The 144179-nt window shown below is 42.5% G+C and overlaps 1 protein-coding gene and 1 non-coding gene across 5 annotated transcripts; both read left to right on the top strand.

Annotated features, from left to right (window-relative positions):
- The first annotated feature begins 39169 nt into the window (after positions 1 to 39169).
- PIK3R1 (phosphoinositide-3-kinase regulatory subunit 1) lies at positions 39170 to 102959 on the top strand. Of its 4 annotated transcripts, XM_028748042.2 has the most exons (16): positions 39170 to 39311; positions 48977 to 49713; positions 77902 to 77994; positions 79940 to 80014; positions 81866 to 81997; positions 82940 to 83141; positions 83480 to 83559; positions 90912 to 91014; positions 91558 to 91656; positions 91771 to 91951; positions 93208 to 93333; positions 94945 to 95087; positions 95202 to 95378; positions 95484 to 95552; positions 97208 to 97378; positions 98496 to 102959. In XM_028748042.2, exons 2-16 carry the CDS (start codon positions 49380 to 49382, stop codon positions 98683 to 98685), a joined length of 2175 nt encoding a protein of 724 aa, XP_028603875.1. In that variant the 5' UTR covers positions 39170 to 39311; positions 48977 to 49379; the 3' UTR covers positions 98686 to 102959. The 4 variants fall into 4 exon arrangements, with proteins under 4 accessions (XP_028603875.1, XP_028603876.1, XP_028603878.1 ...); XM_028748043.2 differs by lacking the exons at positions 39170 to 39311; positions 48977 to 49713 and adding an exon at positions 72937 to 73171; XM_028748045.2 differs by lacking the exons at positions 39170 to 39311; positions 48977 to 49713; positions 77902 to 77994; ... (2 more) ...; positions 82940 to 83141; positions 83480 to 83559 and adding an exon at positions 86956 to 87283.
- A 32791-nt stretch (positions 102960 to 135750) lies between these two features.
- On the top strand, positions 135751 to 135852 carry LOC144329254 (U6 spliceosomal RNA). The gene has a single exon (XR_013394743.1). It is a non-coding gene; the product is annotated as a U6 spliceosomal RNA (small nuclear RNA).
- The last annotated feature ends 8327 nt before the right edge of the window (positions 135853 to 144179 follow it).

Below are 144179 nucleotides of genomic sequence, written 5' to 3'. Positions count from 1 at the left end.
ATTTGTCAAGCTCTAACCAGAATTTTAAGCTTCCTGTTTACAAGGAGGAAATGCTGAATTCTCTCAATGAAATGCTTAGCTTTGACTGATCCATGACACCAAAAGGTAGCTCATTAATCAGATACTTGTCTGACTTCTCTTTCTTTCTTATTGCCATTTGTCCATCACCTCAGAGACCAAGTTCCCTAGGCAACAACCTGTGCTTAACATCCTGCAGCAATTAGGTTTAGAACAAAAAACAAAAATGTACATGGAATAGTAGCAATGATATGAAAATATGCTGCAGAGGTAGAAACTTGAGACAGTGGTGTTGCTGGACTTCCTTGTGGTGCTACTAGTTCTAAATAAAAGAAGGACCTTTTTATCTTCTAAGTATAATTTTCTCAACTTGTGCTGTATAAAGCTAACCAAAACTGCAAGAGATTAGCTGGCTGCTAATCCCATCTGCGCTCCAATTGCTCATGCCTTTGGAATGCACTGAAAACCTATGCTACATATAGGCTAACATCCTATTATTATTTTTTTAAAAGAAAGGTAATCCCTAGTCTGCCTCTAACAATAACCAAGGCTGCATTTCTGTAATAATTAATTCATTTCCCTGTCACTATGGGTCACTGTCTGGAAAAGGGGAGGCCAAAAATAGACAGTTGTTTCACCACATATCATATCTACTACATACAAGAAAGTGGAGGAGATACTGGGAAACTCTTATGAATTTATATTATGAAGAGCTGTGGACCCAAGACCCCTCAAGTCCAGTGTCCCATTTTTAATAGTGGCTAGGAGGAGCCTACAGCAGGACAAGAAGACTGGAGCGCCCTTTTCCTCCTCTTCCTGAGACACACCTTGGAGGTTAATTAGGTCATCGTAGAAAATACCTATTGACAGCCTTATCTTCCATAGTGGAAAGGCTCAGTGGTAGACCATCTGCTTTGCATCCAGAAGGTTCCAAGTTCAACCCTTGGCATCTCTAGATAGGGGCGGCAGGGGTCCCCTGTTTTAAACTCTGGAGAGGCCACAATGCAGCCACACAAAAATATTTGAGGTGCAAAGCATGGCCAGTGAGCTGTGTGGCCTGGCAGAGTTTTGAGGGCCAGACAGGTCTCTACTTAGAAAGCCATATCCAGCCCCTGGACCCTGAGGTTCCCCATCCTTGCAGTATAGGCTAAAGCGCCTATTACATTACAGTAAACCTGAAGGAGCATCTCCACCCCCATCGTTCTGCCCGGACACTAATGTCCAGTGCCGAAGGCCTTCTGGCGGTTCCCTCACTACGAGAAGCAAAGTTACAGGGAACCAGGCAAAGGGCCTTCTTGGTAGGGGCACCCGTCCTGTGGAACACCCTCCTACCAGATGTCAAAGGAAAAAACAACTACCAGACTTTTAGGAGGCATCTGAAGGCAGCCCTGTTTAGGGAAGCTTTTAATATCTGAAGGAATCTGAAGGACTATTGTATTTTAATATTTTGTTGGAAGCCGCCCAGAGTGGCTGGGGAAACCCAGCCAGATGTGCAGGGTATAAATTTATTATTATTATTATTATTATTATTATTATTATTATTATTATTATTATTATCCATCTAAGAGCATTGATATGGTAAGCAGCTGCCTACAAGTAGCAGCCCCATGTACCATACAGGAATAATAATCAAGAAGTCACAAATATCTGCAGCAACCTGTTGAGTTGTTTGTTTCTGTGACAAGGCTCATTTTTGTTTCTGTGTGGCATGTCAAATCCTGTGGGGTGCTGATTACAAACTGCTTAGTGTACTTTGATCTGCTAAATGAATTAATAACTCAGGCAACAGCCACAACATAGACATACAACCATATGTACACTTGTATGTCATGTGTTTTGTTTTGATTGTGTTTTTTTAAAAAAATTGGCACAAATCAAATATAACAAACAAAATGACAAACAATAAAAATACAGAAAGAAGCATTATGCTGCTTTTGAAGAGCATTAAGCTAAATAATTGAAGCTATCGAGATAGCCAAATTGCATGTTGTATCCTAGAGAGGGAGCCCTGTGTAACCAGATTAGTTTTGGATGTGCTAAAGTCCTATCATAAATGGAGGCAGTGAGAGATTTTACTTTCTTGGGCTCCATGATCACTGCAGATGGTGACAGCAGTCACGAAATTAAAAGATGCCTGCTTCTTGGGAGAAAAGCAATGACAAACCTAGACAGCATCTTAAAAAGCAGAGACATCTCCTTGCCAACAAAGGTCCGTAAAGTTAAAGCTATGGTTTTCCCAGTAGTGATGTATAGAAGTGAGAGCTGGACAGTAAAGAAGGCTGATTGCCGAAGAATTGATGCTTTTGAATTATGGTGCTGGAGAAGACTCTTGAGAGTCCCATGGACTGCAAGAAGATCAAACCTATCAATTCTGAAGGAAATCAGCCCTGAGTGCTCACTGGAAGGACAGATCCTGAAGCTGAAACTCCAATACTTTGGCCACCTCATGAGAAGAGAAGACTCCCTGGAAAAGACCCTGATGTTGGGAAAGATGGAGGGCACAAGGAGAAGGGGACGACAGAGGATGAGATGGTTGGACAGCGTTCTCAAAGCTACCAACATGAGTTTGACCAAACTGTGGGAGGCAGTGGAAGACAGGAGTGCCTGGCGTGCTCTGGTCCATGGGGTCACGAAGAGTCGGACATGACTAAACGACTGAACAACAACAACAACAAAAGTCTATCAGACAGCATACAATTTTTCAGGTTCTCCCAAACCTTTGGAAACACACAGTTAATAGGCTTTTTGCAATTGCTAGGGTCCTGTGTATCAAAGGGAGAGCTGCAAGTGCTGCAAAGCTTTTCATTTGGGAGCTACAGAAATCCTGTGTGCTGCTAACATCCAAGTTAAGAGATCCTTAGAACTGAAATCTTTCATTTGATCATCCCAGGAAAACTGTGAGGAGCTTGGAATGGGATATTTAAATGTTTTGGTCATCTCTTGACATACCGTGGAACGTCAGGTGTTAAAGAATAATGCACTGGCTTGCTGTCATTTGATGGTGACTTTTGTGTGGGAGTCTTATCTCTCAGCAATGTTAAGAAAGGCTTTCCAATAGTGTTGACTCAAGGAGGAAGCTGGTGGATACCGTGCTGCAGAGACAAAGGTTAATTGACAGAGCTTAGAGTCAGCTGAGACTTATTAGTCTCCAACAATCCCAGCCCAGAGCAGTAAAGCAGAACGAGAGACAGGTGCTGCAACAGGATCAGTGGCCAAGCTAATTCTCAGAGGATAAGTGGGTGGTGGACAGCAGACAGCTTTCCTTTTAATATGCTCTGCTTAATACGCCTTGCTCTGGTATGAGGAAGAGCAATAAATCGGAACGAGCCCAAAAACTGAGCATGGTCTGACTAAAGGCAGTGGGTGCCACAATCTTGTTGATGCCCTTGCATGCACTCCAATCTCTGAGTTGCTCATCCAGGGTTCAGCTTACTTGGAATGAAGGTCAATGGAGACTGTGGTGCCTTTAGGATATATGGCTTTATTTTACAACCTGAGCAAAGGATGGAGGGGCTCACAGCATCAACTCTCCAACAGATCTTGCTTCCCCATTAGGTTTCAAGGGAAGCCTCAAGTCAAAGTTTGGAGTCCAGCCCAGAGCAAGTCATGCCTTTGTCTCTTCAGCTTCCAACATCAACTGAAACTCACACACAAAACCCTAGTGATTGCTCAACCTTACAGGGGGCACCCACATTTGTCTTCAAGGCAGCAAGGCAACTTCTTTCTAATGTAAATAGTGTACTAATCTGGCTGGCTAAGGTCATTGCCTCAACAAAGGAACTGGTTGGGCTGGTTTCTTCTTATAGGAAAGCCTCTACCTACACAGGTTTTGGGGGGGAACCCATGGGTATCTTCCAGACTGACCCTTCAAACCTATGACAGTACTAAACACCTCTGACTCTAGTCAGTGCCTGGGTGGTAGACCACCTGGGAACAGCACCATGAGTTACGTGAGGAAAGATGGGGTATAAATAAAAACAAAGAAAAACAAACATACCAAGTACTACCCAACTTACTTGCCAAGATAACAAGATGCTTTAAAGATGCATCGTTTATCCAAATGGGAAGGGCTTCTAAGAATAAGCTTCCTGAATGGAAATAGACCAGGCAATCTGGTGTGCCATGGTTTGTTGCAGAGTGAGTTGGAATTCTCTGTTGAGATGTGGGGCCATCACTCATGGTTCTCCATTGGCTTAAACTGGAGTGTTTGATTTTCTATCACTACTTTTGCAGGCATTTACTCCTTCATCAAGGGGAAAGACTGATCCCTAATCAAATACTAGATTACAAGTCAGCCCAGCTCCTTTTCCTACATGCCCCTAGCCCTTCCCATTGTTCCCCTTCCCATTGGCAAATTTGTGTGGCATAAAGATGAAACAGATGGCACAAGGGTATCTCTACAGTGGTGTCCTTTTTTTAAATGGTATCATGTGGTGCACCACAGCCACAAAGGGGTTTAGGAGCAATCTCCCACCCAGGAGGTGTAACTCAAAGACAGAATTGCTCTGTTGCCTGAGAAATCAACAGAAAGTATGGTTTAGATATATCTGTTACACTTCAGATTGGATTCTGTTGATTATAATTCAGAAAAGAGAAACAGAATAAGTCTAGTGGCTCTGCAGAGAAATTTTCCTTGATTACAAGAAGGTTTGAAATTAACATCAAACTCTCTCTCCAGCGAATTGGCAGAATTGTACGGCTTTAATGATATTTAATAATATTTTAAATCTCCCTGTTATTGTTAAGCAACTTCACTCTTTGAATGGAAGAGCAAATTTGCTTGATAATAGTGGGAATATTTTTAGATGCTTCAAGTAGGCAATAACTAAGTTATTAAACAGTTAGCAACTACAGTGCATTGGCCAGCACAAGATTATATCATACAAATGGCTACAAGTCTTCCCAGGGTAATACAACTCGGACGCCTGATTTCTTGGGTCATTACAAAACTTTGTCCTTATGAGAAAAGGAAGGTGACTTCTCCTATTTATCTAATTAATTGCTACTGCAGCCTATTATAGCTCTAGGACAATTTGTGGGTGTATAGACATAAGCACGGTACTGTCACAATTCTTGACAAGGCCTTTGGAGGAGCTGGAGGCTTGGCTGCCAAACAGAATAAACAGTGCATCTTGTTAAAGTGACAGGACTGTCTCTTTCTAACATACGGGGGGAGGGGGTTCTATATTGGAATCCTGCATAAATCTCATTGACATAGAAGGGAGGAAACCAAGGAGGAGATTGCATCCCCAAATGTATTGCAGTCTGCAGTGTCAGCAGCTGGTGGACCCTGGGCCCGTACCCCTCCCTGCAACTGTCCTGTTTTAAGTGGGACATCCCAGAATTCTGTTTGCATCCCAGAATGTCCTGTTTTTGGGGTCTAGTGCACCAGATCACCAGACCAAACACACTCACTCTGGCATGAGTCAGCAGGGTCACGCCAGAGCTCTGGCGCACCCTGCTGAGAGCATCCGAACACCTTCCATTCCAGCCCTCCCGCGCTTGTCAGCAAGTTCACACTGAAGGTCCAGGGCTCTGGCATCACCCAGATGAAGAGCACCAGAGAGCCAGGCTGAAAGCACGCCCCTCCTGATGTCCCAATTTTCGGGATGAAAATGTTGGAGGCTTTGCGGGCCAGGTAGGGCAACTTGGCCATCTAGCAGGTCACCTAAGTGGAGCCAGTGGACGGTTATAAGGTACCCAAGAGAGCCGTTAACAAAGGGACTCCATAAACATCCAAGCCTATGGGAAAAGGCTACTCTCCTCTTTCAGCTTCTTCTAGGCCTCCTTCCTAGAATATGGAATAAAGTGGTGGGATATCAATTGGACTAGGTTCTGGGAGAAAATCAGTGTTTGGCCATGAAGCTTGCTATGAGACCTTGGCCAGGCTCTCAACCTAAGCCACGTCACAGGGGACAATATAGGGAAATGGAAAACCAACTTTAACCCCTTGCAGAAAAGCATGGTTCTGGGTGTAAACAAAGAAGATATCCGGACTGTCTGCCCCTGATTCTGAAGTGGGGAAAGGAGGCTAGTTTTGGAATCTGGGACACCACCAAGATAAACTGGTCTATGCACATTATAATTTTCATGCAGGCAAATACAATATCTGTAGGGACAGGCTTGCCTGGGTGAGTTGTGCAGTCAGAGTTTCATCTGTACTCCTGTACTATGTATAGACTCTGTATGCCACATTCTCATCTGAACTATCCCATGCAGCTTCCTCCTTTTTATGATAGCAATTTAAATTTACCAAAATATTGGACAGGGTCCCCCCCCCCCACAACAAGCATGCAAAGTAGGCCACAGTGCAATGTTAGCAAAAAAAGAAGAAGAGGAAGAGTACAGGAGAAATAACTGACTGGCAAGTGAATGGGAGTTTGACACAATCGGTTGCAGCTATTCAAATAGAAGACATGGGAGTGGGTAGCAGAAAGCAGTTGCCCTAAGAGATCAGCCTCCGCTCTGTAGCTGAAGATCTACTATATCTTGCTGTGGCTGCTTAAAGGTGACGCTCCTAACTGCATCCATCTAATTAGTGTGGTTTCACTTGTCTAAGGGCCTAACTACATGTGACATTAATGAAATGATTAGCAACCATGTAATTACATCGTGTGTGTTTTTTCTTTCTTTTCATTAAACATCAAGTGTAATTGGTAAGGATGGATAAATCAGTCAATGTAGTATCTCTTTTTTGCATTTTAAGTTCAGTTCACATCATTTCTCCATCAGTTTGCATTTTTTAAAGTTGTTGTTGTTGTTGTTGTTGTTGTTGTTGTTGTTGTTGTTGTTGTTGTTGTTGTATTTTAGGGCACATTTTCCCTAATATGCACATTTTTGTAAAGTGTGTTCCCTAATATACTATATTTTGTATGTTGTATACATTTTATGCCTACTTCCTCAATATACACAATGTTGTTGACATTAATTTTGGTCGGAAAACTGAATCACAAAATTCAGCAAAGTGTGAATTCAAGGGATATCTGCATTTTGGTTCAGTCAGTCAGTCACCAACCCTCCCCCACTTGGTCTTGCATCCAAACAGCTCCACAATTTCCAAACCTTCATTTGTAATCCCCGACACATTGTACATCTTGCCTCCCAAATGGTCTCTGTGCCCAGAAGTCTATTAAAACAGAAAGAAGTAACAAATGAGTATTGTTGTGTTTTCATGGTACAGCAAGACAGGACTGGTTGAGAGAAGGCAGCACTAGAGCAACCCTTACAATTTTAGATGTTACTCCTCTCACTATTTCCTACTACAGTTGCACAACAATCAAAATTCAGTATTTCCCAATGGACATACTCCATTATTTTTCTCTCACACACGAACTGCAACATCCTGTAGTCACAATGTTCACGGTCGCTTACAGAATAAATGAGGGCTGATACATCTGACCTACTTTTGGACTTGATTTCAAGTCACATTGAACCCACATGAGCCCATTTATTAAATTTGTGCATCATTTTCTGAGTAGTTAATAATGAGATGAGGAACGCTGGGAAGTCCGCTATAAGTCATGCACAAAATGTCCACACAACTCAACCTGATTTCAAAACAAGTTTTATGTATCATTAAGCTGTATCATCAAGAATTTGGAACCCTTCCTTATTGTGATTTTAAAGCCACATGCTGACTTCTGTTGCTCACTCCTGTGTTGTGAAAGATTGCATGCAATAATGCACATGAGTAAACCCGTGAATTACAATGGTACCTTGGTTCTCAATCTGTTCTGGAAGTCCGTTCCAAAACCAAAGCGTTTCAAAACCAAGGTGTGCTTTCCCATAGAAAGTAATGCAAAATGAAAAACGAGACCATTGATCCAATGAAAGCAATAATCAATGTACTGTACTATAAAATAAAGAAGATAGTATTGTAGAAGATAAAAAATTAAATTATTATTTTTTTCTTACCTCCACTGATGATAGTAACTGTTTGGACGGGGGGGGGGCTTTTATCCATTTCTGCAGTCAATCAATCAATCAATCAATCAGTAACTGAACTGGGTTGCACACAAAAACAAATTAACCAAAAAATCCTCAAAAACAAAAACGCAAAATAAATAGCAATAAATTTAATTTGTTCCAGAAGTCTGTTTGACTTCTGAAATGTTTGAAAGCCAAGACACAGCTTCTGATTGGTGCAGGTGCTCTGGAAACAATAGCCAACAACCACATTGGACGTTTGGCTTCTGAAAATCATTCAAAACTGGAACACTTCCTTCCAGGTGTTCGGCGTTTGAGAACCAAGGCATTTGAGAACCAAAGTACCACTGTACAAGCACTCTAGTCCAATAGGGTATAAGTTATCTAGGCAGTTGGATGTTCAATCATTTTTGCCTGGAAACTCTAAAATCAGAAATGGTTCTCTTTACAGTGCTTTAGAGGTTGCTTTGCTGTGGTGTGGACATTAGGTACACTAGAAGCATTTACACTGCAGTGGTTGTAATGAGGATGCTGAGAATTTAGAGATTGCTACCCACCACCCACCAAAGAGAACTACAATTCAGAAGAGGGGGAATTGCAATTAAACCCACCTACACTACAAAAGGACATGATGCCTTGCTTGTGTGTTTTAAAAAATAAAGTAAGAATCCATTTCACTCTGGATATTAAAACATTGGATTCCAAAGCATTCGTTGACTGGGTGACTTGGTTCCAGCTCTTGCACTCATAAGGCAAGTTTCATATTGGAAGGGAGCAGAAGAGGGATTGTGTTCTGATATGTTTCAGTCATGCTCATATATCATGGTAAATGAGCAAGCTTGTAAATGTCTCTGTGCAGTTTCTAATTTGCTTTGAGTCACTGCTCTGTTGCTCACTCCATAAAGCAAAAAGAGAGTGCTTCTTGCGGCATAGCTAGATGCTCCCTCTTAACTGGCGCTGTCATCTACATCTGGGAGATGTAGGGACTTGTGTAAAAATAGGAAGCTCTTTAAAAAGTCCTGTACAAGTTGTATCGGCCACCAAAATATAACATTCAAAAAGGTAGCTATATTCCTGGCACCCAGAGATTGTGCTTACACAATGGACCCATCCAACTCTGGTGAATAATAATTGACAGCTCATAAAAGACAGCTTCGGGTTGGTGGCCGATGAGTGTATTTCTCTTTAAAATGTATATCTGTTAACTGAAAAGGTCACAGTATGCTTGTTTTGTCCTAGAATGTAGTTCACTTAAGTCCACTTCACTTTGGAATTCAAATTGTAGATTATTTCCATTCTTCAGTAGTGTGTGCCCATTTCTCCATGAGTTATAATAGGAGTTATTAATACTTTTAGAAAGTATTTATAGCATCTATTCAGACCTCATGGAGCCTGAATGGAACACCTGACAGTTTGTGATGTATTTATGTATATGTGCTCCACGGGAATAGACCTGATCTGGTGGCAGATGTGTACTGCAGGCAAAAGAGGACCTTACAGGGGAGGGCAGGGGAAATGTGGTATCTTTTAATTCTTGCCTGCAACACTCTTCAGAACAGTAAAAGAAATACATTTTCACACATTTAGCTTTCTCTTTTTCCCTTCCTGGCTCTCTCTACATCTCCCCATTTCCATTTTCTTTCTTCAAAATTGCTTTTAGTGGCATTGCATGCTGCTGCCTACTAATTTATCACAAAAGATTTTAAATTCCACTTTTCCTTGAACTGGATGGTCTTTTATTGCTGCACATAATTGAGAGCACTTATCTGCCTCCATATGCTCAAAGGAGCTGGGGGGGGGGCAGGAAGCAGTCTCTCTTCTAGCATGCCATGAAGTTATTGGCCAGCATTATAACCACTGTCTGAAAAGAAGAGACTATTGGTTTATATTATGTACCCTGATACTGTTAGCTGCTAAATGAATTTCAGATGAATATGATTCCTTCTCAACCCTAGCCCATTTGGATGCATTTGTATTTCAAAGAATTTGGGTATGGCGGTGGATAACATTTCTGGCTGTTCCATTTGTGAACTTGATGCTCGGCTATATGTCAAACGCCAGTGAGGTCTCAACGTTCCTAGAAGTTGCCTTTGTTGGGAGAGTGCCATGGAACAAGCCAATTTGTTCTCCGTCTTCTAAGAACAAGGAGGCTGGGGATCCTTAAAGTAAAAGTGTCCTTGTAATATACATCAAATTAATATATCAGACAAATAAAGGTGTGGTGTGTGTGTGTGTGTGTGTGTGTGTGTGTGTGTGTGTGTGTGTGTGTGGATTCCTACACAGGGCTTTGGATAGGCTGCATAGTATTACAGTGGTACCTCGAGTTAAGAACTTAATTCGTTCTGGAGGTCCGTTCTTAACCTGAAACTGTTCTTAACCTGAGGTACCATTTTAGCTAATGGGGCCTCCCGCTGCCACCATGCCACTGCCGTGCAATTTCTGTTCTCATCCTGAAGCAAAGTTCTTAACCCGAGGTACTATTTCTGGGTTAGTGGAGTCTGTAACCTGAAGCATCTGTAACCTGAGGTACCACTGTAGTTGGAGAACGGCCCAAGAAGCAGTGGTAAAAACAAAGGCAGGAAGGGAGGTAGAAAAGACTGCCAATGGTGACTGGTGCCTGTGGGACTTGATAGGGCAGAAGGCAGGGAGATGAACAGTAGGTGGAGCCAGAGCGCATGACAGGCTGAGTCCACTCATTGTAGTTTTGTTCCCCTCCTGCTCCTTGTTGATTTCTACAAGGGCAATACAGAGGAGGAGGAGGACGACAGCCAGTGCCACCCCGTGATCTGACTGTAAGAAAGAAGAAAAGCTGGTGAGCACTGGCTGAGGAAGGGCTGAAGTTGATGGGCAGTGACTGTCATGTGCGCGTCTGCCCAAAGTAGAGAAGTCCAGCATGAGTTAGAAGGCAGCCAGCAACAGAGAGGCTTGCATTTCTCTCAGACAGCTGGAAGCAGTTGGCTGTCAACGCCCCACCCGCCTTCTTGACACTGAAAGGAAGGTAGATAAGCCGTTAGCAGGGGGCGGGCTGGAGAGAAGCCAACTCTCTCAAGAAGCACAGGCAGCCTCAGAAGGCAGGAGGGAAACTTTTCCTCACCAGAAGAGGAGGCAGTTAGCCCCATGAACCCCAGGAGCAGACAAATGGGAAACATAGCTGTCAACGTTTCCCTTTTTTAAAGGGAAATTCCCTTATTCCGAATAGGATTCCTCGCAAGTAAAGGGAAAAGTTGACAGCTATGGTGGGAAAGGAATTAGACAGAAAACAAAACTAGAAACATAGGTTCAGGATATTCTGCAGAAGCTGGAAGCATTCTTCAGAAGGGTCAACTGAATCGTAAAACACGGACACTCAGCTAGAGCGTCAGAGGTTAATTGTTTGTTTTGCAAGAAATCTTCAAGCTAATTACGACTTGCGTGCTGTGTTATCAAGATGGCAGCCTGGGCTCCTGACAGTGACCCATTTACCCAAATGCACCAGCCCACTGCTGCTGACTGGTAAGCCTCCTCCAAGCCTTTCAAAGAATTCACCCCCCAAAGAATTTGTGAAATGTAACCCACCACCACCATTCACAGTTTGAAAACAGGGTGGCTCATTGGGAGGGGGGCATTTTTTCTCTGCCTTAATACAATGGATGTAGAACTCAAATAATAAAGACGTCAATATGAAAGAAGAGCTTGGTTTGGCATTTGCCCATCTCTTAACCTGAAAGCAAGCGGCTCATCACAGGGAAGGTTTACAGTCAAGACGAAGACACTTTGGCTAATGAGCTGTAAATCAAGCACCACCAGCATATTTCAATATATTCACCACATAACCCACTCCTTTAAATTGAATGTGAGTCTCACCACTGACTTCTGCAGGATGTGGACTGCATCCTTAAAGCATAAATACTTCCACATGCTTTAGATCAATATTTTGCTTTTTTTTTTAAATGACCCACAGGGAGACAAAAACATGCTTCTCCTTCTTCTTTCGCTGTCTTTTTCCTATTTTGCAAATTGTCACTTGCTCCAGCCTGTGTAAAATGAAAGTGCTATCAAATAAATAATACCCTTTAATGGCTAGTAACAATAAATCCAGTTATTCCTCTGTTTCTTTTAATCAGGAAGTAAGACGGAATGGGAATGGGGAAGTAAATCATGAATGGCAAGCAGCACACCTTTGTAAAAATTGTTCACAGACACAAAGAGAGCGCAAGTTGTGTGCAAATGCATTGCAGGTGATTAAACCCCCTGAAGCCAATACAGTGGACTACAGGTGATAAATGCTCAAATTGCTTTTCTCTTTTTCCACCACTGACCCAGCACAGATGCTGAATTTGGTAATTTTTATTTTTTTTAAAAAAATGAGTTAATAAAAGTGAAGCAATTTGCTCCCATATTAGCACAACCTTATCTTACTATCTTTAATGAACAAAAAAGGAACCCAAAAACAGAACATCGAAGATGACCACTGGGTGTTCTTAATAATGCTCTCCGTTGTTAAAGGTTGACAAAAGAGATACCTTCTACAATTTGCAGCTGAATGGGGGGAATTTTAAATAATAAAGTCTTCTGTTGCCATCATTATGCAGAGTATGGACCCTACTTCGTTCCTGCAAATGGTTTTAACTGCTCTCATCTAAGAGTTTTGAATGATATCATCTGAGGGTTGAATCTACTGTACCAAGCCCTCCCCTCAAATTATTATTATTTTTACAAAAAAAGAAAAGAAGGTGGCTGACTCTTGCTTATTAACGGTGCTCATTAGGACTGCTTCTCATGGTGGGATATTTCCTGTTATGCTTCTAATAAAATGTACCATATTTTTTGCTCTATAAGACTCACTCCCCCCCCCCCTAAAAAGTAAGGGGAAATGTGTTTGTGCATCTTATGGAGCGAATGCAGGCTGCGCAGCTATCCCAGAAGCCAGAACAGGAAGAGGGATCACTGCTTTCACTGCACAGCAATTCCTCTTGCTGTTCTGGCTTCTGAGATTCAGAATATTTTTTTTCTTGTTTTCCTCCTCCAAAAACTAGGTGCGTCTTGTGGTCTGGTGCATCTTATAGAGCGAAAAATACGGTAAATTCCATGAGCTCTTTCCATGAATATGTCTTACTATTTTAAAATTAATACTTTATGGAATATGATTTCATCCTGATCCCTGTTATCAGGGCCAGTGTCAAGTAGCAAGTAAGTGATGGAAAATCTAGGCAAATGATACTGCTGGAAAAGACAAAGGATGCTGAAACAAACAGGCCCATGTTTAGGCAAAGGCATCTCCAGAGAAGATAGCCAGCTACTGTTTCCAAACATTACTGAAAGTAAGAAGCATTGTGGTTAAAAAAAGGCCTGATTTTTTAAGTAGGATACCCACTGGTTCATATATAAATGGACTGTTCATAGTTTCTACCATAATAAGCAGAAAAATACCATTGCATGACCAGGCAGCAACAGCCCCAGCCCCCAGGGATTATAAGGAAGGAATAAAGACTCTGACAATGTTATATGGAATTAAAATTAGGCCACAACTTTATTAAACTTCCGAATGTAGGAAGACCTTGGCTTAGGTCTTGGGCGTGTATCCCTCCCAGCCCCCCCCCCGCCTCCCAACTGGGGCTCATCAGGGTAAATGTGATATGGGGGTGCTCTGCGAGACATAAGTGTAGCAGGCCGCCCAGCCCATATCCCCACACGCAGGGTACTTCACTGATGACCTTTCAGTGTATGGCCAGTGACACCCATATATATGACCCCTTTAAGAGGGGGGACCCTGGAATCGTCGCCGCAGGGGGTGAGTCACCATTTCAGCCCCCCCCCCATATAGGGAAGAAAAGACTAAAGGATTCCACCCAAGGCCATAACCGCCAAAGTTGTGACGAATTGCTACGGGGAAGACAAAACCTGCCAATGCAGGAAAATTTCTTCCCTGTCCTTCAACAGCAACCAGTCAATGACTGTAGCAGCGCCTACTAAACAGGAAGAAAAAGTTAACCTGCAAACAAAAAACATTAAACAAAGGGAGGGTAGGGAGGGTGAATCTCCAGAGCCGACTGCCTGGCTATTGTCAGCTCCACCCCCTATTTATAATGGGGCTGGCCCCACCTCCCAGCAAGAAACTTGATTACTGAGGCTGGGCATGAACCTCCAAAAATTAACACTGAGAGGCAGGCCAGCCCCTGTTTGCCAGTAAGCTCCCTGGGAACTGTAGCACCACACGTGATCCCACAAAGGACACCCACAATGTAAAGTGTGAGTGCTCATTAATGGAGTTTGTCCAGATATTTTTGGGCATATCATCAATCTTTAGAAATGTTCAATACGTTTTACTCCCAGGTTCATTGTATTGCCAATTCAATATCCTACTCTTTTTGTCATACCAAAATAGAGACACATAATTATCTATAATGTTCCAACCTGAAAAGTGGCAGCCCTTTAGTTTTAAGACATAGGGTGGTATCCAATGCACTTGTTCTGTTTGCACAAATATTTCCATTTGTGCAAAGGAACTTGCCCCACACCCTCCCCAAATCTTCCCTGGAGAGTTGAGGAAACTTCCATAGCAGATTTAGAGGGAGTGCACAGGGAGAGGAGAAGAAAGGGAAGCTCCATTGCACAGCCAAAAGTTCTTGCACTGACGGAACAAGTGTGTTGAATATTCAGAATAATGCTTTATAACCAGTCAGTGTGGGAGCAATATTTTGTGCATTCACTTTGAACGGTGAACATTTTTGCGCTGTTCAAACCCCTCCCTCCCCCTCAATTATAACTGAAAGGGCAAGCTCCTCTCAGGTTCTAAAGCTTTCATTGAAGCCTTCTCAATCTCTTCAGCTCAGTGCTAAAGGTAAAGGTAAAGGGACCCCTGACCGTTAGTGTTAAGTTGTGGGCGAACATATCAGATGACACAGCGATTCTTCCAAAGCAGCTCTTTATTTGTAAGCTGGAACAGAACTAACTAAGGAGCTCAGTCAGCCTGCTTATATAGAGCTCCAGAACAATTGTAACTGTTGCAACTTTCTAAAACTATCCAATCACTGAACGTCACTTTCGATCTTTCATTTGCATAACTATCTACAGTATCCCCCTGCTAGCCCAGGGTGAGAACATCAGTACATAACAGTTAGGTCCAGTTGTCTGCGGTTGTGGCGCTCATCTCGCTTTACTGGCCGAGGGAGCTGGTGTACAGCTTCTGGGTCATGTGGCCAGCATGACTAAGCCGCTTCTGGCGAACCAGAGCAACGCACGGAAACGCCGTTTACCTTCCTGCCGGAGTGGTACCTATTTATCTACTTGCACTTTGATGTGCTTTTGAACTGCTCGGTTGGCAGGAGCTGGGACCGAGCAACGGGAGCTCACCCCGTCATGGGGATTCGAACCGCCGACCTTCTGATCAGCAAGTCCTAGGCTCTGTGCTACCTACCAGTAATTCTCTTGCAATGATCTTGCCTGGGCAATATTTTTCTGTTTTACCCTAAGATTTGCTTATAATGTCTCATCACCAGGGCTTTAGCAAGCTTGTCACTATACTCTATAATTCTTTGTTATAATCAAGTGATGCTCTTTGGTTGAAAAAATGAAGCATTCCACACATAAGATGTAAGCACTGCAGGCAGAAAACATTCAATCTGCAAGGTGCTGGGACACAAAGAGTGCTCATTACTGACATGGCATTATAAAAACGTAAATATAAACACTAAGCAGAGTCAATTAGGCAAAAGGGAATTTCTTCATCTGATGTTAGTCATCCCAGAAGGAGTCTTCCAAGAACTGCTCTTCCTTGGATTAAATAAGGCTGAAACATTACTCCTTCTGTAACCTTATTTAACATAGCATCAACGGGATGACTCTGGGAAATGTCATTGGAGTTATGATCCATTAACACATTTGTAGCTGTTCCTTCTCTGAAGGAGGTAAGCTCTGCAGTAAAGTCCAGTTCAGAGATTTTATAGCAGTGGCCTATGGCCCATCTCATGTGGCCCATGAGGTCATCTCAAAGATATCACAAGGGATTGTCTTAATGCTGTGGACATTTCCAGAACAACAAGCAATGAAAGCCACAGTAAAGCTCAGTTCCTTCTGCACTCTGGCCTATTCTGACTGGGCATGCCTAACCCTATGTAGCAAGCCGCCCTCTTTCCTTCCACCCCATTCATTCAGTATGTCAGCTATGTGAGACTGTGAGAAGGAGGCCTCAGGGCAGTTCCCAGAAAAGATCACAATATATAAAATCAAAATAAGAGCAATAAACCAGTAACGCCCCCTCCCCCCAAAAGAGCAACATTTTAAAAGGGTATAGGATCTCAATCAGGTCAACTAAAGGCCTGGTTAAAATGGAATGTTTTTGCCTGGCTCCTGAAGGTATATAATGAAGGCGCCAGGCAAACTTCCCTGCGGAGAGCATTCCACAGATGGGGAGCCACTGCAGAGAAGGCCTGTTCTCGTGTTGCCACCCTCTGGACCTCTCGAGGAGGAGGCACATGAAGGAGGGCCTCAGAAGATGATCTCAGGGTCCGGGTAGGTTCATATGGAAAGAGGCGGTCCTATATTTAAGTGAAACACAAACCTAAATGTGAATAATGATGTTTTTAGTTGACAAATCACTGGAAAAGAAAATGGCTGATAACAACACTGAAGGTTCTGTCGAACATTCTCAGATACATTGCTATCTTCACCTGCAGAATATGGAGAGATGGATAGATGGATGTTCAATTCCTGCAAAGTTTTCACCCTTTTAGATTTGTGTACTTTGCTCACAGCTCTCAACTTCCACTTTGAAATCTACAATGAGAATTTATCTACTGGCTGACAGCTATCAGCAAGGGAGAGTAGATGAGGCGGAAGATATAAGATAACATTTTTTAATTTACAGCTCTTTCGCATCAGTACAGACATTGCCAAGGAAACCAATGTGCGATTCAGCAAATCGTACCCATGTGAGAATTTTAGTTGCCTCGGATTAATTTACACCACTTTTTTTTTAAAAAAGAAGACATTGGATTAGTTAAAATAAATGTTTAAAACAATCTTACTAATCCCTTAGTGTGTGTGTGTTTTTTTAACCTAACCCAGCTCAGTTTCCATGGGATCAAGGTCAGAAAAGTCACAGAGAGCCAGCAGGATACTAGCAGCTGAGAATGAGAACTCTCACTTTTAGATTTTTATCTGAAAGCTATAAATGCAGGTTTACAGGGAGCAGCTGAGTCTTGCAAGGATGGCAATTTATATGATCTTTTAAACAATAATAAAATATGCATTTTAAAGCACTCCCCCCCCCCCCATGATGGCCTAAGAATGCCTTTGTTTCAAAGCCCTAGCATCCAGCTTTATTATATCTATGTTTAAGGAGGAATTTATCAAATTAGTTCAAATAGCAGTCTCCTTAACAAAAGCGCATTTATGTTGAGGTTTGATCTTCTTGGGTGGCAGGAGACATGGATATGCACGGTTACAGCCATACATTTTGCAATGCATTATTTACTCACTCCAGCCCATCTATTATGTTCTATAGATATAACTCCAACAGTTAACGTTAAGCTTTGTGCTATAATTCTAGAGTATTCACTTCAGGTCACAGTCTGGCTTTGCAACAGAAATGCTTTGTGGAATAAAATGCAGGGGCCTCATTGCACATCCTGCCTTGAATATTATGTGTGGAATTTTCTGAATTTTCGTATAGATTAAAAATGCCGGTTCTGCCATGCCTCATAAGGGAGAGGCATGTCTGTGTGGTCTTTTGAAACTGTTCGCCTTAGCGGGGATGGGGGAGCTCCCAGTTTAGGACAGGGGTGTGGAACATGTAGCCCTCTAGACATTGCTGAACTCCAACTCCCATTGTTCCTGGTCACTGGCTTCACTGGGGCTCGTGGGAATTGGGGTCCAACCACATCTGGAGAGCCACACATTCCTCGACCCTGGATTTAGGATTTCTTTCAGGCAGCATAATGTCTTTGGCAGGCTCTGCATCTTCCTATGCATCTGAAGCTTGGGCTCATCTCCCGTGCGAGTTTCCTTTGGCTATCACACACACACAAAATTGCCAGCTGGATGCACAAATCAGCCACCGTTCCAGTTGGCAGGCACTTCCCGTAACACTATACAATGCATTGTAGCCATTTGTGGCTGTATAAGAGCCTTCTTGAATATAAAGATAACTATCCTGGCATGGCAAGCATGCTTCAGGTCAAAAGGCTATGATTTCCAGAATCGCTCGTCTTGTGGAATGACTTCATCCATACATTGTCCATGCATATAAATAACTGTGCCGGCACGCCACATTTGCAATTGTTTTGCTACTGTAGGGTTTTGTTCTAGATCCTACAGCTCCTTGTGCAGTTGTGCCGTTATCTGTCCCGTTGGGGATTTGGAAGTCTGGGCTGTTAGCATACTTCTCCTTGTTTGGGGAATAAGTCCTCCCAGAACACACATCAGAAAAGATGAATGGGAAATTGCAGGGGGAAATTGGAAAGCTAGTAAGAAAGAGAGAGAGTTATACATTTCCTTCTCCCTTGCTCTCTCTGAATACAGGATATAGATAAATATTGGATGACGGGTACCATCTCCGCCTGACCTTTGGCCTGATGGGAGATGGAATCCAATCTGAAGGAGCATCTCCACCCCCATCGTTCAACTCAGACACTGAGGTCCAGGGCCGAGGGCCTTCTGGCAGATCCCTCACTGCGAGAAGCAAAGTTACAGGGACCAGGCAGAGGACCTTCTCGGTGGTGGCGCCCACCCTGTGGAACACCCTCCCATCAGATGTCAAAGAAATAAACAACTATATGACATTTAGAAGACATCTGAAGGCAGCCCTGTTTGGGGAAGTTTTTAATGACTGATGTTTTAATGTATTTTTAATCTTTTGTTGGAAGCCGCCCAGAGTGGCTGGGGAAACCCAGCCAGATGGGCAGGGTAGAAATTTATTATTATTATTATTATTATTATTATTATTATTATTATTATTATTATAGCAGCAGGTTGGAAAGGCTGAAACAGAGGTTGTGGACGTGTCCATTTCAATAGAGGGTTTTGTTGCAAATTATGGTACGTTTCATCCTAGTTTGTTAGATCCTTTCCAGACTAGCTGACATTTCCAACCAAAATGTAGCCTTCTGAGCCAAGGCATTTGTGAGAGGACTCACAAAATGGAAGGAGAATAGTGCTTTTTGGCAACAGGATGTTTGCTGGCATTTCTTCGAGCACAAGAATGCTGAGTTATTCCCGTTAAAACAATCACATCTCAAATTTGTTTAGAGGAGGCTTTCAATACGTTGGGTTTCATGGGATCTTTCCACCTTTTGAAATTGATTTTACAGTTAAGAATGTCAAGTTAAGGTCCCCACACGCCCCACCCCTGGAATTATGCATGCTATCCCTTCTGGGGGAAGAGAAATATCAGATTCCGTCAGCCTTGGCCAGAGCGTTCTCCTTGTTTGATCCAGCTCGCACAATAACCCCAAACAACTGGGTTCTAAAATGAAATAAAATGTTTTTATTTACTTTCTCTGTGTGTCTTTCTCTGAGATTCCCCACCACACACACACACACATACATACAAACACACTTCAGTTTTTCATTCCTGCTTTCATTTTACGCTTAGTGACTTTTTTTTCCAGCATTGATCCAGTTATGTCCTGGGCTGAGCCCTGATTTCATTCTCCTCAGCACTTAGAAGTGAAAAAGAACATTGTGTTCCCGCAAAGCAGCCCAGCAAACATGCTTCATGCCTGTGCCAAGTCTGCAGCTGACCAATTGGCCCATATTCTGAGAGGGTTCGTTTTCAAAACTCTCTTTCTTACAAATAAGCTGACAACACTGAAAGATGCTTTGATTTTGTCAAGATAGAGTAGAGAGTTGGGTCAGATTCCCCCCTGAAGTCAAGAATGAAAGACAGACCCTTCTGAGCTAGGCAAACATTTTAATGTTCGCTTTATTGCCACGGCCACCTGTGTGAAATACTTTTGTCGAGAGACTTCCTCAGGAGATGACTAAAGCTTATTCCATATGGCACTGGTCTCTGGCAACTTGGTAGAAACAGTGTGATTTAGGTGCCCTGGATTTACCGTCCCAGAGCCCAAACTATTTATAAATATGAAGTCAGAGGTGTCTGTCTTGAGTAACCCAGTCAGATGTGGTGAAGGACCAATTTCTTTAACCTACCTGCGTGGCCAATTTTACGTCCAGCAGCTTTTTGAATTTTATGACTCACAACTGCAAAGTAGCCATAATAGCAGAGATGGGTAGTTCAATTCTACTTTGTACTTGTGAAAACTTTAGTTTGCACCAATTTTTATCCAAGTGATTTTGTTTGTGGAAGATGCCAATGGAAGAAAACAGGCAGTTGCGTGAAATGGCTCAAGAAGAGAGCAGCCAAGCAGTTAGATTCTAGATTCTACACTGTAGCTTTATGTTCTTATAATATCCTCATAGCGGGACACGGGTGGCGCTGTGGGTAAAACCTCAGCGCCTAGGACTTGCCGATCGCATGGTCGGCGGTTCGAATCCCCGCAGCGGGGTGAGCTCCCATCGTTCGGTCCCAGCTCCTGCCCACCTAGCAGTTCGAAAGCACTCTTAAGTGCAAGTAGATAAATAGGTACCGCTTTATAGCGGGAAGGTAAACGGCGTTTCCGTGTGCTGCTCTGGTGCCGGTTCGCTGGAGCAGCTTCGTCACGCTGGCCACGTGGCCCGGAAGTGTCTGCGGACAGCTCTGGCTCCCGGCCTCTAGAGTGAGATGAGTGCACAACCCTAGAGTCTGTCAAGACTGGCCCATACGGACAGGGGTACCTTTACCTTTACCTTTTTAATATCCTCATATTGTGGACCAAGGTTTTTGAATTTGGGCTAGCTCCATAATCTCTGTACAAACAAAACTAAGATACATTGGATTTGGTATGATTTTGTAGTTAATGTGCTGCTGTGGAATCTTCTCTACCTATTCTGGGAGACAACATGTTGCCTTCCAGATTCTGTGAGCCACAACTTCCATCTTTGCTGAATCTTAGAAAGATGAAACACACTAAATTAAAATATCCAACATGAAGTATAAGGAATGCTTTAAACACTCTGTTTCTTAAGCAGTGAGATATTTAATGCAACCAGTGCTATCTCACAGTACGGGGGGGGGGGGGGCTGCAATATTTAACCTTGCCGTTTTCACGACAATTGGACAACAGCACTTATTTAGGGAAGTGTGCCACAGCACATGTGCAGAATGCCATTTTCTCTCCTTCTCTCTTAAACAAAATATATTATTTTCTGCACATCTAAGGACAGGGAAGGAACTGTTGAAAAATTCCAAGCATTCATGTATTGGTTTAATGGGTTAGTGTTGGGTGCCTTAAATAACCTACACTTAATATCTGAGTTTACTGAATAGATATGATGTCCAGATGAAATGATACATTATAAACGGGGCATTTCAGGGTTTGACTGACAACATCTTCTTCCCCAGGAGCTATGAAATGAAATTAAAGTGTTTTTCTAACTCAAGATTTTGAACGAACTATGTATGAAAAGTTTTTATACAGTGCTTTTCATGCAACCCTCTCAAAGCAGTTTAGATGAAAATGAACATTATATAATAAAGCAGAAGGGGTGGGGAGCAAGCTTCAATGAGAAAAAAACGTTTCAAAAAGCCAAGTGTTTTCTCCCCTCAGGGCAAGATGATTCTTGAGTAGCCCTGCGGTGGCTATTGAAGGCAGGAACCTACTGAAGGCTTTGCCGTGAGGCAAGAGAAAGAAGACAGAACAGTTTGGTGAGCTGCCTGCTGTCTAGCTCCTGGTGCTCCTGCCCTCAACTGCCTCCTCAGGGCTACCCAGGAACCATTTTGCACCGGAGGGGCAAGACAAGACTTAGATTTTAAAAAGTGTTTTCCCCCTTTCTCCAGGGAACACACTGGCAAGGCAGCACCCACCAGGACTGAACTGTACATATCCTTTTCTGCCATCGTCTCCTTTCCTTTCTCAGTAGGGGTGCAGTGAATAACCTGGCCTGGATAAAGGCTGGAATAGGGTGTTACAGAAGTTTTGAATTTGGTTTTGCTTTCTGTTTTCTGTACTTCTGTAACGAGAATGAGAGAAAACAAAACAAAACAAAACAATTCCTTCCAGTAGCACCTTAAAGACCAACTAAGTTAGTTCTTGGTATGAGCTTTCGTGTGCATGCACACTTCTTCTGATACACTGTGTATCTGAAGAAGTGTGCATGCACACGAAAGCTCATACCAAGAGCTAACTTAGTTGGTCTTTAAGGTGCTACTGGAAGGAATTTTTTTGTTTTGACTATGGCAGACCAACACGGCTACCTATCTGTAACGAGAATGAGAGATTTAGTGACGATTGTCTTTCTGGTTTGAAGTTCCATTGCTGTAGCCATCCTGACACAGGATTGCTTATAAGAGAAAGAAGCAGAAAAAGAAGTTCCGCTCTCTTTAACATGAGATAACTTCAAAAAGACAAAGTTTAAGGTAAACACTTATTTGTAGATTATACAAACATAAAAAAATATTTTAAATTCCCCCACCCCGTTAGATAGATATGAATAATGCACTCTTACATTCTCCTTACAGGTGAAATGCCTATTAAAAGCAAGCAGGCGCGTGAATTGGCCAGACGCATTTCAGCAGGAAATAGCTTTTCACAGTGGCCAAACATTCATAATCTAACTTAAATATATATATATAAATAATGGTGACCTCAGATAGGGGCGGGACTCTTTAAATAAAGAAGGTGTTATAAAAACTTATTACTCACCCATCGGCTTTGGTATAAAAACTTAGTACAGTGGTACTTCAGGTTACATACGCTTCAGGTTACATACGCTTCAGGTTACAGACTCCGCTAACCCAGAAATAGTGCTTCAGGTTAAGAACTTTGCTTCAGGATGAGAACAGAAATCATGCTCCGGCGGCGTGGCGGCAACAGGACGCCCCATTAGCTAAAGTGGTGCTTCAGGTTAAGAACAGTTTCAGATTAAGTACAGACCTCTGGAACGAATTAAGTACTTAACCTGAGGTACCACTGTACAGCGGTACCTCGGTTTTTGAACGTCTCCATTTTTGAACATTTCGGTTTTCGAATGCTTCGGTTTTCGAACAAGCCTCGGAAGTCAAACATGTCATGCAGCTTCCATACTGAGTTTTCCGTATTGAGGCTTCCATATTGAGTTTTCGGTTTTCGAACGTTTCAAACTCGAACGGTCTTCAGGAACGGATTACGTTCGAAATCCGTGGTACCACTGTAACTAGAATAGATATAACACTTGTTCAAATGCAATACAGCATATAAGGGGAACCCAATTCATCCATGGGGCACCCAAATGATATTTGGTTGCACTCTACCCTGGCCGCATTTAGGGGAAAACTTTTAGATTGGTCCAGGATTTTCTGATAATTTTGCTGATTGTTTCGTTTCTGTATCTGTATTTGATGTGATGTTTTAAAGATATTTGATTGCTGTTTATAATTGTGATATTTTGCATTGTGCTGTTAGCTGCTCTGAGCTCCCACTCTGAGGAATTGTGGAGCATATTTCCAGGGAAATAGATAAATAAATATTTTGTGTTGTGTGTGTTTTTTAAAATGTAAACGTTTGTTGGTTTTCAGTTTGATTTCTGCTTAAAGAAGAGATCTACGAAACGCTAAACGTGCTCACTCTCATCATCTAGCCCTCATATAATAAAGGGTTTCACTTTACCTAGGTTGTCTTGCTCGTATTTAATATGGTAATTGATATTGGACACCTGCCTAGTCTCATCATAGCTTTCTCTTTCTCATGCACCTGTCTCGTTTGGGCAAAACATGACATGAGAACAGAAAGAGAATGCAGGACGTAAAAGTTCAAACCTTTCTGTGAAGCTAACAGAAGGATGACAAAATCTGTGAATGGGGGAGTTGGGGCTTTTTATTTCTGAGGAAGATGTGTTTTATGGATCTGAAGTTAGATCTTCTCGCTTTTATTATATATGAAAATTTACAGCCTGCCTTTCTAGTGCCTATGGCACAGGACTCATGACATTTAGAAACAACTCAATCCACTAGTAAGGGCAATGTTCAATAAAACAGAAAGGTGATAACACAAACACAGCTTTAGGTTCTTGTTGCTGCAACAGTGCCTGGGCTTCCTATGTGGTTTCATGCCTACTTTGGAAGGGTGGGAGAATAAACGTGACTGGTGGCAGCAAATGTTGACGAAGAAGACCCAAACTACCCAAGGAATGGGGGATCTTTTTTATTTTTTATGCATTTTAATAAGAAACAACGTAATTCTCACATCTGAACCCAATTTGAGAACCGAAATAGAAGCATCCTTCAAAATTCACACTTTCCCCCAACCAAACATTGCACACAGAAATGCATGTATTAGGGAAAATGTATCCAAAAATACCGTACATACATTATTTAAAATGACATACAGATATGCAGTATATTATGGGAAAATGTTTGCAGAAATATGCATATTAGTCAAAGCTGCATATTAAAATGTATATATTAGGAGTTAATGTGTCTGTGACTATATAATGAATACTTTTGGGGGGTAGGGATTGGGGTGGGGGAAATGGTAGAAGAAATTCACATTAAAATGCTGGTAAATTTTCATGAGGACCAAATCTGGAAAAGCTCAGGGGAAGAGTCTTAAGCCACAGCCAGTGTTTTAATGTATGCATCTGGTGACTATTTCACTTTTGTGCTCTACATATTATTTAACTGTGCTGGTTCTGAGTTTTTATGTGCTCTCTTAAGTTTAGCATGATTTTATCATAGTATTATTTTATTCTCCTTTGTGTGATGCCTGGAGAAGTGATTTTATGGGGCATCTCATAAATACAAATCAATAAAATAAAATTATTTTAATCCAATAAAATGCTGCCTCTTCCAGTTGCTCTGAAACAAGGCAGAAAGAAAGGGGAAACGCTTTCAAGAGCCAGGAAAAACAGGAGGGAAGGAACTCTGATGGGATCAAAGGATAGGAGGCAGTCTGTGAATGCTCAGTGACATACAGCTATAGCTGCTGCAATTTTTGAAAGCGATTTTGGTGAACTTAGCTACATCCAAACTACAATTCATACCTTTATCTATCCCTTAGGGACATTTCCTAGAACATATATATTGAGTAGAAGCCTCCTGGTGCATATTTTGCTCTGGGAGGCTTAATTTGAGGATGCACTTCCAGAGTTAACAGTGAATACATTACTTTTTGTAAATACAGTGGTACCTCGGGTTACATATGCTTCAGGTTACGTATGCTTCAGGTTACAGACTCCACTAACCCAGAAATAATACATCGGGTTAAGAACTTTGCTTCAGGATGAGAACAGAAATCGGGCAGCGGCAGCGCAGCAGCAGCAGGAGGCCTCATTAGCTAAAGTGGTGCTTCAGGTTAAGAACAGTTTCAGGTTAAGAACGGACCTCCGGAACGAATTAAGTACGTAACCAGAGGTACCACTGTAAGCTACCATAGCTGCTAGAGAGCCATGAAAATTTGTGTCCTGGGCTTTTCAGACTACTCATGTACTAAAAAGGTAAAGGTACCCCTGCCCGTACGGGCCAGTCTTGCCAGACTCTAGGGTTGTGCGCTCATCTCACTCTATAGGCCGGGAGCCAGCGCTGTCCGAAGACACTTCCGGGTCACGTGGCCAGCGTGACAAGCTGCATCTGGCGAGCCAGCGCAGCACACGGAACGCCGTTTACCTTCCCACTAGTAAGAGGTCCCTATTTATCTACTTGCACCCGGGGGTGCTTTCAAACTGCTAGGTTGGCAGGCGCTGGGACCGAACGACGGGAGCGCGCCCCGCCGCGGGGATTCGAACTGCCGACCATGCGATCGGCAAGTCCTAGGCACTGAGGTTTTACCCACAGCGCCACCCGTGTCCCTATTCATGTACTACCTGAAACCAAAGGGATGCATTGGTTGCCAGATGTTTTCGCCCCAGCTCTCCTACCCCACTAATTTGGCTTATTAGTGCAGGGAGCTTAGCGCCCTTCCAGTTATCAACTGCAGGTAGGAACAGAGGACACATGGAAAACTGTGAATTGAGATGAATTTGCAGAGCTGAAACATCGCTTTTCTGAAATGGCCCATCTCTGTTATAGAAAGCCACTTCTTGGGAAGAAGACCCAACTCTGCAGAAGTAACATCTCTCTTCCTCGGTTATTTTTATCGTAGGGCTCACAGGCTGAGGACTTGCTCAATACTCATTTGTTGGCCACTTCAGAATGTCTGAGTCTTTCTGAGATAAAACATGCCTGCGGCCAATATGTTCTCATAAAAGATTAACATTCCGTTCTTTATCAATAATCACAAATTAGTCATTCCTTTTCACACTCTTGTACTTTGGAATCAGAACAACATAAATTATTAACTGTTCTCATACTCCATCATACAAATGCAAGTGTTTTCGATAATTGCAAAAATATGAGCCTCACTTGGGCTCAAATATCTTCTGGTGCATTTGTGCCAAAAGTGAATTTCAGTCATCAAAAATGGGAAAGTTTCTCATGACAAACTAGGAATTGCAGTGTATTAAACAGCTGAATTCTTCCTTACACATTACCAATAACTATTTGCAGATATTGAAAAAGTCACCAATTGTTGAACAGCATGGCAACCCAGCATGGCTGAGGAAAGCTGCAGCCATCAAGACAAACGTGTTATCTAAAATACTGTTAGCAATCGACATCTACAAATCAGTACATTGATTCTGGATAAATGGCAGAAATGCATAATTTGATTTGCTTAGCAAAACATACCACCAAATAGTTCAGCAATGACTGTGTATAACAAGAAAGGAAAGGTAAAGCATCCCAATATTAGAAGATATTATCAGGCTGTTAAATTAACCTCATCAAATGAACGATTTAATGAGGAAGATCAAACAGGCCGAACTGGAAATGTTAACACTTAAATTAGTGGACCATATTTGCTTCCAGCAAAGATGAACATTGAGAAAGCTAAACCAGTTGTCAGCCTCAGCCAGGGCCAGGGCCAAATTTGGGGGGCCTTGAGTGTGGTGTTGACCCCCCTCCCCACACCACCCCCAACCAGGGAAGGGCCCAGCCTTGCTTATGGTGACTGCAGCTGACCACATGTGAGGCCTTGGCAGCAGTACCATTCATTGCTGTCTGCTGGGCATACTTCAGCAGTGGGCAGGTTGCATTGATTGTGAATAGGAGCCAAGAACTACCCAGACTATCAATTTATGAAAGCATCATATTTAATAGATTTATGGGCTGGAGGCATTACATTTTGGGTGACTTAAAATGGCAGGCAGTCACTGCACATAGGAGCTGAGTTTGACTCCCGTTGAAAATTGGCAGCACCACCTACTGCTGAAAGGTATCCATGGGGGAAGCTGTGGGGATTGGCAGCATGACTGGGTCAGGCTGGGAAAGGGCTTTATGAAGTTCCTGGGCTCTGAGTCAATGCCTGGCCTGGCCAATCGCTGCAGCTGGGCCTGGTAACCAAAGTTGACAAAGCCTTCTATGACATCAGAACAGTCAAGCCTATGGCAACCAGAGATGTGATGCTGTTGCTTACACCCCACCCCATAGATCAACCAATCAATGCTAAACAGTGTTTACAGCATGTGAATATACTAGTCTTCCTTGACCAAGCAACTGTTTCCAATGTTGTTTTTCTATCTCTGTGAAATATTAGGCCTGTTCAGAAATAAACCCTCACCAACATATGCCTTGGGCAACCACCACAACAGCATAATATCTGGCGACAATGTGAAAAAGGAGCCTGTGTACACATGGAGGACACCTTCACATGAGCTGGAACATCTGTACGTGCATAGGGCCCTTTTCACACAAACATTGAATGCAGGACACAGGGACAAATGTAGCCAGTGAGTGTGTCAGTGTTGGAGGGATATATCTTGTAGGTACAGCAAGCATGGTCTGTTACCTCCTCGACACATTAGGACATTAATAGTGGAACTATCAAAACGATATTACACTATTTTGTAACACCACTCATTATTATAACATCTCATTTAGAGGAGGGAAGAATTTGTGTCTAAGTGTGTATCTGTGTCTGTGTGTCTGTTCGTGTTGTTTGTTCACAGACTCTCTTGAAATGGCCATTTTCTGATGTGGTATAAACAACTGTGAACTTGACTTGGATGCTTATAGAGAAAGCCAATGGGATAGGATTCTTCTGAACTAGAAGTTAATAACATTCTTTGCCAACTGAACAATTTTCAGCTTCATTCTTGGCAGAAGTTGCACCACAGACAAATGGATCAGGCATTTTTGTAGAAGCTGTGGATGCTGAGTGCTTCTCTGAGAAGAAACACAATGGGAATTTTCACATGGGAATTGGGCCAGATGGCTTTCCCTGGACCTTCATTTTCAAATAATTCCACTTCTGCCGCCTAAGTGGGTGAAGGAGATGGAAAAATAAAAACCATCATTGTGAAAAAGAAAACATCTCACAGTATCCAGTGCTTGAGAGAAAGTTCACGTCGTAATTTTTCAGGAGGTGAACTGTAGGCATGTGTCCACATTTTGACTTCCAGCTCTGTGAACCTATATTCCATATTGCTGGAGCCTTATTTATTTAGCATTGTGTTACTTAGTTTTGCTTAGCAGCTCCTATGAGCAAAACCCGCATTTGCTGTTGTGATGTAAATATGGGGGTGGGGACTCATCGTATGACCAAATCAACAGGTAGGAGGATGAACAAAACCCTCCCCATATGCAGCATGTTTTCCCTGATGTGTTTACACATCCTCTATTCTTCTGTCTCTCACCACAAAAAACAACACCATTGGATTTACTGCTGGATTCACAGTCCAGCTGGCTGGTAGGCTGAGGGAGAGTAAGTGAAAAAGGAGGGGGAGGAGGAAGGATTGGAATAGAAGGATCTGTGGTCTTAAATGCAACCCCAACTCCCATATTTGACTTATTAGATACACATGGAGATGGGGGAGTTGTGTTTGTGCCATGAGATCTAATTCAGTTCTAAGCCTGCGGACCATTAACTTGTTCATCATGTAAAGCATCAGGAGAGAACTTCTATGCCTGATTTCCTCAAACCTGGTCCAATATTCTAACCACAATACCACACAGTATCTCAGATCATATATGTTTCCATATATGCCATTTCTCTTATTGTCCGACACTTTTCTTCTCCCTTGTTGTATAAAGCAGTGCTTTAGAAGAGGTAGCTATTCTTTGGTCCTACAGATGTTGATTGACTCCCATCAGTACCAGCCAAGAATGGCTGATGGTCAAGGGTTATGTGAGTTAGAACAGAAAGATGGAAGGTACCACAAGGGTCTAATCCAACCCCCTGCATGCAGGAATCTTTTGCCCAACATGGTGCTCAGACCCACAACCCTGAGATTAAGAGTCTTGTGCTCTGCCAACTGAGAGTTGTAACCCAACAACATCAGGTTCCCCATTCCTGCTTTAAAAAATGGAAATAAGCAACACGGATTTAGCCTTTAAGTCCTAGTTTGGTAGCAATGTTTTGCCATATGCTGAAGAAGCACCTTTTTACCTGGCCTTAGACATGTGTGAGATGTATTTTTAGGACCCACTTCCTTCTTTTAATTGCAGGTTGTTCAGTCTGATTTTAATAGGGTATTTTTCTATTGTTATAAACCACCTTGGGACCTTATGGAGAAAGGTGAATAAGAAATTTCAATAATAATAATACAAAAATAATGAAGTGGGAAAATTCTTTATTCCAGACTAGTGAACTTTTGCTGACAAGCACGCGGAGTTCAGTTTCTGTGTCAGTAGCATAGCATGGTATCAAAGGTAAAGGGCTGAATTTCTGCCTTATCTTTGAAGGTCCATACTTTTCCTTATTACTTTATTGCAGTTTTTTGTGGTTTGAAAGATAAAAAGTGACTGGTAGGGAGTTGTACCAGCTGCATGCAAGGTTTTTTTTTTAATAAAAAACCCCGAATCAATTGGTTGCTCTGGGCATTACTGATATTATGCAAATGGCAACTGAATTGTGAGGACAGTTTTATCGTTAAATGACAAATTATTTGTGGTTTCTTGTTGCTCTCAGTGTATTGTTTTCATAAAAGATTTCTCCATCATGCTTCATTACACAGCATATTCAACAATTCCCCCGCACACTGCTTATATAATACTCGACATTTTCAAAGATTCTGTTTAGAGTTGTAGAAAATGCCCAAATATACTAGGAAAATGCAGGTGAATCCTATGCATATTGTCTCTGAAGCAGGGACTATGGGGAGGACTTTGATTCTGTTCACATTTGAAGGCAAACTTACATAACTTGTGCTTTCTGAAACAACATGGGTAACATAGCCAACCTCCAAGATTCACACTTCTTCCAATTATGCAGTGCAATTCTCCAAAATGAAAGTCTCTGGCCCTTCTAGAAAGAAAGCTATAAAGCATAATGTGCTATTTCTAATCAGTTTCTGTTAAATGAGCCGGCCTGGCTGCTCCCACCTGTTTTAACCAATTTTAACCAATGGGTGAAGTCAGAGCTGTGATTGATAAGCGACTTGTTTCGATTCCAGGCAATAGGAATCCCTGAGGTCCTAACAGGGTTGGATTTATAATGGTGCAGATGGAATACTTGCACCAGGGCCCATGCCAGCAGAGACCCCAAACTCTTCAGCTTTCATTTTAAAAAGTAAGTCTCTGGGCCTTCTAGATACAAAGTTATGAAGCATTGTGTTATGTACTGATGTTCTCACCCTGGGCCAGCAGGGGGATACTGTAGATAGTTATGCAAATGAAGGGTCGAAAGTGACGTTCAGTGATTGGATAGTTTGTATGCAAATGAAGGATCGAAAAGTGATGTTCTGTGATTGGATAGTTTTAGAAAGTTGCAACAGTTGCAATTGTTCTGGAGCTCTATATAAGCAGGCTGACTGAGCTCCTCAGTTCGTTCTGTTCCAGCTTACAAATAAAGAGCTGCTTTGGAAGAATCGCTGTGTCGTCTGATATGTTCGCCCACAACATAACACATTGTATGCAGAAAGCTTTCTAAGATGTAGTTTGCCAACCCAATGCAAGCAGAAGAATGAGTTTAATGCTTTTTCTGGCTCTGCAGCACTTGCTGAAGTTGGTTGGGTGACCTGCCAGCAGCAGCTCCCTCATCAGAAGTGTTGTACAGTGTCATTTGAATTTCCCCTCATCTGTAGAGACACTCTGTTAATCCCACTGGTTCAGAATAAAAAGACTGCACAGAGTATTGTAACTGTGTGGCTTGGTATCTTTCTTCCGTAGGTAGCCTCCAGGTGAGAGGAGACCCGTAGAAGTGCTGTAATACCACACTGTATGAGTTAAAATATTCCCTTTTCAGTTTTCAAATTCTGTTAAACATTAGCATCAAATGGCTTGGGTTGTTCGTCTTTAGAGAGAGTGACATACAGTTTTATCGCTGATTGTCAAAAAGATTGTGTTGCTTGCCTCAAACTTTACAGATAAGGCTAGCTGTGCACCAAAATAAACCTTAAAAGATTTTTAAATAGAAAAACGATATCTAGAAAATGACGGATATACAAATGATACAGTAATCTTGTTAATCTGACATCTACTAAATCAATCGGTATTTATGAAATAGCTCCCATCCTTCTACTATTGCCACTGTATTAATGTCTGGCAGTTATCATGACAGTTATTGCCAGTTCTTCCTCATATTTCATTGCAATATATTTTCCCTCAAACATTTGCTGCCCTCATACGCGTGTTTCCTGTCTGCAGATTGTATCTGTGCCAAATGAGCACTCTGGTGATTTACATTTGAAGGCGATTCTTCCATTTTAAAATTAGTCGAAGCAAAAACAGAAAACATTGTTTTGTCGCTTTTTCATTCGTCAAGTGAGATGGTACCATCATACAGGTGTTTTGCTGGGAACTTTTTTGACGCTTAATCAATGCCACTAATACATTCGTGATGCCCAGGCATGGTCAATGCACTCGATTCTAATGTTACTCCCCAAACCAGCAGCCCAACAGATTGGGAAGAGGGCAACAGAACTGATAAACAGACTGTAGCTTGATTTTCTTTTTGGGAAAAGAAAGCCAGTGAACAAAATGGCAGCCAGCCAGATGATTAAGGTGGTTGTCATCATTTTTTAAAAAGATGATGCTACAAATTTGCATAAAGTTTGCAAGTTGCATTGCTTTATATGTGTAGATGCACATTTATAAATAATTACTAAGATTTAAATAGAAACACAATGCATATTTACTATAGTGCAGAAGGCTGTGACCTGGTGAATTGTGTGCCCACTCAGTTTGCTGTCTAGGTGCAACTGTTGATAGGCCATTTGAAGGCTCCTATGCTAACCTTCATGTCATTCTTCTCTTGAAGATGGACTTGAACCAGTTGGACTTGAACCAGGAAACCCTTCAGAGAGAGGACACCTTCAAATAGAGGACTGTCTTCTGTAACACAGGACACATGACCACAATGCAGATGTCAGCTAGCTCTGGGTCACTGAGAAGATTAGTGTCACAGTTTTTCCAAGGCATACATGCCATTCACAAATCCAAGCACTTGAGCTGTGATAAGTAAAACCACATAAGAGTCTTAGAAAATGCCCTGGAGGTCATTAACTGGCAGAGGTGGATTTAAGGTTCTGTTGCAGTGGGTGCCAAGCAGAATAAAAGGCAAGAGGTGAGGGAGCACATGCCAAATTTTGACCTTGCACAGGGTGCCACTGAAATCTGAAGGACCAAAACCCACCCCTGTAACCGGGAGGGTTATGGAGCAGTAGTCTATGTAACAAACTGACCTGAAGAGGGGAAGCCTTCCTTCCTAATGTGGAATGCCTGGGGATAGACTTTAGCATGCATTCTAACAGACGGTAGCCCTTGTAGGTTATTACAACCCATGGAGTGGTAGGAAGAAGAAGAAGAAGAAGAAGAGTTTGGATTTGATATCCCGCCTTTCACTCCCCTTCAGGAGTCTCAAAGCGGCTAACAATCTCCTTTTCCCTTCCTCCCCCACAACAGACACTCTGTGGGGTGAGTGGGGCTGAGAGACTTCAAAGAAGTGTGACTGGCCCAAGGTCACCCAGCAGCTGCATGTGGAGGAGCGGAGACGCGAACCCGGTTACCCAGATTACGTGACTACTGCTCTTAACCACTACACCACACTGGCTCTCTGGAAGACCAGATATCAACCTCAGAGAATTCCTACGTTGTACATTCTTGTTTATCTGTAGTTGCTAGCAAAGGGGGACATCAACCTTTCCAATCAGCATGGATAATTTTTAGGACACTCACAAAAATAACTTTTAGCATGCCGCCATCTGGACCTTCCCTTTGACCTTTAGCTATGGAATAAGTTCTGACTTTAGTCTGTAGCAGAACCATTACTATATAGGTTTTAACTCTCTGGATACTATTGGGGGATGAGCCAAATTTTACACATTCCCTAATTATGCGGCACAGAGCGAAATGGCAATTCAATATCGAAATGGCACAGGAAATTTCCCTGAGAAAAAATAGAATAGTTCACCATGTTCATGCACCATCTGTCACATGGTGCTGTGGTCTAAACCACTGAGCCTCTTGGGCTTGCTGATCAGAAGGTCGGCAGTTCAAATCCCTGCAATGGGGTGAGTTCCCGTTGCTCTGTCCCAGCTCCTGCCAACCTAGCAGTTTGAAAAGCACGCCAGTGCAAGTAGATAAATAGGTACCGCTGAGACAGGAAGGTAAAAGGCATTTCCATGCGCTATGGCACTCGTCACGGTCCTCCATGCGCCAGTAGTGGTTTAGTCACGCTGGCCACATGACCTGGAGAGCTGTCTATGGACAAACACCGGCTCCCTTGACCTGAAAGAGAGATGAGCATTGCCTTTGACTGGAGTTTACCATCCAGGGGTCCTTTACCTTACCTTTTACCTAGTGAAAACTAGCCCTATTAAATTGGTACAAGTACAGGGTGATTCTGTGACCAACTTTAGCCCTCTGATCTGCCCCATAATAGAAGAAATAAACACAACATAAAGGGCACTGTGACTTCTAAAGGGAGTTCTGTTAGTATAAATTTTATGGTTCCTTTAATGGATTATCTGTAGATGCTTATAAAAGTGCTGCCTATGTCACAGATATTCTCCAAATGGTAGACAATTGTCTCCATGACTGGGAAGCGCATAGTACAATAATTATCTATGGGATAATATGGTTCATGTTTTACTGTGGCTTTGTTAGCGGTGAAAGCCTTACTCATATTTTAGAAACAGTAGGATCTGTGTTGTCATACTTTTACAAGGTTGAGAAATAAACACAGATGTCACAATTACAGATAATGTCGCACATTTTACTATGTGCTTGCAAATAAAGTTTCAGATATCTAATTATCAGTGTGGAAAATGCTAAGGAATGGTGAAGTTTGGAGACACCGAGCTTCACTAAAATTTCTGAGTCTCAGGTCGACATCGCAAACATTTCCTGAGAACCTTGCTTTGTTATTTTCTTTATTACAGGTACCTTACTGCAGAGCTTTCCAAACTTTTCATGTTGGTGGCACACCTTTTAGACATGCATCATTTCGCGACACAGTAATTCAGCTTTACTAGAAAGCCAGAGGTTAAACCAATCCCTTTCCAGCCCCAGGAGGAGCATGGGGAGCATTTGTGCAACACACCCACACACCAGAGCTGACACACTAATGTGTCGCGACACACAGTTTGGAAAGCTCTGCCTTACTGACTATATTTTTACTGAAAAGGAAGGTCCACCATGACATCACTGTAACATGGCCAGTTACATCAACAAATGTGGAAGTTACTTAATGGCATCTCCAAGGAAGCTGTAAATACCGGTCAATTTTTCTTAAAACCAGTAAATGAATGGTTATTCTTTTTCCTCTTTCCAAAATTGTACTTGAATTCTAAAGGGAAAAAAGGTCCCAATTGAACAGCACGATCCTATTCATGTCTACTCAGAAGTATATCCCATTGAGTGCAGTGAGGACTTTGGTCTCCATCTCGCTATTAGTAATTAGAAATAGTATTTCTTCTGACACAATTAGAAGCTGATTCCTTCACATTTGTCCACACACCTCAAACTCTTCCGCATGTCTTTATATTCTTGCTTGATTATTACAAACGTTTGTTCCCCGACCTAAATACAGTGGTGTAGCTGTCTTCAGTCTCTACAAAATTCAGCGCTAAATCCATCTTCTTTGATGGCCCCCAAGATAGCTATTAGAACTCACTCTTTTGAACATTTCTATTGATACCCAGTTTCCTTTCACAAAGGCATTAAAAATTCTCAGCCTTGGTTTTAGAACTTTAATCCTGTCTGTCTGAGTATTTCACTCAGCCCTCTGTTACAATAACTATATGCTGATAAGTTATCTGAATGCCCCAGTTTTATACTATGGCCCGAGCTAATATCTGGCTACCCTGAACACCTCCCATCTACTCCAACTTATTTTTAACTGTCCTTATCTTTGCAAGCCTAAACAGCTCATAGTGCAGTTGGATGCTCTTGACAAGTCCAAGCACGTATCTCTCATTTTGAATCTGTTAGTGGGCTAGCTCTCTGACTGCACTGTCACACATTTTAGATTTTGCAGGACAGACCTTTTCAATGAGGTTTGCTGCACTGACAGCTTTCAGGAAGCAACTGCACAACCATGACACATCATTGTCCCATTGCATCATCACATAAGGGAAACCCAAACACAGCTTATGTAGCTGACATATGAACATGTCATAATAAAAAAAATGGCCTTTTATTAAGGAGACATCTAATTATTTCAAGACATGATACGCATTTTGCAGATTTGTAGCACAGAAGAAGCATATCATCTATACAAGTATTATTTCATTTTGCATTGGGTTTTTGTTTGAACTCTCCTTATGCTATCCTTTAAACTAATGATGGGGAGGTGTTTTGAGCCAGTTTGCCAACCACGGCAAGTGTAACTGAACCTACAGTTCTGACATAAGCAATTTATCCAGTTCTTTCAAAGGGGATCTGTTCCAAATGGAAAGTTATTTCTTTGAATTTTGTATATTCCTCCTGCAATTTCACTGACACTGCAACTTCTTTTCAGTACACATGGGTGGAATCCACAGCCCACTCAATTGGTGTGTGTGTCTTGTTGTTTTGTTTTAAGAAAAACTTCCAGAAGAGGAGGAGATTCTGGTGCTTGGAAAGGATGAGGAAAAAAGTGGAAAGGAGGCCTAGGAATGTTTCCTCTACAGCAACTTTTGGAGAAAGAGTTTCCACTCAGAAAAATGTTTTAATGGTGTTACCTCTTGTTTTGGAACATTGCATTACAAAGAACTCTGCTATTTACATAGTTTTCCGAGCCACAGGACATTCTGAAATCAGAATTTTCTGATTTGAGCTTGTGTGGTTTTATTTAGTCATCGAGCCATTGAAGTCCACAAAACATTTTTTTAAAAACCCTAGGACTGTCCTTATTTAATCATAGTAGGGCTCCAGTGTTTTTATCAGCTCAAGCTTTCTTAGGAACAGGGATGAAAGAGCAACCTGCAGCACTGGAATGTGTGCATTTACTTCTAAATAAACTTGGCTAAGGTAGAAACAAAACAAAACAATCCAAAATCCAGTTGCATAATAACTTTATTGGAGCCGATAAAATGTTGCAAAAATGTGTGCAAGCTTTGAATAATAATAACAAGTATTCCAGAACTCTTCATCAGGTGAGATGTTGCACAAAGCGGGAGTTGCAGGGTGAGGGTGCTAAACAAGCCGTTTTAAAATTAGGCTGACTTCTGAAGCCTTGGGGTCAGCATTTAGATCAGGGCTGTGGGACCTGAGGCCCTCCAGATGTTGTAGGACTCCAACTCCCATCATCCTGGTTAAAGTAACTTGTTTAAAGTACTGGAAGCAGAGGGTAGAAATAAATGTGGACAGTTCTCCCAATAAAAGAAGTGAAGTCCCCCAAGGATTGACTGGAACATTTGCTTTTTAAATTGTTCATACAGGATTTGGAGTTATGGGTGAGCCGTGAGGTAATTGCGTTTGTTAGTGATAACAGAGCTGTAAGAACAAAAACAGATTGCAGGAGGCTCCAAAAGGATATCTCCAAACTGGGGGAATGAGCATTAAAATGGCAAATGTGATTCAGTGGAAGCAAGCGTTGTGTCATGCATGTTGGGCTAATAATCCTAACCACATATACAACTCAAGGACTCTGAACTGGAAGCGACTGGCCAAGGAGCAGCTTGATGAAGATATTGACCCAGTGTGCAGCCGCTGTGAAAAAGTCGAATTCCCTGTTAAGGATCATTAGGAAAGGGTTTAAAATAAAACAGCCAATATTATATTGTCACTGAACGAATCTGTGATGTGGCCATGCTTAGAATACGGTGTTCATTTCTGGTTGCCACACCAAAGCAATACTGTACAGCTGGAAAAGGCTCAGAAAAGGGGAAGCAAAATGGCCAAGAGGCTGGAGCAACTTCCCTATGAGGCAGAAGTGGTTTGCTGGGTGCAGTGGAACAGCTCTACTGGTTGCCTGGCAGATGGGTTGTTGCTGCTTACAGTGAGGTGAAGGCACAGCAGTGGGGAGGTCATTGCCAGCAGGAGTGCCAAACTGGGGTTTAGACAAATTCACGACAAATAAGGCTAGCAATGGCTGAAGTACTGCAGGCACAATGGCTCTAAATACTCATTGCTGGAGAAAGTGCTGTTGCTGATCATGTCCTGCCAGCAAGATTCCCATAGGCATGTGGTTGGCCAGCATAAGAGCAGGGTTCTCTATAGCCTATATGCACCTTTGGTCTGATTCAGCCGGGCTCTTTTCATGGGCTTACCACTGACCAATTCATTTCAGCACCTGAGGCAAAGCACACAATGGCATCCCCCAGGGAAGAAGAGGTGAGTGAAGATCTACATCAGGAATAAGAAGGGGAATGTATATATATCTACAATGGGAACAAGAGGGTGGGAATCAAATTAACCTTACCCAATGGTGAGAATCAAGGGCCATCATGTGGGGAAAGGGGTCTGCTCTGAATCATGCCCTTATCAGCTGAGAGGCCGCTGTACTGGGGGCATTTGTGGGGGGGGGGCTTCTGAGGAGGACGCAGATCCAACCTCCAAGGAGTACCCCACAGCCTTTGTTGCTGCAGGAACGATGCATTCCTTGGAAGCAGGAACTGCTGTCCTCGCAGATCCTGCCGCCTGACCACTGCCTAATGGGTGGGCTGCCCCTGCCCCTTGTCCATGCTGGCCAGGGGGTGCCAACTTAAGTACAGTCCTACCTTGGGTTCCAGATGCTTCAGGTTGCATTTTTTCAGGCTACGGCAGTCGCGCATGCGCAGACATCACTAAATTGTGCTTTGCACATGCGCAGAAGCGCCGAATCACAACCCACGCGTGCGCAGATGCACCGCTGCGGGCTGCAGACACTGTGGGTTGCGAACATGCATCCCGCACTGGTCACGTTTGCAACCTGGACGTCCACTGTAAAATATTAGGGGGAGCGGCAGGTAAGCCCTGTCCTGCATAACCTATCACAAGATGTGGCACATGCACACCATTTTAATGCCAATGCCCATCCACTTTGTGGGGGACGGCCCCCTCAAATCTTTTATTGGGTGGGCCGAAGGGACCTCAGCCCCTACGAGTTGGCTCTCCTATGATGCTGGCTGAAGCTTATGGAAGCCACCTGGAGCCCCCTCACCCATTTACAGAGGCGTGCAAATGGCAGCTAGTTGTGAAAGGCGCAGGACCCTACCAGAGAAAAAGCTGACAGCCTTATCAAGGGGCTCGACAGACCAATGGGGGTGCAAAAAATCGTGTGATGTGGAGCCTAGAATCCGGTGTGGTCAGGAGCCCATTCTGCAGGAAAGGAAGGTCTGAGCGGGGGGGAAAAGGCGCCTGGCTGGTCTTCGGTCCCCTTGGCGCGCGCTGGGGATTTCCACACACCCCAACAATTCCTCCCCCCTCCCTCCATATCGTTCACTGTCATCTCAGCGGGTCAATGGCCGGCTCTTTTCCTCCGGCCCGCCACCCGAACGGAGAGGGGCGGGCTGCAGCAAGAGGAACCTTTTCGGCCCGCGAGGAGGAACCGCCAAGCAGCCCGAGGGGAAGCGGACGGCCACTGCGGTGGCAGCTGTGGCGGCGGCTAGAGCGAGAGCAAGCTGGAGAGGCTGCAGCCTGGCTGGGCGGGGAGGCGGCGCTTGGGTCCCCCAGGCCTGGCGCGGGTTGGCAGGGGTGAGGGAGCGGAGGCGGGGCGAGAGGCGAGCTGGGAGGGACGCCAGGCTGCGCTGGGCTCGGGCTGGCTGGCTGGCTGGGGCTGAGGCGAAGGAAGCAGCGCGGCGGCGAGCGAGGGCTGCTGTGGCGGCGAAGCAGCAGCAGCAGCAGCAGGCGCAGACGGAGGCTTGGCGCGCTCGGCTTCTCTCCCTTCGCTGCAGGGCGCGCGGCTGGGGCCCGGGCGGGTGCGTGACAGCCGAAGGTGAGAGCCTTTCCTTCCCGCGTCGCCGTCCCCTCGCCGCCGCCGCCCGCCTCCCTTCCCTGCCTCGCTGCTGCCGGCCTAGCGAGCGTGCGGAGGGGAGTCCGGCGGCGGGGCCGGGACGCCGCTTGGCCGCGCGCTGCAGACATCCTGTTCGGCGGCGCGAGGCCTCTTGCCGCCTGAAGGGGGGCTTCGCTGTCTCTCTCTTGCGCGCGGCTCCTGCTTCTTCCCCTCCCGGTGACAGGCAGGCAGGCAGGCAGGCAAGCAAGCAAAGCCTTGCATTGCATTCATTTCCCGTCTCCCCTGCCCAGCTGGCTTGGCTGGAGGAAGTTGAACTGGAGCGGAGCGGCGTCCTTGCAGTAGCGGGACCCGATCCCCGCGCCAGCTGGTATGCTTGCGAAGGAGAGAAAAAATGCTTCCTCTGGGAAAGGGCGCTCAGGATTGCAGGAGGTTGCATTTTATAGCAGCCCCGCTCCTCAGCCCCAGACCAGCCTAGGTGCCCTCCACTCTCAAGGTCTGGGAACTGGGAAGGGAGGAATTGCCGGGTTAAATATTTCGTATTCCCTGCCTCGTCTCCCCCTTTTTTGGGTGCTGGTGGCGGCCGACAGAGTTGAAGCTGCGCTGAACTGCAGCATCGCGGTTAGGCGAATTCTCAATCGGCTACAGGTCGTTTGAAAAACCCGGAAGGAATAAACCCTCTCGCTGACTTTATATTTCAAAATCTGAACACGTTTCCTTTTTCTTTCTTTTTCTGCCTCCTCCGGTGATTTTTATGGACTTTGCACAGCGGCTGTGCTGCGTGAGGAAGTCCACACTGCTGGTTTATGTGGGGAAGCGAATCAAAAGAGTGCATGGCACTTCTTGGTCTAGACTCTAGACAGTGTGCAATGGCAAGAGTGGAGCACAAGGTGCTAGACTTGCTTGATGCTAAATAAAGCTGGCTAAATATTGACACTAAAATCTCATTCTCTGGATAAGTGAGCAATCCACGGAAGTTAATCTGGAAAATTGCTTCACACCATTTTCCTGATAGGAATTTTAATCATGTATCGGAAGGCTAACCCCCCCCCTCCCCACCGCACTCCTATAATGTATTCATATTATAAGTACCGAATTTGCATAATGTTGTTCAACATAACTTTGCTCTTTTCTACATGCATTGTCTTTACTATTTTGAAATTTTTAAATTTCTCTTATAAATAAGTAAGCAAACTCTTACTACCCTACCAGGAATACACAGGGAGACTTACTGGTTTTAATTAGATGCAATGTGAAGCAGAGATGCAATTTGTTGAATTCATAGCCCTGATATTATATGAAGCTTGTGCTGCCAAAGCTGCATTTCGGTGAAGTGTAATGAGCTGTTAAGCGAACTTCTTGTGCTATCCTTGAGTGCTGCATTGTGTTTGCTTTGGGATTTACTGGTGGCATTTTAGAAAAATAGTTCTTATTAGTGTATTGTGTCTTTCCTGGAAATGGAAAGTGTCTGGTTCTGGAGGAACAAATGGCTGGTTGAAGGATTTGAGTTCAGGAAGGGGAGAGGAAAGTCTTGTGTTTTCTGCTGCCAAATTCTTGCCTCTAAGCATTGGATTAAAACGTGCCCACACTGAAAAAAGAGGGTATAAGATGCATAGAACCATTTGAATAGGCAGAGAAATTTCTTGCTATTCAAGTGCAAAAGGAATTAAGCAAGGTACTGCATTTTCACATGATGTGTGTTGCTGGGTTATATTTTTATTAATTCATCAACAGAAAAAAACCCAGTGTGTGGTACCCATAGTGTGAAAAATGAAGACACTGGGTTGTATCCAACATAATCTCTACTCAGAGTAGACCCATTGAAATTGACTAACTTATTTATTAATTTCAATAGGTCTACTGTGCGTAGAACTTATTGGATACAGACCAATTAATTGGATGTGTAAGGGAACAAAAAACAAAATAAAAAACCAACACCCTAGTAAAATCTCTGTGGTGCCGACAGGAGGAGCTATTATAACTTAAGGCTATGGCACTCACAGGTGCAATCCTGTGCCTGTCTACTCGGTAGCAAGTTCTGTTGAGTTCATTGAAACTTACTTCTATTTCAGTAAGTACACAGTTGTAGTCTTAATGTGAAGCTTTTTGAGGAATGAATGCAAAGTCTAAAAATTTGTGTAGTAGAACAGATGCTTTGCAAGTGTAAGGTTTATTAAATAATTTTGGCCAGAAGAGCTGGGAATGACTTCTACAGTTAGAGTACAGTGGTACCTCAGGTTACATACACTTCAGGTTACATATGCTTCAGGTTACAGACTCTGCTAACCCAGAAATAGTGCTTCAGGTTAAGAACTTTGCTTCAAGATGAGAACAGAAATCGTGCTCCAGCAGCGCGGCGGTGGCAGGAGACCCCATTAGCTAAAGTGGTGCTTCAGGTTAAGAACAGTTTCAGGTTAAGAACGGACCTCCAGAACGAATTAAGTACATAACCCGAGGTACCACTGTATACTGTTCTGAGGTAGAGAGACTTCTATAAAGAAAGAATCCCATTACTCCTCAGGATTAAAACCTGTAAGCTACAGAAGGATAAAATCTGGACCACATAAATTTAATGGGCATTCTGCTTCTTGATCAGGCCAATCCAATTCCACTTTATTTAAAAGATCATAATAATGTTTCCATATAGTACTTGGATTGTCCCGCAATGCTGTAATCACTTATAAGGGAGTAAGCCCCACTGTACTTCATGGAATTTACTTCTGAATAGATGTGCAGAAAATTGCATTCTAACTTCTTTAAAAGCTCCTATAATTAGTACAGGACTGTTTACAATAATGGCTGGAGACAGTGTTTTAATTTTGTTTAAAATGTAATTGGCTTGTGGAATACATTAATAGCACAAAGAATAAACGTAACAAGTAAATAGTTCTTTTAAAAAGTTATTGCTTTAATGTGTAAGGTCATAAAGATGTCTTAGGCAGAGCAAATAGCTCTTCAGCACAACTTCAGAAGCAGAAAACTCATACTAAAATGTCTTGGTCAAGGAAACAGTTGAGTCTATCCTGAGAGATTCTTTCCTGTTCTCAAACTGACTGCAAACCAGAGACTGATCTGTACCCTATCTGTACCTTGCTGGTATAAATACTGCAGTATTTCTGTATTATGGAAGTACTGGAGCACGGCAGCTGTGTTGGTAAGATCCATCAGTTTGCTGTCTTGGAGAATAGGCTTAACAGCTAGAGGTTTGCTGGGCAAGACCATTGCTTGGCCCTGATTTCCAATACAGACTTGTACAGGCTGATAACAAAAAGGCAAAATGAAACTTCTGCATTTGGGGAATACATTAGTACATGAGTATAAAGTTCAGCACTTAACAAAGCAACTTGGGGCATTTGCTTCCCATGTGATCCATTGTCAACCCTGAGGTTCAAGGGGGTTGTTGCTGTATTGTATCTACGGTGCAACCCGCCCTTTTCAAATTTAACTGAAAGTTTGTTGGAGTGGGTGGAGGGGCTGTGCTATCTTTCTCTACTGGTGGGGAGGCGGGAAATAGGTCAAACTAGACACATTTTACAGTGTTTAGAGAAGAACTCTTAATTGGCAGTGTGCCAAAATGGTTGTGGCAATGAGAACAAAGTGAGTAGGCCTCCTCACACACTTGTGCGCTGGTGGAGCTGAAACTATTTCTTAGCGTGATAATAAATATTTCAAAGCATTTGAGATATTTGGAGAAGTGTTAATTTTCTGGCACAGGTTGTGTATATATTTAGTTGAGTGTTGGCGATGTTCCAGACTCTCAGGTCAAGGTGTGTTTAAGTGGACTTGCTTGTTTGTTGCAAGAATTAGTGACGAAAACAATGTACACAGAACAATTTAATTAATACTTACGGTGCATTCCCCCTTGTTTCCAGTTCCAGATGTGTTCCTAGGCATAGGTGTGAAAGTTCTAGAGTTATTAGTAGACTTTCATAGCCAGTGCCGAAGTGTTCAGTTCCTTAGTGCGGGCATGTTGAGGCACATAACCTTACCCACCCCACCACTATACTCCAAGAGTCTAAATCCAATGTAAGATGTTTGGCTAGCTTCCACCAGTACATAAGAGCCCTGCAGGATCAGATCAAAGGTTTATCTAGACCAGCATTCTAGGCCAGCTTGATGCCTGGGCAATAGCACAATCCCATAGGTGCAGTGGCAATGCTGTGCAAAATTCTGCATGCTGTATCTATAGAAAGTGGTTTTCTTTTCTATTAGAGGCTGTTTACTGAGTGTAATCAGTAAATATATTTACTGATATGCATATTTTTTCCTTACTAAGAGGTTTACCCCTGAGTTTTGGTGGTGGGCTTTGTTAGATGTTTTTGCATTTGTCAAGCGACTTGGAGGCGCCACCTTCTCCGGAGGATCGAGGGGACCTGATGTGACATCCTGTTGTCGTGCACGCGATGTTGCACGACATCAGGATGCCGTGCAAGATCGGGGGGCACAGTGCCTCAGCCCCCAGGAGCTGGCACCCTTGTAGCATATCAATTCTTTCAATGCATCATTTCCCCTTCCTGTCAAGTTCTTTTTGCAGATACCAGAGAGTGGAGAAAATTAGCATATAGTGATACTGCATGTTCATTCGTGGGTTCCTAAGTACAGCAGAAAAGCTGGAGTACTGTGGGAGAAGAGCTTTTGTAGAGACACTACATGGTGCCTTTGGATGGTTGATAATTTGTGGCATCTTTAGAATCAAAGGGGCAGCTTTGCAGTGAGGAGTGTAACAGAATGACAGAAGAGGGGCTGGGGGGAGATAGGCACTTGTAACAGAGCTTAAAGGTAAAGGTAAAGGTACCCCTGCCCGTACGGGCCAGTCTTGACAGACTCTAGGGTTGTGCGCCCATCTCACTCAAGAGGCCGGGGGCCAGCGCTGTCCGGAGACACTTCCGGGTCACGTGGCCAGCGTGACATCGCTGCTCTGGCGAGCCAGAGCCGCACACGGAAACGCCGTTTACCTTCCCGCTGGTAAGCGGTCCCTATTTATCTACTTGCACCCGGGGGTGCTTTCGAACTGCTAGGTTGGCAGGCGCTGGGACCGAGCAACGGGAGCGCACCCCGCCGCGGGGATTCGAACCGCCGACCTTTCGATCGGCAAGCCCTAGGCGCTGAGGCTTTTACCCACAGCGCCACCCGCGTCCCTGTAACAGAGCTTACTGGCTCTCAAATGTAATTCTTTTTTAATCAAAGCAGTCAGTATACCCAACTAACATAACCAAAGTAGGAGTTTGGGAAGGGACTGAACTTGCAGGAGGTCTGTTTCTCCTCTTTCTTTCCAATAGTTTCACCTTTTAAGTCCATTGATAGATGGCGACTTGTGCAGAGCTGCTTCTTGACGTTGTGTATATGCACAGGAATGCTCTTTTACACTTGGCTTACAGTCACACAGCCAAATGACAACATGCATGAAAATAATTCTGTTGACGGATGATGATTGGTTGTCCTTATTGATTAGTCTTCACCAACATTTCCTCAGTGCATTGGAGATGTAGGGGATCAAAAGGCACTCCCCCCCCCCCATATATTATGAAGCATGGCTCATGGAAGAGTAAACATGGTGTAAAATCCCATTTTTTTAAGATCATGAGAACCAAAGGTCCTGTTATCATTACTTCCAATATATTTGCCAGTCATCGGTAGACAGAGATATGGCTTCATTCATACACAACTGCACATTGCAGGTCTAGATATAGAAAAAGATGATAACTTTTAGTAAACATTTACATCCATTAGTAACCATCGGTTATATTGAGAAATATTTCCCCATATTTTATCTTCTGATGCTGCTGAATCTGTGTCATTGCTATTGCTTGTGAAGCCATCTGTGCTACAAGTTTCTTCACATAATTCCTCTTCTTCCTGTGAACTCACTAATACAGTCATCAGGTATCTGTCATCAATAATCATTCAACCAGTGTTATTAATGGAGCAGTTGGTGATAATAGCAGTACAGTTGTCTTCACTGAAATCTTTGGTAAGAAGTTATTTGTATATAGAGAAACAAAGTGCTGGATGTAGGAGGAAAGAGGTTAACAGTGGTACCATCACTATTTTGGATCTCAGTATCTTGAGCTTCAATATTTTGTTTGTGTGAGATTCTATTTTGTTTCTAATTTTTCCACATTTCTATGGTGGCCCTATTTTCACAGAACAGTAAGCCATGGTCAGTAACAAAACATGGCATACCACAAATCATGCCCTTCCTTTACTGAGCTGGGCTGGAACAAAGCAGAGTGCTGTCTATATGTTACATGTGAACCAGCACTCATGCTTTCCTTGTCTTCAGATGAGCCATGAGCAGAAGCCAAGGTTTGTTCTGGGCTTCTGTTTGTGGCTTGTTTGGAGAGAAACAAATGTAAGCCCTGGTTCACATTTATTTTCACTGTGCTAAGCAAAGGGAGCAGCAGAGTAGATGCAATATGAGCAGTCATGGTAAGCCATAGTTTACCATGATGTGTGAAGCCAGGCCAGGTCCTAAGATCAAATTCAGGAGACACATTAGAAAGCTCTTTGGTTTCCAACACCCAGAAACTTGAGGACCATGTAGGACAGGGGCAGGGGACCTTTTCTGGCTGGTGGACAAGATCCAAACCTCCACCATCCACTGCAGGTCAACTTGACCAGGTGTGGGAGGTGCTCACTTGTCCCATTGTGACATCAGGCGATAACTTCAAAGGCATGCTACAGATGAATAATGTCTATTTGCAGCTGTGGTTTGAATCCAAACATCCAATTTTATTTTCATTTATTTATTATATTTATATATCACCTTTATCTTCCAAGGATATCAAGGTGGTGTACAGTGGATGCTCGGGTTGCAAATGTGATCCGTGTGGAAAGCACGTTTGCAACCCGCAGCACCGCGCCTGCGCACGGGTCGCAATTCGGCACTTCTGCGCATGCGCAAAGCGCAATATAGCGCTTCTGCATATGCGCAAGCACTGAAACCCGGAAGTAACCTGTTCTGGTACTTCCGGGTTCGGCGTGGTGCGCAACCCAAAATCACACAACCCGAAGTGTCTGTAACCCAGGGTATGACTGTACATGGTTCTCCTCCCCATTTCATCCTCACAACAACCCATGGGTTAGGCTAAGAGATGGTGACTGGCCCAAGATCACCCAGTGAGCTTCATGGCTGAGTGGGAATTTGAAGCACACTTAGCTCAAATGGACGAAACAGGGCTCAGTTTCAGTTCCCATCAGCTGATGGGCACTGAAAATGAGCCCCCCTTAGTGCAGCTGATCCCAGTGTGGCTCAGATGCATGAAGGCACAGTATGTCACAGCACGGAACATGTATACTGCCTTTGGTGCAGAAGACAAAACTGTCTCCTTAACTCATAATTTTCATGCTTTTTGATGCATGAATGACTTTGTAAGAACCTTAACTCTACTGAAGGAGTTTTGATCCTAGAATTATTAGGTCAGGTGTAAATGGTTTCTGTGACTTTGAAAATGTAGGATTGGGTACCACGTCTATTCTACTATGAGCCATACTTCATGAAATACAGGTTTTCAAAAACTGTGTTATGTGATCCTACTGCAACTGGGATAGAGCGAGGTTTTTTCCAGAGAATTGCTTTGGCAGAATTCATCCATCAGTTGGAATTTTCACTTAACCGTTATTCATTATACTTTGCAGCAAATGGCAGAGTGGCAGGATAAAAAAAAAAAAAATTATCCTGTAAATAGTCTCACCTGCTAGAATTACATAGCCCCCTGAAGACATTTTATTCTTTGCTTTAAAAGGTTTTCACTGTTTAAGTGAATGCTTTCACTTGTTGGTACAGCAATGCAGCAATTAGATTATGATTTGAATTTAGCTTTTTCTATAGCTGTAGAATGAATAACAGGTGAAATAATAAAAACTTTATAAGGCACCTACTGTTCTGGATTTCTGTAAGCTAGTGTTTAGTGTGTATATTTATAGTATTTTACAGCAGTGTATTGCTTTTTTAACTTCGTAATCACACCAACATGATTTAAATGTTCAAGCCTCGTCTTTTGCTCCAGGTCTAATTTAAGTATTTACCACTTCCCCCAGCCTGACAAAATACTGCTCCTTAGGTGGTCTAGCTTCAGTACAGTTACATAAAGCTGTGGGAAATCACATCAAAATGTGAAAGGAGTAAGTTAAAGTCTTCATAGAAAAATTGTAACCTTGCTGTTAAATGTATAGTTTCTGAGGGAATAAAAAATGGAGGCACGTGATTTCATGCATAAAATCAATTTGTGTTCAAGCAGTGCTTCTTCTCAAAAGAACCACCCCAAAGCAAGAAGGCATGCTTGGGAGGATGCCATGGGTTAAACCCACCCTAGTTTAATTCACTCTTTCTCATGCTTGCTCTTAGCGTTGGAGAAGATAGACCAGTGGGAAGAAGAACACTGATCCCCTAGGATTATAGCAGATCTTAAAGATAAGAAGCCTAGAGCACCTTTCCTGCCTTCTCCTGTCTTGGAACTTAAGCTCCTCTGTCCATACTCAGTCGCTAGATTCTGCCATGATGGATATTTGTTGAAGGATGGTTTGCCCCACAAACTTGGCCTAAAATGAAAGACTTGTGCTCCTTCATGCTCTCTCCCTTATCGTCACTTTTAACTGTTCGCCCCTGTTTCTGTCTTTTTAAGCATGTATGATATAATCACCTTTTATTTCCTATTCATTATCCCATACCTGTTTTAAGTCTTATGTGTTCAGTTTATCCGTATGTTTTATCTTGTACTGGTCTGTGACCGAAATAAAGTTTGATACTGATGTTTAAGCTCCTCTGTAAAAAAATATGTATGAAATCGGGATTCAGTAATTTGCGAGGGGTGGGTGGTGGAAGTGCACCAAACAGAGAGCAGGGGTGACTTGGCCATTAAGGATGAGCACTTATTAGGGGGACTTCCCATAGAATCATAGAGTTGGGAGGGACCCTGAGGATCATCTAGTTCAACCCCCTGCAAGGCAGGAATATGCAGCTGTCCCATAGGGGGATCGAAACTGCAACCTTGGCAGGATCAGCACCATGCTCCAACCAACTGAACTATCCATTCTAGCAACCCCTGGACTGGAATGCGGAAGCATTGTTCACCTGGTTTCCCAATGCAGAGGTCGCTGCTGGTAACTGAGAGAGGCGAGATGGTGGGGAGGGTGGCATGGTGTGGGGCCTGTCAAACTGACGCCCCCACCTCTCTGCCCACATCATACTTATTTCCACAACAGCGTGCCCCTCTCAATTACTGGCAGTGACCTCCTCAGTGAGAAGCTAGGCAAGCAATGTTGCTCCACCTTGCTCTGTCCCGCCAGACTGGACTTGATTTCCAATGTAGAGGCAGTACTACAAGAAGTAGCGCACTGGAAACTAGTTTTCAGTATGTGCACTGAAGTTGTTAGTGCCCACCCCCTATCTATATTACGAAAAGAGGGGTGCATGTGTAAGAGCTTCCCCTTGGTGCCAAGTAGATTCTTTTCTGGGTTGGCGTACCTCCTTGGAGTTCTAGTTTGAGGTCCGTTTTGTCAGGTCTTCCATTATAATTTTTGTTCTGTGGCAGCACACTTGTTTCTGAAACATTTCCCACTAGAACCTGAGCTTGCCATAGTTAGGGCCTTCAATGAGAATGGGAGTAATTACATTAATTTCATGTCTGAATTTTTTTCTTCCTCTGTAGGTGAAGTATGTGTGCAGAACTCCACCGCAAAAAGTTTAAGAAAAGTGAACATTTTCCAGCAAGTACATCAGAAGGAGGTGCAGCAAGGAGTAATTTTCAGCCCACCTTGAAAAATTGTGCCCATAAGTGCCAAGCTGACCTGAAAAGGAACTAGCTGGGAGTCTATACATAGATAAAAGTCCACTCTTCTGAAATTTCACTGATTAAATGTAAAAGACGCACATACGGCCTCAGCTGTACAGCCACAGATTCTGGTGCTCCTTATGTGTTTGTGTTACAGTCCTTCTAACTGACACGTTACTTCCCCTGTTTATAACTTCTTTCGCTGTATATACAATAAAACCGAGTAGCACTGTGTTGCTGTTTTTCGCTAAAATAATTGAATGTTAAGACCTTTGCCAAAATGAGTGCAGAAGGATACCAGTACAGAGCTTTATATGATTACAAAAAAGAACGAGAGGAAGACATTGACTTGCACCTGGGAGATATTTTAACTGTGAACAAAGGTACTTTAGTGGCCCTTGGATTCAATGACGGGGAAGAAGAGAAACCTGAGGAAATCGGTTGGCTGAATGGTTATAATGAAACTACCGGAGAAAGGGGGGACTTCCCAGGAACTTACGTAGAATATATTGGAAGAAAAAAGATTTGTCCCCCAACTCCAAAGCCTCGTCCTGTCCGACCTCTTCCTGTGGCACCAAGTCCAGCAAGAGTAGGAACAGACAATGATCAACCAGGTTAGTAGCGACTCTCCCCCACCCCTAATCATTGTGGTTCAATGTCCAAACCTTTATTCTATGGAATATTAAGTGGATACTGCAAACGGTAAGTCATTGAAATTGGTCAGAACACTGGTAGCTTTTTTTATTATTATTCGTATTTTTCTAAACCATGTTCACTTTGTAACAACTGCATTTTCCTATTTGGACTAGAAAAGAGTCCATGCTTTCCTTGCATTTTGATTGCCCTGGTGCAGCATGACCATAAAATCGCAAAAACCATAATGGTTTTGGGAAGTACTTCAGCATACTTGCCTTCAGACTGTGTTCCAGAGAACCCTGTGGTACTTCAGTAAGAATGTTGGTAACGACAAACAAGTTTTCTTTAAAGATACATTTTCCATTACAGTGGTACCTCGGGTTAAGTACTTAATTCATTCCGGAAGTCTGTACTTAACCTGAAACTGTTCTTAACCTGAAGCACCACTTTAGCTAATGGGGCCTCCTGCTGCCGCCACACCGCCAGAGCACAATTTCTGTTCTCATCCTGAAGCAAAGTTCTTAACCTGAAGCACTATTTCTGGATTAGCGGAGTCTGTAACCTGAAGCGTATGTAACCTGAAGCATATGTAACCCGAGGTACCACTGTACTACCGAATTTCCTCTGTAACATTTTACCCTTTTGAGTCTCAGGGCATGTTGTCAAGGCAGCTAGGGTGAGATCTGGCTAGTACTCTTCAGTGCTGTGCTCTTGAAAATCTACAGAATCCTCTGCAAAAAGTAGGGGTTCTCTTCAAGACAAGTATGGAAGGGGTGTCCTAAATACAACCCCCCCAAAACCTATTCCTCATCTAACGCATAGGACAGGGAAATTCTAAGATAATAAACATTTCAGTTTAGAGCAGCTGTCACCAATATGGTGCCCTCCAGATACTGAACTATAATTCCCATCACCCAAGATTATTGGCTACACTGCCTGAGGCTGATGGGAGTCTGGCAATATGTATGATCTGCGCACATGAATTATAACTTTTTCAATAACACCTGGGTAGTAGTAACCACACATATCACTGAAACTATTATGTACTTGCAGCTATAAATTGAAACGAAATATCACTGCTACCGTTGGATTGTATTCATGTGCCAGTTCTTCTAATACAGCTTAATGTTTAAGAAAACGTACACTAATTTTATTCACATAAATCCATGGTTTTTAAATGTAATAGGGGCCAGCCCTACCATCAGGCAGAATGAGGCAACTGTCTCAGATGCTTCTGCAGTGGCCCATGGCTACTTCTCCAGACTCCTCCAGTCCTTCCACTGCCCCCCCCTCCCAAATGTGGCCTATTGCCTCAGATGCAGTGAACGATGCCATCTTATCACTAGTGTTAATGTATGCTTCAACTGCTGGCCCAGCTGGTTTTTGCTTGAGGGAAACACCATTTTGTCCTTTGCTTCAGACAGCAAAATGCCTTGGACTGGGCCTAAATGTATTTTTGCTGTCCTCTGAGGCATACTGGTATTGAAAACCAGGTCAATCAACTTTTTTTGGTAAGAAATATATATATGTAAGAGAAGGAGGTTGGGAAGGAGATGGTTTTGACTAATTATTTCACCTCCCCACAGTCCATGTCCCCCATATCTGCTCCAGAGAGTTGGGAGGACCCTCTGGAACAGCATGGGTGATGGTTTGGTGCTTGCAAGGGGGCATGGGAATCACTGGAAATTGCCTCGCTCTCATCTTCTCCTGATGGAAGGTTCCAATGGATCAGAGAGTCTTCCATCATTAGAGAGATGCCAGTTGGATGCAACACTTAGTCTTGGTGACTTCTAGTCCTTCATGTTCTCTCTTCAAGCTCTCATGTGTGTGTGTGACAACAGAAGTAACATACTAGGAAATCATTTTTGTTACTTTAAATGAATTCACGTAACATGAATCTTTATCGTTTTCTTTGTTGAGTAACAGTGTTTGTCATCTTCGCCTTTCATGGACCCCTGAATCCCGCCTGCCCACCAAAATCCCAAAGTAGTACAGAATGGTAAAATGTTAAAGCTTGATTCAGAAAAGTAGTTGCTGGTGGGAAGGTGGCAGAGTGGAGTGGAATTGAATTGCAAGAGGTGGCTCTGGCTACATGCATCTGTGTACATCCATCTCCTTTGACGTTGCCTGGGGAGCAGGATGTGCATAAATGAATTTCCCTCTGAGGTTCTGTTGTGCAGAATGCCCACAAAGTAGAAGAGAAAGTGGAAACATGTAACATGGTATTATCTGCTGTCTTTCTTACACATGGCAAATGTAAGCACCTTGCATGTTTAATAGAGCTCTTCTAGAACAACAGAGGGAATGATTCACAACTGTGTGAGTGTTCCACAAAGTAGTGACAATATGGCTGCCTACAGCTCTATGTTGAAAACATAATCTCCCCTTACATATTAGATATTAAGAAATGCCTTTGGATCCTATGGTGTGGGGGGTGCTTAAATACCAGCACTGGTGCCTTCCCCCTTCTGGAGTCACAGTGTAAATTATTAAAAGTGGAAATTCTGTTCCCAGGATAATGAAATGGTTAATCTTTTATATAGTCCAGATGAATGTGGGCAGCAAACCAACAGGAACCTTCCCAGGATAATAAACCATTGTTCTGCACATTAGAGTGCATTTTGACTATAAGGAGACTTGATGTAAAGCTTGCTTGACTGTATTTGGTCAAGTTCATATTTTCCAGGCTTAACCTTTTCATACTGCTCCATCGGTAGGAGAGGGAGCACATGAGGAGTGATGTTTCTTACTGTACTTCTTGGGAGTCAAATTGAAAATGAAAACATAGTTGTATGGTTTACAGATTAGGCCTCTCTTGTGGTTTCTCACTGATATGTTCACCATGGTACCTTTCCCCCAAACTATTTTTAACATGTGTTCCCATAAACAAAACAAGCTTTATTTGGGGTTTCTGCTTTTGTTTATCAGACTTAGTAACTTGATACTTGGAACACTTCTTTTTCCTTAACCAGACAAGTGTTTTGTCTTTGTGAGCATACATATCTTGAAATCAACAGATGTGATTGAAATTTGTGCACTACGTTTGAGGAAGCCTGAGCTTTAATTAGCTAACAGAAATGTTTTCTTTTTCAAATTTAATTCTCTATGCTAACCTAGGATTTAAAATATATAATGCTAACCAAAGCAATTTAATGTATGCCTAAATAACATAGACTACATAACACAGAAATTCTTAAGGGGTTGTGGAAGACAAATAATAATTGTTTTCAACAGTTTTGTCTCAGCCTTTTGCAGTTAAAGTAACAGTTTTGTAGCACCCTAATTACTTAACAAATTAGTAACTGGCTTACCCATTCCAAGATCTTTATCTTCAGCACTGTTTTGCTTTGTGAATGGTTCTACATACATTTAAGCTTTTAACATAAGTATCAGTCTGCACTTTGCCCTTCATGTTCCTTTGACCTCATTGCTTACAATCCTTTCCCTTTGCATGCAATTTAGGATGACATTTTGCCCATCTGATGAAGTGGACCTTGCTTACCAAAAGCATGTGACGTAAGAAATACATGAATCTTTAGGATGCCACAAAACACTTTTTTATATAATAACAGTGGTTAGCCTTACTGCAGAAAAATGAAATTCCTCTTTCTAACCCCCCATTATTGAAATATAAATTAGTTATTGGGAATTCCAGTGATTATCTGAGGGTAGGACCTCTGTGTACTCATGTAAGTACATCTTGACAGTAAGGGCCAATTTAAGGATGGGTGCTACTGCCTCCCCATGTTTAGAACTCTTTCTGTTATTGTCATATCTAGAAAGAGGAATTATGTGATATGGGGAAACCATGTGGTTATGTCAAACACCAGTATCATTTCTTCCAGGGATGCTGGTCTTGGAAGAAACCACATCACTCGCCCACATGGTGTGGTTTCTCTTTTCAGATTGGAGCCATAAGGAATTTAGCCAACAGGAACCGGCTGTCACACTGCTCTGGTAACCAAATAGCCATAACTTATGGGTGAAATTCAGGAACACCCCCTTGAAATTTTGTAGACAGTGCTGTTTATACTTGGTCATTACTGGGGGGGGGGGGAGAATTGGGGTGATTGGAGAAGTATGGATGGTCTTTAAGTTTTGCTCAGAGGAGGCCCGTTGAAATTAATGGACCTAACTTAATCCTGTTCGTTTCAATGCATCCATTCTGAGCAAATTTCTGTTGGATACCTCCCAAAGTATGTTTCCCCTTCCAGCCCCCCCCCCCCCCCGCTTATTCTACTCCACTAACATTTGTGTGAGGGACGTGGGTGGCGCTGTGGGTAAAAGCCTCAGCGCCTAGGGCTTGCCGATCGAAAGGTTGGCAGTTCGATTCCCCGTGGCAGGGTGCGCTCCCGTTGTTCGGTCCCAGCGCCTGCCAACCTAGCAGTTCGAAAGCACCCCCGGGTGCAAGTAGATAAATAGGGACCGCTTTCTAGCGGGAAGGTAAATGGCGTTTCCGTGTGCGGCTCTGGCTCGCCAGAGCAGCGATGTCACGCTGGCCATGTGACCCGGAAGTGTCTGCGGACAGCGCTGGCCCCCGGCCTCTTGAGTGAGATGGGCGCACAACTCTAGAGTCTGGCAAGACTGGCCCGTACGGGCAGGGGTACCTTTACCTTTACCTTAACATTTGTGTGAGTATCAGTGCTGGTATAATCATATGGTTGCAAGATGGATGGCACTTCTATTACTCCTCCTGCCAAAATAATAATAATCTGTATAACCTTTAAGACGTTTATTGGTTAATCTATGTGTTTACACACACACACACACACACACAGAGAGAGAGAGAGAGAGAGAGAGAGAGAGAGAGAGAGAGAGACTGACTTTTGGGTATGGTGGTTGCCCTACCAATTAATATTAGAAATATATTTTCAAAGGTAAAATTTTTCCAAAATAACCTTTGGTGGGGGGGGGGGGGGGAGGAAGAGACATAGCGGTGAAGTTGAGGACATATCTTTGTGAGTTTCACCTCTCCATTTGACAACATTCGACAAAGCTGAACAGCATAGTCTTTATGTATATTCTGTCTTTTGTTGGGAATTGCACAGAGAGGGAAATGCAATTATGAGCACCCTGCAGAAGAATTCAGATAATCCCTAGGGACATCTTCCTCAAGGGAGAGAAGCTACTTGTACAAATAAACAATATCAGGAGTCTTTACTGATAGTAAAATATTGAAAATTGACAGTTCAACGCTGTGAAACAGCATCCTATTCTACAGCATATTTGTGTTTCTTTTAAGAGGCATTGCAGTCTACTGGTCTGATTCCCCAGCAAAGCAAGTGGGGTTGGTTGTTTACTCCTGAAATAAAGCTTCTGAAGAGATAAGTGACAATATCTCAGCTTGCAAAAAATCTCTACTGCTGTTTTTCAGACCCAGAAAGAAAATGTTTCAAAAGTTAATTGCATTATTTACAAAGATGTGAAATAATATATGAAGTCTCTTCAATATTTGTACAGATACTTCTGTGGGAGGCAGTTGTCTAAAGCCAGGATAGTGGGGAAGTCTTGGTTTCCCCAGACGTGTTGGTATATCCATGAAATATATTGCAAAGCCAGGTGCTTTTAAAACCTGTGACATTTACAAGTAACATCCTGCCCTAACTCACATTTCAATATGTATCTTGATCCCTGTACTCTAAAACAGCAATCAAACAACGTAGCTGAGAAGTTGGTATCCCATTATGGACTTGTACATCATGGACTTGCACATGTGCAGGAAATCCAAGAATGGGCTATATCTACATGTTTGCTCACAGAAATAATAGTTCTCTTCAGGTGTTCTAAATACCTGTGTAGGAGGCACAAAGATGTACATGTTGGCTCCACCCCTTCACCCTGCGCCTTCCCACGTTGAGCAGGAAGATCTGAAGTGGGATAATAAGCCCGTTCAGCACTAAAAATGCAGGAATGTTGGGATGGAGGGACATGGGGCTGACTTCCTAATGTATGCATGCTAACAATTCTGAACTCCACAATGAAGAGGGGGGGTGTGTGGATGCATGTGTGTGTGTGTGTGTGTACATACACACAAATATATATGGCTGTTTTATTCCTAAAGAGAAGAAGAAAAGGGGAAGGAATTATTACAATGTTGTTGTTGTTGTTGTTATACCCTGCCCATCTGACTGGGTTGCCCCAGCCACTCTGGGCGGCTTCTAGCACGCATAAAAAGACAGTAAAACTTCACACATTAAAAGGCTTCCCTATACAGGGTTGCCTTCAGATGACTTCTAAAAGTTCTATAGTTACTCACCTCCTTGACATCTGATGGGAGGGCTGTTTCACAGGGTGGGTGGGTCCTGATAGCTTGGGATGATGGGAGTTTTAGTCCAAAAACAGATAAGAGACCCAAGTTTGGGGAACTCTGATATAGATGGACATGGTAATACACTTTCTGAACAACTTTTACATTAATACTGTTGAAAAATGCATTGACATTTCAATATGCCTCCTAAAATGTCTACCTGTTTAGGAAGTTTCTGTTCACTAGTTGTTGTTTCGAAGGGCTAAATGGCTGATTTATCAAAGGTCTTCTAGGTAGCTGTTAATCTTAAGTAATAAACACACAAAAGGGATGGGATTATCAGTTTGCTTGGCATATTTTTGGTGTTACATTTGAACAACTGATTTATTTATTTTTAAAAGGCTACAGCACTCCCCCCTCAATGCCACAGAGCTTTTCTGACTGCTGTTTGACTCCATCTGCTGGTAAATACTCATAGTCCCAAAAATATTTAACACAAGTAATTGATGGATTGAAAGTAACAAAATGGAATCCAGTCTTTGTGTGTGTCCCCCACCCAACCAAGACAAACATCTTATTTAAATATTGTATCTAATGGTTCCAACCTAATAGTGTATCTGATTATAACTCCTGCTAAAATTAAAAGAAAGCCAAAACCTGTCGTCTTGTCTACTTTTAGGGCTACTTGCTTGTGTTAAAATAGACAATTGCATACCAGCCCCCAACCCCCATCCCACCCAACTTCTAATACAAAATTGAAGGATATTCTTAATTGGTGGTAATGTGCATTGCTGACACAGTCTATAGGTTTAGCAGTCTTTCACTTGGGGTTTGCTTATAAAGGAAGACTTGGTTTCTTGCAAAACGTGGTCATTTGCAGCTGCTAATTTCTTGCCAAGAAATGATTAATTCTGTACCACCATGCCCCCTTAAACCTTTTCTTAATGCCATTTACAGATACACAGTTTCTTGTGAAAGAACGCAGATGTCTGCAGCGCAGCTGGCCATAAAACTTTCTGCATGTGTATCTTGCTTAAAATCTTGTGTCCATGATGAATTACCATGAAATCAGTCTGAAGGCTGAAATCTGAGGAATTACCTTATTTTAATAGCCTGGAATGAAAAGGGCATTTGTGTTGCACTTTAAGTATTTAACAGTGGTTATGGCTTATGCAATCTGTGGCATTATACTGACAGTACTGAAGGAGTGGTTGGGTTTGCTTTATTAAATCCAGCCAGCTTTTAATTTTTATTTCAAAACAGAAAGATTCAAATGCCATGTCCTAATTCTTTAAATTCTCATCCTGCCCTATAACAAAGATAGTGCACTATATAACAATGCATAAAATCAAATAAAACACAACATATTTTATTTTTTTAAAAAAACTTATGTTGACTAAACCCTGACCCCAGAAGCCAGCCCAGACAAAGGTCTTACAGTGCTTCTAAAAAATATGCTTAGTTTTTTTGGCTTGCTCCCAAGGGGAGGGGAATTCCACAGCTGCGACAGAGACCAAGAGCTCTTCTGTCTGTGCCTTTTTGTTGTCTGAACGGATCCAGTGAATGGAGTTTCCAGCAAACTTTCTGATGCCCTGAATAGATTGGAGTTGGTTAGCATGTTTGTTTGACTTTCATTTATTTAGCAAACAAAACTTTAAAAGCACAGTGCAACATTGGGATTTAATATGCTGCATACATATCAGTTTCCCCCCTAAAAAGTATTTGAATTGAACTGTGTGGTTGATTGCTGAAAAGTCAGTAAACCACACCTGCACTGCAGTATATGTCTACTCAGAAATAAGTCCCATTGACCTTACGCTCAGCAGCACATGTTCATAGAACGACAGCCTTAGTGTTGACTAAATGCTTCGTTCAAAGCTCTACTGGCAAATTATTCTTTTCTGAATGCTTGTAAATATTTTAACACACAGCTCAAGAAACTGGCTAAGGAAAGGAATAAAGGGACCAAAAACTTGTTAGGCCAGTTTTAGCATGCTTAGAAATCAGTGTGTTTAGCTTTGTTATACAGTGGTACCTTGGTTCTCGAATGGCTTAGTTGCCAAACAAATCGGCTCCCGAATGCCGCAAACCCGGAAGGAAGTGTTCCAGTTCGCGAATGTTTTTAGGAGGCTGAACATCCGACACTGTTTCTGCTTGAGTGTAGGAAGCCCCTGCAGCCAATCAGAAGCCACACCTTGGTTTTCGAACAGTTTCAGGAGTCGAACATACTCCCAGAACAGATTAACTTCAAGAACCAAGGTACCACTGTATATGCATGCGTGTTTAGGAACAATACAGTTCAGGAGCTGTGTAATTTGACTAGTATTGCATAGTATAGTATCCTTTCATTGTGTTACTAATCAATTTTCTGGCATATGCATTTTAGAAATGGAAAAATTTACACGGAAAAATATAGTAGTGGAAAAATTTCCACCCCCGTCACTGAATGTATCACATACAAATATTAGGAGGCTAGTCATCGCTGATATTAGAATGAAATGGAATGAGGAATAGAGGAAGAGCCAAGCTTAGATAAGCCTAAAATGTTTAGAGATTTGTAGTAAAATTTAGCTGTGTTTTACACAGGGATGTGATTTTGCTGTGCCTCCCTTGAAGTTATAATGTGGCTTAAGGAGCCAAGATAGACATTACAGTGGTACTTCGGGTTACATACGCTTCAGGTTACATACACTTCAGGTTACAGACTCCGCTAACCCAGAAATAGTGCTTCAGGTTAAGAACTTTGCTTCAGGATGAGAACAGAAATTGTGCTCTGGCGGCGCGGAGGCAGCAGGAGGCCCCATTAGCTAAAGTGGTGCTTCAGGTTAAGAACAGTTTCAGGTTAAGAATGGACCTCCGGAATGAATTAAGTACTTAACCCGAGGTACCACTGTATATGGGAACGTGAGCTTTCCTTCACAATGCAAAGGCAGGAAATCCTTCACTATCCCAATACAGGGGGCAGTGTTTACAGAGAGGAATAAGCAGGTGGGTGGGAACTGACCCCTTCAACTTACTGATCTTCTGCCGATAGTCCCTCCGCTGCACTCGCTATTATCTATGGGGCTGTAACTGCATTTCTCAGGATAAACCCAGAGTGGGCCCTCAGACAGTTCTTGAATCTGAGTCTCCCAGCTGCAAACCCCACAATGCTGCTTTCTCAAAGTGCAAGTTACTGGAGGCAAAAGTAATCACTGCTGCAGTGAGTACAGAAGCTCACACAGCTGCTTGCCTGCTAAACTGAACATCATAGGACATCTCATGATGAATGGTGAGCAGGTGAACGACACAGTTTGCACCACTGTGATTGCTTTCTGTTACAAGCAGAGATTTAGTCATAATTGCCCTGCACTGTAAATGCAGCAAAACCCAACTCATTATCCTGCATCTGTGGCTCATGTAATTCATAGTCAAAACTGGTCTCTTTTTTTTACTTGCATGCCTTGCTGTAACGGTTAGTAGTGAGAACAGTACTGAGGGGTTTAGCAGTCTGATTAAGCTTGCTGGAGCAAGGAGAAGACTCTTTGCTCACCAGCAGCAAGAGACATAGAATTGGACTCCCCAAGTGAATGAATGACTGCTCTTCCTTTGTGTAAGAAAGCAGGGTGCTGATTACTACAGCTCAGAGCTATCCCCATACATGTGCTTTTGTCTTTTGTTGAAAGAGAAACTGATACTCAGAGAAGTGGGGCTTGCATCCTGGTCTCAACTGTGAGCGAGCAATGACAACATGTGAATTCCAGACAGGGCCAGGAATGGATTAAGAGCTTCCTGTCAGTGTTGTGTATCAGGCTGTAAATCTTCAGTTTTAAACAGTCACTTGAATACTTAATCTTAGCAGTCCTTGCAACAACAAAAATCCAACAAGGCAGGCCAATATTATTCTTCCACATACTACAGGCGAGAAGAGATGCTAAGACTTGAGAAACTGTACTGAAGGCCACTTAGCAAGTTTGTGGCTGAGCTAATATTTGAACTGGGGTCTGCTCAGGCTTTTAACCCAACACTAAAGCAGATGGCAAAGAGATATTTCTAGACATTATGGCTGTGCAGCTTCATATCAACTTCAGCCTAAGCACATGCAAAGTGGTGCATCGTGAGACAAAAGTTCCTGATTGCACATAGATGCTGATGGTGTCCAAGTTGGTTGAAATTGTTCATGAGATCCTTGGTTCATAGCAAAAAGCTCACTGACAGCACCTGCTGATTGTATAGCAAGAAAACCGATTGTGTGTGTGTGTGTGTGTGTGTGTGTGAGAGAGAGAGAGAGAGAGAGAGAGAGAGAGAGAGAAGAATGAAGGGATGTATGTGGACCATCACCTATGAAGGAAGGCTTGAGAAGTTCCAGCTGCTGAGTTTAGGGGGCAAAAGAAGAAGATAACTCATCATTATGAAAAGTGTGGAGAGAATTATGAGAGAGAGAAAATACTCTCTCTCCAAACACTAGAACATAAGAGTGTACAGTGGAATTGATCAGTCACAAATTCAGGACAAATAAAAGTAAGCTAAACTTCTCTCAATAATTATGGAATTTATTGCCACAGAATGCCACAGCAAACATGAGTACATGTCTTTTTTTAAAGGGGGGGGGAGGCTATTCTTTGCTTTATAAATTATGATTACTTCTTCTCTTGAGAGAGAGAAGCTTCAGAAATGGTTGCTGTTTGATTTTAAGCTTTTGAACATGGACTATAGAACAGATTTAGAGTTCTTGCCAATTCAAATCCAGTCGGCTGTTCCAAATCCGGAATAATTTAGCTGATAATTAGCCTGCATAAGCATTTTTATGAAAAGCATTATTGAGGGCTTTTCCTAGCATAATCCAGTTCTGAGACTTGACCTCTCTATGGGCTTCAGAGTCTTGCTTGTTAGTAGGAGAAAGTGTTGAGGAATGCATATTCAGTCATACAATGGTACATAACAAGAGCTACTTGTTTTTAAATCAGATATCTAGATTTTAAAGGACCTCTGTTCATCCAGGAAGGGGCCTCCTCAAGTGCACTGATGCTGCAAAGTGATGGTAAAAAAAGAAAGGAAAAAACAAGCTTTTTAAAAAACCACCCTTAACTGCCACCGGTTCTGTATTTTTGCAGTTTCCTCTCTGGGATATATTTTTGTGCTGATGCTAACAAAAATATTAATTATTTGTGGTCCAGAAATGAATTCTAATGGGGCATAATAATTTTGGGGCCTGTACCCAGTGAGATGGTAATAGCTGCAACACATGCCATGGGCTTTTTAAGACCCCTTGTTGTTAATAAACTGACAGTTGTCCTCACTCATTTTTCAAAGCACCTTGCAGTGAATGTACCCGTTTAAAACGGTTACAGACTAGTTTGACCACTCCAGACAGCTTTCAGCAAATAAGGCTGTTTGCTGGTCAGAATTGTGTCTGCACTGCAGGCCACTTTGAGAGAGAAGGCATGATCTTGTGCCTAACAATCAGGTGGAGGTCACTTCAGGGGATGTCTCAGTCAGCACTATGTAAGTGTGCAACTGCTAGGAACCCACAGTGTGTATTGCTGGCATCACTGGAGAATGCTAGGTGGATGACAACTATATGCTTGCATAGTGCTGACTGAGACACTCAGGGTCCCATCATCACCTCTCAGCGGTTACTGGCACGCTCTCCTTACTGCCTCCACCCTGACTGCCTCTTGGCAGCTCCCAGATTTGTAAATAGCCACTTTTCTATTTGCCTCTGGTGATGAAGAATTGCCTCCAGGTGTCTGGGCAGGGAAGATTTTGCAATTTAGGAGAAATGGCACTTCCCCTCCTCTTTTTATGGAGCGGGAGACAAGTTCGTAACTTTTGTGAGCTTGGCCATAATTAAGGTTCCTTCATAAGCTGTTTGTTAAAGTTAAATGCCCACCATTTGAATGACTGAAGTAAAAAAAAAGAAAAAAAGACCCAAATTGATAGTGTAAATATCTATGATGTTTGAGCATTTTTGCCAACATACGTTGGTGCAACTCTCCCCACAAGCACAAGAGGGGGAAGACAGTTATAGGCTGGTCTAGGGTTTTCTCCAGATGTTTCCTCCAAAACTCACAACTAGAGGGTTTTTTTAATTATATTTAGGTAAGAGAAGGAACCAATTAACTTTTTTTTAAGTCTGTGCTATTTGCCTGATGTTCAGCATTTCTCATTGACTGTTTGTATCCAGACAGAATAAAAGCACATGTTGCCCCTTTTAATCTGCAAGGTTGAATTATCTTTTTCGTAAATAACTACCACTGAAATGCTTTAAAAACGACATTTTAATTTTTTTTGATAAGGGTGTATTTAACTTTCTTTTTGTTCTCAAATATTCCATATTTGTTCAGAGTAAGACAGGAAAGAGCAAGCTGTCATCTTCCTCCTACCAAGGTCGTCAGCCAAATCCCTCATTAACGTGAGTGAAAATAGGATCAGACCAACGAAGATTATCCGGGATTGCCTGTTTAACCTGGGAATCTTGTCTGAGAAAGTACTGTGGGGTTGCACTATAGCCATAAGAACAGCCTTCAGGATCAGGCCAATGGCCCATTCAGTCCAACACCTGTTCTCACAGTGGCCAACCAGATAGCTGTAGGAAACCAGGGAGCAGAATATCAGCACAAGAAACACCCCCCCCCCCACCTCCACCTTCCTGATTTCTAGCAACTTGTATTTGGAAGTATTGCTGCCTCCAACAGTGGGCAAAGAGCACAGCCATCATGGCTAGTAGCCATTGAAAGCGCTCTTCTCCATGAATTTGCTTAAAGCCATCCAACCTGGCAGCCATCACTGCTTCCCGGGAGAACACATTCCCGAATTTGACTATGTGGTGCACGAAGAAGTACTTTGCTTTATCTAAAACAAAAGTTTATCCCAAACCTTTGGGAGATTCCATCTAAGAACACTGTTAGAATGCAGTAGGTGTTAGAATTCCTGCTCCATGATTACAGTCATGGGATTTTTGTCTATCACATGACGGTGTACGTTTTGACTCCACAGAGTGGGAAGTGATGGAGATAGGATGTTTGTGTTACTGTGTTCCATGAAGTGGGACTATTGTCCTTTTTTTTTTTTTTTTTTTTTGCTGTCTGATGCTAGAGAGAGAGGGAGCCAGGTTGCAGTGCTGTGTGTGTGTTTGTATGTAAATAAAGTAGATTAGCCAAAATGCTGAGTTGCTGAGGTCTGTTATGCAAGCTGTGAAGACTCTACGGATCCCTAAGTGTGCCGGTGTCTGTTGGCATCGGTCACTGTGATGTTCAGGCTGAAGAAAGCTTTTGAAGCTCCCGAATGAACGACCAGGAGGGAGATAACATGCCAGTTGGGTATGTGTCTCTACCAGGGTCCTACTCGAGTGTAGGATGAGCTCCTGACAGTAGGATCACAACTTGTGCACATTTAACTCATGTGAAAGCAGCTTTATGCACTTGGCAGCTTCCATGAGTAGAGAAATGTCACGTGGAATCACCTCTGAATGATTTCATGCGGTTGAAGGAAAAATTTGAATTACTTCAGAATTTGATTTTGCAAATGCATAAAACATTTTATTTATGTTATTCATATTTTGCCTTTTACCAAACAGCTGCAAGCTAGCTTACATTTTTAACAATACAGTATCATAAGAACACATCCACCACACTAAACAGCAAAATTAGACCAGGAAATAAAACTGTGAGGTCAGTAGTGAAAGCTAGACCAAAGCAGGAAATAAGTCTGAAACATCAGTAAAAGCCATTGGAGGCTTGGACAAACACAGAAGGCATCAGCACCTAAGAAAGCATAAGCCAAATATTTCTTGGGAGGGAGTTCTATAATTTGGGTGCTATCATGGAAGAGGTCCTCTCTCCAGAAGCTACTTGCTTAGACAAGAGCACCAATAAATTAGTGAGCAGGTTTCTATGGGTGAAAGCAGCCCTTTTAATACTAGGACATGTAGGACTTTAAAGGCCCAGACCAGCAAATAAATGCATATATAAAGACAGTAAATGTGCATTTGCAGATGCCTATACAGTATTATACTGGTACATGTAGCAAGGAGCTGGAATGGATTATATCCCTTCTCAACCTGTGAAGAACTTGAGGGACTGTTTTATATTTTTCTCACCGCACACTTACTGTGGAAGAACTCTTCTAAAGTTGGAACACCTTGTTTCTTCAGTATGGGAAATTTCTTCCATAGAAACAGCAAATTAAGGTTTTATTTATTTATTTCACTATTTTGGTTTCTAAGGGAAGACAAGACAAAGCAACAAATCAGTTCTTAACAGTAAGAAACCACCCAAGACATTTTGCTGCCTGAGGTGAAGCACAAAGTAATTCCTCACCCCCAGCCCACATTCTGAACCCAAGTGGACTGTCAATTGAATCTCATTTTAGCGCTGGTGAAGGGTAACATCTTCCACTGCACCAGAGTTAGGGGCCCCAGAACAGACCGTGTGGCAACAGAGGGGAACAACAGCTGGGGAGCTCATGGCGGAACAGTTGCCTCCCTCTGTCTACCAGCCCCTATTGACGTCATCTGTTGCCTTTTTTGATAGAAGTCTTATTTCTCTTTGGATTCCTGTCTATGTACAGATTCTGTACAAGCTTCTGTACTTTGACTTTTCTATCTCTTTCTCTCTCTGCTAAATCATGAAACTTCAAAAAAATGAAGAGGGGAAGGAACGAAGAGGAGAAGGAAGAGTGGTAAATGAGAGATTGATGGAACATATGTGTGCTTTTTGAGTACCTAAGGGTTGTGAATGTACATTTATATAACAGCTAATATTGAGGAAACCATTTGTGTCGGGGTGAGTAAACCTCTGACAGATTACATGCAAGCACTTGCGCATGTGTTTCATTATTTGATTGCCTTAGGAGACTGCTGTTTAAGTTGGCAGATCAACTTATTAAAAGCAAAGCTTGTCTGCTGGCAAGATTACAGCACACTGGGGGTGGGGGAGGGCAGAGAGCCCAAATGTTGAGGTAGAGTGTGTTTATAGTGTAAGGAAACTATAATGTTACTGGAGGAAAGTAGGATTAAATGTGGTTCCAATTTATTGTACTGGGCTCAAGATTATATTCCTTCAGGATTTGGGCATATATGATGTGTGTGTGTGTGTGTGTGTGTGTGTGTGTGTGTGTGTGTTTGTGTGTGGCTTTTTTAAAAAAACAAAACAAAACACGTTTAAGTCAAATATGTTGAGGACATCTGGAATACCTTTCTCTTCTAACTTTTAGAAAGCACGGGCATTTTGTTCTCAATATTTCTTAAGTATTTAAGCAGCTTTGAAAATAAAGAATGTCTATAGTAACAGAACAGCTAGATTTGCTGGTCTCACTATCCAGTTATCATGCAGTGCTAAGCTGCTGCTGGTGGTGTTGCTGTTAAATTTGTATACTACCCTATACCCATAGACCTCAGGGCGGTTCTCAGAATAATCAGGGTAATTCACAACATTCTGGGTCCCCCTTCCTGCCTTCTGGTGCAACACGCAGAGGAGGGGGTTGGCACAAATGATCAGTCGGTTCACCATTTACATGTGGACCAGCTCACTGAGTCCATTGTCAATTTAACATTGAGCTTTTTGGTAAGCAGTTTACGGCTAGTTCACACATGGTTTCAAGCTATGCTTTTATCATGTGTTTGGATGCTGCTATGATAGGTTTGAATATATGTGCATACAGGGTAACTGGAAAACAAAATACAATAAACCAGATAGCCCTGCATAATATTTGTCCTAATTCAGATGCCACCTATACGGGACCAAATATGATATGTGCTTAAGCATATGCTTAGTTTGGCCCCGACACCACATTTGACCCAGTTCCATGCTGCAGTACCCTTGTTGTCACTCCGTAGCAGGGAAACTGATGACTAAAATGCACAAGTGAGTTTTCTGTTGCTTTATGGCAACAGAAGCTCTCTGAAAGTGACCAGTTAAGGCACGATCTACCTGCCCTTTCCTGGTAGCCCATTGAGTGAGGGGAAAGAGGATCCTGTCTCTACCCATTGTTGGCATCTGCCCCACAGCAAGTGACTCCCAGCACTAGCTCAGAGACCACCACCATTATCAGAGCACATTCAGTGTGTTCAGGTTATTTTGTGTGGGCCTCTGATGACAGCACTGCTTGCACAAGACAAAATGTAAACCCTTTCCTACAGATAATTAAGATAGCTATTTACACAGTATGCCTGTTATACTAGAGAGATAGAAAGCAGTACCAAGGCATCCAGTATAAGGGAAGTGACTGGCTGAAATCTGAGATGCCCTTACCGGAGAGTAAGTCCCATCAAACTCAGTGGATCTTACTTATGCATAGACATGGAGAGGCCTGCAATGTTAAGTATCTTTAAAAAAGCATGCGGGGAACAGGGGGGGGGAAATGTGGTGGACAAGAAAATAAGATCCACTCCCCGAGGGTTACTGCAGCAAAGCAATATGAGGTGCAATAGATTAATTGCCACATCAGCGCAGTTTTAAGCAGCCTTAATTGGTGCATATGTTTGTACATTGCTGTAAGATTCAAGGGAAAGGCTAATTAGGGTACAACTTGTTCTAACTGCCTGTGTGGATTCAGTGTAATAAAAAATCGTGTGCAAAGTACATGCTCAGGTGCTGTGGGCGGTGTTGCCTTCAGTTATTTTAGGAATAAGTGCACTGGCCTATTAGAAGAAAAGGTTACCAGACCTAGTTTAGACACAGCTCTCTCTCTCAATCTCGCTCTCTCGCTCTCTCTCTCTCTCTCTCACACACACACCCCATTTCCTGTTTACCAGAATTCAAATACGTAGATCTTAAGTTCTCCGTACAAGTAGGGCTGCTTTATGTAATGAAAAAGTCCTCATTGAGCATTCTGGCCTACACATCTCCTGTCTGTATTGCATGGGCTTCCTTGTGGGTCTGGCACGGTGCCATGTTGTATGATGCTGTGTAAACAGAACATGCAAGGAACTGTTTGCTGATACTAGAAATCTTGGGGTTGTTAAATACTGGCAGCTTTAGTTTTTGTGTTAGAAAAGAGATGAGCTTTCCTACTGGCAGAATTTTGAAATTCCAGATAGTTAGGTGTTCACAGACGGGCAAGGGGTGGTTTTCTTGATATAACTGCAAGCAAGAAACCCGCATTAAATCAATTATACGAATTAGTCTCTGTCCCCTATCGGTAACCTAAGACACCCTCCAAATGGTGGTGAACTACAGCTGCCCTCAGTCCTAGCCAGCTGTGGCCAGTGCTCAGAAATGATAGCAGTTGCAGTTCAGCAACATCTTGAGGACCACTGTTTTTCTACCCTGATTATGTGATTTTAATCATTTCGATGTAAACAAAGCTGTCCTTTTAAAAAACGAAACCAGACTAAAAATAGCTCACTATAAAATGATTGCCAAAACTTGTCATAGGTATCTTAACAGATGACAAATGAATTTGCAGAGCAGTGTGAAATGTCACGGTGTTAACTCCTGTTACGAGTGACAGCTTGTTGTCAGCGTGCCAATATGAAATAAGACCAGACATTGTCACAAATACATACAGCATATGCTTATGTGCATGGTTGGTGACCTACCCAATTTTCTGTGTAGAATAAATTCTTCATTGTGTCATTAAATTAGGCACACACACATCATTTTGTCTTCTAAATATGAGGTGCTAATTTGGAAGAAAAGTATTTGCTTCAACTCCCTTGTATGAGAAATAAAATAGGCAGCTAAATGGCTTAATAGTACAAACAAAATGGATACATGGTAGGAACCCAAGAACAAATGCGTACATTGACAATAAATGTTGACAGTTAAGTTTCGTCAATGTTTTCTGATAATCTGAAGCTACCATTATGAATCTTGCCTCCTTTTGGGAGGGTGATAAGTCTTCAACTCTTCATATAGAAGCCCACTTTGGACAATATAAGTGGTAATGAGCCAATCTGTTAAAGAATACTATATAAAATAAATCTATTAAAATCCATTTCTTTTCCCCTAGTTACATGATTAGTCAAAACGTGTTTAGTAAAACAAAACAATGTAGTAAAAGGTAAAGGTAAAATACAAAATAATGTAACACTTCAGGGATAAATGCAATGCTCTCATGGAACTGCACAGATTAGAAAAAAGGCATGGATTACTTTTTAATAATAAAAAACGAAGCATCAGTTTTAGCCTATAATTAAGGAATAACTAGAGACTTAAAAGAGATCTCTGCAGCATAATGCTGCTTATAGCATAATGGCCTGCTGTTGTGCAGGAGACTGATCTAAGGTTTTTGTGGAAAATACTGACAACCTGAGGTGGAGAGTAACTTCAAAGCAATCTCATAGTTATAAGATCACTTAACTCTTACATTACATTGTTTCCAGTAGATTTTGCTGCTCTGCATTTCCTCCCCTTAATGGTATCCCTTCTAAGCATTTTGAGAACTTTGGCCCTGTAACTGGTGCTGACCATCTCTAATGAACTTAGGAACATAGAAAGATGTCTTATACTGAGTCAAACCCATTGTCTCATCTAGCTCAGGGTTTCAGCCAGGAGTCCTCCCAGCCATACAATGAGATACCTGGAGTTAAACATGGGAACTTCTGCATGCAAAGTGTTGTGGGGGTGGGTGGGTTATTGTTAATGTTGTTGTTAATTGCTCTCTAGGCACTGAAAATTCTTTCATCTTTTGGCAAAGATTTACCAACATTACATGGTACTTGCTCCATTTTTAACACAATGCAATACAGTGGTACCTCTAGTTAAGAATGTAATTCTTTCTGGAGGTCTGTTCTTAACCTGAAACTGTTCTTAACCTGAAACACCACTTTAGCTAATGGGGCTTCCCGCTGCTGCTGCTGCGCCGCCGGAGCACAATTTCTGTTCTCATCCTGAAGCAAAGTTCTTAACCCGAGGTACTATTTCTGGGTTAGCAGAGTCTGTAACCTGAAGCGTCTGTAACCCAAGGTACCACTGTACAGGTCACGGCAAGATTGGCCTTTGCAGGGTTCAGGTAAAATATCTTTTGCCTGTCTCACTTGGGTACCAAACTGGCAAGATACTACATATTTTACTGGCCAAAAGTAACCCCAGTCAATCTCTTAGGCTACCCCTCAGTGAAGATAAAACTTTTGGAGAGAACATGTAGGACTGTAGCTCTAAATGCCAGTTATAAATGAAATAAGTAAATTATGTTACAGTGACCACTTACACATCACCCCAAAAAAGAGGACAAAAGACAAGAGTATCTGCTTTGCTTGCAGAAAATTGCAGGCCATCTCCAGGTAGGACAAGAATGTCCTCAAACTGAAACCCTGCAAAGCCACTGCCAGTCAGTGTACGATGCTATATTGAGCCACAGACCCCTGTGTTCCTTCCTATAAGCACTGGTGCCAATTTTAAAATTAGGACTATAATTTAAATAGAAAGCCAATACATCTCAACATTGGGAGGGGGGAGGTGGAACCCTGCGTCCAGGTGACCTATGTGGCTGCTCAGACTTCTGTCCATGCAATAATTTCCATCCCCCTGTTTTAGGGTTATTTATTTTGAAACCGGACTAGGTCAAAACAGAGGACTCCTTCAAAAAGAAGACTGCCCTTTGTAAAGCAGGACTAACAGACAGTCTACATTAGGTACTTTTAGGGCCATCAGGTTAAAAGAGCGAGAGAGAGATAAACAGGTAGCGGATCTTGCCAATGTCCTGCTTTGTTTTTAGTGTAATTAGAAAATGCATTTCTATAGTTGCTGTTCAACAAGGAAAAATAATAAGTGTGTATTATTATTATTACTTCCACAGCATGCTATTGCTTTACACGGTGGTTTTTTTTACAGTAGCACAAGCAAAAAGAAGATAGTTCCCAGCTCTAAGGGTCTTACAAGCTAAACTGTTACTCCAGTGCCACTAAAGTTTTGGTAGCACCTTGAACTAACAGTTCTATACTGAACATGGCATTTCTAAACAGAAGGCAGGTTGGAAAAGGCGTTGTGGCTTTCATAAAATAGGTGGCTTTCATAAAATAGTGTGTGCTTCAAAAGCAGCCCGTAGAGGGGAGTAGAATATAACAGGATGATTTAACTACAGGCATTTTTTTTTTTTTAAAGAGTTCCAGTTGGAGCCAACTAAAAACATCTGCTGTCTTATTTATAGTTCCCAGTTCCAAGAAGTATATTCTGTGGCAGATGAAAAAGTGGATGACAGCTCATAATTCATAAAGTTACCAAAGCCTAATCTGATAGAACATAATGTACAAACTCCTCCCTCCCACACAGACAATATCGCTTCCTTTTAACACGAGATAGCATGGCTTTGCTACATATTAAATTGAGCGCTGACATACAATTTACAGCCCTTGTTATAATAATTAAACTTTAATAAAGAAGCACCATGGCCTATTATTGCAAAATGTTGGCTCAGAACCAGCAATTTGGGGAGATGCATCTTGTTAGCGTGATTCTAAGCCAGTTTTGTTTTGTTTTTAAATCCAGTTAACTTCCCCCTCAGAATCTATTTTTGTTTTGTATTATAGGAACCCCTTGCGTTGTCGTGCTGAGGATTGCTTTTCTTTTTTCTTTAAGAAGGGAGAGGGGAGGGGAAGACATTTTCTAGCATATCATTTTTTATTTTGTTAAAAATACTGGTAAACGAGAGCTTTCTGGGTAGTGGGCTGGGATTGAATTAGCCTGCTGTGAGAGTGTATGTCCAACTTAGTTTATAATCAAGTTTTTGGATGAAGGCTTTGGTAAGTTGTTGGTAAGCAGTATTTCCCCATGCAAGCTTTTCCCTAAAGTTTTAAAGCCACATTTTCTTTTGGAGGGTATGAAGGTGCTCACAACACATATTTATACCGCAGATGGCGTATACACCTTATTAAAGCAGCTTAAAATGATATAATGTGCGAAATATAAATGCAACATTTTTACAAATATAAATGTTTACATTATGTTGCTTAGAAAGTAATTCTTTGGAACAGCTGCCATCCAAATGAACAGTTGTTGCACCACTGAGCACACCCATCCCTCCCATCTCACTAGACCAGAGCTTTCCCAACTTTTCATATTGCTGACACACTTTTTAGACATGCATCATTTTGCGACACAGTAATTCAGTTTTGCTAGCAAACCGGAGATTAAACTAACCCCTTTCCAGCTGCAGGAGTGGGGGGGGATGACGTTTGCACAACACACCTACACACTACAGCCAACACGCAGGCTTCCTCAACCTCGGCCCTCCAGATGTTTTGAGACTACAATTCCCATCATCCCTGACCACTGGTCCTGCTAACTAGGGATCATGGGAGTTGTAGGCCAAAAACATCTGGAAGGCCAAGGTTGAGGAAGCCTGCACTAATGTGTCATGACATACAGTTTGGAAAGCTCTGCACTAGACCTTGGAACAGACAAAATATGGGGGAGAGTTCTTGAACATTTGGGGGACAGGGCAGAAGTGGTCTGGAATCCAGGCGGGGGCGACTGTATTACTTACTAATTGTTTTTTGAGGTCTTCTGTGGTCAGCCCATGGGGGGGGGCAACCATCTTGTTTTCGTACAATGTGCTGCTAACAACACAACGTCACTCTATACTAGTGCACCCCACAGTAGCAGTTGGGCTGCCGTTGTTCTGTTGCTAACTATGGCTTCGTTTTAAAGTTTAAAAAGATAAGACATTACCAACACTAATCCTTGTGATGAGGAAGGAAGAGAAATTAATTGGTCCACCTTTTAATTTCCACCCCAGGAGTGAAATGTGGATTAAAATGCAGCTGTCATTCAGATTACACAGTTCTCATAATTTCGTGGTGCTATTTCTGCTCAAAATATTCCCACAAAATGCATACTTCACAGAATTAAAAATGCAATAGTATGTATTTAAGGGGGAAATGCAGTGAAAAGCATATGAGACATACATTTTAGCAGAAAGTGTGTATAATTTGAGTGCATTTTTTTAAAAAAACCTAAAAATAAAGCATGGCAAGGAATTAATCTGTGATTGAGTACATGTGAAACTCACACTGAGCACAAATAAAGGGATCCAGCCACCTACATACATAGCTCAGTTGGTGGAGCATGAAAGTCTTAATCCCGGGGTCCTGAGTTTGAGCCTTATGTTGGACAGAAGATTCCTGCATTGCAGGGGGTTGGAAAATATGGCCCTTGTGGTCCTTTCCAACTCTACAATTCTGTGATTCTACAATCCCCGCCTTTGGACCGTCTCATAAAATACCAACAGAACAATTCAGACTGTGACCAGGCAGCAGCAGCAGCAGGCCATGCTGGGGTGACAGCCATCATTGCATCCACAGCCCCATCCATTATGCTGGTGTTGGAGGTTGAAGGAGGCAGGCAGAAATGTGCTGTGAGCTATGCCGGCCTGGAACTGCTGTAGCCATTAGGACCTGGTGCTGAGAAAATCTAGGAGAAAAGAAAAGGTAAAATTACTCAGATTTTGATTTTAACTAATGTTAGACCATAGTCTCCTGGATACCTTCTAGTAAATGAGGTGTGTGTGTGTGTGTCCCCCCCCCCCCTTTTCAATAGTGTATCTTATTACATTTTAAAGGGCAGGTTAGGTTATAATTTTGGTTCTACCCACTTTCATGCTTCCTCTAGCAGTAATGAAAGGTTTGGCTCCGAGGCTTGCAGAGCCAATCTTCCAGCTTTAACTTTCCATAGGTCTTTGCCAGGTAATAACTCTGAAAATCTCTTTTTACTGAGAACTCCTGCAAAAAGTGCAGCTGTGTGCTGGTTTCGTCTTGCAGCTCATAGCTATGTTGGCAGTGCTCACTTGCAAGGTATGTGTCGTCTGCTCACACACGTTGCTGTTGCTAAATGCTGTTCAGGCATGTCTCTGTTAACAAGAGGGGGAGAGCTTTTGGATTGGAGGGAATCTCAGCTTCTGTTTCGTCTGATTGGTTATGGCCGGTGGCAAGGTAAAAATAGAAGGAGTGGAAAATCCAGCATTTCTCGCATGTCACCAGAAGCCTCCTTTTAACCTGGGATAAATGCCTAATGACCAGGGAAGAAGGCTCTTTTAAGACAAACCCCCGGCAACTTTTAAACACCGGGGACAGCGGGCTTCAAAATAAAACCCAAAGGGTGCACTTGGTCTTAACGTGAACGTTAAAATGATTACTTTAAGTGAAAAATTGATACTGGATTGTAGCAAAGGCATCTGCAAAGTTGCCCAGATTCTTAAGAGTGGACTTGGCTCTCCAAACCTTTGTGCTGTGAAGCACACATCAAAGCAGAAGATAGTTTTGAAGTCAGGTACAGATTGCAGGCTGCTTGTCAAGTTTCGTTATTTCTCTGTGTCCATTGAAAATTGTGTGTTGAGAGGGGCAGGGTGGTGGTGGTGGGGGCTTGTTTCTTGCCATAATCCTTTTGGTACATGTTCAGTCCTCTGCTCTATTACCACTAATCCATATTCAGAGCTTGTTTTGGCAGTGGTAGCTGGAATACTTGCTTCCATTCCGTTTTGTTGCTGTAGCATGTCAGCTTTCTTTAAAAATATATATAAAAAAATTAAAGCACCACGAACAAACCTGGCTTCCTTCTGTGTAAATCTTGTAAAATGGTACTTAGTTCTAAGAATGTTGTAAAGTGTTTAGTTTGGCAGACAACTGTTTCCTGAGGTCTTTTTTTATTTTAAAAAAACCCTAAATGACTGTAATTTTCAGCTTTGTGCCAAAGGTGGAAAGTTTACTGTCGAAAGTACCAATTGCAGTATAATGGTATGGGAATTTTATACAGGAGTATTGCAGAACAGAGCAGCTCACAGCTACAAGAGCTACGAAGCCCACTACTATTAAGATAGTGTCGTTGTGTCAGGATTGTTGGTGATATGCTTTGCTCACTCATCACTTCATCACATTACAACGTTAAGGGGTTCCCCTCCCCATCAGTTTATTTAGAATTTAACTAATTTCGTTAAAATTATGATTGGCAGTTTGTTTGAATCAGTGAGGTGGTATTTGGCTTCAAAGAATCAGGGCTGTCACCCAATTAAATAAATCTTTTTTAACTTTATGATATTGGTTGATTTACCTATGATTAATCAGTTATATTTGCATATGTAAAAATAGTTGTGAAGTAGTCCTATACCATACTAGATTCTTTTTCCTGTTCCACCTTTTTCATATTATCTTAGGAGAGTCATTCTCTCTTTTCTGAGAGAGCATGGAGAATACCTGTTCTAGTGGCCATTTCCAGCTTACATATGTTTTAAACGCTGCTCAATTAATGGCAGTGTTAGAAACTGAGATATGAGAGCTAGGAGCTATAAAGCTAGGAGCTAGGAGCTTAAACCTAGGTTATGGGCGCAACAACGCAATGTCTAGGTGTGCTTTTTTATAACAAGAATACAGAGCTGAAAATGAATGAACTGCAGCTAAAATATTATGTTCGTTTTTCACATGGTCTCAGAAACTGCTCGCGCACATGGAATTCCCTGTCGCAAAATACGCTTAGAACAATGGGAGTTTCGAACACTGGTTAATGGGTGGTAGTGGTAGATTTTCAGGCAGCTTTAACTGATTTGTCTACATGGGGGTAAGCCCCATTGGGAATGTGCATAGGATAGGGCATGTTGCAGCCCTCAAAATTATATTTTATGTAGCAAACCCAATTGATTGCAAGAGCATTTCTAGCTCTGCAGCAACCTATTTTTCTGACTGCAAAAGATAAGACAAGAGAAGAGAAGCCTCTCTTCTAAAACATGAAAATACTTGATACAGCATTCCTAATTTACTTCTGATCTAGGATGGGAGAACTAGGCTCAAAGGAATTGTGGTGGGCGGGTGGAAAATGCAATTAGCTTTCCTTACAGAAACCGCTAGAGGGAGTAAGAGAGAGAAGGCAGTGAGCTGAATTTTTCATTCTGCCGCGTGCCTCCCTCAGAACTGCTTTGTGCACAGCTATGTTCGATGCAGATATTTTTGTGCAGAAAACCAACATATACATGGCCATGCATGCATGCATTTGAAAAAGGCACCGTGATTGAACACTCATGTAGGTATAAAAGTACAAGTACTTGTAAAAATACAGCAAGGTTCTTTATGCATGGATATCTGCAACAATGATCAGTTTCCCCAAAATTGGCAGAGCTTCTTCTAAACTTTTATAACATGATTGCTTGTTGACAAATGCGAGATTGACTACTGCTGGCTCCACCATGCTAGGATGGGAGTGAATGTTCTTTTCACAGAGTTCGTTCTTCTGCTGGACACATTTCACAAAGAGCACTTCAAGGAAATCTTCTTCAGATTCTTGTACTGTGGATTTCCTAGTAATTGTGGCATATTCAAAGAACTGCTGTTAAGAGGAAGTTTCTGATCCTTTAAAACATGCGGTATTTTTATAGTTCTTGTAGAAATCACAGGGGGGGGGGGGCAAAAAGAAAGAAGGTACATAGCTCCCCCGGCTGGTCAAGTCCAGAGCTTTCTGTTCCATTGCATTTTGTTATAAGAAGGTTGTATAGATTTTGCACATTCGGCTGTGTTCTGTTTTGAAGTGCACAAGAGTTCTACACTAGTGTAGAGCACATGTTGACACAGGGAAACACGCACATGCTTTGTATGGAACACTAGGGTGTGTATGTGTGTGTGGACATATGTGATCATGCATCTGTGCAGCCTGTGAAGGACAGGGGAAGAAAAGAGTAGGAGGAGGCTCATCAAATACAGTGGTACCTCGGCTTAAGTACTTAATTCGTTCCGGAGGTCCGTTCTTAACCTGAAACTTAACCTGAAGACCACTTTAGCTAATGGGGCCTCCTGCTCCCACGGCTAGCAGACCGCTGCGCTAATCCCGAAGCTTGGGGCGTGCAGAGCTCAGCGCGCCCCAAGCTTCTGGGTGCTGGCAAGGTCTCCGCTAGCCCTGGGAGAGCTGGCTCTCCCACGGCTAGCGGATAGGTTCCTGAAGCCTGGAGAGCGAGAGGGGTCGGTGCGCACTGACCCCCCTCGCTCTCCAGGCTTCAGCGAAAGCCTGCATTCGCCCCATAGGACGCACACACATTTCCCCTTCATTTTTGGAGGGGAAAAAGTGTGTCTTATAGGGTGAAAAATACGGTAAATCTTTGTTTGATATACAGTGGTACCTCTGGTTAAGTACTTAATTCATTCCGGAGGTCCGTTCTTAACCTGAAACTGTTCTTAACCTGAAGCACCACTTTAGCTAATGGGGGCCTCCCGCTGCCGTCACGCCGCTAGAGCACAATTTCTGTTCTCATCCTGAAGCAAAGTTCTTAATGAGGCACTATTTCTGGGTTAGCGGAGTCTGTAACCTGAAGTGTATGTAACCTGAAGCGTATGTAACCCGAGGTACCACTGTATGCAACTTTATAGCAAGTGCTATGATGTGGACTTGATGACAACACAGACTTCCCTGTGCCTGTCGCCAACCAAGTGCACCCCCATTCTGAACCATTTTCCTTGGGGAGGCTGCATGTGTCATTTCAGGGAGATTACAGGTTGTGAGGGAAGCAAGCATACTGGCCTTAAAGAGCCTTTTTAGCGACAGAAAAAGTGCGTGGTGGGGTCAAGCGAGTTTGAGTATTGGTTATGCTGTATATGCAGTGTGAGGAAAAGCAGGTGCAAGTGTCTTTTAAGGACAGAAAGGCCTCAGGAACTTGATGAGGAGCAATGAACACAGGCGCCTCCGTATCTCCCATCTGGACTTCCCAGTGCAAATGGACCCAGAATGGAAGACTGGTGCAATTCCGCACAGGGGCGGCCTGTCCCGTTTCGCCACCTGAGGTGAAGTGGGAATTACCACACCTGCCATGTCCCAGTTCTCGCCAAACTCTGCAGGAGCCTGAGCACTCCTCCAACTGTTGCCACTCGCTTTGCTTCTCCGCCTGGGGTGGGGAAGACGAGCGGCAGTGCTGCACACCAGAATGCCTCCCCCTCAGCGGCAGAAGTGCTGAGGCTCTGATACTGCCTCATTGATAAATGGTCACATTCCAGTGGTGCCCTGTGGTACAGAGCTCTGCATCACCATGCCCAACAGGCTTCCTTCATCAGTTATACTGAAAATTGAAACAAACAAGGCTGGGGGGGGGGGCGCATGTCAAGACTTCTCAAAAGGTTGCCCCAATGAAGAGCTCCAGTTGCTATTTTGGTGTGTCCACAATCACAAAATTAGATGCCTGTTTCAAACTACTATGCACTTTCCATGAACCACCGTACAGCAACTATCCCATTTATTACATCCCCAGCATATTTGGGTGCATGTTTTCATTGCTTATGGCAGCCAGTGCAAAACTCTGGACCATCTTTCACCCAGCAGGGTCCATCACTGCTCTTATACTCTGTTTTAGCTAGCCATGGAAATATGCCATGCTGGCAGGGATAGCATTCAATATAAGGTTGCTTCTTCTTCTTTTTTTTGCAAGAAGTTGATAGTGGCACAGTGACCCCCTAAGCACTCCTGTGACATGCTTGCTATTCCCATCCACTAAAACACTTGTGCATGGCTATCACACATGGGCTAGACACAGATCTGGATAAGGTTCATGACCTTTCTTTTATTTATGTTTCTCAGAAACGAGTGTGCCATTGATGCAACATGACTTGAGCCCTTTGCAGTGAAAGAGTTATAGAAATATAAGGGTGCATATTATTTATTCACTATTGCATGAGAAAATTCATATTGTAGTGATAAGTGGTTCAAAATAGCAAAGGGTATAGCATGTGTTTCTGAAGTTTCATTCCAGGCCAGCAGAATTTCTACTGAAACTATGCTGAATATGTCCTGAATTATTTGGGACTCAAACTTCTTCTCCTTTTTAACTAAGTGATTATGTATGGTTCTAATACGCAAGGGCTGACGAGAAAACTGTTTGCCTAGACTTTGCCAGCTGATAAAGGGAATTTGTTCAGTGTTTAAAATTTAACCAGCTGCATTACATCTCATGCTTTTCATGAACTCTTAACTGTACCTCAGCTGCTTCATTTTTTAAAAAAATGTTTTTTTTTATTTATTTCTCCTTTCCTTTACAGCTTTTACACTTCCAGATCTTTCAGAGCAGTTTTCACCACCTGAAAAGGCGGCTCCTCTTCTTATCAAGTTAGTGGAAGCCATTGAAAGAAAAGGTATGCATATGGTGGCCTGGGGCTAGAATATAACTTGGTTGTGTGCCTGGTCATTCGGATACCACCCCTTTTGAGCTTCACATTTTTGAATTGCAAATGGCAGGCCTAAATGTCAGGAGGCATATCAGGTCATGCTTAGTCTTGCACAATACTCATGTGCTTGCTTCCAGTGATGTTGGAATTATATCCAAGGTCCAGAAGTAATAATAATAATAATAATAATAATAATAATAATACAGTCGCATGCTGATTGAATTGTGGCTACTTGGTTTATTAAAGTAGTAATGAAGCTTAAACAGCTTGCCACCTCTTAACTGGCTGTTGAGCTATATTGGAATGAATATGTCTTACCTAAAGACAAATTTGGAAAAGCCCTAGAAATGTGAAATGTTTTCAAACAGGTAGCAAATACTCTGTCCTTGAAGTGAGTAGTTGATCCACAGGTAGGGACTGCTTGGGAGCGTTAAACCAGCTTTCCCCCAACCTGGTGCCCTCCAGGTGTTTTGGGCTACATCTCCCATCGAACCCAGCCAATGAATGGTCAGGGATAATGGGATTTGTAGTCCAGCAACATCTGGAGAGCATTAGGTTGGGAAAGGCTGCCTGACGGGGGCCCTGCTTCCCTCAGGTATGAGAAGCCAAGGCACAGTGTTTGGGTTTACTTTGAATGGTGGGGAGTCCTGGAGAGTAATAATGTCTTTTGTATTCCCTGTTTGAAAACAAATATACCAACATCACACTTTGGAGGAAAAAAACCTCATAAGGCAAAAAGTGCAATTGCTAAGGCTGTGTCAGTTTCTTAGAAAGAAGAACAGCCGTCAGAGTGCTTCAGTGTTAGTAAACTTCAGTGGAAACTCTCACTTCTCTATCTGTGTGTGTCAAAATTCAAACTTGCTATAAACCTTTCTTTGCTCTTCCCATTTGCTGAAGAATGTTGCCAGAGGAGAGAAATTTCCTCCCACCATGAAACATGAATTTTCCTTCTATAGTTTGACTAGCATTTCTGTTACTATACTGTTCCCATCCCAGCATGGATTTATTGTGTATGTGTGTTCCTTTCTCCATCTGACTTCTTCAACTGGTCAGCCTCACCTCCGCAGTGTTATTCCATAGGTTTAGAAGTTAAAAGAGGACTGACTTTTGGTGCAGGTTAAAAGGCAGACGGTTTGAAGGTTGATTGTTTGCAATCTCTTAAGTGTAGTTCTTGCTCTCATGACTGGTTTACTTTAAATGCAGCCATTGTTAAATGTCACCAACTTCAAACACTTCTTATTGAAAGGAAGTAGCACCTGTACTGAGAACGGCTGTTTCAAAATATACAGGCACTGAGTTTGGGAGGGTTTCTTAAAGGATCATGCCCAACTCTTATGCTGTTGAAACATCTTCCACCAACTAACTACAGTGGTACCTCGGGTTAAGTACTTAATTCGTTCTGGAGGTCCGTTCTTAACCTGAAATTGTTCTTAACCTGAAGCACCACTTTAGCTAATGGAGTCTCCCGCTGCCGCCGCGCCGCAGGGACATGATTTCTGTTCTCATCCTGAAGCAAAGTTCTTAACCCAAGGTACTATTTCTGGGTTAGCGGAGTCTGTAACCTGAAGCGTATGTAAACCGACGTACCATTGTATTAAAGTTTTGTTTTGCTTTAAAGTCAGAACTGATCATAGATCTTCCATTTCATGTTTAGTTTGGCCCTGATGCAAATTTCAAAGTCAAGAATTTGGATAAGGTATATTTTTGTAGTGTTGCTCAGCTAGTCTTTTGCAGACATGTCCTGCATGGGGTGCAATTAGATGTGAGAGACTAAGAACGTAATTACACAAGCATGTGCAAACTCCTGCTATGCAGTGGCATTTGGGTGAAATACGATGTACAAAAAGCCACAGGATTTGCTTGAGAGTGCTTGTTTCTTTGTTTTAAAAACCCAATCTGCTCTGTTTTTAAGGTCTGGAATGTTCAACGCTGTACAGGTCACATGGATCAAGCAGTACTGGTGAATTGAGACAAATTACTGAGTGTGGTAGGTACAAATATTAATAGATTTCAGGGTTATTCACATGGGACAAATTAATTTAACATGTAAAACTTACACATGGCAGAGCAGTGTATTCCTTTGGTATTCAGTTACAGTCTTAGTTTTCACTGACCCCGGGTCCCATTGACTTCGTAAATTCCTGGGATTAGGCCTACTTGGAAATATCTTGGTTGGCAATAGCTTTTAAGAACTATGATTGGCTGAGGATGCTGCTATAACATAGGTTAGGTAAGGTAAGATTTATGCATGGCTTTCCCACTAAAAGAAGTCTCAGAGCAGTTTACAAAGAAAGTGAGAAATACAATGGAAAAAATCATAGAAACATTATTAAAAGAGATATAAGAACACAATATCATAGTGTTGGAAATTCCCAAATGCCCAGGAAAATACAAGCAATAGAACAATTTCAAGGTTGGTGCCTCCCTGGGGAGAGAATTCCCTAGGGACCGATCCAGTACATCCATCACTATAACTGCTTGAGCAAAACATGAGAAATAGAGCCTTGTGTAATCAGAATATTGATGAAAACATGCTGTAAAACTCCAGATACAGCGTCTACAGTTGTTCAAATATTCTGGGTCCGAGGAGGATTTCTCTTGGACCTGAAAACGTATTTTTAAACTTTAACATGCATCCATTTAATAATTTTGTTCTGCATGCACAGATCACACACACACACATGCACACACATACACACAAGTGCATATATGTGTATATGCATTTGAATATATATCTGAAATTTTAGAGATGTAAAGTAACTTTCAGCACCAGCCAATAAAACATTTTCTTGTTTTCACTCTGGCCTTATCATTGGTTATAATGCTTTACTGTGCGACTGTTTACACAAAATATTAGTATGTAAAACATAGCTCAGTTAAAAATACCTTGAACTCTTAGAAGGCCTAAAACAGTCTACTCATATTGCCCCATTAGTGAGAGGTATATCAAAGCAACGAAGTCTCCTGGTGGGCTTTGGACAGACCTCCTCGACTGGAGTATACTTTTGTATGTTATTTGTATGGTGTGGCAATGTATTTTCCTTATAATTCATGATTCCTTGAATGGTGTTACAGGTGAATAATGCAAAGACATTCAATATGTTTGTAAAGGTTCTTGCTTATTATATATTGCTTTTTTAAAAAAAATATTCCTCACCAGTGTGCAGATTCACCATGCTCTCTCTTAGCGGCCTGTTGCCATTACTTTTTGTAGACAAACTTGGCATTAGAGGGGGGCATGGGATGTGATTGCCAAACTTATTACATTAGGAAGCGGAGCTTTTACAGTACGTTGTCTTTCTGCAATGTCTCTTACATGTGTTCTACATAAAATTGAACTTCTGTGAAGAGCTCCTTTTTTAGATAGTTGTAAAAGGTATGGAGTCCTAGGGGGAGGGCAGTAAGAACCGCACACCCAGGCAACAGAACATCCAGGCAACAGAACACCCAACTGCCATCACTAAGCAGCTCAGCCAATGCACAGTAGCTCCCTATCTGCCCTTGGATAGTATAATATGATCCATAGCCCTGTAGGAAATTGGGGGTATGCTACCCCAGAGCAATGACTTGCATGAAACCGGGTAGAAGCAGCCTCAGTGATGTTGTCTCGCTTGTTATTTTAAGTAAGCTGACTTGGGTAGCCTTCTGGATCGAAATAAATAAATAAAAGCACATTTTGGGTGCCTTGTTTGCTACAAATGCTTCATTATAAACCAAATTGAGATGCAAGCATTGCTTTCTGTTTTGCATGATCAAGAAAACGGTAGGGGTGGGGGCAGGCAGACTGAACATGCTCCAGAGGCAAAGCATGACTGGGACCTGTCTCTCCCTCTCTCAGATTTTTCTGCAGTGGATTTTGATGCCCTCGATCTGCAGGTTTTATCAGATGCTTTGAAGAGGTACTTTGTGGACTTGCCAAATCCCGTCATTCCAGCATCTGTTTACAATGAAATGATTTCCATAGCACAAGGTATGAACGTAAACTTTTTTTTTTTTTTTTTGCAAATGCAGTATTCATTAACAGTGGTAATTTTTGTTTCCTCCAAGGGTAGGTTATGGGAGGCTTAATATACCAAAAATCGGACCTTTAGACAAGACTTGCATACATTTTTTGAGCCCTGCAGAAACACACACACATTCCTTTTGGATCTGCTTTGTACACATAGCAAAGATATGCCGCATAGTCCTGTTTCCCTGGCACACATATCTAGTTGAAAACGTTTGTCTGTTTGCATGTTATGCGCTCACCTTTCATTTTCATGTTAACAAAATCTCATGGAATTTTCTTAAAAACATAATGTGCGAAGCGGTTCTTAGTGTTAAGAACTCATTGTGACTTGGCAAGTACGATATTTGTACAAACCCTGGTTAACAAATCAAGGATTTGTCTGTATGCAGAAAGAGCTAATTGTTAACCTTTTATCAGTACTTGCGAGGTAAATGTATTAGAGTAGACAAGATTCTGAAGTCCATTCGCAATTCTGGGATACAGTGCAATAAATATGCATAGATAAGGCCCATCTCTTTTAGTATTGAATTCAGGCAGTAGGACTCAGCCTGTTCAGTGGCAGCCTTGATAGTTATTTGCGAATTCTAGGGACAGGATATTGCTTCTAGTGTAACCTTCAAAGTTACAACAGCACCTCCGATGCTTATCAGCTACATCTCAGAATTACCCAATCATGTATGATGCTAAACAGAAGACAGACTTCTATCAGCACACGCTGAACATTTTGTGGCTTTTTACCAAATGATACTCCTGTTTCACTTTGACTTTTGTATAGTTGATCCTTTTTTCTGTCCATGCTTGCTAAAGTTCTCATCGTTCAAGAGAAGAAAGAATTCATGTCTTCCTGTAAAACTTCTTGTTGAATTACACGAAGCTCATTAGGAAACGTTCATTTCTTTGCAGAAGTGCAAAACTCAGAGGAATATGCTCAAGTGCTGAAGAGGCTCATCAGATCTCCTAATATACCTCAACAGTATTGGCTCACACTCCAGTATCTACTCAAACATTTCTCCAGACTTTGTCAGAACTCTACCAAAAACCTTTTAAATGCAAGATCCCTAGCTGAAATTTTCAGCTTTCTGCTCTTCAGGACCCAGGTAGCAAGGTAAGGTGTATGCATTTATTTAACTTACTTATTTATAAGATTTCTTACCTCCCCACCAACCGTAAGGTACTAGGGTGAGTTAATAATGAGATAGTATTTAATAAAATTTCACTCAAAGTATATATATTGAAATTAATGGCCCTAACTTAGTCATGTTCATTAATTCCAGTGGCTCTACCTTAGTTGAATGCCACCCATTTAATTGTGCAGTTAGAAAACCAATTACAGTTGCAGAAGCAAGTGAAATCATTTGTATACGTGTCTGATATTATTCAGAATATTCAACTTGTTCAGCGCATGCTTCCTTGTTTTAATATAAGACCAATATTTTTTTACAGCTCTGACAGTCCTGAACATCACATAAAAATCCTGGAAGTGTTAATTACAAGTGAATGGAATGAAAGACAACCTGCACCAGGTAAGAAAATCTGGATTTTGGAAGCATTTTGAAGTATATTTTGGAGAAGGCTGCACTTGTGGCATTTTCTTACCCTCTGCCTTTATTATTATGTTGAATTGGGAAGTCTGAGGCAAAATGGTTTTGCCTTCTCTGATGGTTAACTTCAGGTAGCAATGTTCACAGCTGAAAACCAAGTAGGCTACTCTGCCAAGCCGCGCTGTCCATAAGGCAGCTATGAGGAATCTAGAGTAGTGCACGGGAGCTGTTCTGGTATGCAATTGTACCTTCCTGCTTGCCTTGTCTTCTGATTAAGCACTGAGGGAAACTCCTGTGTAGAAATATCCAAAGATAAGATACACAGTTGTACCATGAGCTGGGTTCAAATCTCACCTCTGCCACAAACTCCCTAGATAGATTTACACAATCTATTGGGCTGTCCCCACCCCTGTCTGTAAGCTAAGGATGGTAATCTGTCAACCAATTTTCCCTTGCTTAAAGCCATATGTCATCACAACGCAGAAGAGTATGGCTTACCATGGCTCCATGAATGTGCTGATGCCCAGTGAGGAGCTTGCACTCATTTTGCTACTCCCTGTGCCTTTTTGGCTCCTGCAGGAAAGGTTTGGCTTAGGGTATTGTCCAAGCTCAGGGTCAAGGTTAACGTCACTCTCCTGAAACCATGACCTGTAACCATAGGGCAGACCTTGCCACTGCACTGACATAATGTTGGAAAGAACCTTTCGCTGGGGGATTTTGTATACTGTGGACATTGCAAGGTGTTCTTTGGTGACTGATGACCAAATAAGCAAACTTTTGGCACATTGTTGTCTGAAAAAACTGAGTGTAGTAGAGGCTGTCTTGGGAACAGAATGTGAAGTCAAACCGATGTGATTTGGGTGTGCGAGCATAATTTTAAAAAGCAATAGTCGGTTGAAAATGGATACCCAGAAACAAATGGATGTATTGGTACTGGGTATGAAAACTGTGAACTGTAAGGGAGACACAAAGATCTAAATAGAGACTGTTATTTGTGGCGCAGCATCCCTTTTGCTTGTATTTATTTTTGATTCAGATTTGTCATGACCAATGGCTAGCACAGTAAAGTTATTTGGATTGGATTGGATCGGGTATGAAAACTGTTGTCTGTTTTAGAGAGCTGTTGTAGGGAATTGTGAAAAAAATGCATGTGAAATCTGACGGCAGCTTTGGTCATTGAATTTACACGGTTGGTTGACCCTTTTTAGAAAACTGGATTATGGAAACTGTAGGCACTCGGTTCTATCTTGGAATAGACACCAAGTGTCAAAGGATTCTTCCAAGATGGTACCTACTGAATCGTATCCATGCATACTCCCCCTGCTCAAACCTTGTTGTTGTTGTTGTTGCTCTGTGGGGAGAGGGGAGCATCATGGCTTCAGGGGAAGAAAAGGAAGGAAGAGCCTCATTTCAGGAAAGGAAATTCACCTGCACTGTGCTGTATTTCACCCTATGTTTTTATTAAGGAATATTTTAAGTACATTATCAATTGATATCACTGTAAGCTGTGCATTTATAGATTTCAGTATAATCCTTTATCACAACTCACCTGTGCTTAGGGAAAATTACCGAGTCTAAGTGATTTGGCTTTTAAAACATAATTTTAACTCTATCCCCCCGCTCTTGGCATCCCTTACTGTCACTTTAAGCCAGTCTACATTCTGATGTTTGTCCAGCAGAGGGCTCCCCTTCTAAGCTAATAATAAGCAAGGCTCACATAATTTTAAACGAATAAAATACCTTGCTGAATTGTGATTCCCATACTTTGTCAGTGCTTCTTATTTTGTATGTGTTGGGGGGGGGGGGGATACAGACACCAGTGATTTCCTTAGTGTAAACTAAGTAACACAGACAAACATTGCAGTTGGAAGTTGGGTTTGTATTCAACCTCTGCTTTTAGATGCTTTGTGAATCCAGTCTTTCAAGCACCATCAAACAAGTAACCAAATTATGCAAGATGTGGTAAAATTCTGGTTTTTATGGAAGAGAATAAATCAAATTGCAGTCACAATGCACAATCCTGCCCCTCTCTTTTGCTTTCTGCATGCAGTCTTGCACACGCATGAACGGATTAGCTCCACACAGAGTTCTGTGTTTTTGGTGCCATCTATAGGGGAAGAACTAAATCAAGCCCAAATTAAATATCAGATACTCCTATAAGTTTATAGAAATGCATAGTTGGACAGTGACTCTGAATACCATTCCTGTATTCCAAGTCAGAGTAGATGGGAATGGGCTTTTCTATAATCGTTGAAACAATATCATAAAATGGAGTCAACAGGTTTCTGTAATTAATAGCAGTTTCTGTAATTAAACGTGAACAGTTTAAGCAGATTGCCGTTATAGTACTCAAATTACATTAAAGTGGAAAACATAAATATGTGTCTCCCCCCCCCCCCTCCAATTAATTTTCTGTTCCCCATTAAACGAACCAGAAGCTTATTTCCTTTGCGGTTGTATAACATTTTTATTTTTGTAGTCAAAGGCAAGGAGATGTGAAGCTCATAAGAAAGTAAAATATCCCAAAATAGGTTTCTGCCCAAATTCAGGACTTTTAATGCAGTTTGATCCCAGACCAACAAAGATTGAGAATACCAGTTGGTACCCGAGATGCCAAAAGTTGCCAAAGTATATGTATAAGTTATTATGGTCAGTTGACTAACAAAACCTGATTTGATTGACTGAGTGATTGATTGATTGATTGATTGATTGATATAAGCAGACACTGCAAGCAAACAGAGGGGCTGAGTTTCAAGTTTAAACTTCTGTAACTTGAAAGCTCTGTGGCTGTCGATGTACCCAGGTTGAAGCTAGCGGGCATTTAGGGAGGGACTGGGGACTTGATTTTAATTTGACCCAGCAGTGTGGGGCTTCATTTTATGGGTCTTCAAACACCACCTGTCGTTGTGGTCCGGTGAAAGTGTGTGGAAGGTGATGCAGTGAATGCTAACAAGCTTCTTCTGCGCTTGTGGGCTCTCAGAGACGCAGAACTTTACAAGGAAGGCTTTCATTCTGTTTCTCTCCCCCCCCTCCCCTCCCCAGCTCAGCCACTTCCTGTGTTTGGCTGCTCATAATGCTTTTCTTGACAGTCATGTACTTCACTTCTGCATGCAGCAGCCAGCTACAGAGACTATTTTAAGGCCACTTACAATGGTCTTCTCATTTACTTGGCTAAAATGAGACTGGGTTAGTCTTGCATTGGCCACTTGTTAGCCGATGACAACTCTGACTTTGACTCTGCCTCCCCTCCCCCCCCACCCGCCTGAAATCTCTTGCTCAGCAAATATTTGAACCTGCCCAAGTTAATCATGAAACTGAGATCTTTATCTCAGAGAGACGTGCAAGCTACAGAGGACCTTTTTTTTTTTTAAACTACTAAAATCAGTGATGAAATAGAGGTGAGCAGATAGTCTGAGAGAGAGCCACAAGAAGTCAATTCTTTCTAAAGCGTAAGAGGACTTGGAGTTTTTATTTTATTTATTATTGTATTATTTTCACGTTGCTGCATTTTCTTCTGGAATTAAGGAGCTAGAATACACTTTTGGAGACACTTAATTCTTGTTGCCTTCGGTTCCAAGGATAGTTTATTTTCTTGATATATATTGGTACATGTAAATTTTGTGGAGCTGGGCAGAGGCCATCTACAATCTGGCATTTTCAGGTTGTCAAATGCAAGGGTGACCAAGTGCCATGCACAGTATACAAAGTAAGTGACTCACTCTCATTCTCTCTCTCTCTCTCTATATATATACAATCTTTAAATGAAATGCATGTGATCGTATATATTATGTGTGTGTATGTGTATATATATATAAATGCATGCATATATGCATTGTATATGCATACTTTTGCTATATATGATCATTAGACTAATCAGCAAGCTTTCATAGTTAAAATGTGATTTGAGTGAAAGTTGACACCTGTTCAGTTATCTGCTGGAACAGTGGAAAATCACCTGTCTGTCAGTGTCTTGCCTGTTCTAGTTTTCCACATCGTGTCACAGCAAGCTAGACTAGTTTGGGTCAAGCAGTAACCTGATCATATAAGTGTGGCTGTTCCGGAGTTTAGCCAGTAGTAAAACTTTTGGTGAGGGAGTGTACTTATTCTTCCCACTTTTGCTGTTAAAAGCGATTTGAGGGGGGGAAACAAAAATGACAGCGACTGCCTCGTTGGGCTACGGGAGCTAGCTATGTGTGCTCTTTCGTCTTTCAGAACCTAATTTAAGAAATGTACCTTGGCAACAGAGCTGTTTGGATAGCAGGTGGGCTAAACCCTCAAGTTCAATGTTTGGACTTGTGTCTGGGACTGTCTGAAGTGTCCTGTTACATGAGGCAAATGGAAGGAATCTCTGGAGCATGTCCACCTAAAGGGTTGTAGAGGAGGGGGAGGCTACTGTGGGATGGGTTTAAGCATGGCTGTTGCAGGGCAACGTGTGTGTGCATGTTTTTGCTGCTGTTGGTGCTGCAGCCATGTCCTTACATGCTAGTACTTGTCTTGAAGGATAAAAATGGTCAAGAGTTCATTTGTATGTGCAGCGCTTAGAAGATGTGAGTTGGCTTTCATTTGTGGTGTTCTGCAATGCACATCACCTAGAGTTCCGGTATAAGAATTGGTAAGGCAGCAGTAGTACTAATGAGTTAAATATTTTCCACGTCTGGCTTTCTGTGGTGATAAATGTGTAAAATATTGGAATCTGTCTGCTTGGTGACTTCTTTAAGTATTATTTTTTTTCTGGTGCTGAGTAAGAAATCACCTTTTAAAGAAATAATAGGTCGCTTTAGCTGTGAGAGAGCCTGGAGGAAGAGACCTGAGAAAATATCCAGTCTAAGGCAGAGAAGGCTGACCAAGAATTTTTGCTCTTCAGGAATTGCCAAAATGGCAAATGCCCTGATGACAGCAGGTCAAAAGAAACAGTATGAACTAGGCATACTGAAATATTCTGTTGTATTTTGCTAAGCATTTAACGATGGTGGGCTTGATTTAATTAACAGGAAGTTGTTTGGTTTTGCTCATAGCAGTGTAAACTTCTACCGTTGTTTATCTTTTTTTAAAAAAAGACTGATTGGAACTCAAAACAGCAAAGATAGATTCTGAGTTTCTACGTTTTGTGAAGAATTAGACAATTGCATTTGCCAGCTTTCCTGAAAAAGGGCATTTCTTGAAGGTGGCATGTTATTAGTACAGGACCTTGTGTTTCAAAGAAGCAGTTGGTACCCAGACTTGTGCAAAATGGGCACTTGATAATATATTTGGAGCTTCCGAACTTTCCTCTTGTGAGGCTTTTATTTAAAAAGCGCACCCGTAGTAGAGTCAAAATGTGCATGGAAGGATTGCAGTCAGTCGTAAACCCTGCTAGAGAACAGAAAGCTGGGACAGAGATGTGATCTCTCTGTGCACCAAGAAATCTACTGTATTGAAGGAAAACGCTTCCTGCTGCTGCTATCAGCCTTTTGTCAACCTGCCAGCAGTGGAATGTACCAAGCAGCCGACAGAAAAGATTAAAGGGGGGTGGGGGTGGAATCAGTGTAAACTGAGAACATGTTCAGTCGTCTTTATAAATACAATCAGGTGCCGATCACAATTCTGTGAAGTGTCTATTCTTTCTGAAATGACAATTGTTATAAGATTAACAAGGAATAAGAGGGGGGGGGAGGAATGAAACAGGAGTGGTCCAGTGACATTATTTTTGACATGATTGGCTGGGGATTATGATGTAATAGGTTACAGTGCAGCCCCTTATAGGTTTTAAAATGAATTCCAAGACACCATTACAAAGAGATCCCGACTGTTTCCTTCTAAGTGAGCTTACTGGCTGAAACTCGTACAAATGTACAACACTCTCTGGAACATGGAAGAGCTGGACATAGACTATCCTAGGACAGATATAAATTGTGGCACGGATTTGATGTTTTACATAGAAATGGACCCACCAGGTAACGTTGCAGCATTATTGTCTGAGGCTGGCATATTCTGGATGCCACAAAAGCTGCTCTCAGCGCAGAACTGGGATTTGGGGGTTAACTTGCTGCTGTTAAGTTGCTGAATTAAATTATCTTTAGTGCATGGGGGGGGGGGGAGAAGACAGCAAGGGTTATTGTTCAGAATTCTCTTTGGCTTGCTTAATGAAACTGTAATTGTCATGTGATTTCTGTTTTTAGTTTTTTCCTCTCACCTGTAGGTCTGTTTGTTATACAGTACAGTAAAAATAGCCCTGCTTTGTGTGTCTTGATGTCAGGCAGAAAATGTTGTAAAAAGCTGCTTTTTCCCTCAAAACAATGACGGCGTTTTAAATTATTGGGCACTGTTATTAAATGTTAGGTGTCACCATTCCGACTTTCATATAGCACAGGATAGGAAGATCAATGGGCTGCATTAAACCTTTGAAAATACAGCATTCATTTTGATGTGCATCTTTCCCACATGCATTGTGGTAGATAAATGTGATTGGAGTTTCCGTTAACATAAATAACTTGATTTAATTTTTATTCAGTCCTGATTCCCCACCCCCACCCCCATTTTTAGCTGGTAAGCCAGAAATCCTGCAGTATCTTCTCTGGCCCCCACTGGTGTCTGCATGCAGGTTTGACATTGAGAAACAGGACTGTGGGTTTTTGAAGAATCAGTATTGCCGTTTGGAGCACTTTTATCCTATAGAATGCTAAGATTAGAACCAGGGATATTTGGGTCACAGATGGACTCCTTAAAGTGTATTTTGGCAGGATCAGAGAAACCCAATTCTTTCCCTATAGCAGTGCTGTGTAATTTTCCAGTTGTTATTAGCCAAAGCGGTGTCGAATCTAGAAAGCAACGTAATTCCTCTTGGATGATTAAATCAGTATGTGTCTGTAAGCGTGTGTGTGGAGTGCGGCATAATTTTAATACATCAAATGATAGAAAGATGTGAAAACAAGGGATGGGGAATGAGGTGCAAAACTTCAGTTTATATCTTTCCAAGTCCAAATTGCAATTTGTGCTACGATGGGAGTTGGGGGGAGGAGCTCTCCTTGGCTGAGAGCACAGGACTTTTAGGTAACCAAGGCTGCAATCATATGCACACTTATCTAGAGGAAACCATGTTGAATGCAGTGGGGCTTACATTTAAGCAGATGCATAGGATTGTGTTGAAATTATAAATGCTTACTAGAGGAATTAAGCTTGTTTCCTGGCAGGAGAGGGAGAAGTTTCAAAAGCAGTGCTGATTAAAAACAAATAAATCAGAGCTGAAATAATTTTCTTCTTCTCAATGGATTTAAGTTGATTGTCATTTTAGAACGTAACCTACCTGTACACAGCAGGCAGTATAAATATATATGTATTATTGTTTTCATTTGCAGCACTGCCTCCCAAACCTCCAAAGCCTAATACTGTAGCAAATAACGGTATGAACAACAACATGTCTCTGCAAGATGCTGAATGGTACTGGGGAGATATCTCAAGGTAAGGACACCTTTTATCTTGCTAATTATATATGCACATTTTTAGCACATTCTCTATTTGATAGGAAATGTTTAAAACATTGAAGCACAGGTTTTGTTTGCAGTGCTTTTAAAGAGTTAAAAAGTATATATTTGCAAACCAGAAGTACAAAACATGCCAGAGCTATATTCTGTTAAACATTTCTCTGTTGGTTACTTACAACAGGAAATAACTGTTTTGCAAACGTATCAAGAGCACCAACGTTTGTTTTTACATCTAAAGCTCTCTGAAATTCATACCAAAGAATAAGAATACAATTGCTAGCAGTTCACATTTTTGTACATACAGGAGAAAGTAGTCTATTACTGAGCTCTCTTGCTATAAACTTCTTGGAACAAGCGGGAAGTCAGTTCATAGAATAACAGAACTTGGCAGGTTTTCATATGAAAACTTCCTCATACTTTGACTGTGCTGAATAAAAAAGAAAAAGGGAGAAAATACATTAGTAGTGAAAGGCTAGTATTTTTAGAAGCTAAACCAGATGTTACTTTGGTCCCATCACAGGGAAGAAGTGAATGAGAAGCTTCGTGATACAGCTGATGGCACCTTCTTGGTACGAGATGCCTCCACCAAAATGCATGGGGACTATACGCTTACACTAAGGTAAATATTGTTGCATCATCATATTATTTACTGAAGTGCATTTTGCATGGCTGGATTTAAGAAACATTTTCCTCATGAAGATGACTGACTTTCCCCATTAAATTTTATTTACAGGAAGGGAGGAAATAATAAATTAATCAAAATATTTCACCGAGATGGGAAATACGGCTTTTCGGATCCATTAACGTTCAATTCCGTTGTTGAGCTAATAAACCACTACCGGAACGAGTCTTTAGCCCAGTATAATCCAAAGCTGGATGTTAAATTGCTTTACCCGGTATCCAAGTATCAACAGGTAAAAAAAAAAAAAAAGATTTTCATCTCCTCTTCTGCTTAAGTACAAAAATATTGTAAGATTGTCTTCTAACAAAATGAACATATGTGTATCTGTGAAGGATAGGAATTGGGGTGGGGATGGGGGCATGGTTACTGTTTAACGTAACATTTAAGTGCTCACTGACCCTAACCCATGTTAACCTCATCAGATTCAAGAGTAGGTTTTTGCCTACAAGGAAAAGCTCATGCCCACTAAATCTGTTTGTCTAAGTTGCCATGGGGTGTTTTGCTAGTACAGACTAACACGGCTCCTCTTCTGGAATGTGCACTGTTATCTAAATAACTGTCTCATTTATAAGTGGATCTGCAAGTCTTGGGTGTGCATCTGGATGCAGTGGTAGGCTGGAAATGACCAAGACTGAGACTGGATCCTGGAAGGAGAAATACCCTGTGGGTGGGCATTCCCGGGTCTGGGAAAATGGCCATTGGCCTGTTCTGAATGGGGTCACACACCCTTTGAAGGAGCGAGTTCATGGTCTGGGGCTACACAGTAATACAACCTTGTCATTAGATGCTCAGATGGTATCAGTGGCTACACGTGGCTTCTACCAGCTGTGAATGTTACTGGGCAGGTACAATCTGGCCACAGCAGTCCATGTACTAGTAACCTCAATGAGTGCTGCAATGCACTAGATGTGGGTTGCTCTTGAGTTTGGTCCAGAAGTTCTGATAATGGTGCAGAATACTGCTGTTGCTACAGTGTTGCCATCTGCTGTTGTTTTTGTATATATTTTTACTTATTTTTTGTTTTCTCTACACAGCTTTTGGTATTTTTGTAATGTGAGTGGTTTATAAATCTATTAAAACGAAAAGTTTCTGATTTGAATAGTGGTGCACATTTCAGGAGCTCCATAAGTGGCATAAGCAAAAGAAACATCTTGGACTAATAGGCTAATCAGGACACGAGCTTTTTCTTGTAAGCAAGAAGAACGAGCCGTTGCATTTAATAAACACATAAGCTCATTCCACAATAAAATGCATGGGGTATACATCTGTTTTCGGTGGCAGCATTGTAAGCAATGCATTCTGTCATGTGCAGAATCCATGGACGTTCATTCAGTCAAAATTTCTTGGCTGATTACTGGTGATGGGGGGGGGGGCTGCTGCATTATACATGCCTGTCTCTAGACCCAACCCATTGCATTGTGCGAAACATGAATATTTAAGAAGCCTGGTCTTCATTGGACATGTATCTCCATGTGCTTGTCTTTCCAGGATCAAGTGGTTAAAGAGGATAGCATTGAAGCAGTTGGGAAGAAATTGCATGAATATAATATCCAATTCCAAGAGAAGAACAGAGAGTATGACAGACTCTATGAAGACTACACAAGAACATCTCAGGTGAGTAGTGTGGAATGTCTACCATGAACTCAGTCTATAAAGCACTCTGCCACAGCGGGGCCTTCAGTAGGAACTATAACAGGAGCATTCTGAGGTTAAATCTTCTTGACATTTGTAAATGTGCTACGATGACCTTTGAGTATATGTTTTGAAAGGACGAAAAGTGTATGGTTTGAATAGTGGAGCAGCTTGCCGTTGTTTCACTCCTCATTTGCTTGGCCATTGTGCTTCTTGTCTGGTCACATCCAGGGGCACTAGCACACTATTAATTAATAAATTTTACAGTAAAGATTATATGCTGTTTGAATAAGACAGCTGGGCCCAGCAGGAAAGTTGACATTATCTATACAGAGACTAGGTTTTACTAGTGTGAGTAAACCGCTCTGTTGATATGGGAGGAATCTTCTACTTCTTAAAGATTTGGATATGCCTTTTAAAAAAATATTATTTCTGGGTTATAGTAACACTATAGTTTTGTGTTTTATGTCTGCACACACAACTCACTTGTAATTTTACTATACCTGGTTTCGGACTAATGCTTATATTCGTGATAATAATGACTTCCCCAGCAAGAAATATGTTTTAAATAACGATGCTCTATTTCTTATCAGAATAACATAGTTGCACAGGTATATGAACACTGTACTGTTAGTACTCTTGAAGGACTTCAACTTAGCCACTGGAGTCAGGAACAGTGTCTAGACTGGACTTAATGCTTTATGGTACTGTCACTAGTAAACCATTGGTTTTAGCGTTTATTATAGCCAAAATAAAACCAGGAAAGCTAACCAATTGCTCAGACGAACTCAATATTAGAGTAAAGTGTTCCTACAATTGAAAATAGTGGTGATGCTGAGTATATATTGGGCTGGATCCAGCCTGGAAGTTGAACTAAGTTCCTATTGAAATCAGCAGACCTACAGTTAGGAACAAAACACAACTAACTTAGTACACATCCAGCCCATAGTATATAGATATATAAATGTCTTTATTACCTTTGCTGTAAACCTACAAAAATGCAGTGAACAAATGATGGGATTGATAGAACTACTTTAGATGTGCCCTGCAGAAGTTTTGACCTTTCCTCTTTGAACACCTGCTTTTGAATGCCCCTGCAGCTTAGTTTGCCATGTGGTGGTGGTGGGTTGAGGGGCAAGGCTGCTGTTCAAAAACGCACACCAGCCCATTGCACCCTTGGGCACATAGAACTAGTTGCTTGGCTCCTTGGATCTCAGCCAAGGCAGGGTGGTAGCTCATTAGTAGAGCACATACATCCTTTGCATGCAGCAGGTCCTAGGTTTACTCGCTAGCATCCTCAGGTAAGGCTGGAAAAGACTCCTCTATGAAATTGTGGAGATCCACTGCCAGTTAGAGCAGACAGTACACAGCTTGCTGGACCACTGGTCTGATTTCAATACACGGCAACTTCCTGTGTTCTCCAATCAAAGTTGATTTTTCAGGCATCAGAAAGAAAGACATGCAGGCAACCACCCTTGCTACTTGACTGGCATTAAAAAAAAATCCCCAATCACAAATGTGTTTCAGGTATAGAACATCCAGCCCCTTTCTGAGTTTTGCAGAAACTGAATTTGCAGCTTTTCTCCCCTCTAGGAAATTCAAATGAAAAGAACTGCTATTGAAGCATTTAATGAAACCATAAAAATATTTGAAGAGCAGTGCCAAACACAGGAAAGATACAGCAAAGAATATATTGAAAAGTTCAAACGGGAAGGAAATGAGAAAGAAATACAAAGGTTGGTAGCAGTGTCTTAAGATTTTTATATTTAAAGTGCTCTAAAGAAACTGCAAGCCTGAGCAGTGCGTTAAGAATCTATCTAGAATCTAACATGCCTAATTTTCCCCTCCAGAATAATGCACAACTATGAAAAGCTGAAATCTCGAATCAGTGAAATTGTGGACAGTCGGCATAGACTGGAAGAAGATTTGAAGAAGCAAGCTGCTGAATACAGGGAGATAGACAAACGCATGAACAGCATTAAACCAGACCTTATACAGCTCAGAAAGACCAGAGATCAGTACTTGATGTAAGTGCCTATGAGTTGCCAGATTTTTAAGTGTACTAATTCAATTTGAGTCCATTTTTAATGCATATTTCAATCACTAACTATGCCTTCAAATTTACTTTTCAGGTGGCTGACTCAGAAGGGAGTTCGGCAAAAGAAACTGAATGAATGGCTTGGCAATGAAAATACAGAAGAGTAAGCATCCATAGTCTTTTTGAGCATTTGTATTACGCCAGTTAAATGATGGCTCTATACATTTTCATTGATGGAATGTGAATCTTGTAGTGTAGGGACTGTGATACTTGGTCTCTTCAAGAAGGCTAGCTTGGGCATCAATTTTACTTTTTGGGCTAGTGGAGAGCTAAGAGTTGAATCCTTAGCAATTTCATATTTTGTAAAAGAGGCTAAGGCGTCTGATTCTCCCACAGCCTTGATACCACAAGGTGGTTATCCTTTTGTCCATCTTAATCCTAGGAAAGTAGAGGAGATAGTCAACCTTTCATCTAGTTTTCTATCTACACAGAGGTCTGTGGCACCTCCTGTTCTTTTCAATAAAGAGAAACTCTTAGTTTACTATGACAATTGCAACCACATTATATTACTATTACTATTGAACCCACAATAGTGATTTTGCAGCAGCTGCTGAAGCCTTAGATGTTTGGAGCAAGTAAATGTGAAGGCAACAGTGTTTCAACAAACTTTGAGTGCTATCTCTGTTGGAAAGGTATTTGCTATGCTGCTGCTGAGCATTCCAGAATGTGTTTTCAGTAAACCAGCAAAACAAGGCAGATTCTAAATTCATAGAGGAATGCTTTTAAATAACACCAAGGTGAGATTGGGGGAGAAGCAGTGGGGGTTTTTTTACTCCCTGTTATCAGGAACAGTCTGCATTAATCTAGGGCTTGCTCTGCTTTATTTATAAGACACATTTGTGATTATGGATCGCAGTCTGTGTTTTGGGTGAATGCATAGTCTTGTTTGAAAACTAGAGCCATCTTAGCGGACCCAAAGCTGGCTCATGTTGAACTGTTTTGTGCTGACAGCAGGGCAGCACCATTAGTGATGGCAGTACTTGAGAACTTCTCAGTCATGTTGGCTTAGGTCCAGGCTCCATTCTCACTGGTGAGGGAAGGGAGATGGCTTACCTGTTCACTCCACCTTCCGCCACGCAGCCTCCTTGGCATTGCTCACATTGATCTAGACAATTGGAAGGAGACTTTCCACCCATGGAAGGCAGTCTGGATCCAACCTGTTAAAAAATAATAATAACTGGGTTGTTACCATAATGTGAAGCTGACAAGAATCCTCTTGAGCTCATTTTGTTGCCACATGGCAAAAGTTGTAGGCAGCAATTTGTACATCCTGTAGACTCAGGAAAACAATTCTGTAGTTTGTGTCTTACAATATTTGGAAGACAGTCATGATGATTAGGAAATTAATTTCTTCTCATCAAAGCCTGAATCATGCCCTCATGTACAGTCGCACCTCTTGTTACATCAGTCTCCGGTTGCATTTTTTCAGGATACAAATGCAGCAAACCCAGAAGTGTATACTTCCGGGTTTCACCGCATGCGCATAAGCGCTCTGTGCATCTCGCCCATGTGTAGAAGTGCTCTATCGCGCCGCACACATGTGCAGAAGCAGCGCTCTAGTTGCAGACTGTTCGGGGTGCGAACGGCAACCCAGAACGGATCAAGTCCCTAACTAGAGGTGCCACTGTATTTGAGAATGCTGATGGGGCCAACGTTTGAAGTCCTGAATTAAATAATTTGGGTGGAAGTGTAATAAATATATTAAAAGTTAATTTCATCTGGTTCTTAACTATGACATGTTGCTTCTCCTCCCAATAGGCAATATTCTATGGTGGAAGATGATGAGGATTTGCCTCATCATGATGAGCGAACATGGAATGTAGGAAATATCAACAGAGGCCAAGCAGAAAATTTGCTGCGTGGGAAAAGGGACGGCACATTCCTTATTCGGGAAAGTAGCAAGCCGGGTTGCTCTGCGTGCTCCGTTGTGTATGTATCCAAATGTTTTACCCTACTTCTAAAGCAGTGGGACATGTAACATCCTCAATTCCATTAAAACTTATCCATCTTGCAACATTGGGCGGAATTCAGCATCACACTCTTACAATTGTTCTGTCAGCAAAAGCAATGACTTCTTGCCAGATGGAACAAACTCTCCTACCCCTGTGTGCTTTCGGGGGGATCTCCCAACCTCTCCAAAGCCAATTGGGCAGGAGGAAGGAGAGAAGGGGAACCCTCACTGTTCTAGCGGGACTCGCATTTGAATCTGACTAATAATGTTTGAGGTATCTGGGATAGCTCAGTTGGTAGAGCATGAGACTCTTACTCTCAGGGTTGTGGGTTTTAGCCCCTTGTTGGGAAAACAGTTCCTGAACCTCATGATCCCTTCCAATTCTATGAGGATATTGTCCTGAATCTTAACATTTTAATATTATCAGTTACCAACATTTGTGGGTCATTTGTATGCACCTATGTGCTCTCCTCCCTGCCTAATCTCTCTTAGTTATATGCTTATCTGCTCTGCTGGTGGAGAAGACCCCAACAGCCAGTGTAATTTGCTTGGCCGTGCTCCCCTCACAATCCCATACTTGTTTCCTTGAGTAGCCATTTTTTTAAAATGCTCACTCTGCCAACCCAATATGTTCTGCACTTTTAGGCCTAACTTCACTTCTGAGTGAAGGCTGGTTGTTGACATAAAGATGTGAAATTAATGACTTGAACATGAATTAAAGTAAAAATGTTCAAACTTTATTCAGTGATACGAAATGTTATTGAATAATAGTGTCATCCTATACATGTTTACTTTGAGGTAAGCTCCGTTGAATTCAGTGGGACTTCCAGGGGTGTATGTATAGGATTGCAGCCAAAGTTCAAGAAATATTCTGAGAGATGTTGAAATTATTTCAGAGAAACAGGGAACTTTAGGTTATCCGTATGTGGAGCCACAAAATCAAAAAATATTATTAGTTAAAGGCGAGTGGAGCAGTGGGAGTAATTTTAGGTTATATAGTAATAATGGAACAAAGGATTTTTTTATTTTCTCATTTTAAGGATAACTTAAAATAAGAAGGATGTACCTAAAAAAAATCTTTCTCTCTTCTTTTAGTGTGGATGGTGAAGTGAAGCATTGTGTTATCAACGAAACGCCTACTGGGTTTGGATTTGCAGAGCCATATAACTTGTACAACTCGCTGAAAGAACTGGTGCTACATTATCAACACACATCGCTAGTGCAACACAATGACTCTCTCAATGTCACACTAGCCTATCCAGTATATGCACAGCAGAGGCGATGAAGATGTTAATAATACTCTGGGGTTTGTCTCTTTCTATTAAAACACCCACAAAGATCATTCAACAATCTTGAGGCCTCTGGGTAGAGAATGCTCTTGAGTTGGAGTTAAAGTGTCAAAGCCATCTGTCTTCAGATGGGACTGAAGCTTTCTTCGCAACCGCAGTGGGAGAGAATGCAGTTTTAAGAGCTGCGAACACACATTTCTAATCTAAAGTGCTTTCTTTTTTAGAGGAAAAAAAAACTAAGCAGAAGGCAAAACACATCAAAAGAGAAGTGCTATACCTGTCTCCCTGCAGGGACATAGAGGCCTTTAACCATGGTGCTTGCTGACCACCTCGTCGAAGCTTTAAGAGCTCAAATGTTGGAACTCTGAAGACTCCAAAGTGCAGCAGGGGCTGTGTAAAGTGGCGTCAGAATTTCTCCGTTGCGACTTGGGTGATGTGGTTGCGCACAGAGGATGCGGATTGCCAGTTTTGTGGATTGCTGGTTTTCTGGCGAATGATATGTAGCAGAACGGCACTTTCATGTTTTAAGGGACACTTTAGAAGACACTTTAAAACAGACGTGGGTAACATAAGTGCCAGGAAGTGTTTTTGTTTAGACATTTAAATTCCCGTTTTAAGAAGATATTTAAGACTGAATAAAACTGGACTTTTATGGCATACAGTATATATAATATGTACATAGTTCCGGATGACTAAATAACTTAGATGGATACTGTCAATACCAAACTCATTCTGTTCACTATTTGTTTCACCGAAAGCTAAATCCTACACTGCTATGCAATACTTCATTTTCTATAGGCTGTATTTGTTCAAGTGTAACTAGAGGATAAGCTTTTTTCTTTTCTTTTTGTCATCTCAGAATGTTCCCTTAATACATATTTTGGTGTTATTTTTCAGTTCGTTCATTATTTCATCGGCCATTTTTTAAAAAGTAATGTGCAGGATGTCAGTAAAAGGTGGTTTCAGAATTAAAACTATGAACTATTTTAACAGGGTCCCGTCCCGTCCCCCCCCCCCCCCGCCTCACTTTGTATAGAGAATTGGGCTGCTAGCTCAAGGTTAAAATTCAAGATTTCCTTCTTGACTAAATATTTTGTTGGGCAGTGCCTGATAAGCTCCAAAGCTGCTTTATTCAATAAAAGAATATATGAACATTGCAAAGTATCACTGAGTCCAACAATATTGTTTGAGAAATACCTTCAGATTATGGAATCCCAATATATTTTATTGGGAGAGTTTTAGATTTCTGTGCTGGTTCTGTTTGTATTTGAATGAAGACAAATGTCCATCTTGTTTTGAATGCTGCAGAAAAACAGTCAGAAAACATTGGCTACTAGGGTAGTTAAATCAGATTTAATCCTGTTGATTGACATGTGAAATTTTGACCAACAATTCTAGACTCTTCATCAAGATATTTTCCATATCGTATGGGGAAATTGTTTTTGGTGGGTGGTTTTTCAACCATGTGTGCATTTGGCTTCCATATTTCATATTTTTGTGAATAACAGAGTATAATTAGGATAATTTTAGGAAGCCCCGGTTCTGTGACACATATTTCCCACAATTAATCTTTTATTACTTTCATATCTCTATGGAGTAAAACAAAAAACAAATACAGTCATCTGAATAGGCAAACAAATCAGGTACCAATGGATTAAAAGTAATGAAAGAAACATAAAACCTCATTGTTCTAGTATCTAACCAAATTCTGCATTTCTTGAGCAAAACTTTAAAAATCATAGTTGCGTTTTCTGTTTTACAGATTAGTGTTAAGGAACTCCGGAAGTCTTTTTTTTATTTTGTTTTAGTGAATAAGCGAAAAGAAAATAGATATTGTGGAACTTTTTATGGTTTTGACCCATTAGGTAATCAGTGCTTTTTAAAACAAAGCACTACGGACTCCTTGCAGATCTATCTTTCTTGTTTGGTAACACTATGAATAAATTAGCTTTGTTCCCTCAGTCCTTTTTTTTCTAGTATCTTTATATTTGATGCTGTGAGGAGTTTTTTATCACTCGTTGGCTTTGCTTTTCTGAGGAATGCAGCTTGTTTCAGAAAACTTCAGGGTTCGGTTCAACCCCCCTTTAAAACCAGCTGGGGCTTTGCCAACCTTGAAGAAGGCTTTGGCGGGAGTTTGGGCTGCCCCTGCAAGCTTAAATCCGCTTTCACTGGAGTAGTCTCATGAGAGTCAATGGAATTACTCCCAAGTTTACTCAGGTGGAAGTGGGCTGAGTGTCACATTTCATCTCAAGGAGCATTGATCAACAAGAACTATACCAATTTTAATCAGTTCCTTTATTCTTCTCCACTCAACAGTAGCGGGGCGGAAACACATGCATTTTGCTCCAGTGATAGTTCTTGGAAGGCAAATTACGACTGGTCACTGAATAGCAAGTAGTTTGCTATTGAAATATGACCCGAATGCACTTTGACAGAGATAGTTGTGCATCTGTAGGTTGGCTGCGCCTGACGTATTGTCAAACGGAGAGGTGGCGCTGCGAGTTCTGATCACCTGTTTAGAGGGAAGAGAAGGCTAAGCGTAGGTCCATGGGGGCAAAGTAAGGTGATGCCTGGATTCAGTCCTCACCACCCAAACTAGCCACCCCAATGATCGGCACTGCTCAGTTTGACAGTATTTGCTGTGCACTGTTGCCAATCTTGTTCTGGGAAACCACACGTGCAGCTTTTGGAGCTGGATACAGTGTCTCAGCCTTGGAAACTGCATAGCAATACCCTTTTTAGTTTGTGGTCCCCAAGCTAGCAGTGGATGCACATGCAAAACTCTGCCTCTGTGCATTGCCTCTCCCTCTCTGGTTTAGGATGCAGAGAGACAGAACCAAACTTCCGAGCTACAAAGATAATTAAACTGGGTTTCTAGAATATGAACTGTCCTGTTTATATCCTGGTGCACCTAAAATGAATACAGCTACTACAGACAAAACAAGTTATGGATTCCTTAACTTGAGGCTTAGGTTTGCTGTCGCTGATGTTACGTGTGTGTGTGTGTGTGTGTGTGTGTGTGTGTGTGTGTGTGTGTAAGGACCACATTCTCACTGCGGTTTTCAGCATGAAGTGAAACTTTACTCCCAAGTTTCCCATGTATTCAAACAACCTGGAAGGAGCAGGCTGGATGGTGTTCTGAGGTGTATTTTAATGTTCGGATTTTATCGTTTTGTGTGTCGTTGGCTGCCCTGGAGGTTCTTTGTGCCATTTGGCAGAAGATGCATTGCAAATAAAATAGAGAAATGCTGTTAATTGGAAGTTTGTATAAAGGGGGAGTGCTTTCTTCTTGTTTTTTTTACAAGAAGGAAAAATTGAGTCCAGATCACTATTTCCTATTATAAAAGAGGAAAGGAAGAAGTCTGCTGTATTCAATCATGGTACTTAACTGAGCATATTTCAACGTCTCTAACTTTTATTGAAAAAGGAACACACAACCTTCTCCACCCCTCCTGCCCTTCAGACTAGGGAAGAGTGAATGATCTGGATGCACCTGATTTCAAATTCCAGCAACTTGGTTCAAAGACAGAGGGAGCTTGGAAAAGGTCATGTTTCTAGAATTTGTTTTAATGTGTCAAGCCAAATCTTATGTTTCAGTGTCAGCTGTTATGTAGAAAAAGTGGCTTTGTCATGTAATTAACAATGAGCTTTGATGCTTTGGGGGAAGGGGGGGGGGTCATTCTGATGTTTTTCATTGAGAAGAACATTGGTTAGTTTTAACACAGTGCTTTTGCTATGCATGGTCTTTGTTTGGGAAAGTGATTCCTAAGGTGGCTTTTGTTCAGGATCACTTTCAGAATGGGCAGTTCCAAGCAAAATGCCTCCCATGGGACATGGTTAAAAATGCAATATTCCGTTTTTAAAAAAAACATACACACAAAGAAAACCCACAGATCTTGTAAGATCTGCTTTTAAAATGAGCCAGATGCAAAATTAGGAAAAGTTACATTACCATTTGTCCCTATGAGACTGCATTAGCTGCCCAACATGCTGCTATTTTTATTCTTGGTTTTTTCCCTCCATAGGAAAAAAAATAAGCTCTGTTCTGTTAAATGTCTTTAAAACATTAAAAATTTTGTTGTTTTTAATTTTTGTAAGGGAGGAAGAAGCTAAATGGATCACTTTGTACATTGCCTTTAAAAGGTAAATGCACCTCCTTAAAAGATGCTGGCTTTCTGAAATTGATGGAGCTGTGTCCTGTTTTTAAGTTGCTTTAAAAAAAAAATTGTACTAGATCTTCAGCCAGAATAAAGATTGTTTTGCAACTGCGCTTTATGTGTTGAATCCTCAATGAGGTCATTGTCGCATTGCTGACTCTCTTGTGTGCATGGTTTCTGATGATCAGCTGGTAGTCTAAAGGATGGTAGCATATGATTTCTCCCCAAAGGACCCCAAGTATAAAGGGAAAAATAAATATTTCAACTTGGTACTCCAGTAGATTAGTAGTTCCTAGTGCATGAGATGGACATACTTTCCTTTTTATTTGGACGGTAAGAGTATAATATGACCTTCCATGTGGTACAGGTAACTTGCAACCTACTCACATTTAACTTGTGTGCACTCAGCTTTATGCGCGTGGCAGAGAGAGAGCGAGAGAGAGAGCAGGGGAGAGTTCTGGGGAAAATGGTTTAGCAATCCCACCAGCAATTGAACCCAACGTATTTTTACTATACATGTTTTTGACTTTTCGCACAGTCCCCAGAACATAATCCCCGCATAAGTTGAGTCGCCTGTATTATAATAAAACTTCATTCACACAAATGCCTTTTAGGATAAAACAGATTATTAGTGTCCCCTCTAGGCTTTAGGTGGCATCCAGGGCTTGTGCTTCTCTTTTGAAACATGAAGGACTTCCAAAATCAGATTATAATATAATATAATAATAATAATGATAATAATAATAATAATAATAATAATAATATATTATTTGTACCCCTCCCATCTGGCTGGGTTCCCCCTGCCAATCTGGATGGCTTCCAACAGAATATTAAAAACATTAAAAACTTCCCTAAACATGGCTGCCTTCAGATGTCTTCTAAAAGTCAGATGGTTGTTTATTTCCTTGACATCTGGTGGGAGGGCGTTCCACAGGGCGGGTGCCACTACCGAGAAGGCCCTCTGCCTGGTTCCCTGTAACTTGACTTCTTGCAGCGAGGGAACCGCCAGAAGGACCTCAGTGTCCAGGCAGAACAATGGGGGTGGAGACGCTCCTTCAGGTATGCTGGGCTGAGGCCATTAAGGGCTTTAAAGGTCAGAGGGTGAGGGCAGTGCTGTTCTATGAAATCTCACTGGGCATGCCCAAATCTTTAAACCTATATCTGGTGGCTCTCTGTGTCCTGGCCTCTTTTTCACACTTCTCATTACTTGAGGACCTAAGGCAGAGGTGTGGAACCTCAGGTCTATGGACCAAATTGGTTTTGTGCATCAGGTCATTGTCATTCCCCTTTGCCCCCTCTTTAGTTGGCATGACATTGTTTTTAATCTGGACCAACCATAGTTTCATCACTGTGAAACTTCTAAGGGCGATGGATGACAGGGCCTGGTTCAATGAGGGTTTCACCCTCTTGAGAGCTGTTTGAGGGAGGGACGGACACTACAGGTAGCGTTCCCTAGCTTTCATCATCCTCATCCAGAATGGCCAATGCTCAGGCATGATTGCAGTTGCAAGCCAACCACATCTGGAGAACAGCACGTTGGGGAAGGCTGCTATAGTATGACATGCAAACAAGTCTTATGTGGGAACAGAGCTGGGGTTCAACATGGCACAAAAAAGTGCTCCCAGCAGTTGACTCAAGTGGGTGGAAGTAGTAGATGGGGGGGGGGGGAAGAGCAGCAACTTTAATGAATATAAGAAATGGAGAGTATCTGCTGATACATTTAGTTAAAGTTAAGCCAGGGTTAAATTGCTGGAAGAGAACATTTGAAAAACCTTGGTCGGCCTTTGCTGTTTGGAAGCACTGAGTGTCGCTGTCACAGTCTGAAAACCTCAAGTTTTCAATCAAATGTTGTGGTTCCAGCACTTCCAAATACTGGTCCAAAACTTCTGTTGGGCACCGACATCCACTGTGCTTTGGACAAATTGGCTTGAGACACTTTCACACAAGCAGGTCTGTGGGCAATTGGTGTTCCAAATCAGCCTGCTGTTTTTGAAGAGGAATCCATGTTATACATAAGTGCTGCTGCTCCACATGGAAATTTGCAAGCTCAGACTTCCTATTTGGATACTGAGAAGTGTGGGGGGAAACAGGTGCGAAGGTCCTTGGTGTATCCATGTGTTGGTGCTGCCTGTTACATCTGAAGCATCAAAAATTGTAAAAGGCTATTGGAGGTGGTTTCAGTCCACTGATAATCCTTGTCTAGAGGGCCACAGGAACAAAGTTCTTCAGATACAAGTTGCTGAAGAAACTTTCTAGCTAACTGTACACACCTGACTACATTATATTATCCAAGCCAATGATCATGCACATTACGGCAGTGCATAAGCTGGGAGTTTCACTAATATTTTGGAGCCAGTGGGCACATCTGGAATTTTGAGGAAAGTGCGATGGGCACCAGTCACAAAATGGCTGTTGTGGAGGTGTGATATAACACAGCTCCTGCATCTTAAAAGAAACAGGAACACGCCTCCCCTTCAATGGGGCGGGGGGGGGGGACGGACAGATTTACTTCCACCACCTCTCTGCTCACTCACAGAGAGAAACTCTTTGTACTTCTGTAAGGTAGGCATCTAATCCCGGCATCCAGTGAAGTGTGGGTATGTTCAAGGGGACATGTTCAATGGAGGAGAGGCTAAGCTAGAGCAAACAGGAACTGAGCGGGAAGAGTTAACACTCCCATGTGCACTGGGGATTTTTGAGGGGATACTTACTGCGTCCTTCACTGGTTGCCATTGGCAGTTCTGGCAGGCAAACTAGTGCCCATGATCTCTGGGTTGGTGACCCCTGCATAGATGTTTCACTAAAAGAATATTCCCTATTACAGACATGTCCAAAGTCCATTTGGGGGGCCTAATCTGGCCCACTGGTCGGTTTAATCCAGCCACTGTGGCAACCTCAGTCCTAAAAAAAGTTAACAACTTTGGTTGGCCCTTTGGTCAGCCCTCACAGCCCTTCACTTCATCAAATCTGGCCCTATTTGAAAAAAGTTTGGACACCACTGCTCTGTTACCTTCTGAAAGTACAGGAGCTGTCTGTCACCTACAGGAGGAATATCTGGGAATATGGAGTTCCTTTGGTTGTAATGGGCACAGACCAGCATCCTATTTGTCTCTCAGTTTCCATCCTTTCCTCCATCTGAAGTCGCAGAAGGAATATACACGCACATGAAAATCTCTTGTTTGCAGAGTATGAGCTGCTGTTTCCATCATTATCTCTTGGTTTCTGTTCTCTTTTAAGACTTAAAATAAAATTGTCAATTCTGCAGCTTCTCGTTCTACCCTTTCTCCAGTTAAACCAATGTAATGCCATTATCAGCATTATTGCTTAAAGTTTAAGTAACAGTACAGATAATGGCATTATCCTGGTTTAAAAGGGAAAGGGGGGAATTGAGAGACTATAGTATTTAGCATTTTATTTGATAATTTATTTCCATCCTACCTTTCTGCCCAGAACTAATCTCTCTGCTTAGATTACTTTGTTAATTAGTCGTCCCTTCACTCCAGGGAAAGCTAAGCTTCTTGTGTTTCCACAGCTTTTCGTTTGTTGTCATGTGACTCAGTGCCATGCATTCACCATGCACAGGATTATTTACAGAGCTAATCTCCCTCCCTCTGGGTTTCAGAGCGGCCTTCGGTTCTCTACACATCCAATGGAATTGCCTTCTAAAAAGATAGGGAACCCCCCAGCCTATTTGGATCATATTATATGTTATAGATCGAAGTGGGGAACTGTGGTCATCCAGATGTCGTTGAACTTCAACTTCTGTTAGTCCCAGCCAGAATGGACAAGGGATTGTCTATTTTCCAAGTCCTCTAGAACAGTGTTTCCCAACCTTGTGCCTCCAGCTGTTTTTGGCCTACAATTCCCATCATCCCTTGCCACTGGTCTTGCTAGTCAGGGATGATGGGAGTTGTAGTTCAAAAACAGCTGGAGGCACAAGGTTGGGAAACACTGCTCTAGAAAACAGCTTAATTTGCCAGGCCTGATTCCAAAGTGAGCTGGTGAAGTTCACTTATAACTAATGTGACCTCACATTGTGCACAACTGACCCATGTGCCTCTCTTTAAACCTGCTCAATGGATAGAGTGCATGCTTTGCATCCATAAAGTACTTGGTGTAACTAGTAACTCTAATCAGGTATCAGGGCTACCTTGGAGATCCATCACAGTGGAATTAGACAAAATGGAGCTAAAATAACCATTGGATGAAACAACTCCTGCTGCATCAGCCTCCTTTGTTCATAGCAGATAAATTGCAGCAGGTTGTCTAACTGGTGATAGCTCAGTCAGTAGGGCATGAGACTCTTAATCTCAGGGTTGTGGGTTTGAGCCCCATGTTTGGTAAAAAGATTCCAGCATTGCTAGATGACCCTTGTGGTCCCTTCCAACTTGACAATTCTATTATTCTATGATCATACAAATGCTAAAATAAAAGGAGGAGGAATAAGGACCCAATAATGGGGAATTAGGATGATGGGTGGACTTCCAACTAGACCAATTGTTAAAAATGTGTGCCTCTTTAATTAGGTGTTGGATGCCCACTCACAGTGGGTGGTCTTTAAATTGGCAAAACTGCACCTCCTTTTTTGGCAGTCGATAGCAGATGGTGCAAAACATGCCATCTGGACACACCTTCATTCATGTTTTCTTGTTCAGCAGCTGAGTCTGAGATAATGATTTACTTAAAGACCACCCGGCATGAGTTGGTAGCTGAGCATCAATTTGAACCCAGGTTTCAGGCTTGCTTTGTAATCTACTGATCTAAATCAAACCACTGCTCCCCTAAAGATTTGAAATGTACGCGGTGTATCCTGTATACGAGCAGCTTAGACTTATAGCTGTAGACAAATCTGCAAAGGGCATTAGGAAGGCTATGGAGCCACAACTGGGACAAAGCTATTAAGAATGAAAACAGCTGTTGATACCCTGGGAAAGGATAATGCACGCAGGAAAAATTTGAACTTTCCAAAGCTCTTGGAAGTCTAATAACATTTGAATCCTAGGATTACTTGAACCATCCAGGGAAGATCCTCAGAACGTGTTAATTGTTTGTCATTGTGATGTGCTAGGCAACCTACCATGAAAACCCAAATGGTTCCTAAGAACCTCAAGGACCAAGATATTTCAGAGACATGAATGGAATGGCTGGGGTTTCATTTTTTAAAAAAAGAAGCTGTAATCATATTATACTGGACGTGATCCATAAGGACTTGAACCGAGACAAATCTGGTAGGAATGTATTTATTATTGTTTGTACTGTGATAGCAGCTACAACAGTTTTGGACATATCCGCCCCGCCTCCCCAGTAACTCTCCTTCTCTACATGCACGCACACACACACACACACACAGAGAGAGAGAGAGAGAGAGAGAGAGAGAGACTTACCCAGATATAATCACACCCAAAGAGCACAGAAATAGGCAGAAGCTGTGCCACATGCTTAGTGTCTGAGTGTGCATTAAATTGCCAATGCATTCCTCTTGCTGGAATGTGCAATGCATTTGCAGCTACATGCACACAGATCTGGTAACAATACTGAGGTCAGCAAGGAGGGGAAATGTACAAGTTCACTTTGTTATCACCTTCAGCCACACAGACATTCATTTCAAATAAACAATGCTATAGCATTAAAATGGACACACACACAAAGGTTATTTAACACAGTGTTCTATATTCTGAGTCAACAATCCAGCTGAATACATTTGGGTCTGGACAGATAAGAACAATTCAAATTACCTATCAAAGTGGTGAATATTAGTTCATTTGCTGCTGTGTTTTTCAGATACGCAATCTTCTTCAATAGCATAGATGTCCTGTACTTCCCAAACTCTCCAAATCTGAGTACAGGTGGAACTAGTTGTAAACTGTACCATATACAATTCTAGTCTCCTCACCTCAAAAATTTGAGTATTGTAGAGTTGGGAAAACATTCAGAGAGGGGCAACCAAAATGATCAAGGGGTGGAGCAACTCCCCTGTGAAGAAAAGTTGCAGAATTGGGGCCTTTTTCGTTTAGAGAAAAGGTGAAGATTTTTGCTGATTCCCTTTGCTTGCCTAGATGGAGGGGTGTATGCAGGGCTTTTTTTCAGCTAGAACTTTCCGGAACTCATTTCTGGCACCTGTCAGGTGGGTGCAATTGCCATTATAATATACATTATAAGAGAACAAGGGAAGCATTCAAGGGAAGCATTCTAGAAAAAGTAGCACTGGGTGTATGAGAACCAAACCTAGTATGCAAAAGGTTTTGTTTTTTTAATTTGCATTTTATGCTCCTCCCACTTTTGCCTCTGACCCCGCCCACCACTGGGACGCTGTGGCCCCCAGAAGGTTGATCAGAACAGAAGGTTCAAGAAGGTTCCGCAGCCTTGCTCTGGCCTATAATCCCTTCCCCCTTACAAACCGAGGTCAACCTGACTGACGTACAGGAAGGAACTCTCTCTTCAGCCTGCCAAAGCTAACATTCACACAAAGAAGCGTGACGTTGATTTAACCGTACTTTGCCCTTGTCTGGGTGGCGAAACACTTGGTTGTCATACGACATCCTTCAATTTACACAGGCCTTTCACCGGAATCGGGAGCACCCTTTTAGATCCTAACCTGGCGTGGAGATTATACCGTTCAGCTCTTGAGTTGACAAAGAATCCCTTCTGCTATTGGTTAGACCAGTGTTTCCCAACCTTGGGTCTCCAGCTGGTTTTGGACTACAACTCCCATCATCCCTAGCTAGCAATACCATTGGTCAGGGATGATGGGAATTGTAGTCTGAAAACATCTGGGACCCAAAGTTGGGAAACACTGGGTTAGACCAAGTGGGCAGGTGCTCAGCCTCTCAGGAAATGTCTGTGGTATGGACTTGATAAATGGCTTTCTCTTGCATGCTCAAAGATTGCCATATTTTGGTATGAATAATCGCCCACTTTACGTATCAGGAGTTTCTGAATACACATGGCAACAGGTGGGTCTGCACTGACTTAGCTCCAGCCCTGGGAAATGCACAATATATTGTCAACATGGATAGACAAGGACATGTTGTTCTTGCACACTGCCAGTGACCTTTCTGCGGCAAAGGTAATGCACACAAGCTTAATTTCTCGCAGTTCTCGGCTTTTACAGAAAGATTCTAAGAGGCTCAGTTTTGAACAAGATTAAACATGTTCACAGCTGAAATCTAAATGGGTTCTGCATCGATGTTGAAATGGTGTGCTTAAACGCTGATCCCTAATGCAGCCTACGCGAGACCCACAGCAAATGTTCTCCCCAGCTGCTGCTCTTCCCATTAGCAGAACGGAGGAGAAGAATTAAGGAATCACCCTCGCAAAAGAATCTGTAGCCAAGGCTTCAGTAGCTGTCAGTTTGTAGGCGGAAGACTATAATAGATTGGAGAGCGACAGGAATTCTGAACTCAGGTCAGCTCCTCCAAACGCAACCATAATTTTGGGCACTCTTTATGTGTGCTGCCTTGGTTATATTTAGAGCCTCGCTTGCAATTCATTCTCAGGAAATTCTCAGCAGCCATGAGGGCTAGAATCTTGAAAAAAAATATAAACTGAGTTGAGTGCCACATTGTTTTATTGGCGGTGCTGCAGTTTGTCTGAAGCTGAAGTGAAGAGCATTGTTTCTTTGAGAGGTGAAGGGCAGCTTCCCAATGGCAGATTGTTGACACAATGGCAGATTGTATTCAGTGGCGGAGCTTCATGCTCCAGCACTGGGGGCGGAGAGCAGGCGGGGCTGGCACATGTCCTGGGGGTGGGGGTGGGCAGCCCCGATGGCACCCTGGGGATCGTGCTGCCGGGGGCGGTGTGCTCTCCCCGCACTCCTCTTCCTCCGCCAGTGATTGTATTCAACATTGCTTTAAGTTCAGATTTAAAATGGCGGGTGCCAATGCATATGCGTGGATTGCAGAGCCATTTGTTTGCTTGTTTTCTACACAAGATAGCAAAGATGGCAAAGGTGTACAACTAGCATTTGACAACAAGTAAAAGCACCTCATTACATCAAAGCTGCATAGGGGAATTTCTAGCTTATTTCAGATATAGACCTCGGTGCTAAACATACTCTAGAGGAGGGGCTATGTGTCTGCGGAATTAATAAAACCTACAGACACAATTAATTTCTACATGAAAACCACCTCAAAACACACACACACATACACACACACACTTGGCATGATAAGCCATTTAATCTGAACAATACTTTCTGTCCATTAGAAGCAATCCAATATTGTGTACCTGTTTTCATACGTCCATTCCGTCATGTTCTGCAATGATCTGTGTAATTTTTTAAAAATACTAATCTGCATGGAAATTTGCATTTAAATGTATATTTTTGAATACATTTTCTTTCAAAACATGGATTTTTAAAGGCATTTGGATATTTTTGTGGGTGAGCGGGAGACTCCACCCCCTACACATTATGGATGATTGGGGCAAATTTGCATTGGGAAAGACGGGTCTGTCTGTGGCCGTCATATCTTGTCTGGCCCTCAAGTAATGCAGGGTTAAGCGAAAGGTCAGGAGTCTGTGATAGATGCCTTTCAAACTACTTCAATTTCCTAAAACCCAAGGTAATGGTGGGGTAGAGTTAACAAATCAAAGGTCATGGCACAAGTGAAAGAGTAAAGTGCATAGCTGCAAATTGTCCAAACATCCAAGTGGCTACACTGGTATGTACTTAGTGTCATCTGCCCTTCCCCAAAATAAGTGTTTCCTGTTTGGAGTGTGAACGAATTCCGCAGAGGATGAATTAACACTTATCTATTAGGCCAGATAAGATAAAGACCATGTCTTTCCACCCCTGAAACCATCTGGGAGTCACCTAATCCTCAGAGCCCTTTTGTATACATCAGATTGGTGGCATGTTTAGCAGATGCTGATGGAGTCATAACTCTACACCCATGTCCCAGCTTCCACGTCCCATGGTACTTACTGTCAGCAAATTTTGGTAGGTCACTAAAAGGTAAAGGGTAAAGGGACCCCTGACCATTAGGTCCAGTCGTGACCGACTCTGGGGTTACGACGCTCATCTCGCTTTATTGGCCGAGGGAGCCGGGGTACAGCTTCCGGGTCATGTGGCCAGCATGACTAAGCCGCTTCTGGAGAACCAGAGCAGCGCACGGAAACATCGTTTACCTTCCCGCTGGAGCGGTACCTATTTATCTACTTGCACTTTGATGTGCTTTCAAACTGCTAGGTTGGCAGGAGCAGGGACCGAGCAACGGGAGCTCACCCCGTCGCAGGGATTCGAACCACCGACCTTCTGATCGGCAAGTCCTAGGCTCTGTGGTTTAACCAACAGCGCCACCCGCATCCCTACATATTGATTATTGCAAGGTCAATTGACAATCACACTGCTATGCCTAAGGGCCATTCCTTACTGACTCCAGAGCTGAGATGGAGGGGGGCGGGGAATGGTTCATTTCACATTTTAATGTGAACCTACCTAATTCACACATCCCAAAATAATATCTGGACTGAAATGAAACTATGATTCAAAATCCACATTTCTCCAAACGTTGCACTGCAGCTTTCCAGTTTAATAATGTCCATATATTAGAGGAAGGCATACATAAGCATGCATAAGTGCATCATGTTGAATCATGTATTGTTGCTCCCCTAGATCCACCTTTGGACTGCCCTCCCTGGAGATGCCAGAGGTTGAACATGGAACCTTCTGAATGTAGGTACCCCTAAGCTCCAGCCCTTCCCATGGAAGCATGCTGCAATGTGCTTGACTTCAATTGGCTTCACTACATTTTTATTCTGAACTGGATCAGGGCCAATATACAGCGAGTTGTTTTGTGCATGCCATCTGTCTATACATGATGTCCTCCATATGCTACAACAGTGGCTTGAGGTTAGGAGCTGGCATGCTACCAGTGCTTCAGAAAAGAAGCCCTGACTCTCCTTGCATCCACACAAAACACAGCTTTGGCGCATCAGCCTGCTCATGAAATGTTTTCCAGCTTTGGGATGCTTCAGAAATCTCTGGTACCCAAGGCTATAGTGCCTTTAATTTGATATATCTGTTTCCCAACTAGTTGACCAAGAACATATTTCCTAGACATGCTATCCTGGTAGAAAACCCACTGAACACAGCAGGACTTGCTATCAAGTAAACGCACATGAACTTGCATTCCATGACTGTGTTGAATTAAGTATAGTCCTGTTGATGCATTTCCCACTTGTGCGCACTCCTCCCACAATTGTGAATTCCACATCCAATAATAATAATAATAATAATAATAATAATAATAATAATAATAATAATAATAATTTATTTATACCCCGCCCATCTGGCTGGGTTTCCCCAGCCACTCTGGGCGGCTTCCAACAAAACACTAAAATACAATAACCTATTAAACATTAAAAGCTTCCCTAAACAGGGCTGCCTTTAGATGTCTTCTAAAAGTTTGGTAATTATTTTTCTCTTTGACATCTGGTGGGAGGGCGTTTGACAGGGAGGGCGCCACTACCGAGAAGGCCCTCTGCCTGGTTCCCTGTAACTTGGCTTCTCGCAGTGAGGGAACCGCCAGAAGGCCCTCGGCGCTGGACCTCAGTGTCTGGGTTGAGTGATGGAGGTGGAGACGCTCCTTCAGGTATACTGGACCGAGGCCGTTTAGAGCTTTAAAGGTCAGCACCAACACTTTGAATTGTGCTCGGAAACGTACTGGGAGCCAGTGTAGATCTTTCAAGACTGGTGTTTCAAGACAGGTAAGATGCTCATCACTGTATGACTTTTAACAGATCAGAACCAGGCTGGGCTCCTTTTTTTTTTTTTTTTTTTTTTTTTGCTGTTCAGCCTAGCAGGGCACATGCTTAGCATGTAGAAGGCTCCAGATTCAATCCTGACATCTCCAGGTAGGGTGGAGAAATCCTCATGTGTGAACCTGGGAGAGTTTCTGCCAGTCAGTGCAGATCAGACACGGAGAGCCTATGGCCCTCCAGATATCATTGAACTGAACTCCCATCATCCCAGACCATTGTTGGTGAGAGTTGGAGTCCAACAATGTATGTGGTGGGAGGGAGGGCACAGGTTCTCCATCCTTTCTGTAGACCACTGTTTCCCGAACTTGGGTCTCCAGCTGTTTTCAGACTACAATTCCAATCATCCCTGACCACTGGCGTTGCTGCCTAGGGATATTGGGAGTTGTAGTTCAAAAGCAGCTGGAGACCCAAGTTCGGGAAACATTGCTGTAGACAATGCTGAGCTAGACAGAACTATTGAGCTGAGTCTGTATAAGGCACTTGCCTACAAGCAGGGCAGTGAACTCCTCTGCTACTGTGCTGAGCTGCATATCCAGTTCGTGTTCTGTGCCTGCCTTTCCCCCCTAACTAAAACAATTTTTAAGAGGTACTAATCCCTTCCCCCATAACCTTAACTATACAAGAAGGGAGCACACATCATTTACAGACAGGTTTGTCACCTCCTTTCCTGGACATCTCTAGTTTTTACCGTAACTGGTGTGTTTTTTTACTGGGTTTTTTTTTAACTTAAACAGTAAAAAACTGACATTAAAGGCTGCATTTACAGCTTATCTCATCACCCACTGCTGCACTGGTCCCCATTAAGAACTTTATTATTCAATGACGAGTCACTATTTAGTACTGAATGCAAATTAGTTAACTCAGAACAGCGGGCAAAGTATATAAAAATTATGGGATGTTCCCCAAGGCTACAGTTCCTGGTCTCGCCTTGAAAAGGTACCCTTGCGTCTGCTAAAGATAAAAGACAAAGCAGTTAAGCAGAATATAGTCATTGGGGAGCAGAGAAGTGCTGTACATTCCTAGAAAAGGGTTCTTACCAACATGCCAGCTCCAAGGGTCATAAAGCCATGGCTCACCTTTCTGGTATGCCTCTTTCCCAGGGTTGACTGAGTGAGCAACCTTCCTTAGGATACTATTACCTGGAAGATGTACTTTCGTATTTTTACCAGACTGGGCAGAAGATCAGATGGGGCACCATTTGAATTTTCGGCCACCAACATCACAGTTATTTGGGCTACAGATAGGTAGCCGTGTTGGTCTGCCATAGTCAAAACAAAAAAAAATCCTTCCAGTAGCACCTTAAAGACCAACTAAGTTAGTTCTTGGTATGAGCTTTCGTGTGCATGCACACTTCTTCAGATACACAGTTATTTGGGCTGTCTCTGATGCTTCCTCTTTTAGCTGAAGGACACCCTACTGGCTCTTTTAATATGATAAAGTATGATACTTAAATCTTTGTTTGATATACAGTGGTACCTCTGGTTAAGTACTTAATTCATTCCGGAGGTCCGTTCTTAACCTGAAACTGTTCTTAACCTGAAGCACCACTTTAGCTAATGGGGCCTCCCGCTGCCGCCACGCCGCTAGAGCACAATTTCTGTTCTCATCCTGAAGCAAAGTTCTTAACCTGAAGCACTATTTCTCGGTTACTGGAGTGTAACCTGAAGTGTATGTAACCCGCCCGAGGTACCACTGTATTATTAGGACTTGTTTTTAACATTCCTACCTCCTTCACTAGGAAAACAAAAACTTGTTCTTGGATTCATTGTCCTCAGACGAGAAATACTATAATCCTACCATATATATATATAAAACTTCCTCTCTTTTCCAACACATGAAAGAAACAGGACACGAAATTAATTTTGCAGATTCCAAATTGCTCTCTAACATGGAACATCACCACAAGAGAATAATCATGGAAGCCATCGAGATAGAGAAACACCCTCACAACATGAACAAGCGTGACGACACATCCCGCTTGCCAGACATCTGGAAATTAGCCCTCCCCACAAAAACTGACACCAGATCCAGAGGCACACAGAACGCCATCACCAATCAACCACACCAGACCCAAACCCAGACCCTCTCCACAGATAAATTACAGACACCATCCAGTAGCCAAACTATGGTGGCACCTCCGGATGCTGCACCCCCCTGCAATCCCTACACAGATCTGGCTGGCACAGGCCACAAAACCACAGCTCGCCCCTATACACGAAGCCAAGCCAGAGCACAACTAAGTGCAGTACAGCCATCTTCTCAGAAAAACTCTTCACAAAGTTCAAGAGGTCAAGACACCAAGGCTTTAGCAACTAATCCACACCTAATGACCCACCTAAGTGGTACTCAGGATATCACTCAAGAAATCACTCAAGATATCCCTCAAGCAATTAAGGAACAAAAGAAGAAAAGGCACACTAGCCTGGGAACTTCCTCTCGGCCCAGAACATTGGAGGCTATACACCACACCTCCTCAACAGTATTTATAGGAACTCAAACACTGAGATCCTGCTCTGTTCCAGTAACAAGAAGCCGAAAGCACCAGCCTGAAGATGACGAGTGAGACCTCGTCGAAACGTCGCCTAGACACCCCAACTTTTACACGGGAAGACACCCGAGGACACCAAAACCTGCATATATATATATATATATATATATATATATATATATATATATATTCATTCAGGTTCCCTCTAAAGCAGGGGTGGCCAACCTGTGGCCATCTAGACGTGGCTGGGCTCCAGCTGCCATTGTCCCTGGCCATTGGCCATACTGGCTATAGCTGACGGAAGTTGGGAGCCCAACATCTGGATGGCCACAGGCTTAAATAAAGTGCTTTAATTGCCTAGGAAAAGAAGGGAAGTGTCTATTTACTCCGCTTCAGCTAATGTGGAGTGTAGCAGTGCAATAGTTAAGCTGGTGACATTAAAAATGAAAACAAAACAAAGAACATAATCCTGATCAAGTTTGAATTATGTAAGGTGCCATTCTGCCTCTCAGCATACACTCCAGGGGGTGGAGAAACGTTTGGATTTGTGTAGGACAGCCAACAAACTTGGAATGGCCCTGATTTTAGTCCAGATATTCAAAGCCACAATTTATACGGTTTCCCCCTAGTGCTTAGAAGGTGTTGCACATAATAAGGCAAGGCACTATTTCAGTAACGCCTTGCTCGAAAGAGATTTTTAAAAATCGCTATGACAATCATTTCCCATCTCCCAAAGAGGGTGAGAGCTGCAATTTATGCTTCCAAAGACTACCTTTTTCTTAAAGCTCTTAAGGAACATTTTCGGCAATAATGGCTGATTTAGATAGATTCCCAAGGTGCTGGATCATTGCTGATGACATTAATGGTTTAAGGCTCCCTGAATGTTGATTGATTGCCGTAATCTGCTGAAACTATTTCAGGACATAGATTTATTATTATTAAGCCTATAAAATGGTGTCAGGGTCAAAGCAAGCTGATGATTTGTTTTGTGATGCAGACATTATACAGGAGCAGATGAAATCTTTTAATAAATGTGAAATGCAGGCGAGAACAATGTTTCATCTTCTTTCGTTGGAAAAATCTGTGGCCGGCTAATACAGATTACAACAGCGCAGGGAGAGTGCATTTCGACTAAGGATACTCATGGAAAATAACCTTCAAGCACCAAACAAGCTCTGAGCTTTGCTTAACAGTAGCACTTCGCTTAGACTATAGACACCTCTTGGGGGGTCTTACTCCATGGGCAAGTCTATAGTATGGAAGCACATGATGGAACAAACTTGCTAGAGCTAAACAGAGTTGTGGCTGAATGGAAGAACTATAGGAATTCCATGCTACCTCCAAGTCTATAAGTTGGTTATAAGGTGAGGCTCGTCACCTCAGTTGCATACAGTGCCTTTTACCAGGTTAAACACCTTATCTGCTGCAGCCAATGTAGGCTGATCCTTTAGGGCCACTGGATCACAGCCTTGCTGTGAAAACTTGTCAAACTTTTTTTAAAAAAACTCCAGCCCTCAAAAAATCTCAAAGCCACACTCTCTCTCGTATTCTACACACACTTTATATATCTGTCTGAACTCAGAGCAGCTCTGCAAACATTCTTGTTAATGTACAGTTCTCTGACCAACCAGGCCTCTGCAGTACTCAGCCAGTCCTAAACCAAAAACACATCTCTGGCAAAGAGATCCCTCCCGTGTGTCTCTAAGCAGGTAAACAATGTGGCTGTTCAAACTGCCTGAAAGTTAGACCTGCATGAAAAGCTCACCTGATTTGTTGCTATGAGGGCTAACCAGCAGCATTCGTACTGGCATATTGGGGCTACACCAAACATGCTCAGAGCTCACCTCAAAGCACGTTGTTTGTGTTATGTACAGAAGTTCTCAGCCTGGGCCAGCAGGGGGATACTGTAGATAGTTATGCAAATAAGGGATCGAAAGTGACGTTCAGTGATTGGATAGTTTTAGAAAATTGTTACAGTTACGTTGTACTGGAGCTCTATATAAGCAGGCTGACTGAACCCTTCAGTTCAGTTCTGTTCTGGCCTATGACTAAACAAGAGCTGTTTGAAGAATCGCTGTGTCGTCTGATATGTTCACCCACAATTTAACACTTTGTAGCTAGTTGGGAGAAGAGTGTGGCTCCTAATTAAGAGAGAACAGCAATGGACTGAATGCATGAGCATCTTTCTAGAGAATCTAGACCATCTTTTTTTATAAAAAAAAACCCACCTAAATCATTTACTGTTATTTTTCAGAATGAGGGAGGATTGGCTTCTGTAGATGCTGCAACCTTCCCTACTTATATTGTTGGGACTGTAGGGTTTTTAGGGGCCAAGTATAAACTTCCTTTCACTTCTAGGCTTTTTAGCTATGTGCAGTTGCATATCCCCCAACACTTTGAAGCCCAAATGCAGGATCCCATTTTCTCAGACGCCATCTTCCCATTTTTTTATTGTGAGAGCACAGCAGCCATTTTGGTTGCCACAATCTAGTGCAATTTTGCACTGTGGTCGCCCCCCCCCCAGCACTTTTTGAGCCATGGCACCCAAAAACACATGTTTGGGGGCATCATGCAAGATCACAACCCTTTAAAAAGTGCGTTTTCGGGGGGGATTGCACCACAAAATTGCACAAGATCACGGTGACCAAAATGGCCACTGTCTTCTCATAATAAAAATCTGGTTTTTCTGTGACACTTGTGGGGTATGCATTTGCATGTTCAATATGTTAACCATTGGTTCTATTGGTCACTTTCTAAACACTTTCTAGTGTTTAGTTTTGTTTCAGTTATTGAATGTTTTAATCACTTGGTTTTTTTAATACAAAGTATTCTAGATTGCCAGATGCCGGGTAATGTAAATAAATCTTTGAAATAAGTCAATAACCAAACAAACTAATCTAATTTGCTTAATATTAAAACCCAAAGTGCTTTGACCAAATCTGAATTTAAAAAATCATTTGTTTCCCCTCCCAGTATCTCTCACAGTTTCTTTTTAAAGGCAAAAAAAGCCCCATCTCTCCACCCCAAAATAATGTTAAAACAAGGATAGGGGTTACAGGCCAATGTGAGAGAGGAAGAGATCATTATTCCCTAGGGTGGGGGGAAGCAAAACTTGAAAGGCCAGAACTGAAACTTGCACAGGCAAAAAAACAACAGCAACCCTACATAAGCAAAAAGATTGCAGCTGGTGCCTAAAGATGATAGGGAAGATCTGTTTAAAGGTTGGTCAGATTTCCAAGCAAATGCAGAACTTCAGAGAACCAAAGGCCTTCATACTCAAAGTGATAGTCTTTTCTTGGTGCAGTGAATACAGTACAGTCTGAAGGAAAGTTCCAGGAAACATAGGATACCAGGTCAGCCAGATAATACCACTAATCCAGTATTCTTTCTTTCTGGTCCTGAATCTCTGAGATAGCAAGCAGGGGTCTTTCAAATCTCCTGCTACTGGAAATATTTTTAGACCAGCTTTCCCCAACCTGGTGCCCTCTAGATCAGCTTCTCTCAAACTTTGGTTCCCCACATGTTCTTGAACTACAACTCCCATCATCCCTGACCACTGGCGAAGCTGGCTAGGAATGATGGGAGTGGTAGTCCCACAGCATGCAGAGATTCAAGGTTGAGAAAGGCTAATAAAAATATTTTGGAGTACGACTCCCAGTACACCCAGACGTTGTAGTCCAAAACATCTGGAGGGCACCAGGTTGGCAAAGGTTCTTTAGACAGATACCATAGATTGTCGTTGTGTCAATAGGTGTGTGTGTGTGTGTGTGTGTGAATCTGAACTTATTCTATGGTTTATTACTGTAGATCATGGCGTAAGTAAGAAGATTGGCATTACTAAACATGACAGGTGACCCACCATTATGAACTTTCTTGAACCCTGGTACCAGTCTAATCTCAAAGCATGCCCTGGAAGGCATTCATAAAATATCTTGAGTTCCTCACACCTCGTAAAAGTCAGCACATGTAAATCAAGTTGCCAGTAAACTCTGTTTAACACCTGAATGGATGACATCAAGATAATGGTGAGATAATTTTAAGACAGGAGGCGGGCAAAGGATGGCCAGGTTTAGTCAATTGCTCACTGGGAACATATTCTTTCAACCTTTTGTTAAGCACAACACATGGTAGCAGGCAGGAAACTCTGGGATAAAATGAGATGGGGGACACTTTGCTTGCCAGTAGAAAAGGATGTGAAAAGGATCTAGGAGTCTTAGTAGATCACAAATTGAACATGAGTCAACAGTGTGAAGAAGCGGCAAAAAAGGAGACCAGGAACTGGAAGAAAATGTGAACACAGAGTAGGAAGAGAGGAAGCGTCACATGCAGGGTCTAAAATGGCAGGACACACAATTTGCCCTGGATACAAATTAGCCTAGGCAAGCAGGCAGCCTGATTTTATGAGAAAGTGAAATTCCAGAAAGAACATATTAGTGTGCTATTTTGCTAAATTGCAAACAAATAAATAACATTAGATTTATACAACAATTGAACATTTAGCAAGAACGCTCCTTGCTACAGCAAATCAACTATAATAATTTCCTAGGAAAATAAAGGGCTGATTAGAAAAGAGAAAACAGGAGGGTATTAAATGGTGGTTACTCAGCAAAAGCATCACTCCTTGCCAGTTAATGACACAGAGCCAAGTAAATAACAGAAAGCATGTTCAAGTTGCATTGAAAACTTTGGGACTGGATATAAGTTATAAGCTCTGGTCACGATCTGGCAGGATGTTCTCCTATGCAAGTCCAGTTAAAATGAACGGAAGCAGCTCTCTGCATTTGAATGGAGCAAGCACAGGAGCTTCAAATGTGACTAATTTCAATGGAATTTAAGCATGGATATATTTTCTTCCAGTTGCACCCACAGAGTTAGATTTATATATTTCAGTATATATTCAAAGGCCGCTTCAAGACATACTATGGTGGAATCTACACACATATTTTTAAAAAAAACTCTGTGAAAATGCTTTATTTTAAAACCTTTTGAAAAATACATTGAATTTTGCATAGCTCACTGTCGCTGTCTAGTGCCACATTTGTGTACTGCACTTTACAACACATTTAAAACATTTTATGTGCAGCTGTATAGCTGGGTCCTACGAGGTTTATTATAATACACAGCAAAAAGTTAGATTAGCTGAGTGATGGGCAAATTTACCCAGACTCAGTTCAGATTGGTAGCAGTGGAGAATACTGGGGGTGGGGGGATTGAGAGAGACAGAGCTTTAAATTCACTATTTTAGTAGACATTTTGTATATTGGATTCCTCACGGGCACAAAAAAGTAGGAGGTTCACACCGCTGCAGGAGATGGATTTATCACAGACACCCCATGAAAAGTATGAGGGACACTCCACAGATGCTCTGGTGCTCCCAGGGCAGTCATATCCACCAGGGCCCAAGAGTGAGGAGAAGATCACACTTTAGTGAGGCCAAGGGACCCAAGAGCCCAGTCCAGGCTGCAACCCCACTGCAATGAGGGGAGGAAAATGAGGCTCAATCAATAGGAGATCTTTGAGGATATTTATGGAAGGTTATTCCCCTGTATCTACATATGTTCAGTACCTGGCATCTCTGTAGGACTGGGAGAGAAGCCTTTCTGGAGCCCCAAATTCACTGCCAATCTGTGTCAACAATGTGGTGTTAGATGTATCTGTGGTCTGACTCAGTATAAGGTAACTTCCTGTGTTCTTTTGATGCTCGTACCAGCAAAAGAATGCTCTCATAACACCATTAAGTTCAGAATCTAACTGCACCACAGTGTCACCTAACAGCCCTGTGATGGAAAGTGGAAACTTACTCCCATAGATCCTGCTGGCCTTGTATACCAAACCTGTCTTAAACCATGCCCATTTTTTTAGCCTCCTCCTCCTCCCAGGTTTGACTGTGGTTCTTCAAGGCAGCCGGCATCAGTATGGAAAAAACTCGATAGGTAGCTATCATCACTTCGACAAATGGATGAAAACTAGTCTCTGAATCTCTTCTCGTTCTTCCTCCACGCTGCATTTCCTGAGAATTCTTTGTGGTGAATGGATTGGCGCTGCTTAGACCAACAAGGAACCCCCCCCCCCCTTTTCACAGCATCTGTAAACAATTAACAGGAATGCTAGCAAAAGCTCCTCTCAAAAGGGTGCTGTTCTTACAGAGCTATCGTGGAATTATGTCTTTGTGCAGTGTAATCTCTACGAAGTGCCCTTGGGCAGGAAGCCATAGTAAGCAAGCTGGTGGGTTCATGATATCTTCTTATCTTACAGGTTTGCCTAAGTAACATGTACCTGCAAGGTCTCTAGGATTTTAGGGTGGTTTTTTTTTGTTTGTTTTTAAACTTACTGAACTCAATGGATATTGTACCACATCTCCTGCTTTCAGAATACTTGATGTTTACTTTCATCTATTTCCTCCCTTTTTTGATTTCATTTTAAACACAGGGAAGACGTGGAGCTCAGAGTTGCAGCATCTGCTTTGCATACAGGAAGTCCCAAGTTCATTCCCTGGCCAGAGGTGGAGCAACCTGCTGTGGTACCCGGAGTGGCACTCATCCCAGGTGGTGTGGTGCGCATCCCAGGGGGCCTGGCGTGCTGCCCTCAGGGGCGTGGGACGCTGCCCACAGGGGCGTGGTGCATGTCCTGGGGGAGTGAGCGGTGAGCAGCATGTGCCCCGGGAGGTGACGCCAGTTGGGGGTTGGCATTTTGTCACACACACCCCCTTTGGAATGGCACCCAGGGGGAACTGCCACCCCCCACCCCATCCCCGGCATCTCCAAGCAGAGCAGGAAATGCCCCATGTCTGAAATCCTGGACAGCCACTACCAGTCGTTGTACACACTGCTGAACTAGTGGCCTGACTCTGTAGAAGGCATCTTCCCATGGTCCTGTTTCATCTTAATCATTTCAAAGTATAATTCAGTCTCTTGATTTCCTTCCCAGTGAATATTTTTCTCAGAAATTGCCCTGTCTAGGAACTTCAGGTATCCTCCCCACAATGTCAGCGTCTGATGTGACTTTAGCATGGGCACATTGAGTCTATAGATTTAGCATCTTCCACCCAAGTTGCATTGATGAGGCAGGTATGGAAACACCTAAAATATAGAGTTGGATATACAGGACAGTTTCTTCAGGCATTGTAAAACCAGGGATAACCAATGTGGTGTCCTCCAGATTGTAAGGGATGATGGGAGCTGAGCAACACCTGAAGAACTACATGTTTTCCACCCCCTGTCCTGGACCTTTGCTCTCTAGCTGATGCATCTTGACCACTGATTCCAGGTGTGCCAATCTGAGTAAAATATTGGGGGAGCCCAGGTAAGCCCCACCCCACATAACTGAACATAACACGACATAGCACGCACACACCATTTGAATGCCTATCCACTATGGGGGCCCCAGCCCCCCTACATATTTTATTGGGGGCCCGAAGAGACCTCAGCCCCTAGAAGTTGGCTCCTATGACTGATACATAGATTCTTTGTCCTCTCTGGAAGATGAGAAACTTGTTCTTTACTGCTCAGAAGAATGAGCATTGGAGACCTTCTTCCTTCTGTGCCAGTTATTGGACTAGAAGAGCCTCATCTCTCTGCATTCTTCCCAGTGCAGTGACACTATGAAGTAGTAATGTTCTATGAATTCAGGAATGTGGTGGTGCTAAAGTCAGTCTATTCCTGTTCCATTACCTACCGAATTCTAGTCTTCATTTGAAAAATTCAACCCAAGTTGAAAAAATATGTTCCACATACAATTACAGCTAAGCACATTGGGAAGCATTTCCAAAGCTTATATTTTCAAGAGTTCCTTCTCAATCTTACTTGCCCTCTTTCAGTTCCCATTTCCATGGAAACAAGGTAGAAAAGGCTGTCACTGAGCACTGTACAAGCAACAGTCAGGATTGACAACAGGAGATCTTGCAGATACATTTTAGCTGCTGGAGGTCAGCAGAAAATAGTGCTAGGAAACCAAGTCACAATCTATATGAAGCAACGTGCATTGTCTCCTGAATGGCACACAAAGTAAAGCAAGGCCGATGAGATCATGAGGTAAATGAATATTCTTCCCACATACACAGTCACATAAATCCCTCTGGCTGCAGTTCAGCACTTGGGGACCAATGGGGTTGTGCATACCTACCTGTGTGCTGGATTGTGGCCAATCCTTTTTTCCCCACCAGGCCATTAAATCAAAGTTGTTTCTTTCAGAGCCTTACACAATAAAACACAGTTTGCATCTTTATTTCCCCCTTCATTCTTTATATGTGCAGCAAAGCAGCAGTCTGCACATCTATCACCCAAACTATAAGCTTGGCGATACAATGTCCGTGAGGTGCTCTTTGTCACTTGATGGTTGGCAAGATTGGTGCCAGTTTGAGGGAACCCTCAGCAAAGTGTCCCCGGTGGACCCTTCCTGTAAGAAGTGGGTTGATCTGGTGATGGGAACAGCAGGAGTCCATTTAAGTTTCCCACAATGACACTCGGTCAGGGACACTGGGGGAAATTTAAAGGATGGCTCACAGACCAAGACATCAGGGCAGGTGTCAGGGCCAGCTGGTCCTACCAAGGGTGTCGAGAGCTGGCGCCAAGCCTGGCACCTGGATGCAGCATTCACCAAGTGAGCAATTGCATCACATATGTCGAGCTCTAAACTCACCACCCAGAAAGGTTCTGTGACTTCCATGAGTATGGGAAGGTGAATTTATTCGCTTCCAGTGCCACACAAAAAAGTGCCTGTTACAGAGACGAAAGATACATGATGGATAACACTGACATGAAATAACAACGTGAGCCAAGGGGGTGCTCAGTAATTACATTCAGTGTCCAAAAGGAGAAAACACGATCTCATTGACTCCAATCAGTCTCTCCTTGTTCGACATTCCGACTAGAGCACTTTCCTAAATAAGATCTAAAGCCTCATTTATTCTACTCTCCTTCCACACACACACACACACACCCTTCACCTTTGCTTTTGAATCAGACTCTATTAGCAAAGGTGGCCACTTTCCTTATTGCAAGAAGGGCTTGGCAGCACCCAATGCGGCATTAAGCGAAACAAAAGAAAAAATATATACAAGAAAGAAAAGGGCAACAACCGGACAGCTCCACCAGTTTGCGGGTGGTGCTGATAATGCCAGGGTTGCAGGTTTGATCCCTGTATGGGGCAGCTGCAATGCAGGGGGCTGGGCTAGATGATCCTCAGGGTGCCTTCCAATTCTACAGTTCTATGATTCTATGAACTCCGAATGGTACCAAAGTGTGACATCAGGAATTGGCACCAGGCCTCCGCAATGTTTGGGAGAAGTTGGCGCCTCGACATCCAGTACCTTTCCATATAGCAGTTTATTGTTGACTCCCCATTACTATGCATGCAAATTTTCTGCAGCATTCATACGACATTATCCTCATCAAAATGCTATCCCATAATATTTCCCCATTAAATCCAGGTTACCTCTCTCTCTCTCTCTCTCTCTCTCTCTCTCTCTCTCTCTCGTGTATGTGTTACTTGTGGGATTTTCAGGAACAATTGGGAAAATAACTTGGGTTTGAATCCATAATAAACAGCCATGGTGGGGGAAAGCACCCCGGATGTATTCAGTATTTTCTTCAGTAGGTAACGATAGGTAAAGATTAAAAGAGATGTCAAGGTAGCAGGAAGAACACTGGTAGTGATGTCAAATGTCATGAAACGTAATGCAAAAAAGTACAGTCCCTGATCATTCAAATAAAGTTTAACAAAAAAATAAGCACAGCTACCATTCATAACAGCAGCTATTGGTGGCAGGGCTACTGTGAAAATGGCCACTCTGCTTGTTTTGCATACATTTAAACTTTCATGATCAGAAGCCATACTTTTTTGCATTTTGTTTTAAAGACATTTGGCCCGCAATTCATGTTTCCTCCACCACCACCCATACTCAGCTGCCAACTGAGAAAATAATTTCATGTGTTCAGTGAAGTAGACTCTGGTCCAGAAAAAGCTGTCCTGAGATATATGATCTGAAGGCACATGAGGCTACTATCTTCCTGAAACTAAGCAGGACAGGGGCTGGTCATCAGTGCCTGGATGGGTGCCGACATGGAACCATGGGAATGTTGCTTCCAGCATGGAAGAAAAATCAGATTGTGGCCTCCAAGATGCTAAATGACTCTTATTTTTGCCCACTGGGAAAAATGATTTGGTTCCAGCTGCACAGCCTTTCAGAATCCTAATACTGTGGACATCTCTTTAGATCTTTTTTTAATGCTAGGGGTTACTAAGCTTTACCCTTTTACACTTTTGCATGTCTTTTCCTCCATGATGGTATATGTGTCATTTTTCAGGAAGGATTTTTCCCCTTCAATGCTATATAATGCTTTTTTTAAAAAAACTGAGAAACTCAGAAGTAAAACCATCTGCTCCTGAGATATACACCTGTGTGCGAGAAACACACAGTCGGTTCCTAGCCTGCACGTTGACTTGGATCTCAAGAGGTGAGATTCTTATCCTGGATTCGGCTGACACTCTCAGCTCCCTTCCCAAAGCCACTAAACAGCGGACTTGGCGGAACATTTCTTGAGGAAATGGGAAGGGTATATGAAGGAAGCCAACTTCTTCTTGGGTTCCTTACAGCCCTAAAGACAGACTGGCTTTGCTGAATTTTGAAGACTTTTCAGCAAACCTGCGCCAAGTTTCGAATGACTCAGGGTTAGGCTTCAAAGAGGCTGAGCTGAGTTATGATTCCACCTTAAACCAATCTGAGACTTGGCAGTGGGGACGGAATTTGCCATAAGATTTGGGTTTACTTGAAACTGAAACTCACACAGGGATGCAAGGATGTGTAACTTGAAACGGAAAATTCATTTCTAAGAGTTCTTGTGGAGTTCCTAGGGGCTGTAGGAGGTAGGCCTGGCCATGTTCCTCCATTTCTCCCTTCCCATGTGGGTGGCGTCGTGATGCTTACTGCAGCTCTGAAAGATTATTCATTGCTAAGAAGCCAGAGATACAAAACAGGGAGAAATATGTAATGCAGCCCAAAGGCTTCTCTTTGTTTTTCATGGAGAATTTCACAGGTCTTTTGATGGGGAAGAGGGAAGAGGGTTACAAGTTTATGGTCTAAATGTGTTTAGCCTTGGGCAAATGCAATGCGCTTTGGGTGCAGTCTACCAGAAGGAAGTTTTCCTGCACAAGCAATGTTCGAACGAATGGAAGCTTTGCTGGAGCACTGCCAGGTTCCTACGCAGTTCTCGCTTGTCTCAACGGAGTCTTATCTACCTAGCAAATTGTGACCCTTATGATCGCAAGCGTCCAGAGCAAGCAACAGCATTACAGGCAACGAAGCAGTAAGAATACCAAATAGATGCAATCAACCTTTCCGCTGACTTTAAAAATGCACAGGAATACCTGTCAATATGAAAAGCAGCAGTAAAGCGTGGTTAGCCCTGCTTGGGCACAGAGCAGAGTATAGAGTCAGGGTTTTATGCAACTGGTAAGGCTGTCATCAGCCAAACAGGAAGGGAAGCAATTTTCAGCTTCCCCCTCTACACCAGAGAGTTGGAGGGCCATATGGAGCTGATTTGGGGAGGTGGCACTGGGCTTATAAATGGTTGAAAACTGCAGCTGGAAGGCTTACAGTGAGTTGAGAGACACCACTGGACACAACCCTCAGCCTCCAATTGATGGACAGGGAAGGAGAGGTCGTGCTACTGGAGGGTGCAGCTGCCCTTGAGGTTCGAGCACTGGAGCACCACCTTTTTTAAAAGGCTTGAGGCAGACAGTAATCTTGTGGGAAAGTAAAAAGTCATTTGAAGAGGGGATCACTGCTCCCAAGGTGAGTACATTTTCACATCTGATAAGCACAGGCTGGCCCAAGAAATGCCTGAGGTGAAAGAGAAGATGCCTTCTCCCCTCCCCCCCCCCATTCCATGTACAGAAGTTGACTCTTGCATCAACAGTGGCAATGGGGCAATGACCTCCATTGCACCTGAGGGCAGCAGGCTAGCTTAGAGGGTGCAGAGGAGGCCATGCACCCTACACAGCTCTGTCACCCAACACTTTGCTGCCACTCCCTCCCATGTATCTGCTGCCCGAGGCAGTCACCTCACTCTGTCTGTCTGATGGTAGGGCCAGTCCTTCAAGTTTTGCAGGATTCATTTTTCCCCCTTGCTTCAAAAAAATTTCCAAAATCTGTTTGACCAGAGATGACTGTTATGATTGGATGATTTGCAGTAGATTCGTATCTTTTCCTGACTGCCAGCTGTTTAACAATGGCAACAATTGTTTTTGTTTTCCATATCACCCTGTGAGAATCCTTAATCTTTAAGAATGTAAGATGAGTCCTATTGGATAAGGAGGAGAAGGGGCAGGTCTGTCTGGTCCAGCATTCTGTTCTCACAGCGCTTAACCAGGTGCCTCCAAAAAGCCCAAAAGCAGGGTATGAGCACAATCTGTAGTAACTTCGATATAAATGTGTGCCCGTACATGCAGATCTTCCGAGCATATGGTTCATGGAGTTAGGGATGGGAAACACTGTCAATTTCAGCTTCTCTTAGTTTCCCATTTGGCTAGTCTTAGGTTCATTTCTCCACATAAGTTTGTGATTTATTTATTTTTAAGTTCTTGTGAAAATTATTCAGCATTTTAATATGGACATCTCCTAATATGCACATTTTTGCAAGCAAATTTCCATAATAAAATGCATTTTTGTATGTTGCTTCATGCTACTTCCACACACATTTCCCCCTAATATACACATCTTGGGTAGGAGGACAGCCTTGCACAAATCAGAGAAGTGTGAATTTCAAAGCATAGCTGCATTTCAGGTCATATTTGGGGAGCTTCTGATTAAAACCTAAACCAAAATCAAATCCTAGTCTATCTCTGCATAGGTGCACCCATTGTTTTCCTTGGTGGATCATGGCTTCCAGTTAAAAATAGTTTATAAGGGAAGATATGGTTGATGCGTGCTTCTTTTGTGTTCTCCTTGGATAGATGAAATAAGGAAATAGACTATGAGAAAAGTGGACACAATACATCCAAACTAACTTGTTCTCAAGACAGCTACTTTCAGGAACGAGAAGAAGAAGATCCCCAGGATGCTACTTTAGCTGGAGAACTACTCAAGCATCTTGAAGAAACATGCAGACTTTGAAAGGAGAAGCTGTGAGACCCCCAACAAACTTCTATTTATTTTCATGATAAGGTAGTGATGACTGTCTGCGGAAGTCATATATCATTTCCCCGGAGAAACTCCCAAGCGTTAAAGCATATTTTCTTTTTATTCTACTCTATAATAGTAAAAACCAATTACACCCACTCCTCCTGGCTGTCTTCTTGGATTATATTTAGAGTACTAATCTGACTAGTACAGCTGTCACCCAATTAGAGAAATCTTAGTTGAATAATCATATGTTTAATTGATTATAACCGCTTAAATTTGCATTTGACTGCAATAGTGGGGTTTGGGGGGGGTGCGCTTCTTCTGGCCTTAAATGATAGGAGGAGGTGCCCATCTTAAATGATAGGAGGAGGTGCCCATTTGTAGGAGGAGGTGCCCATCTTAAAGGAGACATCCCGTGTGAGTGTGAAAAGAGGTCCAACATGTCACATTGCATTGGCAACATCTATGACTGGAAAATGTAAATGTTCTCCCTTACCCCCCCCCAAAAAAAATCCAACGTGAGTGGCTGTGCCATTCCTTTGACAGGCAAGCGGGAGAGTACATCTGCATTTGTACACCATGTCAAAGGTTTAAAGATTGAGCTGAAATGATAGGAAGCCCAAATCAGAGTCCTGTTTTGCAGCCAAGCTTCCACCAGGGGAAAGATTCCCAGCCTATGAATGGCCTGTAGTCCAGGGGTCGGCAATTTTTTTTAGCCGCGGGCCAGTCCATTGTCCCTCAGACTTTGTGGAGGGCCAGAGAAGTGGCACCGGGGGGGGGGGAGCTGGAAGAAGAGGCGAGGGGGACAGTAGTCCTCCTCCTCACCCCCACCCCCCCAGCCGCTGCGCTTACCTTCCCAGGGGCTGCTGCTTCTTCTCATGGGTAGGCAGAGGGAGCTCATCCACTCCACTCTCTGGCCTACAGGAGCACCAGGACGGTCGCAGCGGAGGAGGGAAGATGAGAGGAGAGAAAGGGTTGGCTCTGGAGAGGGGCTGCTTAAAATGGCGCTCAGCCAGCTCAGCCCAGCCCCCTTCCTCCTCTAGGCAGGGCAGGGAGAAGCCAGGAGGAGGGAGGGAGGAGGCGGCGCCGCAGTGTGTGTGAGGGAGGGGGAGATGGAATGGTGCAGGGGGGAAATAGCGCAGCCCGAATGAACAGAATCCCCATGCCAATCCACAGACAGTCCGCAGGCCAGATCATGAAGGCAATTGGGCCTGATCCAGCCCTCAGACCTTAGTTTTCAGACCCCTGCTGTAGTCAGTGGCTAGCATGAACTGGCAACCATTGAGAGACTTTTGCAAATGGCAACTTGGAATGGGCCTGAGAGACATATAAGCAATCATCCGCTCTGCAGCATCTGCTATCACATCAAAATAAAAGGTCCTCACTCTAGGCTGGCTCCAAGTCTGAGAAGACCACCCACAAACTGCATGGTGCTCTGCTGATAAAGCCAGTGGCCCAACCCTCTGTTTTGTTAGCAGTTCATTTTAAAAAGGTGCATTATTGTAGAAAGCCAGTGCAGTATAGAGGTTGGAGTGTTGGACTAGGATTTGGGAGATCAAGGTTCAAATCCCTACTCTTCCATGGAGCTCACTGGGTGAGCTTGGTCCAGTTACTTTCTCTCAGCTTTAACTACTTCATGAGGTTGTTGTGAGGATATGAGGAAGAGGAGTTCCTTGGATGAAAGCTGGGGATTGATTGATTGATAGCTAGATATATACAGAATAGGAAAGATAGTCATGGATTTAACCTTTCAACACTGGCATACTTTTAGGGGTGGGTTCTCTGTGATTGCCTGAACTTTTTTTCTGCTGGCAAAAGATTCAGAGAATTATGTGTCCTGCATATTTAACTTTATCTTGGAAAAAAATCACAGTTACTCATTCATTTTTATCTCTGCAACCTCAGGGGAACGGCTTCCAAATTCTTCAAATGCATTGCCAATTTCCCTCCAGTAACTAGAATGTCACCTGGCAGCCTTTGCAGCAACTGATCCATGATAGGGATGCTGGCTATGCCATATGGCAAAAGGTTTTTATTGCAGGCTTCCCCAACTGCGCCGGCCGAGGCTTGATGGGAATTGTAATCCAAAACATCTGGATGGCAGCAGGTTGAGGAAGTTTGATGGTGTCAATAGTCAGATTCAAGAAGAGGAGACCTCAATAGCTACTTGTTGGTAGGACCAATAAGAACTATTGACTCGCAGCCAGCTTGGAAAACCTTGGGGGTTTGCAACAGGATATTGATCTAGAGTCAGGACTGAGTTTCCTGAAAGTTTATAATGTTCACAATTTGGAGTTGTGCCATCTTGCGCGCACAGAGTGGGAGGTGCCCACTCACAACAAGACACTGCAGAACTCATGACTTCTCTCTGGAAAGCTGTTAGCTGTGTGTCTCACCCTCAAAGCACCAAGCATGGGTCAACCTTAGCGACGCTAGAAATAGCTCTAGGTTGAAGAGCCAAAGAAACCTTCCTCTTAATGGCTACTAGCCATGATGGCTGGGCTCTGTCTCCATGGCCAGAGGCAGAAATGTATACATGGTGTCTTTTGATACCATCAACCATGTTTTTCTTCTGGGGTTCTGCAGGGTTCGCTCCTGTCCCATATGGTGTTAAACATCTACATGAAATGGCTGAGTGGGGTTATCCGGAGGTTTGGAGTATGTTGATGATACAGTGGTACCTCAGGTTAAGAAATGAATTCGTTCTGGAGGTCCGTTCTTAACCTGAAGTACCACTTTAGCTAATGAGGCCTCCCACTGCCACCGCACGATTTCTGTTCTCATCCTGAAGCAAAGTTCTTAACCCGAGGTACTGTTTCTGGGTTAGCAGAGTCTGTAACCTGAAGCGTCTGTAACCCAAGGTACCACTGTACTCAGTTCCTCTTCTCCTTTACATCTGCAAGTCAGGCAGTGGAAGTGCTGGACTCGATAATGGACTGATTGAGAGCCAACAAACCAAAACTTAAACAAGGTAAACCTGAGGCACTGGTAGTGGGTAGTTCCCTAGACTGGAATGGTTGGGAATTTGCCTACTCTTGATGGGGTAACGCTTCCTCTGTAGGAGTGGGTATGTAGCTTGGGGGTACTCCTGGATCCTTTGCTGTCACTTGAGGCTCAGGTGGCCTCAGTGGCACAGAGTGCCTTCCATCAGCTTCAGCTCATGGCCCAGCTGCAATCTTATCTGGACAGGGATAGCCTAACTTCTCTTGTCTATCCTCTGGTAACCTCGAGGTTAGATTACTGCATTGTGTTATACGTAGGGCTGCCTCTGAAGCTAGTGCAGAATTCACTGGGGCAAGATGGTTTGAGCATATTACACTGATCCTAGTCAGACTGCACTGGCTACCATTTAGTTTCTGGGCCCAATTCAAAGTGCTGGTTTTGACCTATAAAGCCTTAAATGGCTCAGGACCGCAATTCCTCAAGGACCGCCTCTTTCTGTCTGAACCTATCCAGACCCTGAGATTATCTTCTGAGGCCCTTCTTCATGTGCCTCCTCCATGAGAGGTCCAGAGGGTGGCAACAGGAGAACGGGCCTTTTCTGCAGTGGCTCCCCGTTTGTGAAATGCTCTCCCTAGGGAAGCTCACCTGGTGCCTTCATTATACACCTTTAGGCACCAGGCAAAAACGTTCCTCTTTAACCAGGTCCTACCCCTGATCTATTCAGAATAGCCTATTCTCAGCATTTGGATGGTTATTGCTACACAGAACATTAACCCATCACCACCACTTTCAATAAGAGGCTTTCAAATGTCTTAACAAGAATTCACTCGTCTGTTGCATTACTTTCTCCTGAATTTGTTTTGTTCTCCTGTTCTCAAGTCTACTTTGCTTGCACTGTTTCCTTGGAGCAAAGTTTTCTGGACCAAAGTGATGCTGGTTTCAAAGCAATACTTCGTTCCTCAGGCTCCTCAACGAGGAGTTGACTCACTCTCTTTGGAAAGGGCAGTCATTCTTGATGGGCCGAAACCTTGGCCTTGATGTGAAACTGTTAAGTAACTCTTCCGAAACCAAAGCTTTGAAATGTGCCCTGCCAAGCCAGCTAGCAAAGAGTTCTGAGAAACCTAAAAAGGCAAAGTTATGTGATCTGGACTTTTTCCTTGCAAAATGAAGACACATTAACCCTGAGGTCCAGAGTACAGAGGGGCTGTATGAATGGAAAGGCCTGATGATGGAGTCAGTAGTTCAGTTAATGTTTAGCAAACGTATTTGGTGACAAAACATTGCCAAACAATACTGATAGCATTAGGATTCCTCCTAAGCCATGCCCAATGTCCCATGAGCATCCCCCCCTTCTTTATTTTAGGCACCTATCATTAGCTCTCTCTGGACTTTCATTGTGCCTACACTTTTCAGTGCCACTCCAGGAAGGGCGGCTGGCTGCTACCATCTTGCCACATTTCCTGGGGTAGCTTCAGAGCCAGCCAACCAGCCATGCCCTCCTTGGGCTGCCCATTCCTTTGCCCCCCACCCCCCACCCTGCTTCCTGTTTTTCTTTTCCAGCTGACAGTCACCATTCCATGGCTACTGAGCATGCTTAATCCACATTAGGCTGCTATTATGATTTTTAGAGGGTGCCGCTTTATTTTATTTTATTTTAAAATGTACTTTGATGAACCCCAAGGCCTCCACATGCATGCTAGTAAAGGTAAGGGGACCCCTGACCATTAGGTCCAGTCGTGGCCAACTCAGGGGTTGCAGTGCTCATCTCGCTTTACTGGCCGAGGGAGCCAGTGTACAGCTTCTGGGTCATGTGGCCAGCATGACTAAGCTGCTTCTGGTGAACCAGAGCAGCGCACAGAAACGCCATTTACCTTCCCGCCAGAGCAGTACCTATTTACCTGCACTTTGACATGCTTTTGAACTGCTAGATTGGCAGGAGCAGGGACCGAGCAACGGGAGCTCACCCCGTCGCAGGGATTCGAACCACGACCTTCTGATTGGCAAGTCCTAGGCTCTGTGGTTTAATCCACAGCGCCACCCGCGTCCCCATGCTAGTAGCCTCCTCTTATTTTCAGTGGTCCTTGTTTTACTCCATTCCTGCCAGCATACACGCCACTTGAGTTCAGCGTTAGTAGGACTGATGTTAGCTTCAGTCAAACTGACAGCCATCTCTGTGGTGAAACCTGCAAAATCTCAAGACGAGTCGGGGAAAGCCCTTGGCATCCCTAATTACTTTCAGCTCCACACAGTACCTCACTTTGAAGGTTCAGTGTTGCTTCCTCTTTCCTGTTCAGGATCACACATATAGCCAAACTATCAAACAGATGGAGCCACTTATTCTTCCCAGAAAATCTACAGCTAGACTGCTCACTGCAAGAATTCCCATCTCCTTACGATTGCCTCTAATGTGTGGTTACATCTACACCATACATTTAAAGCACATTTAAAGTGTGTGGCTTTCCCCCAGGGAATCCTGGGAACTGAAATTTACCCCCTCACAGAGCGGCAGCGCCCAACACCCTGAATGAACTACATTTCCCAGGATTCTTTGCAGGAAGCCATGTGCTTTAAATGTATGCTATGGATGTGGCCTTATTTTAAGAACATGAAAGCAAAGAAGGAGATCTTATGGGCCAGGCCAAACATCTGTCTTGTCCAACATCCAGTTCCCACAGTTGCCAAGCAGTTGCCTATGGAAACTCCACAAGCGCAATAGCTCTCTTCACCAGAAACAAAAGGATCTGCTCATTTAAGTTCTCCCCATTTCTCACTTTTCCAGTTAAAATTCAATACTCCACATTTTTGCAACAATTTGCACTGTCGTTTTCTATTTTTTAAAAAAAAAATCCTCCTGAAAATTCATCAGGATGTTAATGCAAATCTCTCCTACTAAACATATTTTTTCTGCTGCTTTTGAATGACGTACACCTTTTTTTGCAAGCTATTTTCTCTACTGCAACACATTTTTGTATATTATTTTCATGCTCAGTTGGTTAGAGCATGGTGCTGATAATGCCAAGGTTGCAGGTTCAATCCCCATATGGGACAGCTGAATTGCAGGGGGTTGGACTAGATGATCCACAATGTCCCTCCCAAGTCTACAATTCTATGAATATATTTATTTTTGTGCATGTGCTTCCCTGATGTATGCATTCTCTTAAACACTGGTTGGAGAGCTGCATCACAAAATCCAGATAAGTGGGAATTTCGAAGGATGGTTGTGTTTCAGTGCTCATATTGTTTCAGAAAGTGTGAACTTGATGGATTCACCTGTCAATGCAAACTGAATCAACTTTCTCTCCCATCCCTGCTCTCCACTCATAATATCCAGAGGTCGTGTCTCTTATTTAGGCAGTATTCCTGGCAGTGCTGGGATGGCACAAATGAATTTCTAGAAACTATAGGAATTTCTGCAAAAAAAGGTAAAATGCAATTGGGTGCTCAACACATTGGTAATTACTGTGATATTTTCTTTTCCATCATTTGTTAAACCACAAATATATTCTGCTGTACTCATGCACCATGTCTGCACTGATGCTACATAACGTTCCGCCCCATAACCTTTCTCCCTCTTCCTTATTTTCTTTCTTTCTCGCTTCGGCAGCACATATACTAAAATTGTAACGATACAGAGAAAATTAGCATGGCCCCAGCACAAGGATGACACACAAATACAGTGGTACCTCGGGTTACAGACTCCGCTAACCCAGAAATAGTGCTTCAGGTTAAGAACTTTGCTTCAGGATGAGAACAGAAATCGTGCTCCGGCGGCATGGCAGCAGCAGTAGGCCCCATTAGCTAAAGTGGTGCTTCAGGTTAAGAACAGTTTCAGGTTAAGTACAGACCTCTGGAATGAATTAAGTACTTAACCTGAGGTACTACTGTATTTTCTTTCTGTATTTCTTTTTCTTTTTCTTATAATTTTAAAACTTCAATAAATAATATATTTTAAAAATGCAACTGGAACATGCTTTGCTCAGCTGTGTGAAGAAGACAGCAAACATGTATTCAAATCCAATCAGCCAGACTTCAAGGCAAAATGTTGTGTGTGCATAACTTCAGAAGGGTATCAGACTTAGATATGAAGACTTATTGGGGGAAGGAAGAGTTCATGAACTTTTCAGGGGAGTTATTTACTTCTCCAGCTTTGTTCCATGGGATGTTGATAATACCTCACATATTTACCATGGGTGCTAAAGAAGCAGTGAGCGGGGAAATTAACTGAATACATTTCTAAGCATTTCTCAATATCCTTCTGAAAATAATAATAATAATAATAATAATAATAATAATAATAATAATAATAATCCCTGTTTTGCAAATGGTGTGGGATATTTAAATCAAATGAATTCAGATTCAGGGGAGCACACAAGATAGATGTACACACAGTGTGCACAACTATTCAGTGAGGCAGAGAAGCAAAACACCAGGCGACATTCCCATAACTCTTCCCTGCATAAATGGCATTGCCTTAATTTCAGGGCAAGTCTATAACAGTCTTGTCCTTCACCCTGACATCTTTATACCTAACATCTGTTGCTGATACAGCATTACAAGTTCTCTTGTTTACACTATGTTGTTGAATAAATATAATGGCAAGAATTTGCAGAATTGACAGATCCAGCTCTCTTGAGCACTCCTCACTGGGTGCTTTCAAGTGAAAATAAGTGTGTGGCTTATGTAGGAAGAGTGTACAGTGCTCTCCCCTGTGTATGTCTTCTCGTTGATAAACCCCACTGAGTTCAACAAGTCTTACTCTCAGGCAAGTGAAAATAGGATTGTGGACTAAAGTACTAAGAGCTAGGCTCTAAATAGCAGGACTTAAAAGAGCTATATGGGATCAGAGTTGTGGGTTTTGAACTGAAAAGGCATTTACACACCACTGGGTGCATAAAATGATTTGACTAATGCCTCCGTGTGTGTGTGTGTGTGTGTGTGTGTGTGTGTGTGGTTTTTTAAAACACACACACAAAACACACACCTTTATTATATATTGTGTAGGTTGGTAATTGTGTTATTCATCATTTAATGTCATTCTAAATATTAGAGGGGGGAAACCTATAGCTGCCCTTCAGGCTACAGAAAGATAAGTGAAGGAAAGTCAAAATACAAGAGGAAAATATTAGTACAACCTGGACACAATGGACTTTTCCTCTCAGTCTCCCACCACACTGATTGCTCTCTTTCACATAGGGCACTTGGAGGGTGTGCGACTGGGAGACTGGAAGTGGAGTGGTGGAGGATAAAGTGGAGTCAGGTGGGAGAGAGAAGCAGGGTTGCTAACTTCATGGTTCCATGATGGCCACATGTAAACCTGTTCTCAGAATGGCTTTGCTTGCCAGGAGTAATAAACCTTAAGTTTCTTTACTCTTTCAACCAGCAGTCATACCAGACAATATATTTTATGCACTCCATTTTACGATCTCTTGCCAACACCAGCAAGATTTGGAAGTATGGTTCAGCATATCTTATCCTTTAGTTACATAGAAAGCTGCCTTATACCAGATTAGACTATTTGCTTATCTGGCGCAGAATTGTGCCCATCCATATGTTATCAGACTCATATTCTTTTCAACCCTAGCTGGCAGAGCCAAGAGTCAGAGATGCTGGCAGCAGCAGCAATCTAACAACATTTGGAGAACCTCACATCTTTCTCATCATTTGCAACCTGGTCCTTCTAACTGGGGTGGTGCTCCTCAGTTAGAATCGACCCATGACAAGGCCTTCTCAGTGATGGTTCCTTCTTTGTGCAATGCCCTCGCTGGTGAGGTGGCTCTGTCTCTGTCATTATTAACTTCTAGGATGTATTTTAAAATGTTCCTGTCCACACAAGCATAACTGTTCCAAGCAACCTTGACATTATTAGCTGTAAAGATATGAGGCTATTAAATGTTTCCTTTTGTTGTTGTTTAGTAGTTTAGTTTTGTCCGACTCTTCGTGACCCCATGGACCAGAGCACACCAGGCACACCTGTCTTCCACTGCCACCCACAGTATGTGAAACTCATGCTGGTAGCTTCGAGAACACTGTCCAACCATCTCGTCCTCTGTCGTTCCCTTCTCCTTGTGCCCTCCATCTTTCCCAACATCAGGGTCTTTTCCAGGAAGTCTTCTCTTCTCATGAGGTGGCCAAAGTATTGGAGCCTCAGCTTCACGATCTGTCCTTCCAGTGAGCACCCAGGGCTGATTTCCTTGAGAATGGATAGGTTTGATCTTCTTGCAGTCCATGGGACTCTCAAGAGTCTCCTCCAGCACCATAATTCAAAAGCATCAATTCTTCGGCGATCAGCCTTCTTGATAGTCCAGCTCTCACTTCCATATATCACTACTGGGAAAACTGTAGCTTTAACATAATTGTTTTTAATATGCATTAATTTCAGTTTTAATCACGGTCCTTTACTGCTTTGGTGTTTACTTCCCTGGCTCCTTTGGGAAGAAGGATGGACAGACATTTAATAAATAAATGAAATTAAACACTGCAGGTGCAGAAATTGAGCCTGTGTATGCAGAGCATGTGCTCTGGTCCTGATCTCCTGCTCTTAGGAATGTTCTCGGAGCCTGTTCTCCATTAGCATGAGAGGGATGGGTGAGCTGAAGTCCTTTAAATGGCTATTCTGCATCAAATGCATTTTTTAGTGCCAGGTCTGTGAATCAGTAGAGATGAAAGTCTGATGATGTTTGCATTTTGTTATCTTCTGAATGAATGAATGAAACGCTTCCATTGTACAATAAAAAATTGACTTTTGCTTCCCTCTAGCACAAATTATATCCAAAGTTAAGCCCTTGCTCTGGGCATAGAGACATGATCCTCTTCAAGGCCTCCACTGTGCTATTTCTTTTTTTCCTCCTTCCTCAAGGACTTTTCCATAAATTCGTAGTTATTGCAGACTCAGTACCTTATGGCACTTTGACAATTTCTTAAAAGGGCTATTCTGTATGTAGCCCTGATAACGTATATACCAGTTATGTGCTGTCATATACTATATATATATGAAGGGTAAAGAATCAGTAAAATTATTGATAGGTTTCCCATTTCAAAATCATCAGAGTTTCATAAGGAAGATAGAAATCTCTTGGCTTTGAAATACAGCTTTTAAAAAAAGTTTTTCACAGCAATGACAAGACATTTGACTTTCCAGAGAAAGTATTTTCCCTGCCGTATTTCATCATTGCTCCTCAGTTACTACCCAGCTGGAATTGATTTTTTTTTTTTTTTTAGCACTGACATTTTTGTCACTGGGAAAATTTGGCCTTGTCCCACACTAGTTGTGTGTCACGATAGTGCTCTTTGGAATGCGGTTGCGCAGCTGTCCTTGAGCTCACTTAACACACCAAGGAAACCAGGAGAGTTGAAGATATGTGACTGAAGGAAGAGTGTTAAGCAAGAATTCTCAGCCCGTTACCAAATCTGGCCCTGCAGCCTTCTCTGTTTGGCCCTCAGAACTCTCCTCAGGCCATGCCCTTCACTGACACCACTTGGTACCCCTAATGCTTTTGTCTCATTGGAATGTGCCTTTGAACTCAGAGGACCACCTCTTTCCATATGAACCTACTCAGACCCTGAGATCATCTTCTGAAGCCCTCCTTCGTGTGCTCCCTCCTTGAGAGGTCTGGAGGGTAGCAACACGAGAATGGGCCTTCTCTGCAGTGGCTCCACGTCTGTGGAATGCTCTCCCCAGGGAAGTTTGCCTGGCGCCTTCATTATACACCTTTAGGCACCAGGGAAAAACTTTCCTTTTTAACCAGGACTTTGATTGATCCGATTTACATCCCATGCCCTTTTAAAATGTGTTGGGGGGGGGCTATTAGGTCGTTGCTTTTATTTTTGTTAGTTATTTTGTGGTTTTATATCTTGATTTTCTTCTGAGAACTGCCCTGAGACCCCTGGGTCTAGGGAGGTATATAAATTCAATACATACATACATACAACATCTCTTGCATGTTCTCATGGAGGACAGAGAGAGGTGTTTGTGTGCATCTGTAGAAACTAGCCTACTGTACAAAGCCAAAACCTACCTTCATTTACAAAGTTAAAATTTACATCCATTTCTCTAGCCACTTTGCCTCCCTCATACTCTGCCCAAAATTGGCATACTTCCCCTGGAAATTCTGAAAACCGGGGGGGGGGGGGGAGAGAATCAGTGAAGTTTTGAAATCAGTGGTTAAAATCTGTGCTTTAAAAGATTCTTGATTCAAAATGGCATCCAATTGCATCCAAGCATAAACAAAAACCTACTCCTTGATCATGTAAAATTTGGTTAGGATACCTTAAGAGTGTCCAGGAACAGCAATAGCTAGTGAACGAGACTCCAGTGACAGAGCAGAATATCTATATAATGGTATTCTGAAGATATTACTCTCCTGGCTCTTCTCACAAGCCACTTGGTAACATCCCCATGGAAAGCATATTTGGAAACATGCCCTTGGTTTAGCTTTGAATTGAACTTCCATGGTTCATAGTCTGCGAGGTTTCTAGTGCACCCGATTAAGAAAGGGGAAGTCAATATAGTGAGCTAAAGATTTTTGATTGTTGACATTATTGGCTCACACCGCCCTGGACTCAACACAGTTTGGATGCAGTTCTACTGTATTTATTTTATATTTTCTTCTTAAAATAGTGTTTGGTGGGTTTTGTTTTGCTTTTTTGTCAACAGATGCTGGTCCTGCCAGAATAACTGATCTTTCTCAACTGGCCTGAGATCTTCTCCCCCCAAATATGACCATTTCAAGCTCAAATAAAATGATTGCATTGTCGGCCCTGTGGAAACCCAGTGTTGGAAGACAGTCCCTTGGATTACTGATACATGAAAATTACAGTAATCAGTCTACAGCTTTGAGATACGGATCACTGCCCTCCTGTTCTGGTAAGGAAAGTGACAATTACAATAAAACACATCACGGATCAAGCCTTTACCCCCAGGAGCCTTTCAGAATACCTATCGGTACAGAGGAGACAGCCTTATCAGCTGACTCACAGGCTAAGACCGGCTATTGAATGTGATCCAGTTCAGGAATGCTCATAAATGAACAAGGTCAGCAGAGCAGCATCTGCAGTTAGGCAGGACCAGTCAAACTTGGCAAGTAATGCAATCAGCGAAGCAGCAATCAAGTGTTTCAACAATGTGGCGCCCATTGCATCAGGCAGCAGAGAGGTGGAGAAAACCACATGTTTCCGAGGTCGTGGAAAAACCCTACAAGAATGAAGTCACCAGTGCTTAGGGAATAAAACCTTTAATTAAGTGACTACAAATTAGTGCATCCTGTCCAATGGAACAGCTCTGGCCTTAAGCTATGCAGCCCTTTAACCTTTGTGATTCCCTGTATGGACTCCTTTTCCACCATCCCAGTTGTTATTTCCCCATGCAGCCTCCATCTGTCCTTTTCTCTGTGGAGCATTTTTTCTGAAATAAAATTTGCTGCAATCAGTGTCATGGTGGAGTCATCAGCTGACAGCCCTGGGGCTCAGTCCAGCCCTCGGGGACTACGGTAACCTTCCGCATGAGATTAGGCAGCTTTCTGCGTCCCTGGTGGTAGAGGAGGAAATTGGTTCAGTTCTGAATGTGGACCTATTTCGCACTTCCCAAATTCGTGAACCAAAAACCGGCTATCTTTCAAAATATGTATTTTGTGATGCAGATCTCTAACCAAAACATACATCTACAAAACCACATCTATTAAGGGAAAGTGTGTGTGAAAATGGTGGTGAATTTTCACGAGTTTTATTTAAATCACAGGTTGATGCAGAAAAGTGGCAAATGGAAATGGAAACATGAGAAAGCAGAATTGGTGGGTGCATCCATTACTATGGGTGACTGGGGTTGTCTACCTGCCATGTGTGTTGTGAAGTGACTTCCCTATGGGGAAAGATTGTGGCATTTGGGACTTATTAGTTTAGAGCAAACGCGTAAATTTACGCATGGCATGAGGAAAGTGGATAGAGAGAAGTTTTTCTCCTGCTCTCATGATGCTGGAATTCATGAGAGCCAGTGTGGTGTAGTGGTTAAGAGCGACAGACTCGTAATCTGGTGAACCGGGTTCGCTTCCCCGCTCCTCCACATGCAGCTGCTGGGTGACCTTGGGCTAGTCACACTTCTTTGAAGTCTCTCAGCCCCACTCACCTCACAGAGTGTTTGTTGTGGGGGAGGAAGGGAAAGGAGAATGTTAGCCCCTTTGAGACTCCTTCGGGTAGTGATAAAGCGGGATATCAAATCCAAACTCCTCTTCTTCTTCTTCATGGACACCCAACGAAGCTGAATGCTGAGGACAGACTAAAGAAAATACTTCTTCGCGCAAAAGATAGACTATGGAACTCATTTCCACAGGAGGCAGAGAAGGCCACCATCTATGATAGCTTTAAAAGATGCTTAGACAAATTCATGGAGGGTCATGATGGCTCCACAGTCAGAGGCAGTAATTCTTCTGAATACCAAGTTGGGAGAGTCCTCTTAGGCTCAAATCCCGCTTGCAGGTTTCCCACAGGCCTCTGGATGGCCACTGTGAGAAAGGGATGCTGGATTAGATGGGCCACTAGCCTGATCCAGTAGTTTCTTTTTCTGTTCTTAGGAGAGCACGATAAAATCCCAAAATCTACAAAGCACCAGGTTGTACACCCTTTTTGCACTTGCTCTCTCTTTCTCCAACCGCTGGCCCTGCCAGGTATTTCTGAAATCATGTGGCAACCTTAGTAAGTTATCCTGTAAATATAATTTGGGACCTTTTCATCTGAGAAGGAAATGTTAGCACAGAGAACCAAGAGGTAGGCTGTACCAACCAGTTGAATAGGAAGCCATGGTTTTATTGTGTGCCATAGGTGGCCTTTTTCATTATACTGCCTTAACATTTTGAGCGGTGAGCCACAGAAGGGCTTTTCCCTGCTGAAAGGTTAAACCCATCGAGATCCATCTGCAACGTCGAAGAGACACTTTAATTTAGATAATGTTTGAAAAACAGCGGCAAAGCGGGGGATAACTAAGGGTTTGATATAGGCAGAGTTGCTTTTAGTGTTTGCAAACACAAAGCAGTAAAAGGTCACTCTGTTTCTAATTGAATTGCTCTGCATTGTGCTAATCTACCTAATGCCCTGTTTGTAGGTATTGTATCATATTAAAGTGTATTGTGTCATGAGGGCTAACATTCAAATTATGGCCCTTATTGCATTTGTGCATTTTGTAATTAAATGAGAGGAGTATGAGAAAATTGTAATGGCTTTGTATTCAGATTCATTCTCTATTTATAGCTGAATACTTCATCACGGATAGACCTTTACTTGAGCACTGGGTAACCCGTGCAACCATCTCTTTAAAAATGAAAACTCAGGGAATAATATGTTTATATTCTTTTTCCACCAGAAGAAGTCGAGAGCATCTTGTCTGAGGGGAAGCAAGACATTTATTTTATTTTTTAACAGCCATGTTTAAATGTATTGAAATGAGTAAATTGCTGTAATGGATACTCTGGAGGAAATAGCTGCAGTTGCATCCAAGGAAGGAGGGGATTTCTGCCTCAACCGGCTAGGGATGGGGGAGGAATTTAATAGTTTGCATTTAAAGGTGATTCACAGTTTCCAAAAAACACATGTGAATGGAAACACAGGCATTGTTTCAAATTCAGTTTTTCAGATTTTGCAGTGCAGTTCCCCAGCTAAGTAATATGTACAAAAATGCATAGAGTGTGTATAAAATGCATACATCAGTGGAAATAGCATGCAAAAACGCATCATACAGTGGTGCCTCAGGTTACATACGCTTCAGGTTACATACGCTTCAGGTTACAGACTCGGCTAACCCAGAAATAGTGCTTCAGGTTAAGAACTTTGCTTCAGGATGAGAACAGAAATCGGGCTCCCGTGGCACAGCAGCAACAGGAGGCCCCATTAGCTAAAGTGGTGCTTCAGGTTAAGAACAGTTTCAGGTTAAGTACAGACCTCCGGAACGAATTAAGTACTTAACCTGAGGTACCACTGTATTAGGGAAATTTGCTATGCAAAAATATCTGCATTAGTGGAAAATGTATGCTGATGATG

Source organism: Podarcis muralis, chromosome 11 (genome assembly GCF_964188315.1).
Source record: "Podarcis muralis chromosome 11, rPodMur119.hap1.1, whole genome shotgun sequence".
NCBI classification, from domain to species: domain Eukaryota; kingdom Metazoa; phylum Chordata; class Lepidosauria; order Squamata; family Lacertidae; genus Podarcis; species Podarcis muralis.
The sequence above is the reverse complement of the archived record's forward strand: the minus strand, read 5'-3'. Positions and strand labels throughout refer to the sequence as shown.

Excerpts from the sequence above, each read along its gene's own strand:
- PIK3R1 (XM_028748042.2), top strand. The coding sequence starts at position 49,380 with ATGAGTGCAGAAGGATACCAGTACAGAGCTTTATATGATTACAAAAAA. Across the intron at positions 91,657-91,770 it reads GACTATACGCTTACACTAAG|GAAGGGAGGAAATAATAAAT; the intron begins GTAAATATTGTT and ends TTTTATTTACAG. Across the intron at positions 95,379-95,483 it reads ACCAGAGATCAGTACTTGAT|GTGGCTGACTCAGAAGGGAG; the intron begins GTAAGTGCCTAT and ends TTTACTTTTCAG.